Source organism: Phaenicophaeus curvirostris, chromosome 2 (genome assembly GCF_032191515.1).
Source record: "Phaenicophaeus curvirostris isolate KB17595 chromosome 2, BPBGC_Pcur_1.0, whole genome shotgun sequence".
NCBI lineage: Eukaryota > Metazoa > Chordata > Aves > Cuculiformes > Cuculidae > Phaenicophaeus > Phaenicophaeus curvirostris.
In genome coordinates, this window is record NC_091393.1 from 93,630,000 (window position 1) to 93,731,628 (window position 101,629).

The 101,629-nt window shown below is 42.0% G+C and overlaps 1 protein-coding gene across 7 annotated transcripts; it reads right to left on the minus strand.

The window, feature by feature from the left end:
• Window positions 1–1,301: 1,301 nt before the first annotated feature.
• Window positions 1,302–82,056, minus strand: MAP4K3 (mitogen-activated protein kinase kinase kinase kinase 3). Of its 7 annotated transcripts, none has more exons than XM_069852914.1 (34): window positions 81,822–82,053; window positions 78,563–78,620; window positions 75,416–75,506; window positions 69,048–69,112; window positions 66,790–66,845; window positions 63,395–63,442; window positions 61,340–61,382; window positions 60,600–60,672; window positions 58,124–58,255; window positions 57,769–57,831; window positions 57,604–57,685; window positions 57,394–57,504; window positions 53,380–53,455; window positions 52,305–52,363; window positions 50,018–50,080; window positions 38,798–38,856; window positions 37,574–37,612; window positions 37,211–37,270; window positions 33,513–33,555; window positions 32,167–32,329; window positions 31,268–31,371; window positions 28,315–28,356; window positions 25,768–25,852; window positions 24,252–24,331; window positions 21,788–21,848; window positions 21,584–21,695; window positions 18,994–19,052; window positions 15,038–15,141; window positions 14,097–14,268; window positions 11,434–11,502; window positions 11,223–11,315; window positions 7,465–7,535; window positions 4,826–4,881; window positions 1,302–2,793 (listed from the first exon to the last, which is right to left on the minus strand). In XM_069852914.1, the coding sequence occupies exons 1-34, from the start codon at window positions 81,945–81,947 to the stop codon at window positions 2,706–2,708; spliced, it is 2,706 nt and encodes a 901-aa protein (XP_069709015.1). In that variant the 5' UTR covers window positions 81,948–82,053; the 3' UTR covers window positions 1,302–2,705. The 7 variants fall into 7 exon arrangements, 6 of the variants coding, with proteins under 6 accessions (XP_069709015.1, XP_069709017.1, XP_069709014.1 ...); XM_069852916.1 differs by having other exon boundaries at window positions 21,584–21,701; window positions 32,176–32,329; window positions 81,822–82,051; XM_069852913.1 differs by having other exon boundaries at window positions 21,584–21,701; window positions 81,822–82,050.
• Between the last annotated feature and the right edge of the window lie 19,573 nt (window positions 82,057–101,629).

The following is a 101,629-nucleotide window of genomic DNA, read 5'->3' on the forward strand; positions in this document are numbered from 1 at the left end:
TTTACAGAAACTCAGTTTGGCCCAAGCTCAGCCCCTGCCCCTATCCAACTTTGCTCCCAGGTTGGGGAATGCCCCACCACATGGCCCCACCACACTTCCACCTGTCAGCATCTGACTTCCGGCTGGGAGCCAGCAATAGCAGCCAGAATGGAAAGAGCTGGGAGGAGAAAGGGAGGCCACACAGGTTGTTAGAGAAGCTGTGTCAAGGAGCTGCAGGAAGGAACCTTGCTCTCACTGTGCCTGTGATTTGCTTTCCTGGCTCTGACCACGCTCCTATTAGTCAGCCACACGCTGATCCCTATCTTGCATCATGATGGAGGTAGTGGAAGCTCCCACCGCATGTGGGTCAAGGAAACTATCAGTTGATGGCAACTGCAGGACTAGTATGGGAGACCTTTTGCTCTGCCGGACATGCAGGCCCATGGGCTCAGCTGAGGAGCCGAGCAGCTTGGGATAGGTAAGAGGCAGACCCCAAATCCTGCAACAGGACAATTCCTCAAAAAGCAGGAACCCTTTGCTTCTTCCTCGCCTTTCAGGCTAGCACAACACATGGAAAGCAAAGCTGTCCTAGCTACACCAACAGATTTGTGACACGCCTGCCCTAGAGCACAATGCTCTCCTCCTTCCCACATGCCATTACCTTGTCCTCTTTTATTTTTAGCTCTACCCACTGCACCTCAGCATGCATCCTTGTACCAAAAATGGTCAACCACAATTAAATCCAATATCCTTTAGCTCCTGTTGCCCGTCATTCAGCAATGGCCCAACAGCCCCTAAGAGTGAGACACTTGGCCACAGCTGCTGCAGAAACCCCACAGCAGGAAGCATACTTACAGCCCATCAGCTATGCTGTACTTGGTTAAAATTTAGCTACTTATTGCATGTCAAAGTGAGGAACATCTCCCTCGTTGCAGGAGGGAAATCCCCCTTAGGCAACAGCATGAGCATGCTATGAAACACACTGAAGTTCTTGCCTTTTCTGAGAATTAAGCCTCCCAGCAGCAGGCCGTGCATTTCCACCTCTCCGAAAGGGCGGATCTGAGGTTTGGCACAAGGAATGGACAAGACTGGGCCAGCAGAGACAGCAAGCTTTAGTCCCATAAGCAAGAAAAGGCTCTGTTGAAAAAAAATCAGTTTTTCAATCAGAGGTGGAAGAGCAGGTGATGGAGGGAAGAAATCAAACAAGCTGGAATTTGGAAAGACTTCCATCTCAAATACATCTATCCATTGCCTGAAGGCCAAAAGTGTAGTAACGCCTACCCTACTAAGTCTGACTACTCAGACATTCAGAAATACCCAGCTTCTGTGTTTGGCACAAACGTTTAATAGCAGAAATCAAAACTCAGGATGTTCCATTTTAGTCTTACGTGGAAAATTAGTGCAGGTGGTAATCTAATTGTACAACAACATGTTAAAAAAAGTTTATTTTACATTATATACATTAGGGAACGTATTTCAAAGCATTTACCAATCACAACAATAATGCAGGCCATAAATCACTTTAAATTTAGTTGGTTTTAGTGTATATTATCACAATAAAATATAAAGAACATATACAAAAAAGGAGTCAAATGTGTGCATTTTGCTAAAACTTGGCATTTACATACTCCATTGGAAAATAGCAATCAAAAATACTTCTGATCAAAACTAAGTTCCTGTGATGTGTAGTAACCACTGTATTGTTTGAATGAGGTAGTAACTGAATTATTTTGGCCATGTGTTAACGTTGTAAATTAAAAAAAAGTGTGAAAATGGTTATAAGGCCAAAAAAAAGTCAAAATGGCAACATCTTTGAGCCATTTCCACAACGTGGAATGTTGCTCTTTTAATTGTGATATGAAACTATTTGCTAAGACGAAGAGTAATACTAATTTTTATCACTGTACATACTAATAATTCAAACACTTATTGCAGTGTTACAGCCAGGTACCACTAGTCTGGGACTGACACCCATCCATTAAGTATTGTTTTCAAGCATAGAGAAGTAATCTTAAGGAGAGTTTTCAATTAAATATAAAAATACAGGTGTTTAACTGGTTTGTTTCACAAAGAAAACTACCCAAGTAAACAAAAAAAAAAGGAATTTTGAAGCCCAAGTCATATCCACAAAGTCACAGCTTACCTTAGTGACTAAATACATCACATCTCAATACGTTGTGCAAACATGAACACCAGTGTGTTGCATCAAAATTAAAACAAGATTGTAATCTGATTACAGCCTTGGTTACAATTTCTAAAAGTTAAGATTTATTTGTATTAGTAAATTACATATAATAAAATACAATAGTGTTGTTAAATGTACTATATTTGTTGCTAGTATCCCACTTTATAATAAACACGAGACGTCCTTAAAATAGTACCCCAGTTCATTTTTGCACCCTCAGTGACTTTTACATCAGTACAGGTAAGACACTTGTACTCAACAGGAGGAGCTCTATCTACAGAGAGTCAGTGTAGGTCTTCAGCAAGAAGTTTCACTGGAAAATACTGCATATGTACAAAGATTACATAACAGTAAGTTAAGCACTTCTGTGGTATCATAATGCTTATGTGTCCATACCACAAACAAGTCTCATCTTCCTCTCATGCCACAATAAATTATAAAGTAACTGAAGTCAGGTTGCTGCAGCTTTTGTGCAATTTCAGCCGGCCACGAACGCTGCTGCAGCGGGAGCGTTCTCATCATGGCCTGCTGCACGCTGCTCTCAGTAACTGTTCTCATGCCCTGCCAGGATATACAAATTGCTGTTGGCTGTTGGGTTATCCGTCGGCCTACTCTCCAGCACCACGACCCTACAAGAAAAATAAAATGGACACATCAAGTAAGCCTTCATTTAAAAATATCCCTGGATAGAACTGTAAATGTTCTTTCCCATGATCCGTCTGACCAGCAGTCATTTCTCTTTCCCTGGACACCTCTAGTCCAAACGTTGCTCAAAGCAAAGCCAAACTCAAAGCTAGCTCATGGTCTTGTCCAGGCAAGGTGTCCAAGAATCTCTGACAGTCTTTCTGTGCTCCTGCTGCAGTGTTTAACAATGATGTTCTCTCTTTTATCCAGCTGGAATTTCCCTTGCTGCAAGGTATTCCTGTTGCCTCTCATCCTTTCAGTGGGAGCTTCTGAAGAGGGTCCATTACTGCCCTACTGCCTGGGCTCGTGCTTCTCCAGAGCTTGGCAAAGCTAATCCATTAATCAGGCATCAGTTCTGGAAGTCATTAGTCTGCCGTTTGCCATCGGACATGATAGACAACCAAAGGCGACTCTTCTGTGAGTACTTCCAGTCTTTCCTGGAGCCCATCTAACCTAAATCCAAAGAAACCTCCTCCAGCTCTGAAAGTCCCAGAGACAAAGACTTGCAGGCTGAGAGTGACATTGCTTCGTGCAGAATATCTTCTCCCTTACTTATTTCTGGCCATCATTGAAGACAGGAGACTGGGCTAGCTGGACCCTACACTACAACTGCAAATGCCATGGGGTCTGAATCAGACCTTTCTCTTCAAAGAAGTCAATTCTGTTTCACAAACTATTTCAGATTGTTTATCAGGCAAGAACTGCTAAAACTGCTAAATGGACCAGGGATTTTTATGAGTGAACTCTCCTCCAGACACCCTGGAACAAAGGCAGATTGTGGCAAACTCAAATCCATCTATTGTGCCCAAGGAGTGGTGCTTGCTTCAGAACTATGGCTCAAAACCTACTCTCTGTTCGCTGTGTCTGCAAAGGGAATGGCACCTCATGCCATAAAGCATTCTGCTCATCAGAAAAAAGCAACACGCAGACTCTTATCAGACCAATGGCAGTTTTTTGGCTTCTCAGAACTCCAGTTCCTATGAACTGTCTAGGAAATGACAATGTGCTACTAGAAAAAGATTTCACAGCTCCAACAAAACGTAAGACAGTGCTGCAATGAAAAGGCTATCTGAATAAATTTGAGCTAATGTTTATTGCAGTGCAAAGTCTAAACATTGTCTCAGACTTGAGAGATTACTAATGCAAGCCAGAAATAGTTGGAACTGTGTTTGGGGAAGAGGACATTATTTTTCCAAGGCAATGATTTGCAATGTCATGCTCTGTTATGCAGTTGTACGCGTTTTTAATTCAGCTGCGCTGCCTCTCAACAGCTAGGAGACATGACATAATAAGGCTGACCTCCATGCACACCTCATTGGAGCACAGAGGGTAAAACCCTCAGATCAGAGATGATTTTTTTCTTACAAGTACTCACTACCAAAAAGCTATCGGGTATTGCATGTAAGGCAGAATCCTCAAACCCCAGCCAGTAAAAATTGCTGCTAGACAGCTGATAAAGTATAGCACCATTCCCTGCTGTTGATGTTATGGGTAATTACAGGGCTGTGCATCAAGCTTGGACAAGCAGAATGACCTGAGCTGTTGCGTCACGAGGACAACCATCGGAGTTCCTTTCTGGGGGTGAATGTGAGATACAGAAATTTTAAAGTATTTTTTACATTTGTCTCAAAATGTGGACCTACTGCAGCAGAGCATCTGAAAGTAAAGACTTCACCGAGTTAAAAAAAAGAATTACAGCACAAAAAGGAAGATATTTCTGGAGATTTTGACTGCAGCTGAACAGGAGCTCACTTGCGTGGCCAAGTACTTCTGGAAGCCCACAAACAATTTGAGAAGAAAATTTTTTTTTTAAGGAAGTTACTTAAACTTGAAAGGCTGAAAGGTAGACATGTACAGAAAGGAATATGTAAGATGGCTAAAAATGAGTTACAAGAAGCAAGCGAAAAGAACTTTTACAAGGTATGAGGGACACATTATTCTTCTATTTTAGCATGACATGTTCACTACTTTTCATACCTGTCAGATCCCAGAAGCCTGAATATCCTCGTGTTATCAGAAATTTCTTGTGTGATCTAGACAATAAAAATAAGACCAGTGTTTATATGTGTTTACATGTTAAGTGCACAAGGGTTTTAATTTTGTTTAAAAAAAAAAAAATCAATCTAGAGCAAAGTACTATGATTGATATTACCAATTTATTGCTAATTTAAATCAGCTAGAGAATTTAATGCAACTGTCACTTTTAAATCAGATCCAAGTCTTCTGTAATTCCTGCCACATTATATGAATTCCTCTAGTAGCAACTGCAAGCACAACTGCAGGGCTTAGCGCTGCACAGCATCCAAGCTACCAGTGCAATTCTTTTTACAGCCATGACTGAAATACGCAGCTGTAAGGTGCAATTTGTCTCACTCTGGAGTAGACAATCAAAATGCACCAGGCAAATCACATGTAAAATGCTTTCTGTTGAAATTCTGAATCATAGCAACGATGCAGTAAAAGTCCATAATCTGAAAATCTTAACAGAGAAACAATCTAATTTGTTGTACTTAATGCCTGTTGTGAAAAGAAAGCATGGCATTTTGGCATTTCAGACTAGTGCAACAGAGCTTTGTTTACTGTGGGTGAACTGTACTTCTGTGACATAACTTTATGTTCACATGAATACCAAAGAAAACATCATGTTAATAAAAAAAAATAATCAACTGAAGTCTACTGCATACTCCATGAACAGGCAGCATGGCTCACAAAGCTCCTTTTCTCCACAGCCACATTTCATATTCTTGAGGAATCCTTCCCAGATCCTAGTAGTGTTAGCTGACTTAGTGATTTAAATTATAGCATAGAGAACTTGCAAGAGAATTTTAATTCACAACACAGTTCCTCACTTCATTAAATAAATTACTTCCTCTTTGCAGTGGGGCTGAGTCTACACAATCCTGGTCCAAATTTTGAGTCTCTTGTCTCAGAATTCACACAGTTCCCTGTCTCATTCTTCCCACTCAAAACACTGTGGAAAGTCATAGCTGTGGAAAGAAATAACTTCACAAGGAGCTCAGATCATCCCTCATTAGACCAGCTGATATTAAATTAGGGAATGTGTTCAAAGACAAATGTGCTGCAGAGTTAAGTTGGTCAGATTTTTGTCATGTGTAACTGCTTCCTACATCCCACACTGTATAAAACTCCCCAAAAGTAATTAATAAGGTCAAGATCTAAGCCTGGTAATGCAGGCTTTTCATATTACAGATGAAAAGGAGTTTACTTTTTTCTTAACAGCTGAGGCTAGTAGGACAGGCAGAAGTGAGAAGGAATTTTACACAGCCCAGAGCTCACTCTTGATATGTTCTACAGAGAAAAGATTTTAGGTGACCTGCTTTCTGACAATAGTTCAGTTCTTCCTTCTCTCTTCATTTAGGTGCTGGCTTTGGCCAGCATTCCTCATGCTTTTCATAAACAATATAAAGTATCCACTTGTGCTGCAGCACTCTGGGGCATGTCCTTTAACAACCAGATCAGAGCTGCTGAGTGCCAATGGGTAAAGTAATCCACTGAGTCTTGCAGAACGCTGCTAGCAGGGGTCTGGAGTGGGAGAAGCATCTAGAAGCATCAACTCCTCTTCATGGCCTGTGCTACCAGCAGGGTGCTGCAGGTCCCCGCTATGAGGTTCCTGGGAGAAGGACAATCATGCCTGGGGATCAAAACGTGCACAAATGCCAAAAGAACCATTTGCAGATTTTGTTATGAGTCGTCTGACTCTAGTATTTGGTTCAACTTCCCACCAAGAGCAGGCTTACTGTCAGCACACATGAGGTCAGTGGTGACTTTGTGCAAATAAATGTAGTCGTGTAACAATGTGGAATATCTAAGTTTGGCACAGTGTGACTGTACGTGTGCTCTGAAATACAGTTAGTCATCATGAGTTCAATTTCCCAGCCAATGCAGCACTGATGAAACAACCGTGAAGTTTGTAAACGTTCTTTAATAACTGAATTAAAAGACTCATTAAAATCCCACAAAGCACAGTATTTCCACTAACACATAGATGCAGAAGGTTCACAGCAAGAAAAAGAGAAGTTGGGGAGGTACTTATAATGGTTTGACTATGCCTAATAAGCACATCAAACTGCCTGAGAAAAGGGACTACGCAGAAATTTCAGAAAAGAATCATTAGGTTAACCTGACATTTTTCTCCTGAGAATGGAAAACGCTTCTTGGGAAGGCTGGGCACTAAAATCTTCAAAGTGCTTGTACGCCAAACAAACACGGAAGGTACTAAAAAGCACCAGGCAACTTATTCGGCACTTTGACAAAAAGCTAAAGCTCAGCAGTGGAGTGTGCAGCTCCCAGCAAAGCCCAAATTTTGGTTCAAATTTAATTTTACCAAGAATTAGACTTCCATATTTTTCTATGGCATCATGCCCTGGCCTCTTGTGGCTTTCTACTCTCTGTGTTAGAATTGACAGAAGGTCTTGTATAGCTTCACTAATTAGTTTGTAGCTTATGAAACACACTCAGAATGAGACTCCAGCTTCCAGGTCCAACTTAGGAAGTTACTGAAATAGTTTACTCCTTTTCAGACCACAGCATTATGCATTTATCCTGTATTTAGCTTATATTAGAAGTCAGAGTTCAAAGCAAAACGCAATACTTACCTCATTTGATCTAAAACTCCTTCCTTGCATTCCGTGTTTCCAGAACGCTAACACACTGTCCTGTAGACAGACTGGTAACAAAGAACACTGGAATCAGTTTTGAAGCATATCAACTCATGCTTTTATGGCCAAAAGCATATGACTGCAATTGTGAAATCTGTTCATGTACGTTTTATTGTTTCATGTTCAATCACACAGCCTGCAGGATGTCTCACAGCAATGGCTGAACCTGCTTCTGAAGTAGCTGCATTTAAATATGTCTATTTTATGAACTGGGCTTAAAAAAAAAAAAATCAAAACAAAAACTAGAAAAAGTTCTAAAACTGTCCTTCTGTCTAGTCCGAAGCATGTTCTTCCCTTTTAACAGGAAACCTCTCCTCTTTCTAATACTAGCAGAAAATATATATTGAGTTTTAGCAGAAATGCTACAGGGATACTGCAGTGACTTTTTCACTTTCCCAGCAACTACGGGCTAATATGGTCCTTCTGCAACAGCGACACAAAGCTTTACAGAGCCCTCTACTTCCCAGCCCCTCCCCTTGTCACTCTTCTGGTTTGAACTACAGCAGTTTTCTAGCTTTTCAGTTAAGTTCATTAAGAACTTCACTTTCTGAAAGCTAACTGCATGTTTTTCAGACAGTGTTTCTGTCTTTTAAGTGTCTAGAATGCTTCTGGTATGCACAAAGGCCATTGCTTATATTTGCTCCTATAGAAACCAAGGCAATCCTTGAGCTGGTGGAATGCTGTAAATAAAAAGGGAAGAAAAGGGTGGCACTTGCAGGGAGGGGCAGGCAGGACAGGTGACCCAGAACTGACCAACAGAGTATTCCATCCCACATATGTCACACTCAGTATAAAACAGAGGGATCATGAGGGTCAAGCTCTGTTCTTTGATGGCCAATGTCTAGTGAAGACCTAGTCTGTCTTTGCCTTGATCCCAGATCTGTGTGTTCCTGAATCCAGCTCCCTCCTGCCACACAGTCCAGCCTGCGACCTTTCCCTGTGCCTGCTCTGCAGCATCTGTGGTGATAAAGTCAGCAAGAGAGAGGCAATTTCATATATCTGTATATATTTTATTATTTTCTTATTATTAATATTTTCCTTCTTATTACTATTGTTTCATTAAAGCTGTTTTAGTTTCCAACCCACAGGTCTTTCTCCTTCATCTCCCTTTCCTCTTTCCCTGGCTGGGGAGAGAGAAGGGAACTGGACAACAACTGCTTGCATGTAGCTGCCAGTCAGGTTGGGGCTAAACCATGACAGTCACAAAGGTGGAGACAAACACTTGCATCCAAAACCCATGAAAGGAAATGCATCTAGGGTCTTCCTCAAAGATCCTGAAGGAAGGATCTATCCCACCTGCATCCAGCATCCTGCCCCTGGGCAGGTTATGCAGGAAGGCGTAGAGCTATATTGAGACACTATGAGGCCAGAACAGGACATGAGTATCTCCTTTTTGATGAGCAAAGAGAGGACCACAGTGTGCGCAGAGGTCCCAGAGGTCTCTCAGTCAGCAGCTTCAAGCACAAGTGCTCTTTCCTTCCTTTCCCCCTCCTGAGACATAAAAGTAATGTTTTCCATGACAATGGTTTTTTGTTCCCTTCTCTGGGGGACATTATGTTTGAAGTACCTGACATCCTAAAGTTTCTCCTCAGAAGTAAAGTCACCTGAGGAGTCAGGTCGCTGTGGAGTACAACCTTGTGATTGACTGCCATCCTGCAAAACCTAACACCCAGAAGCAACTTTACCCTCTCCCTTATTAAATCTAAGCCCTGGTACTTCACATGCTCCCATGTCTTTCCTTGAGTGCTCGTCATTTGGGAAGTTCAGCACTCAGCACTGGTGAGACCACTCCTTGAATCCTGTGTTCAGTTCTGGGACCCTCACCACAAGAACGATGTTGAGGCTCTGGAGTGAGTCCAGAGAAGAGCAACGAAGCTGGTGAAGGGGCTGGAGAACAGGCCTTATGAGGAGCAGCTGAGAGAGCTGGGGTTGTTTAGCCTGGAGAAGAGGAGGCTGAGAGGAGACCTCATTGCTCTCTACAACTACCTGAAAGGAGGTTGTACAACTACCTGAAAGGAGGTTGTACAACTACCTGAAAGGAGGTTGTACAACTACCTGAAAGGAGGTTGTAGAGAGGAGGGAGCTGGCCTCTTCTCCCAAGTGACAGGGGACAGGACAAGAGGAAATGGCCTCAAGCTCTGCCAGGGGAGGTTTAGGCTGAACATTAGGAAAAAATGTTTCACAGAAAGGGTCACTGGGAGGTGGAACAGGCTTGCCCAGGGAGGTGGTTGAGTCACGTTTAAAGGACGGGTGGGCGAGGTGCTGAGGGGCATGGTTTAGTGATTGGTGGGAATGGTTGGACTCAGTGATCCTGGAGGTCTTTTCCAACCTGGTAATTCTATGATTCTATGAAATTCCCTCCAAGTCATTATTCTTTTTGCCACTGTTCCGCCTTTTCTGGTGCTACCCTCCTTCTGTGCACACATCCTTCCTCAACCCTCTTCCAAAAGCACGTGATGCAATCTAGGTATGTAACCACTAGAGAACTGTCAAAATAAATTTGTCCTGTCTTTCTGTTTCACAAATCTAATTAATTCTGATTCTTCAAAAGAAACCAAAATCTAAGTGTGACATATATAATTTCATCTTTGAGCTGATTTATAAAAATGGACTGCATGAACACATATGCAGAATGAGTTAGCCATGAGTGACTCACAGAGCTTGCGTAGGTTGTGTCAAGGTATTCCTTTAGAGGATGAAGGCCCAACATGGGAAGACTCCAGGGTTACAACTCTATTCCAATTGCTCCCAGGGAAGCACATTACAGAGCATGCTGAGCCCTTTCACTGAGCCTTCTCACAAACAGTCAAATACATAAGATAGTGTTTCAAACACCAAAGACTTGACAGGTAGCATCTCCAATTCTGTATTCTAAGAGTAAACAAGTTAATCATAGAATATCTCGAGTTGGAAGGAAGCCATAATGATCATCAAGTCTGACACCTTGTTCCTCACATGACTACCTAAAACTAAACTACATGACTGAGAGTGCCATCCAGACACTCCTTGAAGTCTGACAAGCTCAGTGCTGTGACTGCTTCCCTGGGGAGCCTGCCCCAGTGACCAAGCACCCCCTCAGTGAAGAATCTTTTCCTAATGTCCAACCTGAGCTTCTCCTGATAGCAGCTTTATGCCATTTCCACCTGTCTATCAGTGGAGACCACCACCTCTCGCCTCCACTGCCTCCCTGAGGAAGTTGTAGACTGATGAGGTCCTGCCTCAGCCTTCTCTTCTCCAAGCTGAACAAACCAAGTGACCTCAGCTGCTCTTCATAAGTCTGGCCCACCAGGTTTTTCACCATCCTGGTTGCCCTCCTCTGGACACACTCCAGTAATGTGACGTCTATTCAATGTTCTCTATATTAAGGCAACCAAAACTGCACCCAGTACTTGAGGTAGGGCTGCACCAGTGCAGTGTAGAGTGAGACATGTGCTTCCCTCGACAGGCCAGCTAGGTTGGGCTTGAGGCACCCCAGGGCACACTGTTGACTCCTATTCAACTTGCCACCAACACAGCCCCCAAGATCATTCCACAGGGCTGCTCTCCACCTTCTTGTCCCCTCATTTATAGGTGTAGACAGGATTACCGCATCCCGCGTGGAGAAACTGGTGCTTGCTCTTGTTAAATTTCACACAGTTGGTGACTGCCTAACTCTTCTAGTCTATCCATTCACTCAGTATTTAAATCCAACTTACCTATTGATTCAATCTGAAAGTCAAACGTGAGCTCCGATGACAGTTTGCGGCTGGATTTTAACCTGCCTTGCAGATTCACTATTTTTATGCAGCCTAGACAATAAATAGGATATGTCAGCCAAGAATCAATCTTCAATACAAAACCAAATTTGCAGACAGACAGTATGCATGTTCATGCATATGTATGTATTTAGCTGATACTAAAACTTACAATCCAAACACACCAAAATGGTATCTCTCTCCAGCTGTGTTACATGTACAACACTTGTCTCTGTAGTGTCTATAAAAAAATGACAGTGTTAGTTCATAACAAATTACCATGAAATTTTAAATGGAAGTTCTAAAGATTGAGACAATTTAATGTGTTAGTGGTTTTTTTTTATCTACTTAAAATAATCATCTTACCAGTGACATTTCTCTTCTCTTAGAGAGGCATGTCCACTTATCCAACATGTTGACTGTGACAGGAAAACTGAAGCTGTAATATTAAAGTATGGGCTTAATCCAGCCTTTTTGAGCTTTGTCACAAAAGCAAACTCATGTGTATACTGTTCTCCCTTTATTCTCAGCTGGTGTCATTTAATATTGCTGTTGCAAAAAAAGGCAGATATATGAGACTATCCACACTAAACCTGAATGCTGTTTCATACCATCTTTCTTCTGCCTTTATTTCTAAATCTTGCTAGGGACTTTTATATTAGTACTTAATTCTTGTTGTTATTTTCAGACCTCCCATCCCCAGAGCTTCCAAAAATAAGGGATTATTTCCTTCTCCCAATACTTAAAAAGAAGAATAACCTTCCTCTCTTCTGAGTTACAGCTGCAGCAGTCTCCATCACAGCAAACAGGGGGATCTGACCCACAAGTGATTAGTGGACATGTCAGCTCAAAAAAGAAGGGTAGTTTTGGTCTATTTGTTTAACATGAAAATTACACAAAAAGCAGGTCTTATTCATTCAATATTACTACCAGCAATTCTGCAGGTATTCTTTCATACAGAAAAGAGAAACTCAATTAATCTGTTTGAGATAAGAAACTCTAACATATTACCTAAAATACAAAAGCTGCTTTCACTTAAATAAATCCATAGTCCTGTTGAGAAGCAAAAAACTCCTCAAGGGTGATGGCAGAAATGTGTTCCTTGAGATGGTTCCTCCACCTCTTTTTTGCTGCTTGTCTTGAAGGGTATACGTTTATGATCTCAATCAATTTCTAATGCATGGTCTTAATCAAAGGTGGAGATAGCCATGATGAAAACACGCAACAGGAGGACTGGAGGGTGTACATCTGTGCCACCATGTTATGCAGTGTGGAAACATGCACTGCACTGGCTAGAGCCGACAGAAGGGTGGCACGGGGAGAAGCCCTCTGCAGGAAGTCTCTGGCAACTAATTTAAAAAAAAATGTCTTTAAAAATACATTTACAAAGAAATGTTTGGTATCAAACAACGAACACTACTTGATGGAAGCTATTTGTGACCATGTAGTACACGCTTTCTTTATTTAAAAAACACTGAAAAATCTGTTTCACTGTATTATTTCTCTCTTGCCAGCAGGGGACAGGAATAAACCAATATGACATGAGGGTTTAAATTAGAGTCAAACAAATAGGAGAAAACAACACAAATGCAGCATGAGAACACAAAATGATTCAAGGAAGCTATAGAAGTATTTTCGGAACACACGTTGCAATGTTAAATTTTCCACATTAAAAAAAGGAACCACGAAGGGATTACTATTCTTGTGTTTACACACTAATGCAGACAACACAGAGAGAAGAATGACATCAGGACATTATGAGCCAAATAATTTCTCTTTAGTGTGCTACTTTTATGGGCTCTTCTGAAGTCACACAGTTACATAACTACATCTATCAGTTTGGAAATAAAATGCACTAACTCTGAAGTGGTTAATTACATTGGTTGAACATCCACTGACCACTTTGGCTTTTCTAACTATTCTTTAAACTGTGTCAAAATCTGACACGCTCTTCAGCAGTAAGAAAGTCAGCATGCATCTTCCTAGCAGAAACTTGCTAGTGAATTCCACAGTACACAATCAGCTGGACTCACACACATGTAAATGCCAGCACACGGCTACATACAAATTCATCATGGATCAACATGGGTTCCATGCCTGGTGGTAATGAAGTTCTTTAGTGCTTCTACACCTGCAAGCTATGATGGGGGCCAGCTGCATACTGTATCTAGGTTTAGGGGGGAACCTTGCAACTCTAGAAAAGTAATTCTTGGCACGCTTCCTTCTTAAAAGAATTTCTACTGTTGCTCAGATGTTGGCCTCCTTATTCACAGTGCCCAGACCACTGACAGACAGGTACTTGGTCTGCTGCTATCAGTGGTCCTAATCCCTTCCATTTTCCATGAACACTGGAAGAATAGAACTACGCCATCTCTCAGCAGGAGGCTGATAACATCATTTCTAACCATGATGCCTTATTGCAAGAGAGCCAAACCACACCTACAGTGACGCTGAAAGAAACTGCTCAGACTGCAGTTCTATTAAAATCTATCAAGTAAAAGAAGTCATGGTGCCAGGGCAGAGCACAGAACAGCACCAGGAGTAATAGTCAAGTACAGCCTGATTTATGGACATGTTAGAAACTACAACTCCTTCCTCTGATATACTTAAAATCTCAAGAAATCTAATTGGTTCAACAAGTAGAAACATAAAAAAAAAAAAAGTGCATGTGCAAGCAGTTACAACCAGACACCCCTTTAAATGGAGAACTTACAATGATCACTTAGCCTTAATAATTTAACCATTTGTTTCTCAGAGGAAACCACCTTTCTAGTGCTTTAGCTATAACAGAAAAGGAGGGAACATTTCTGAATGGAATTACAACAGCACACAAACCTGTTTCTGTAAACCACGAAGAGGTAGAATTTGGGTTGACAGTCTCAAATTTCACCACTTGGTTGAAATCTCTTCCTCTACTGACACCGACGCAAACTAAGGGGAATTCCTGCTCAGGGACTACCAGCATTTCAAACAATCTCAGCGGACAAGGTACAGGAAAATCTATGTGCTAGATTAAGAAACAAAAATAGTTATTAGAAGGGAAACATGTTTAGTCTGAGCTGCTATTAGCTATTTAAACTGTATGGTAGATTTTATGCCATATTGCTTACTTCGTCAGATAACAGTAACTGACAGCTACAAAAAGACTAAGTTAAGAAGTTTAGGGTCTTCATGCTGATTTGGTTAAAATAAGACAGGACATCTTTCATCATATGTGCCCTGCGCAGCCACCCACAGATGACCAGAAAGCTTTAATGGTCTTTGCTTTCCCTGGCTATGTCGTCACCCAGCCTTGTTTCCCTTGCTGACCCAATTATAGCAGCTGCCTTTCAACAAACATGAGCCCATCCTGGCCCCATCGCCTCAGGTGGTGCCAGATGAAGAAACAACAACCATTTCTGGGCACCTCCAGTGTCACATAGCATAGCATGACTGGGCACATTCTCTGTAGACTCGGAACAAGCCTGTTGTTAACCCATGTTACAACCCCACTCTGCTATCCGTTTGTCAGCCGGTTTTTTACTGTGCAACTAAAAGGCAGTGTTCATAGAGAAAGGCTTTGTTGTATCACTGTGGTGCACCACAGAAACAAGAACATTCCTATAAATATTTTGAGTCAATACATATTGCACATTTAGATAGCTACTTTCAATGTAAATTAACAGAAAGTAAGAGAAAAGTCTAATAATTCAAGAAACGGCTAACACTTATTCTTAGCAAGTCATTACAAGATAAACAGAATTGAACACGAGTATTTCACCTTATCGTAATACTACCTTGATTAGCATAAATTTCTGCATTGGTTCAACCCATTCTAACAAAACAATGCTAGACTGTAGTGCTCCACAAAGGTACTTGTGGCCCGTGTAGGGATTCCTCACTGCCAAAAAAGGAGAGGTAGAGTACATTAGCATACTGAACAAAAAATTATAAATAATTTCCAACTAGATAACAGTCCATACACTTGTGGAAAATACCCACCACCACCACTCTAATCTTTTCCATAAGGAAGCTCCTGCCAATTCAACACCCACACCGTAAAAACGGTGACAGCGAGCATGCTGAAGCAAGGGTTGCCCTTCCACTGGGCATAAACAGCTACTCGCAGGCACCAAATAAGCCATAATAAACACAACTCTTGCAGGAGAAAGCTCCAGGGAGACCTTAAAGCAGCCTTCCTCAAAGGGGCCCCACAAAGCAACCTGGAGAGGGACTTTTTACAAGGGCGCGTAGTCATAGAGTGAGGGAGAATGGCTTTAAACTAGAAGAGGGTAGATTTAGATTAGATATAAGGAAGAAATTCTTCACAGTGAGGGTGGTGAGGCAGTGGCATAGGTTGCCCAGAAACGCTGTGGATGCCCCCTCCATGGAGGTGTTCCAGGCCAGCTTGGATAGGGCTTTGAACAACAATCCATGGTCTAGTGAAATGTGTCCCTGTCCATGGCAGAGCGGATGGCACTCAATGGGCTTTAAGGCCCCTTCCAGCCCAAACCATTTTATGCTTCTATGAAGAGTGCTACGGTATGTTTCAACTCTCCAACTCTAAAGTTTATTGTTGTTTTTTTTAGGCTGGTAGGTGGGATTTACTATTTCAGATAGTCTTAAAAGAAATAGCTGACTGCATATACATTTGAAGTATCTTCCTTCACCATGCTGGTTTGCCTAATCCATCTCCAAACCACTACGAGAAGCTATTAAAGAATGGCTTTTTCTGACACACAGACAGTTCATTCAGTAGGCAGTGAACAATCACCATCACTTAAGAACTGTTCAGCTGCCTTCCAAGTACTGTCACAAGTACTCCTGAAATCCAGAAGCTCTGTATTTCTGATGAGTGCTTCTAGATAGCAGGATATTAACTCTTTTTTTTTTTTTTAAGTGACATAATCTATTTCCACTCAAGTGCTCTTGTAGTGCTTGTCAGAACTCTATTAAAAACTGGAAGAGAAAAATAAAGTTGCAGAACTGTGCACTGTGAAACCTGAAGTTTCACAACTTTAATTCTACAGTATTGACAGAATTTCATTGCTTAAGCACTGCCAGCATATCACTTAAGATGAACAAGTAATTGCACAAAGTGCTAAGTAACACCTTGAAAGACCAGATTTTAAAGTGCAGTAAAATGCCAGTGGGCCATCAGCCTTCTACAATCAAGTACTGTCTACAAAAGTGAAATATGCTCCTGTTACCTTACCGCCAGGGAAATCCACTAGAAATCCCTTGGCACCTTAAATATCAAAGCAGAATTTCATTAATGCAAGTTCTCACTCAACATCAGTCAAACCAACTGCAAACTGCAGCAAACAACACTTGCCAATACCCTTAATAATGCTGAACTCAACAGCAGAAAGAACAAAATGTGCAATTACTGACACCTCTGGGGTGGAGAAACAAGACAAGAAGTTCTCATCTCTTTCTGCCTCCCGTGGCACTGGTGCTTCCCCAGGCCAAATGGATACTTATGCTGCCAGCAGGAATGGAGGCTCAGGCTGCACGTAATCAGGGCAGGAAAGTGCATCTGTCATTTCTCCCCTTGGACCTGCATTTTGCAGCTGCCCTTGTTGCCATCACAAGTCATCACTTATGCCTATCACGCAAGAAGGACTCCAGGCTTATTAGGCTAAGCTATCTTTAAATGCCAGGACAGCAGATTCCCCCTCATAACACCAAGTCCCACAGCACTCTTGTTAAATTCTGTGCCTGTTAGTACAGAAACCATAATGTTATGGAGGAGCACACTACCAGGTTCCTCATTTCATAAACAGACCTGAAAACATATGGACTTCGAAATTAATTTTCATGTCAGAAAGCTGGTTTTCATACCTACTCTGATCCCTGTCACTCCACCCTGTCAGGTGTTCCCTTGAGCACCCATTAACATTCACAACTGGGCTAGATGTCTTAATTAGGGCAAGGCTGGATCTACACAGCATGTCATTAACACTCTACCACACCCCAGAGGATTTCTCCCAGAAAAAGTCAAGCTTTAACAGGTAGACTGGACAAAGGAGTGATAACAAACATCAGATATTTTAACAATATCTGGGAGATTTTTGTCAGGGTGAAAGATGCCTACTAACCACTGAGTCTCTGAAAATCTCCTGTATATTAGTTTGGTGCAAAAATAATTGCTGTTTTTGACATTGTAAACTGTGATGCTTATTTTGGATTAAACTTTTACTTGACTGTGCTCACGCAGGACACCATTTCAAAGTGTAAAATTCACTCATTTACGCTAATATTTTTGTTTCCACTGTTTATTTTTTTATATTACACTGTCAAAATAAAGATGGAAAAAAGCAAATCTGAGTGATCTTACTGTGCGAGTTCAAAAGGGGACATAAAGCAGTCAAAACTGGTAACAACATCCACCAAGCACCTGGCCAGGGGACCGCCGACCAACACACAGCTCAACATTGCTTCCAAACATTTCATAATGGAAATGAGAGCCTTGAAGATGAGGAGAGTTGTGGACGTCCTTCTGTGATAGACATGATGGAAAATGTATTCCATATAATAACTGCGGCATTCTGCGCAGTGCCTGGACTGAGGTGAAGCACCAGAACACTTGCTCAAACCAAAGCTGCATCGAAAGAAGGTCATGGTCACTGTTCGGTGGTCAGCAAGTGGAATCTTCCACCATAACTTCTTGAATCCTGGCAAAACTCACCACAGCAGGGAAGTATTGCCAAGGAATCAACAAAACGCTCCAAGGACTGCAAAGTTCATGTCCAGCACTGGACAAATCAAAAAAGACCAATTCTTCTCCATGACAACGCCCGACTGCATGTCTCACAAATGACGCTGCAGAAGCTGCATGAACTGAGCTAACAAAAAATCACCCAGTTTCCTCACCAGACCTTTCTCCCACTGATCACCACATGTTCAAGCATCGCAACAACTTCCTGCAAGGAAAGGTTTTCCATGGCCAAGGAGCACCTCAAATCACCTTCAAAGAATTCATCAGTTCCAGAACTCCAGAATTCTATGCTACCAGAATAGACTTGTTTCTTGTTGACAAAATTGCGTAGATTACAGTCGTTCTCATTTTGATTATTCAACTTTATTCTAAGCTGAAACACACTGCTCTCAAATTGATGGCTAAAGCAGCAATTATTTTTGCACCGCCCTAATACAACTCCGAACAACTGTATGGAACACCAGGCAAAACACCTCCACGGACAGGAGCTTGACTCCAAGAGATCACTCAATTACCTTTCCTGTTTCTTTTTATTTTTATCTATCCACCCCCCTTCATATGTGCCTTAATACAATGCAGCTTTGACACTTCAGTAGCTGCCACTCTGCATGCACTGTAAAGGCTTCAGAGACAACAATGCCCTCAAAGACTTTTGAAAATACTCCTTGTTTTTTATAACATTGACCACAGGAACCTGAGCTAGGAAGTCAGGCTACTTAAGCCTGATGGTAACTTCTTTAGGTCACTCCATCCATGGAGATCAGGCTCCTTCTGAGGCCTGGTTTAAATTCAACATGCATTCTGCTTATCTGCATTTCTTGAGAATTGTCTTTGAATATAAAGACTGAAATGGGAAAGTTTTCACTGCTTACACACAAGGATTAACCTAAAGAGGCTCGCTGTCTGCAAATGCATGGTTTCATAATGCTGACAAAAGTTTCTTCTCCCTTTACCTCCTAAACCTGACTGCAAATTTAATACTGCCACCATTTGTACTGCCTCTTGGCATTTATTCTGCAGGCCTTTACTTACCAACACAGCACTTCTGACACCATTTAGTGTCAGGGATTTTTGTAGACACTGCAAACTTCCTACAAGATATAAATACAGAATTATTGGTCAACTAAAACAATTGAATGAATTTGCTTTTAAGAGAGGTTGGTGGGAAAATTATATTTGCCCACCAGAAAAACTAGAAGTATATTTATTTGTATAGTTCTTCTCAAAATCATAGGCCTAAAACATACACTGTTAGCACAGAGATGCTGCTCAGTTATGTAGCATTATGAATGCAGTTAAAAGTCAGGAATGGAAAAGAATAGGTACCTCAGTCCCTTCAAGCATCATTTACCTCTACCTATTGCTATTTAATTGTATGTATTTGTATACATGCTTGGCTGTACTATTGGTACTCCCATGATTGTTCTTCCTTGTAACGCTGTAACTTATCATACCTTGTGCTGGCTACTACACAGACAATATGAAGTCCGCTCCTGTTCCAAGGACATTATAGTTTGAAGACAAGACACATAGACCTGAAATGATGCTGCACTGGATAGCTTGCTGGGCCACAGCCCATGCAAACCCACAGCTTAAAATTTGCGAAACTTTTCATAGGCAGCACAGCATGCGTTTCAAGAGGAGATCTGAAGGAGAACTAGAAGGAAGTTTTTCAAGATCTTTTCTCATGGGACACACCCTGAGAACTGAAAACAATTAGTTAAAGATGTATATCAGATAAGCCAGGGAAGACGTTTTTATTTGCTGGTAGTGGGAATTGGTGTTTCTATGCATACTAGAAGACAATAGCCAGTATGGAGACTGGCCTTGACAGTAAAAATAATAAATGGGATGCTGTGGAAAAGATGGGAATTAGTGCAGTGAGAGATAGATGCTGCAGTCAAAAATTGGAAAAATACTTGCATAGCACTTCAAATGAAACTGTCCAGAAGTGACTGATAACGCAGAGTACTGGCCCCAAAATTTGGTTGAAAGAAGTCATGGAAGGTTTGAAAGGAACTGCTCAAGGACACTCAATGGAGTGAAGCTTGGAAGGAGACTTATCACAGACATTTTCTGCTACTGAATGTTTGTACCATAAACTGACGAATGTGAACCTCACAAGTTACTGTGGATTATGTTTTGCTTTCCATTTTCTCTACTGAATACTTTGGTTTTAAGATATCTGCATTTTTCATGTAGCACTCGTCATCATGGTATTCAGGAATTTGCTGAAAAACACACTTTGTGGTCTGGTTGGAAAAAAGTAATGCTCCTCTACATACTTCAAAAGTACTACTTCCATCTGGCTAAAGCTTACTACCCCAATGCCTTACAGCAAGGGATGAACCAGCAAAATGGATTATTTAAATTAGTCTCTCCTGCCACTGCATGATTGGCTTCGTACTCGCTCATGCAAGTCATGCTACATTTTTCTTGGGAAGTGACATGACCGGACAAGACGTTTTCTGAGCCCTCTGCAACTTATGTGAGGTGTCATTCCAGGCTGGAGGTAGTTGGAAGGCTTTCCTCACATGATCCTTACTATAATTATGGTAATTAGTTCACTGCTGATGCAGTCCTCAAGCCAAAAATCACACAGCCAAAGTTAGTTTGGAAGACAGAGAAGAACAGTGGTGCAGGCACACAGAAGACAACAATTCAAAGCACGAATTACCTCATAGGTAATTAGAAATTAGCCTCTAGGAAGAACACAATTTTCAGACAGGTGTTGCACCATTATGTTTGCAGACGACTGAACAAGAAGCCTTTTCTAAATCCAAGAATTAAATGCTAATAGGCTGTTAATAGAACCACAGGTAGCAGAGAATCAGGTCTTCTATAATACAATTTCCTAACAGAAAGCATATTATATGAGAAGAACCAGTGATTCACTATGCACTTTAAGAATCAAAGATTTCTCTGCCAACTAGATCCGTGTACACAACTACTTCCTCCTCTCAGATTTGAATGCGTTCCTAAGGCTTTGTTTGGCAGCCAGCACTGTACCCAGTCTCTGGGATTTTGTATATGCTTGTTAGTAAATAAAGCTGGAGGGGCTGCACGCACAGTACGCTGTGGGCATCTAGGGACAAAAACACCTTCTATGCTGGCCTGCAAAAAAATGACTAGCTAAATGTGAATCTCAAATCTGCACTCCAGTCTCCTCTTCCCTGCTTCCAAATTAATCCATGAGCCCATTCCCTCTGCAGTAAGAGATTACACATACTTTTTTTGTTTTTAAATAGAATGGAAAGATAGCGCCCAGAGTAACTAAAGTAAGATCACCATTTCTACTTCCCTGAAACCCTAGTTGGTTTTTTTTTTTTTTTGCATCAAGTACAGCCAGGATCTGCCATATCAGACTACACCTGGAAAGAGCTATGCTCAGAAACAACAGGCTTCATGACAAAAAGGTAAGATGCACCAAAAGCCATTTCTCTAATAAGAATATATTCACATCTTGATTCATGTAAATTTAGGGGTCTACTCTCTGATTAATGCCCACAGAAGTTATTCATGGCAGTTAGTGAACGGAAGTCCACAGAATTTGTTATTTCCAGAGTTTCACAAGCGTATTCTGAACTGTGAGAATAAGATATTCTAATGTATCTGTATTTACCTTGGAAGTATTCGGTCAGGGAGTTTATGTGCTGGAATAGCAACAGGTAACTTTTGCATTTGCCTTGCATAATCAAAGAGTCCTGGTAGATTATGAGAATAAAGCTGAGAAGCTTTACCTGGAAATTAGAACACAAAACCACACTTCAAACACGAAACCAGATGTTTACCATCACTACCATGGAAAGACAGCACGGTAACTTACCAGATATGGATAACAAGCAATTGTTCATGACATATAACCACGTACACCTTCGAGGAAACAGCTGATAAAGGGAAGGAAAAACAGAGGAAGAAAAGCATTCAATTTGATGTACACAAAATGTGAGCACATTAAGTTGGTCAATTAATATCTGCATAGATGACAGGGCAAAGCTAATACTGACTTGCTTTTCGTAGCAGTTTATCTGGATTCCAGAGTTAATTCAGAGTAAATCTTAGGCTCACACACTATATTCAACTTACTCATTAACATTTAGATAATTAGCACATTGTATATTCACGTCTTCAAGTATGCTATGATTAGCCCACAAGACGTCACTATAAAAATCAAGCTATCCTTGTTGAAAAGTTTAAAACCCACCAAACCTTTACCTCCAAAGAAGAAAAGTTTAACAACAAACTTAAGTAAACAAAGCATGGTCAACAAACCATGGCTGTCCTAAAGCCCGTGACAGTCCAGATCAAAGAATGCAACAAATGGTCAGATCCCACAGTTACTAGAAAGACGGGACTGAACAACAAAGCATCCTTTAAAAATAATTTTTCTTTTTTAAAAGGTGGTATTTTTGCCCCCTCTCAAATAACTTCTGGAGCTTTTTGCCAGAAGAGGTCACGGACGTCTAAAGAATCAACAGTGTAAATGAGGGATTAGACATACTCATATCCAATAGGTCCAGAAATGGACATGAAAAGCAAATAGGCAGGGTTCCTCCAACACCCCTGATTCAGCGAGTGTAGTGGAGTCTGAGGAGAATGGACAGCAGACAGTAGCCAAGTTGACGGGTATTTCCTACTGCCAGTTCAGAAAACAAGACTATTGGGCTAGACAGACTACTCAGGAGGGCATTTCTTTTGTTGTTAAAATAACAGAAAACCCACCCAAGCAAAAATAACTCACCAAACAACACCCCTCTATTTATTAGAAAGATTTGAAGAGATCTGTAAATTGGAAGATTTTTCTGCCAAAGAGCAAGAGGTTAATCTCGAAGCTGTGTTAACTCCTGGAAATATGTTATTTCTGCTTTGTCCTCTAGTTAAGTGGAACACAGTGAAAAATCACCAAAGATATTACTTTGGCTAATATAAAGAATTGTATCAGACCTAGAGAGTGAATAATGAAGTGAAACAGAACATGAAAATGTTGCTAAAGCTCCGTTGCCTGTTATAACAAGTAAGTCTTCTCATAGCCTCAACATACTGTAAGGAAAAAAACTACAGTAATAATCTACCAGCCTGGCCATATCCAAATTTAATGTGCAAGTTCGATTGATCTTCCATAGCTGCACAAGCATATTGTGACTTAGTAGGTTTGGATCCGAGGATTAGAGAATCAGTAATACTTCAAATTTGCAGGCTGTCTTGCCACTTATGCCTCCTGTTCCACATGACTGGTTGCTTTTAAAAGTATCTCTTCTTGTCTCTAAGTGCTTATTAAAACATTTTCCTAAAAGATAACTAGGCAATGCACTACAAAGCACAGTGCTTAGAGAAAACAGGGATGGGTATGGGAGTATAGGTTTCATTACATCTATTTTCCCTGCCAATTTAGAACAATGAAAACAAACAAAAACCCCCAAACAATTACAAACCAGAAGAAAAAAAACACAAACAAAACCTTCTTTGGTCAACTTGACCCACAAGAACTATTGTATTGGTTTTATTTCTCAGGGTAGGTTTTACAGCTTCAATGTGGCAGCAAAGAGATACCTGATCTAAGTTTAAACTAGCTAACTCAAGCACCAGTACGATTATGAGTTAAACAGAGCTCAGTGCAAGCTAGCTAGGCCTTCTCAACATCAAACATGTACAATGCCTGGACCCTAGAAGATGGACCAACACCAGTGCCTCCAGTTTACAGCGCGAGGGCTGTCCTTGCAAATTCCTCCATCTTGATGGCAAATGCCTAGCTCCCTAAGTTAGGCAGAAGGCAGGAAAGAAAACAAGGCTCAGAGATTAACAAGAGCTGGAGAAGATACCATACAGAAAAGCCTGCAACTGGTATTTCCCCCTCCTACTATCCCCTAAAGAAAATAACAATTTCTAAGATGCAGCAAAGATGGAGTTTTAAATGGGATTCAGTAAGCTAAGTCTCGCCAGAAAAGGTGCTTTTAAGACCAAAAGAATGGAATCTAGTGTGCAAAAGATGCCCTTGCTTCCCTGTAGCTGAAACAACTCCATACTACTTAAGAAATCATTTAACTGCACGGCAACACATTACAATGAAGTTCCACACACTGATGTATGCCGATCTCCTACTTCAAACATGGTCCAGCCTACAAAAAACTTGACCATCACTGAGGGGTATCCTCAATAGTAAACACTTGAGGTAAATCTCAGTGTAGCTAGTGCCTATGGAACTGTAGGAACAGTAATTTTTACAAAGATTATCCATCACTCATCTCAGTAGCTAAAAAAAGAGAGATTTTTTCAAAAATATCAGAACAGACCTGCTCCATTGATGTTTCATGAAGTTCATTGAGGTTCAGTGTGTAAATACCTTCTTCTGCACCAAATATCAAGTACTGATCTGCAAATACAAACAAAAGAAACGTAGAATTCCAGATTTAAGGACAGTGTGTTTTATAAGAGAATGCAGGTCCTTTCAAAAGAAAGCCTTAAAACAATTACACACATTGAAGCAAACCAACCTATAAAAGTTATGGTGTTTGAAAGCATGGAAAATTAAACTTGCTAAAGAAGCTTGAATTTGTGGATGGAACAGTTTAAAGACATTAGGAAATATCAGTCGTCTTTTTGTTACAAACATTTGGAATAAAAAACAGCAGCGACATAAGCACAAAAAAGAATTAACGTGAATAGTTTCTTCATACATAGATTAACTCCTGTAGACATTTCCACATATTTTGTGACATATTTCTAGCCTTCTTTTGGAGCACTTCAACAGCAGTACTGAATGGAATGTTTTTTCAGTACTTTAGGGGTGCCTCACTTCTTGAATATAATTGATACCCTGGACCGCATTTAGGCATGTGAACAAGACAAAAAATCTCATATTGAGATAATGTCAACTCTGAAAGACTGACTCCTGCAATTTCAGTTTAAGAAAAAAAATAAAGCATTTTCTTGCTTACTGGCTCAGTAGGGCATCTATAAAGCCTGTTATCCTATCAATGCTTACAGATATCTAAAGGGCGGGTGTCAAGAGGCTTGGCCCAGACTCTTCTCAGTGGTACCCAGTGACAGGACAAGGGACAATTAACACAGACTGGAGCACAGGAAGGTCCACCTGAACATGAGGAAAAACTTTACAGTGAGGGTGACGGAGCAGTGGAACAGGCTGCCCAAAAAGGTTGTGGAGTCTCCTCTGGAGATATTCAAAACCTTCCTGGACGTGATCCTGTGCAATCTCCTTGAGGTAAACCTGCTTTAGCAGGGGGGTTGGACTGGATGATCTCCAGACCTCCCTTCCAATCCCAACTATTCTGCAAATCTGTGAAATCAAAGGCAATCCAAGTACAATGTAGCCAATTATCCCTTTCACCAGGCTATTTAACAAAGCACTAAAATGTATGCAAAAATAGAGCTGCAGAATCCTGTAGAACCAGAAAGTTTTGGGGTGCAGGTATCAAGCGAACGATAAAGAAATCTCATCTAGGACATCTGGAATTCAGATTGTTTTAATAATAAATTAGGAGTGGCATCTTCTGGACTAAAATGTTGAGAAGATTCTTGAATCAAAATGAAAAAAGTATGGTTTTTTTACTTTTGATATGTAATTTATTCTTCTAAATCAAAGCTGAAAACTGAGCCCCATGTATCTTAACATGATTAAAAAAAACAATTAACTTCAACCAGCAGTGGCATAAGTGAAGAACAACTTTTGCATGTATAAGTAAATCTATTTTACAATATGTCTATTTTCAAAGGAATAGTCTTGCTCATCTAAGCGTTCTAGGAATCTGAGGAGAGGACAAAATGGGTAAAATATACATAATATACTACCTCTTGTATCTGGATTTATCCATGATGTTGCACAATGAATTTTTAAGGGACAGCCATTGAAAACCTTTGAAAAGCAAGCACCCATCTGTAGAGGTAAAAACAATTAAAAACACATACACATGAAAACTACAACATGGCATTTCCAACAAGATTATTTTTACTTAAGAAGTAACAGAAGTTAAGAGTAGTTTAATTTGCTGTGTGGGAAAAATATTCATCCAGACAAGTTGTCAGAGTTTTTCGGGTTTTGTTTACTTTACAGAAGCCTATTCCCAAGTGCGCAAGGCATGGAAAGGCACTCAACAGAAAATACACCAGATTGCACTTGAAGCACTGACCTCCTAGAACACTGGTGTTTCTGCTGCTCCTGTAACCAGCTATGCAACTCCGCTTGACCCTTTCCAAGCACTGAAGAGAGAAGCTGCACAGCAGAAGGGAGCAGTGCTCACTGCTAAGACCTGGTTGAGCTCTGCTTATCAGTTAGGTAGGGAGGGAGGAGATCAAAATCATGACACACTAACCATTTTCCTCTGGCTATTTTCAGCCCTGATCTCTAGAAAGCCTGCAAAGCCAAGACGCTGCTGCAAGTGTCTCAGAAGGGTAAATGGAGCTCAAGGGTATAATCCCTAAATACCAAAAAAATCTCTAGGATACAGGTGAGAATCAGACAAATTATTGAATTGAGTTGCTAGTGGGAAAAATACCACACTATGAAACAAAAGGTTCAGGCATGGCTGCTTGATCTGAATTCTGCCATGAAGGTATTTAAGCCTTCAGGGAATTTCAACAGGCAAGGCATTCCCTCACTGGTAGGATCTAACAGGCCTCCCTGTGCTGCAAACCACCTAAAATATCGGGGGTGGGGGGTTGAGGTGGGGGGGTGGGAATCATGCTACCAGACTGGGTTATTTAAAGTTGAACAAAATCTCTAGAGTTGCAGGCAACCATGCACAGATACCATTTTAAAAAGAGGCCCACAACAACTAACTACCTTAGAGGACAGCAAGAACGCAAAACACTGCTTACCACTCGACAACATACTTGAGAACCACAAATCAAAAAACCTCAAACAAACAGGAATCAGAAGATGCAAACCATGCTCAACAACAGAGGAAAGTAAAGAAGTCTAATAATCTAAATGACCTGGGAGAGAAACACCCCTTCCTTACCCAAATTTTCATTAAATGGCAAATGAAGATGACAGCAGGCAGAGAACATTTAAGTGCCAAATCAATCTCCAACATATAACAGGAAGGCTAGAAAATTTGTTACAAATAAAAGATGCAGTGTGATGAGGGAAGAGTAAGAGTGGGGAAAGAATTTCTAACCAGAGGACCAGCAGAACCAGAGAATTACTGCACTAAAAAGATATATGAACATGCAGATACCTGTCTAATACCCAATGACTCTTTTGATTAGCTTCAGAAGTTTTCCCATTTCAGTCTCTTTTTACAGCTTCATTCTACTAGCAACTCGGGCATTCTCTGATGGCATGATCATGAAGTTTGTGACAAAGTTCCAACATGCATTACTTCATTTTGAGCTACTCTATTTTCTACCCAGTTTCTCATTCCAGTGACTGAATTACTGTATTTCCTCCTCCTCATTATGACTCTGTTCTTTTCAGTGCTAGGAGTGATTCCAAATTTCTGTCATCCGCTAGTTTAAAGTACGCAGTCCTAGCCCATGCATCTAGTTTAATATTTAGTTTATTAAAACAACATTGACCTCAATAAACTACACTGAACATATCAAGAATTCAGAGTTCACGAACCATCCATTTATGCAACAGACGACTGTCCTGCTTCTTTAAACGGGTATAAAACAAAAAATAGTATCATAAGAAAATAAAATTGCTACAAGGATGTTTATCTAAAAATAAGAACCTGATCTGACTTAGGAGTAATGTATCAAAAAGGTTAGTTTAAAATCAGATAAATCCCCCATTTGGTGCATAGCACAACTACACAAACACATGCTCCAGCACACACGGAGAAGAGCAGTGAGTGTAAAAAAAGGAATGGTCAAGAAGGAGGGAAGACTGGCTCTTCTGATCACAGTGCTGGCTAATAGCATTGTGAGAAGTTTGCACAGACATTACAACGAAATTCTACTTTGCTTCATGTTACGAAGGTGCACATAGATGTCTGTAACAGTTATTTCCAGCCCTAAGGTGTCTATGAATCCTGTCTTCACAAGTGTTGAAATCCAGAGCTGCATATTATAAACTCTGAGCTATTTGCAAGTCCTGAGAGACATCAGCTCCTCAGACCAGTAAGTACCTTCAGTAGTACATTAGCCAGAGAAGTCTCATTCACTATCTAATGAAGCAAGCAAACAAAAAACCTCCCAAAATTTACCTAAAGAGCACAAAATCAAGCATAATTTCTGAAATAACATACCTGTGCCTAAAGATCTCCAAGATATACTTGCTTTTATAATTTAAAAAAAATACTACAAACATTCAAAAAATACACTCTCTTAAGCTTCAGCAAGAAAACACATTCTGCCTCCAACATGCGTTTGTATGCCTCAGTTAATACTCACGTGTACTTTAGGTGTGGGAGGAAGGCCATTACTAATAGGTTTCTAGAAAATAAAAGTTTAAAAGTATATTTACACTCATATGCACACACATACACAAACATGCATATTCTCTGCCCCCGCTACAGCATAACCAAAATACAAGTCTAACCCCCCCCACTTGATAAATAATCGAGCATAGTTATATTAGAAGAAAACAAAAAGCCAATCCTTACATCTACATAAGAAATAGATGCAAAACCCTCCCTGCAGATTTTTTTCCGACAGAAAATAGATTTGTGTTGTATATTTCGACACCACGCCAAGTGGAAGGCACAAGGCATGTACTGAGACACTCTGCTGCATCTAATGCCGTGTGTACTAGATCTGAAAGCCATGGCTGAGCTTTGGCTACCATCCCATTTTTAAGCATGGGGTTAGGCTAGAGATCTCCTTTCCAACTGACATTTCCATAATTCTGTATGAATTTGGTAACCACGTGTCTCTAGTGAGACATGGGAAAACCAACAGATCTGGACTTCTGTAAAGCCTTTGACGTGTTCCCCCACAACATCCTTCTCTCTAAACTGGAGAGATATGGATCTGATGGGAGGACTATTCAGTGGATAAGGAATTGGTTGGATGGTCACATTCAGAGAATAGTGGTCAACAGCTCAATGTCCAGATGGAGATCCATGACAAGTGGTGTCACTTAGGGATCTGTACTGGGACCAAGGCTGTTTAGTATCTTCATCAATGATCTAGACAGTGAGATCGAGTGCACCCTCAGCAAGTTTGCAGATGACACCAAGCTGAAGTGGTGCAGTTGTCACACTGGAAGGACGGGATGTCATCTAGAAGGATCTGGACAAGCTGGAGAAGTGGGCCTGTGAGAATCTTTTGACGTTCAACAGGGCCAAGTGCAAGGTCCTACACCTGGGTCAGGGATATCAGCTGTTTCAATATACAATGGGGGATGATGTGACTGAGAGAAATCTCTCCCCTTTAGAGAAATTGGGGGTGCTGATTGATGAGAAGCTCAATGTAAGCCAGCAATGTGTGCTCACAGCCCAGAAGGCCAGCCGTATTCTGGGCTGCCTCAAAAGAAGCGTGGCCAGCAGGGCAAGGGAGCAGATTCTGCCCCTCTGCTTCACTCTCATGAGACCCCACCTGGACTATTGTGTCCAGTTCTGGAACCTTCAACATAAGAAGGATATGGAACTGTTGGAACAGGTCCAGAGAAGGCCATAAAGATGATCAGAGAGCTGGAGCACCTCTGCTATGAGGACAGGCTGAGAGACCATAATAGCTAGCAGTAGCTAGAGAGGGCCTACATGAAAGCTGGAGTTGGGCTTTTAACAAGGGTATGTAGTGATAGGATGAGGAAGAATGGCTACAAATTGGAGGGGGGAAGATTTACATTAGACATTAGGAAGAAATCCTTCATGAGAGTGGTGAGGCACTGGAACAGGTTGCCCATGAAGGCTGTGGCTGCCTCATCCCTGGAAGTGTTCAAGGCCAGGCTGGATGGGGCCTTGAGCAGCCTGATCCAGTGGGATGTCCCTGCACATGGCAAGGGGATGGGAACTGGATGGGCTTTGAGGTCCCTGCCAACCTAAATCATCCTATGATTCTACAACCACACAGCACAAACTAGCAGCACCATTTTTGTTCATTAAAACCTTTACTATCATTCCAATATCTCCTCACTGAATGTCTACATAGTCTATTGCACAACATTTTCACATTACAATGATGCCTGAAAGAATATCATATTGAGCAATGCACTATTTAAGAAATAATGCAGTAATTTTCAATTGTTCACTATTACAAGTAGCATTAAACTATACCAAAAAGTAGCACACCCACTTTCTTGTATTGGTATCAATTTTCTTAGCAAAAACATGCCTCTGAAGAAATGTATTTTACATGTAACATAGGAAACTTTAAACACACAATTTCAAATGTCAAGTTCAAAGCACTTCAGAAAATCATGCTTTCCAAAGTACTGCCAGTATTACTGGCACTTTTGTAAAACAAAACAAAATGCACACAATGTTTCTGTTGACAGAAGTGAAGATGAAATAGAAAAGAGTGACATTTCCAATCTCATCTTTAGCAGAAGTTCCCAAAGAGTGCAGTTTCATGTTACATTTAATCTGATCTAATGACAGATGTCCCACTCATCTCACACTGCCTCTTTCATTTTTGCTTCATAGTAATAGTAACCACTCAGGAATCCATTTGCTTCTTTGATGGAAAAACTCACTCTGAAGAGGAGAAAGGGATCCAGGAATATTTCCTTTCCTCAACTCACAGGTGGATCAGAGTAGACATGGTACAAAACTGCACTCTGCCCACAAGTGCAGCTTCACATGAGTATACGTAGCTCAGCTTGGACACTAAACCCAAGATGCTAAACGCAGAAACCCAGAGCTCCAGAGGCCAGCAGACAAACAGCTCCTTCATGTGCATCCTCAATTTACATTTCTCCAGCTTTTTCCCCCCTGAACACCAAAAAGGCTGTATGCCTGCATCTGGGATAAGAGAAAGACCCATTTGGGAACAGCCCTGATTCAGTACCTTACCCAGGGCCAGCCAAATCCTCCAGCAAGCCATCAGGTGGCAGCATTTACTTTAATTTCCTCATTTGCTTAAGTAGCCACTGCTCTGTATGACACATTACATCTCTCTTGAAGTATCTTGCTCTGATGATGTGTCCCTCAAGTACATGAATACAAAAAATCTTCTATATCCACAATTACGTTACTTTCTAATGAAAATGAAATACTGAGTCAAGCTTCAGCTGAAGACTGTATCACAACTAGACCATGTAACAAAATTGTGTTTTGATTCAAAAGAAGCAAGATGGCCACCCAGTGTCATTTCTATTCTAAAGAGTGTGCCCGCTCCTTTTCATTGTGCATGTAAAACAACTAAGAACTTTAAAATAACATCTAGTAGTTTAAATACCTACCAGTATTTCTTTCTTTTCTTTCCTTGAAAAATTAGTGTCTCTGGCTTCATTCTGTGGCGATCCCTCTCTTTCACCATTTAATTGTACAGAAGTAACTCCATTACCTAGAAAGATTCATATTTAAGAATATGTTCTACCTTCAACTCAACACCAGTCTACCTAAAAACAATTCTGAAAATTTACACTTATGTCAGAACATGTCCCAATACCCTAATTTATTTCTAAAGCATATGTATTCCTATATGTGCACATATCTATAGAACCACATTCAATTTCAGTTCATGGCTTTTGGTAATTAATATATAATATATCTATAATATAAATCTAACATGGGCATAGAAAGGGATGTGGTCACAGCGATGAGGAAAAATGTATATATAAAGAAAATCTCCGCTACAGCTAATGCTTCCATTATCAATTCTTTCTAAGTAGTCTTGAGGCATTTCTTAGCACTGGATGCTAGAAAGTTATCAATTGAGAGTCAGACATGAAGCTTGCTTAAAACAAGCCACACCAGGACAACTCTCAAAGCATCAGATTTTAACAAAAGGAACAGCCTGATCAAACAGTAAGCGAACACAATTACCTGCTCTACTATCCATTCATCATGTATAAAATCAAACCTCTATCCTTGGCATGAAAAACTATAACAACAGTTGACATGCAGGGACAGAATCTGAAACCTACAGTGACTCTACTAGAAGGCATGTTTGACTGTCTTAAGAATGTAAGCATGCTTTCTTTGTGCATTTTTGTTTTCATGCTCTTTCTGTTACTTGCTCATCACAGAAAATCTACCACAGTATGTTTCAAAGTGTGCACAGGTGAGGATGTTGAAATAAAATCACATTAGATTCGTTGAGAAGTATTTGTATACTTCTTGACATCACTCTTACTACCTAAAGCACTCGATTTCTGTGGAGGTAACCGAGGAGGTGGCGGCCTGGGTGGAACCTGAGACGCAGATTTTGCTGGACTCTCTGATGCCGGGCATCTCTTGATTGTCCCTTGATTATCATTTTCAGAAGAATGAGTTTCATGAGGGATAAAGATGGATTTAGGCTGAAAAAGATACAGTAATAACAAAAAACAATGAAAAAAAAATTCAAAGCATCCATGCTACTTCCAAATGACAAAAAAAAAAAAAAGAAAATAAATGCTATAATTGGATTCTGGAATTTTCACAAATAAACTAATGAAGTAACGTGCTCTGCCATGCCAAGTTTCTTTCAAAAAAAAGAACTAGAAGGAAATGCATAGCAATAAGGAAAACCTTTTCATTGACATATGACGAATTCAAGATCATTATACTGTAACAGGCTACCCAGGGAGGTGGTTGATTCACCTTCCCTGGAGGTGTTTAAGGCACTAAGGAGGTGCTAAGGGGCATGGTTTAGTGTGTGACAGGAATGGTTGGACTCGATGACCCGGTGGGTCTCTTCCAACCTGGTTATTCTATGATTCTATACTTAAGCCCTGTATTAAAAACAAATCATGGGCTTGTGGAAATGTCACTGTTTATGACTACTGATAAAACAAACCAGATATTTAAGTAGAAAATAGGAAACATTCAATGATACAGTCAGAACTTTGTCCAGAGAATCTCAAATAGGGGCTGCAACCACAAAGGAGAATGTCATTTAGACACTGTCTGCACTAGTGTTGCTTGTAAACATCCTGCTCCGTTATGCAAAGACAGATAGTGCAAGAGGGTAAATAACCAAACCTGCAGTTTTTAACTGGGGAGCTGACATCCAAAGAAATATAACTATATTTATTTTTGCTCATATTAAGATAAGTTCATTATGAAAATGTTCAATCATTCTTCAAGTGGCAGCACGCAAAATTTAATCAGATCCAGGCATGTCCCTGAACAATGCCATTCAGACACCAAAAGTCAGCAATCAGATGCCTTACTTGGTAACTCTTCATTAGAGGTTACTTATAGCACTAAATTTTCTAACTGCCCAATTTATTCCTTCTGAATTGTCTGAAGTGCAATTGCTCAGAAATGGCACTTTCACACTGACAAATACCCAATAATGCAAGACTTCATGCAGATTTGCAATTAAAGGCTACAAACTTATAGGACAACTGCCTGGACATACCTTTGACTCAGAACTTGACTCAAGGCTTCAAGTCATCGTTCATGCGAGAGAATCTTTAGTACAGTCATTTAGACACTTCTGCATTTGTTTATTTAAAGTGCCCTTTTATTCTGGGCAACAAAATACCCCTCACTTACCTTTGGTGGTAAAGGAGGTGGCACTTTAGGTTTCATAGTAGCACTATAAAGAAAAGAAACCAAACAGATCACTATCCAGTATAGCCCTTTGAATCTCATATTGCAGTGTTCAAGAGAACATAGTTTTATAAATGCCATCAAATAAATACCATTAGCTTGTCAACAGCACTATTATATCCAAAGAACCGCATCATTAATATCTTCAAACATTTTGTTATTGCTGTGCATACCACAGATACTATCTGAAAATTCAGACATCACAGATTCTCCCTAGAGAGCACACAGCGACATGAACTGATTTGTTGAAGATGCACATACTTGTGCAGAAAGAAGTTGGCAGATGCAGAGGAGGCCTTATATTTACTTTATAGAGAGGAGAAAGATTTAGGGTATCAGTGAGCTTTTCTAAAGGGCCATCTGTAGATACGTGAGAGGAGTTACAAGAAAACTGATGAATACCATTCCTTGAAAAATTTACCACTGACTTCTGAAGACTTCTGAACGGCCTTACACATGACAGCAAAATCCATCTGCAGTGGACATCCAGTCTGCTGCTCAGGCTGGTTTGTTATTTTTTTTCTCTTCCGTGACTTTCTTTTTGTACAGAAATCTTGGCAAAGAAAACTTTTTAATGCAAGAGCGATTCAACAACTTGGTTCAACAGTACAAGACATCAGCAGGAAACAAGAAAGCTGAAACATCAGGAACATTATTCCTTTGCTGGTTCTGTGCTTTAAAAAAATACAGTGTTTTTAAAAAAAATGCTAACTTCCTACTTTTTTAAAATATTTTTTAAAACTCTTAAGCTGTCCTGTTTCCTTATCTTTTGGAAGAGAAAAATATTTCCATTAAATAAATTGGGAATACAGCTGTGGAATGTTTTCCTTATTTTAAAATTATAATCCAAATAATATATTTTGGGGAAAATATCCAAGTAGTAAGATATCTGTTCACTTGTTTACAGATCAACAACTTGTCTGCTCTGCTTCATTCTTTTCAGGAGTCTCTTTCCTAGCTTCTTATCAGTTGTTTTTATTTCAGAGAAGCTGGAAGAGGATTTCTGAGAATGGGTTACCCCGCGTCGTGCATTTTAGCTGCTATGGTGGTCAAAATGATCTCTTCATAACATGGGACCAAGCTTACATCTTCAGCCACTTGTGTCTAAGCTCTATTTGTATATGTTCTTTCATGTTCATCCTGGCATCTGCTTCAGCCATCGCTGTGTTACTGGGCAGTCAAGTGTAAAAAAACCAAAAACATAAAAGCCAATGATTTGGCATAAATGTGACAGATGTCTGCACAAAGGACTGTGTCCTGGTTTCAACAGCAAGGTTTATGTGCAGTTTGTCAGCACTGATCTCACAGGACGGTGCCCCAATAACTTCTGCTTTCCCAGCTTCTATAGTGAGGAATTTAAAGCACCATCAGCTTTGCTGCATGCAACAGAAAAAGAAATATTTAAAGTATCAAAATCATTAAATCAAGAGGGGCAATTTCATATTGTTCTCTGAAGCATGTGGATTCTCTGCTGCTATGAATCACCCAGCTTTGGAGTCATGCAGTGGCATCAGTTTGGACTGGAAGGTGTACAACACGCCTCACCATTTTTGCTCTGGATATGAAGGGAGAAGTGACCAGTGTTACATTTACTCTTCAATTGCTGCTCCATCTCACAGAATATAAATCAAACAAAAGTCACGTATCTTCAGCAGGCTTCAGAGAAAAATATCCAAGACTGAGCTGATGAACCAACACGTTGCTGCAGAGCTTTGGCCGCAAGCAGATACCCGAGGAAAGGCACAGATGCAGAATCTGTCTGATCCAGGGTTGAGGCACTCAAGGCCTGTGCGCAGAGCAAATTGTCAGGCCCTCTCTGAAGGGCAAGAGTACCTAGGATGAAATGCAGGAGGAAGCAAAAAAACACAAGGACTTTTTTGGAAGACCATTGGTGACTGTCCTTAGGGTCAGATAAACTGGAACCTCTCTGAAAGCTACTGCTCTCAGGTTCTCTACTGCTTAACCTGAAAAACAAAGTCCACAGAAACATAACAGCGACAGAAGCAGCTGAAGCCAATGCTATTTGAAAGTTCTGATGAAGCCCACACAAGACAGGGATCTCAAAGCAAAGAAATAGGTGCAAGCACTTCAAGACAGCAGGGATCAAGAGGTTCCAAGCCCTGGAACATTACAAAAGTTGGTGATGCTGGCTGTGAACAGGGCAAGTGGGGAAAAAGAAAAGAAACATTAAGCAAAAATGGACACAGCTGTACACAAAACACATCCAGAGATTAGTACAGCTGGAGGAAGCAAGCTGAGCTGGCTTGCAGCAGTGCAGGTGACCAGAGCATCTTCACTGAAGGCTAGCAGGGTGGAGCTGGCAGTATGGAGCGAAAGGGGACCAATACATCCTACAGTACAGGAAAAGCCTGACCTGTCATTACCAAGGTCTACCCAGATATCAGTAAGGCAGGTTCTCAGCTTGGTCCAAATGCAGGGGAGCAAATCAATGAACAGCATTATTAACCTCTTCCTCTCAAGGACAAGACATTGGAGCTTCATATTATTGATGAACTCTAATCAATCACGCCTTTAAACAACCGCTTAATAATGAAATATGAAGAATTTCTTAAGGAATTAGCAAGGGAATAAAGTCTGCTAAAAGCTGACTTAAAAAAAACCAAACCCATTTTTCTTCTACAAGTATCATGTGTGTCAAACAGCATGTGTGTTCTGAGATGAGAAGTTGATCATTAAACAATGATAGTTTAATGTACTTGTCACCTTGCTGACAGATGCTATCAGTAGCTTTACCTTTCTGAAAGAGGGCTGTCTCATGCTCAGTACAGTGATAAAAAACACGGCCTTTGTTATAAAAGAACAGCAGTAATCAAGAAAAAAAAAAGGAAGAGAGATATTTGAGATGTTTGGTTCTCCCTAAATGGTAGATGCAACTAACAGATAATACATTTTTTACAGGTTTCTGGAATGAAGCAACAGCTTTCAAAATTATCCATTAACAGAAAGTGAATAAGAATTCTGTCTCAATGGCATCTTTCTATTTGGTCTTTACATCAGATTTGTTTAGGAATGTAAATTTCCACACACTGGCTTTGTATTTTAAATTGTCTCAGCTCTCATCTGTCAATCCAAAATAGCCCAAGAATACTTATACCACTGGAATTTAATACAAGCACAATGAATCTAAGACATGACTATTGATACTGCCTTTGCAGCCACACGACCTTGCTCTCTGTGGTAAGGAAGCCAGCCCTATTCCAAAACCAAGCACCCATACAAGCATCCTCCTAGCTGACAATGTGGGCAGTACACACTCAATCATCTAGAGAAGACAGTTATGTATATACTTAGCATGTGTAAAATGAGCTTTATTTTAACGTACACAGCCATCCATTCTAAAGACGACAGCAGGACTGGGGTCCTGATCAACGTAATTATGCCAAGATTTTGTTCAATAATAGACGATAAAAGGACAACCGTATCAAGTGAGTAACAGGAATTTTTCCCCCTAATTTACCAGTAGAATAAGAAAACTTCTGTTGATGTAATCTAGGAACATCTTTAAAAATGCTAAAAATGAATCTTGGGCTAGAACATGATTCAGCTTGTTTTAAAAAATAATCATGTATTCAAGAATCAGCTTATATATGTATTTATTTTTACAAGAAGAAAAAACTTACTGTTTAGAATCATCATCTCCATCATCATCATCATCATCTTCTAGATGTGCCACGTGCCCCCTACGAAAATGAACAAGGTTCATTCAAAATGAACTACGGCTGAGTGAGTTGTATTAAAACTACCTTGGCTGCCATGAAAAATTCTAAGCTTAAGGGCTACCACCTCTTTAACAGAATTTTACCGTCTTTTACCTTATCATCATTATTATTCTTAAAACCACAGCTGCAATCCAGACAACTAAGCCTCTCCCACATCCTCTCAGCAGGTACAGAGACAAACAAGAACTAGTTGTGAACAGACATAAGAAATCAACGCACAAATGACTCAGAAACACACAAGAGGGGAAAAAAAAATAGAATTACCGCTGATGTAGTTCTTCTTCAACTGATTTTAAGAGACTCCTTCAGCATTAAATAAGAATAAGAACATAGTTTAATTGTGGCACACAAATTTAATTATCAAAAGCCAGGGCAAATTCTCCTATGATTCTATCAGTAAATAATCCAAAGCATGTTATTTCAGCCGGCTTTCAGAACATACATCAAATATCCACATACAAATTGACACCACTGCATTTTTTTTATTTTCTACAACACACTTCATTTGTGTTTATTAATGTATGAATATTAAGTGCAGTGGTCCTTGTTCCTTGTACTGTAAAAACAAGGACTGTCTTAGTTTGATCTAATTGAAAACAAATACACAATATCCAAGAAGATAATAATCAAAAAAATAAGACTGACGAGAACTAAACTACTATTGGAATAAATTCATTCTTCCCTACTTCATTTTTGCAACATCCTGCACTTCATTTCTGTGTCTTTGTCTGAAAACACAGACAGGGAGGAATAGAAGACAAAGCACAGGGATGAGAAACAACAGGATTTCAGAAGATATCAGTATTCATATTTTCCTAAACTAAAAGACTGCATAAAAATATCATGTTCTATGCTTAAATTTTCTGCATTTTTTAAACAATGATTTAATTTAGCAAAGCAAAGATAGGCATCCTAATTCTGACATGCATAAATGTAAATTAAGAAATTGGGTGGAAAGGATGAATTACACTGAAAATTATTTCATGCAATTAATACAACAAAATTAACTGTATGATCATGAAGTTAAAGGACTTTACTGAGACAGGTAAGTTTTATTTTTTACAGCATCTATAACTGAATGTTCCTAGTGCTCTACAACAAGAAGAAGAGCATAAAACAATGTCAAAGAGCAGCACTGGTAACTCCTAGATGGGGTAAAATTCTACACTGTGGGACCTAACATGCAAAACATTTCGTTAACAAGCAGACCAAGATAACAGCTCTTAAAAGGAAGCTTAAAGCATCATAGGAGGAATATGGTCAACATAGCCTCAAATACTGAGGAGTGCTGTAATTCTAGATCATTCAAATTACATTTAGAATTACACTTACATCATTTAGAAATAGTAATTTTGGAATTCTAACTGATATAAACAAGCTCAACATACTTTACTGTATCAATTTCAGCTAATGTATTTAACACACAGCAGTGATTTTTATACTAAAACTCTCTTGAATTAAAGACAGCAAATGGCATTGCTTACTCACTTATTTGCACCCAAGAAGTAGCCACACTGAGGACCATGACCATATTCTAGCTGTAGATCCTACAAATATGAGAGAACAAATCTTTATAATGAACAGGTAAGCATCAAACATACCCTGTGTCATACTGCTGTGACCCTCTCTACCACACCCGAGCTACCAAAAGAGGTCATTCTTATGGCCTTCCTGGCTGCTAACTCCACTCTCAGGCCTGTCCTACCCAAAAATCTCCTATGTCAGTTTGCTGCATCTCTTATGCCATCTACAACTCTGACCTTAGCCCCTTCCTTGGACACACAGATGCTTTGCTCAAATAAAGCTGGCTGCGGAAAAGGAAACAAAACAACAACAAAAATAACAGAATAAAATTTAAAAAAAAATGAAAAAAAAAAGGGACTTTGTGATCTACCACAGCCTGCAGGTAACCCAGCCGTCCATCACTGTCACATTATAGCAAGTTGTTTCAGACAATGAGCAGTTCAGGCAGGGAGCCTGAAATGCCTTTAGCAGACAGGGACATTAAAGAGAGGACAGTAAAAGGGATATTATAGCTCTGCTTATAGCAATACATAATTTAAAGATAACCATATATATTCTCTCATACTTTCAGATCACTTTTCGCAGTGAAAAGATACAATACTAACAGCAAAGTCAGGCACTCAAGGAACCACAGAGCATGGGCTACTTAAAAAAAGAACTGGCAATAGGCCTTTAACACTATTAACCGACAGACACCGTATGGCATACAAATTTAACGCATTAACAGGAACATAGGGACCACACCAAAGGACCACTAAATCTGCATCTGCCAGGAGGAAACAATAATTACACAGTATTTTTTCCTTCAGGTGGATCACAAAAGTAAAATTCTGAGTATATTCACCAGGAGAAACAAGTCACTGATCACCTAAGCTAGTGATAACGGAGCTACATTGCTCCTTTCCAGGAAACATTTTAAAGGCTTCCCACTATTTGTCGAACAGGCATTTTTCAGCTGTAGCCCATATCAAAGCCATGCCATCCTTCAGAAAGATGCCCACATAGCCAAGCTAGAAAAGCAATAATCTTGGATTAGACTAAGATGACTCGCTGGGCTGATCTCTCAAAAGCGCATTTTTAAAAATCAGAGAATTCTCACATTAGATTTGCCAATGCTCCAAGCTGACAAAGCAAAAGCCACCGCAGCTTTCAGTTGCAGACTGAAGGGCAATCACTTCAATACAAAGCTATATATATATTGTTTGCTGCCAGGAGTTCCAGGTTGTTTACCACACTCTCAATTCTGCTCTGTAATGCTAAGCAGTAATTTCCATGTGGGTGTTCCTACCACAGCTGTCAGTAGCACTTGATTGCTTCAGTGACTTTTGATATTTTGCCAAGACCAGTGAGAAAATTGGGGGGGGGGGGGGGAAGTAAGTAGTAGATTAAGTAGCTGATGCAAGAGAAGGCACTGATCAGATGGTTGAATAAAAATTGCAAAGGCAAGCCCAGTGCCAGCATTTCCTGAACCATGGAGAGACTGACTTTTCAATCCTCATACCAACTTACTACACGTCTTTTTTTCTAGAATTAAACAAAGAAACCCCCGAACACCATCAACTTCTATGGATCTGACTCACAAGGGTCACTTGACTCTCCCTCTAGATATCTGTCTGTGGATCGAGAAAGTTAGGTGACAGGAAAGAAGGGATAGCAAGCAGCCAAGGAAGTGGCTACAGCTGGTGGGAAGGAAGGCTTGCTCATCTCTAGGAACATGTTCTGGGCTCTGCAAGGCAGCAGGTGGAAGGGCTCAGGCCTCAGTCATGGTGCCTTTGATCCCTTCTGCAATCCTTATCTTCCTGCTTCACAGTTTTTCCTTCTCTGCCTCGATCTCATCTCTTTCTGCTCCTTGCTCCAAACAAGCTCAGCACATCTCCTTCCCTCAAGAAAGGCCATCCTAGTGCCTCTGTAATTTCAGTCTTTTCATAACCCCCAATATCTGCCATCTTATCCAGGCAATTCCTGGTCCTTACCACCAGCTGATGTGCTCCAATTCACCACAAAGAAACAGAGATTTAACTGTCTTTACTGGAAGTACTTCTAATACTTCTATGCAATCTCAAAAGCTTCCACCTGTAGGCACAGGTATTTCAAAGATTCAAGCCCTAGAGCAGAAAACAACACTAGAAACGTAAGATGTCACCAGCCTCACAAACGAGATGTAACAGGTTGTGTGAGTCTATATAAGAGGACACTAGATTGTCAGCTGGGAGGCCACTGAGAAAAATAACTTCAGATCAGTATAATGAAATCTGAGATTTTCACCTTGAAGTGACAAGCACTGTGTTTACGTGTTGCAAAATCACATTAAGCAAAAGAAGGAAAGGAAGATCTTATGCTTCGCAGAGCCAAAACATCCACCCATTTCCATTTACATGCTGTGCAGTGTAAGGCTATATATATTGTACAGCAGTGACAGGAAAACAAGTAAGAGAAAATAAGCAAACTCCCATAAAAGATAAGGAGCCTTCGTCTGTCACCAGACTTATAAAGCCTTACTGGAATTTTCTTTATGAAAAAATGACATCCGCCAGAATTACTTATGTTAAAATGCTTTAAAAAGACCAAAGCTTTGTTTTGATTCAGTTTGCTATTGTGCTACTCCTTGAATTTATTTAACTATGATTCTAATTAGATATGTATATTTTTTGGCTTAATAAGATTGTTGGCATTCTTCTAAGCCCTTTAAATACAGCTGGTCTTCACTCCAAATGTGGGGTGAAATAATCCATTGCTAAGGAAATTCCTTCTTTTGCACTCTTGACACATACTGAGAGCTAGAAGTGTTTAAAAATAGCAATACAACTTTTTCTTCTACCCTCTGCTTCAACTGTATCCAGAAGTTATAATTTTATAAAACTTCTAGCTACATATTTAATACAAAAACCTTGTAAATACTGCATGTCTCCTGAAAACCATTCATTGATCCGTTACACTACATCAGAATAATCAGTATAACTGGATTTTTTTAAAGCCAAACTTAAAAGATGTTTTTCCACAAAACAAAAACCTTATCAGTTATGGATTCCCACTGGGAAGAACAGATTAATGTTAATTACTAAATGATTCAATAATAATTAATAATTTAATAATAATTAATAAGAGCTGTTACTTCTCCTACATCACTGAGTAATCTGACAACTTTATGAATCTACATTAATACTGTCATTTAGTGCACATGCAATGCTCATTAATTATATTTCTATCAGACAATATTCATATATAATAAATCTGAGTGATTAGATAGATATTTTCCAAGCGAATCTCCAGATCTACAGCCAGCAGGAATAAGAAGAGCTCACCAACCTTGGTGTTAAAACAAAGACGCAACCCCAGATTACTCTACATGCAGCTTCAGGTTACAAATGACTCAGTCCTGAACCTACACAACTGTGTACAAGACAGAGCGCTATCTGTACAGACAGATCATTTGGCAATGATCGCCTTGGGTGCAAGGAATAATTACAGAATCAGAGACTGGGTTGGAAGGAAACCAAAGGTCCTATTATCTAGTCATCTACATCAGCCAGTTCCAATCCCTTGCCACGGGCAGGGACACCTTCCACAAGACTAGATTGCTCAACGCCTCATCCAACCTGGCCTTGAATCTCTCCAGGGACAGGGCATCCACAACGTCTCTGGGCAACCCATGCCAGTGTCTTACCACCCTCAGAAGAAAAAAGGTCATCCTAATATCCACCCTCTTTCAGCTTAAAGCCATTACCGCTCACCCTCTGACTGTCGGATTTTGTTTGTCTCAAACTTTGTGTTTGGTGGTACACAAAGATAAAATAAGCCCCTCAACTGCTAAGGCAGGACCTTCTACTTGGCCTTGTTGAACTTCATGAGGTTCACACAGGCCCACCTTTCAAGCCTGTCAAGGTCCCTCTGGATGGCATCTCTTCCTTCCAGTGTGTATCACACAGCTTGGTGTTGTCAGCAAACCTGCTGAGGGTACCCTCAATCCCACTGTCCATGACTGCAACCAAGATGTTAAACAACACTGGTTCCATTATCAATCCCTGGGGAATGCCACTCGTCATCAGTCTCCAGTTGGACAATGAGCCATTTACCATGCCTCTTTGAGTGCGACCATCCAACCAACTCCTTATCCACCAAGTTGTCCATCCATCAAATCCGTATCTCTCCAATATATTGACCAGAATGCCATCAAGGACAGTGTCAAATGCTTTGCACAGGTCCAGGTAGATGATGTTGGTTTCTCTTCTCTTATTCACCAGTGCAGCAGCCCCATTGTTGAAGGCCACCAAGTTCATCAAGCATAATTTTCCAGGAGGATCTGTTTCATGATATCACAAGGCACAGAGATAAGACTGAACAACCTGTAGTTCCCTGGGTCTTCCTCTTATCATTTTTTAAAAATGAGGGTTATGTTTCCCCTTTTCCAGTCAGTGGGAACTTCACCAGACTGCCATAACTTCTCAAATATGCTGGATAGTAGCTAAGTAACTTCATCCACCAGTTCCCTCAGAATCTGCAGATGCATTCATCAGGTCCCATGGACTTGTGCACATTCATGTTCTTTAGATGGTCTCACACCTCGTCCTCTCCTACAATGGGCGGTTCTTCAATCTCCCAGTCCCTGCCTTTGCCTCCTGTGACTTGGGTGGTGTGGCTTGAGCCCTTGCTGGTGAAGACTGAAGCAAAAGTCATTGAGTACCTCAGCCTTCTCCATATCTTGGGTAGCCAGGTCCCCTGTTTCCTTCCAGAGAGGAATCACATTCTCCCTAGTCTTTCTTTTATCACTAAAGTACCTACAGAAGCTCTTCGTGTTGCCCTTGACATCCTTGACCACATTTAATTCTCTCAGGGCTTTAGCTTTCCTAACCTGGTCCCTGGCTGATCAGACAATTTCTCTGTATTCCTCCCAGGCTGCCTGCCCTTCCTTCCACTCTCTCTAGGCTTCCTTTTTAAGTTGATCCAGGAGTCCCTTGTTCATCCACGTGGGTCTCCTGGTGTTCGTGCCTGACTTCCTTTTTGTTGGGATGCATGGCTCCTGAGCTTGGAGGAGGAGATCCTTGAGTATTAACCAGCTTTTGTTGCACCCCTCTCCCCTCCAGGGCTTTATCCCACGGTACCCTACCAAGCAGATCCCTGAGAGGCCAAAGTCTGCTCTCCTGAAGTCCAGGGTAGTGCGCTTGCTGTGTGACCTCCTTGCTGCCCTAAGGATCTTGAACTCCACTATTTCATGGTCACTGCAGCCAAGGCTTCCCTTGAGCTTCACATTTCCCACCAGCCCTTCCTTGTTGGTGAGAACAAGGTCCAATACAGCACTTCTCATCAGATCTTCTATCACTTGGAGAAGGAAGTTATCAATGCATTCCAGGAACCTCCTAGATTGCTTATGCCCTGCTGTGCTGTCCCTCCAACAGACACTGGGGTGGCTAAAGTACCCAGGTTGTAACTATCTGCCCACAGAGGGCCTCATCTGCTCCCTCTTCCTGGTCCCACAGCCTGTAGCAGACCCCCACTATAAAATCACCTGTCCCTGCCTTCCCTTTAACCCTGACCCATAAGCTCTCAGTTGGCCCCATATCCATCCACAGGTGGATCTCCTTGCACTCCAGCCAGTCATTGACATAGAGGACAACACTCCTTCCTCATCTCCCTTGCTTGTGCTTGCTAAAGGATTGTCATAATTACCAGTTCTTAGCAACAGCCTGGGTAATATTAAATGAAGAAGTCCTGTAGAAAGGCAAATCACACCTTCAGATAAATCACACCTTCAGATAAATCACACCTTCAGATAAATCACACCTTCAGATAAATCACACATGCCAAGTAACCAATGACTGAAAACATTAGCGATTTCCTCAAAGCAAAGAAACTTGGTGGTAAGGCCACGCTATAAAACACATTTCCAAGGAATGCCTGAATCTACAATAGCAATTTTTGAAATTTAAGCTGCAGGAGATGTTTATTTTTTACAGATTTTCACGATGAATTAGTTGCTCCTGTTCCTAATTTGTTCTGTAGGGCTGAACTGTACTGGAAGTCTACTTTTAAGTGTTCTGTCCTTCAAAAAACAAAACAATGTATAAAGTGAACATGCAATTCACAGCCACTTCCTACATTTGCTGTTCGTGACACCTAGTGAGAAACAAGATCATTAGACATGACAAAATTAAGACTTTAAATGCCTAAAGTGCTTGGGAAGTAACTCTGAATTTTAAAGAACACCAATCACCTCTGGACTACTAATATATCAAACAAGATGACACACACGCATCTCTATTTCTCAGTAAAATGATTTAGCTACCTACCTACCACACTGCTTCATAAAAAAGGATGTTAGTTTTAAAAAGAGACCAATAACAACACGTGCTATCTTTTCATGTCCTACTCCAGTCCCTGAGAGAGTAAAGGAACTGATCTTCCTGGAGGCTATCGCAAATCACATGAAGCACATAATTGGGAAAAGCCACTGATTCACCAAGGGCCAGTCATGCTTCACAAACCCAGCACCGGCTATGACAAGTAACCAGCTTGGTTGATGTGGGGTGAGCAGTGGACATTGCCTACCTGGGTTTCTCCACGGCTTTTGATACAGTTTCCCACAGTGTCCTCCTAGAGAAACTGATGCTTTACAGTCTAGAAAAGTGGTTGGTGCAGTGAGTGGGTAACTGGCTGATCTGCCACACCCACAGTGTGGTGGTAAATGGCTCCTTTTCCAACCGAGAACCTGTCATAAATAGGGTCCCCCTAGGGATCAATATTGTTCCAACACAGTTCTTAGTAACTTCCTACGTGATCTGGATGATGGGATCAAGCATACTCTGATGAAGATCGCTGATGGTAGCAAACTCTGTGCAGAAGTGGACACTTCAGAAGGGAGAGTCACCCTGCAGGAAGACCTGGATAGGCTCGAGGAGTGGACCAACAAGAACCTTATGAAGTTCATCAAAGAAATATGTAAGGCCTTGCACCCAGGAAAACATAACCGAGGACTGCAGCACTGGAAAGGAACCAGGGGGGATGCTGGTGAGCAACAAGCTCCACAGGGGTGAACAGCACGCTGCTGCTGTGGCAAAGAAAGCCAACAGGATGCTGGGCTGCATCAACCAGGCCACTGCCAGCAGAGACAAAGAAATCATTAGCCCACTCTGCTTGGTACTCATCAGGCCACACCTGGAATACTGTGTTCAGTTTTGGTCCCTCCTATACAAAAGACATGTGGACAAGCTGGAGAGCGTCCAGAAAATGGCCACAAAGCTGATCAAAGGACCAGAAAGCCTGCTGTCTGAGGAAAGGATGACAGAAGTGAGAAAAGAAGGCTGAGGAGAGACCCTACCACCATGTTCCAGTATTTAAAGGGTGGCTACAATGCAGATGGAGACTCCCTTTCTACAAGCAGTCACAGGGAAAAGACAAGAGGTAATGGGTACAAGGTAGTCCTGAGCAGATTCCACTTGGACACGAGGAAAATTTTTCACAGTGAGAACAATCAGCCACCAATAATCTCCCCAGGAAAGCGGTGTATTCCCCAATATGGGCTGGGGTGCTGGGCCATCTTGTCTCGAAGTGCTTTTGCCAAGAAAGCTTGGACCACATGATCCTTGAGGTTCCTTCCAACCTGGGGTTCTATGAATCATTAAGAAATGCATTATTGAATTTCTCTGGACAGCTTAACACATCAGAAATAGCAAGTTGTATGCATATTTTTTAAAACATGCTAAATATAATTCTTCCTTGGAGAGTGAGGTTTTACTGTGCATTGCTGCTACACAACCACTGTTTCCCTCTTCCCTTGTATTTCTGTTTTCTATGCATTTTATCTTCCAGTGTCCACTTGGCACAAACAGCACTATTTCATATCCATAGGAGGGAACATCACTACTCTAACTAGCTCCACTAAGGTCTCAATGCAACCGGCAATTCTACAAAGCATTTTTTAATTGCCTCCAAGCAATAAAGCTGAACATCTCCTTTTCTCAATTACTTAACCCAAATTACTTAACCCAAGAAAAAGGCTTCTGGGCAAAGCTCTTTACTATCTACGCCAATGTCTCCAATTCAACTGTATTCTACCAATAATTATTTGTGGCAGAAAAACTAAAATAACTAACAGAATCACTATGCTGAAACACTGCATTCCTAAAATTAAGTATTACCAAAAACTATTACAAGTTCTTAAACCCAGAATATAGTTATAATTCAAACCAAAACCCAACCATGACCAAATTACTTAAATGTATAAATGCACCTGGCAAATAGAACATGGGAGACTGCACAGTAACTGCAGACTTCATACTAAATTCTTTGCCTAAGAAGCCTAAAGTGAATGCAAAGTTCCTAACAACTGAAAATGACCATAGGCTGGAACTTGAGATATCAAATCCCGATATCTGCTCTGCTTCAAGTCCTCTGTAATCTTCTAAAATGGTAGCAATCAACCCTTTTCACTATGTGTTGAATACTTCAGGCTAAATAAAACCCAATGCAGAAACATTCATTTTTTTTTCCCCCAATACAAAGAAAGAAAAAAGCCACCATCTGCAATGTTACAGTGTGATGCAGGCTAGGACCAGGCGGAATGCATCCAAGACGCTGAGGTACCTGGCCAATATGACTAATATCACTCTCTAACATGTAACAAGAAAGAGTGGACTGCTAGTCAGAGGAATCTCAACAAGCTGGAGGAGTAGGCAACAAAACCCCATGGGGTTTAACATAGCCAGCTGAAAAGTCCCAAGCAAGGACAGATCAACCATATACACAGGAAGAAGCTGTGGACAAACTGGCTGCACATGGTAAGGGCAACTCTGCAGAAGAGGGTTTGGAGGGGCCAGCAGACAGGGAGGGGGCTACACATTAGCAGCACAAGCTTGTGGCATAGCTGGCCAACCACAGTGAAGCCAGAGGCGCTTGGAAGGCCACATGTGCATGTCGTGTCCAGTTCTGGTCTTCCTAGAGTCCAGCATACCTCTGCTGCTCCTGAGGCAAAGAAGACTGCCACAAAAGAGCTGCCAAAACACAGCGCAACAACCAGAATAGCAACATGAGGAACTCAAAATGACAGGAAGGAGCACATGCAAGAAAATCTCAAACAATTGAAGGTACTCGATTAAATTCCTAAGAAACTTGTTGTCTCGTTGCAGCAAAATTAAAAAAATATCTACCCTAAAAAAGAGAAGAGCCTGGTGCAAAATATTCTGCTATTCATTTAGATATGAATCAAAGGGGAACATTCATAAAAGATGAAAGAGAAGTACCACCTTGTCCTTGTCTGCTTGCCATTTGCATGAAGGGATTCTGGGATTTGGACACTGAATTTTCCCTGCAAACAAGACCTGTATGGAATTTCTCCATTCTTCTGACAGATCCAGGTAGCTGTTTCAGGAGCACAGAGGTGGAGGAAGGGGGAAAAGGAGATGATTTTTAAGAGTAACCACATCATAGGTGTCAAACTTGCGAAGCTAATGTGCATGGTGACTGCATAAGCTGGCATATGATCCATCCAGCTGTGCAAAATGCTAGGTGACAGGCAAAAATTCTTTCACTGACTCCCCGGATTTGCTCTCAACCTCGATTGTTTATGACTCATGCTGCCCAAATTATGCCGCAATTTTTCATAAACTTTTTATAGAATCTCCAAGACACAATAGCTCTGCGGAAGAGTTGTTGGTTATGAGGTATTTTATAAAAACAGTAGAACAGCATGGGGAAGAGTCCAACAGTAGCAAGTGATATATTATGCTTGTGGAAAAAGTATAATCTTTTCCTCTCGATGACACTTGAAAAATCTACATAGCACTGAACACATCTGAAGCCAATACTGTCAGAACAGGAGGGGGGAGGGGGGAAGTGGGGAGAGAGAGTCCTGGTCCACAACAGAAGAATGAACTAATTACTAAATATTTCTTATTGGAAAAATCTCACAAATGAGTGAAATAATATTGCTGTTGATTGACTTTAAAAGGCCTCTCACTTTATCATAGTAATCATATCTGAAGAGTACTGAACAGCATGAGACAAAAGAAGGATGGGAAAGGACAGTCCAGTTAGGAGGCACGTTCTCACTCATCTCTTAGACCCCCCAGATACCAGGCTAGCAAGATATGTGACAACACTGAAAATAACTTGAAAATACAGATTTTAAAAAGGGTTAAATTCAAAAGACAAAATCCAAGGAAAATCAAACCAAAAAACCTAAACCATTTTCCCAAAACAAAAGTAAATGCACAGTATGAAGCTGTTCCCACTGCATACAGAAATCTAAGCTACTGATCTCAAAACAATTTGTGAAACATTTTCATAATCAAGCAACAAAGGAAGTTCTTTCCAAGAACGGGGAAGACAGTCTAAGCTCTTAGTAACTATGGTATTGGCAGATTCAAGTCACACCAAGCCAACTAATGCCAAAACAAGAAAATCCAAAACAAAAACCAGCAAGTAAAAACCAAAACAAAACATTCCCAAACAACCATTTTCCATTTCTCCTTCATTGTATTTCGAAACATCTCACAAATCAAAGAAAGTTAGCAAAATAATGCTATTCATCTAGCACAGAATGTTTCCTTATTTTTTCAACAGTATACAAAGATGTCCAAGATTTTTAACTACACAGTGTTTAAAGAGCAGAGAAATAAGAAATCTCACTTATTTCTACACTGAAATGCTAGCAACCAAAGTTTTTTAGCAGTGCAGTAAGAGAAGATCTAGAAAAACATATCAGACTATAAACAGGGACATTGCAGACACTTTGTTATTTGTGTTAAGTGTACAGTCATTCTATAACTAGATTCTCAAGATGGGAATTATGACACATGTTCATATAATTTTCTAGTCTTTCATGGGACTACGTAAAGGAACTACCAGATAAAAACACAAGAGAATGTCTCTTCTACTTTTAATCACCCTCCAAAAAGTTAATGATATACATTGTAAGGCAATTAAATAAATAAAAAAAAAGAGTGCATAATACTGAGCCTCCTCCATAAAATTAATTCAACTATATATGCATACAGATTAAATACTTTCAATACTGCACATACTAAGAACTCCTTCCTACATTACAGAAATACAAACAGACCAATCCTTACATTGAACGGCTTTTACACAGATGAAAATACAACTACAACAACAGGACAAAACATGAGCTTTGAAAAAGGAAAACAAAGACAAAACTAACACTGACAAAGAAAGGCAAAAGATGAAAAATACCAGGTTAGATCTTGCAGTGTAGTATACTTCTTCTGAATTGTCCAAAAAATCGCTACTGTCAGGCTGTTCATTAGACAGAGATGAAGAAACTTAAGTTATTTACATTGTGATGGAAAGCCAGGTATAAATAAAGGGAAATTTTCTTGCTAAAACATAGTTGTTAGTTGAAACTTAAATCATGTTAAGACAGTTCTGGGCACGGGGGTAGTACACCACTAAGGGTATAGTGTTTACCATTACAAAACACTACTGAATCACACCAAATTAATGAATTGTTGTTCACCATCTGAGCCTCTGGTAATGAGTGACAAACTGGCTCAGTAAGAGGCAAGCAGAGTCCAGTTCAGCATCTCAGTGCACCACTACCAATAACATGCTGCAGTGGTCCAGTCCTTTGGCTTGTGCACTCATACCCATAACAAAGCAAGCATAAAGTTTAGGCCTGCTTTAGTTATTCAGAAGCAAAAGGGTCAGAATTGCCTTAATGAACAGGGATCTAAACTGTTATTGCTGGAGGAAGAGACAGGCACCTCTTGCTCCTTCTTCCATTTAAAAGACTTTCTCTCCCAGAGCATGAAGATTGTTTCAAACTTCTCCCCAGCCTGCTTCGTGCTGCAGCTCTTTGCAAGAGCATCCAGTCTTTGAATAGATCTCATTTGCATTTTACACACCAGTTTAAATTGCCCATTGGTCCTACATCCAATGACAAAATGTGGTTTTTCTTTGGTCTCTAGAACCAACACAATTTTTGAAATCATGATTTGTTTTATCTGGAAAGGACAGATCAGGTCTGCATGCTTCATTCCAATATGAGCAGTGGAGCAGTTCATTTTCCTATTCATAAAGATCCAAAAAAGCAGCTATGCATCTTCCTTATAGACAGGGAGATAGGCAAGTTCTTCAGACAGGTTTCTAATATGCAAACTCTGACAGGAACACGCAATACTAAGAGAATTATTGTCAGAATTAATCTGGATCTTTCAAGTCCCTTCTTGGAGCAGCAAGAGCTTTGGAGATTCCAAAGTGTGAATGTCCTGATGGCTAAGTGCAAGGTAGGAAAAGGCTGGATTCCTCCCTTCAGACAACTGCCAAAGAAGTGCTCTCAAAGGTTGTGCTTTAATCCCTGCAGAAAATCTCTCTCCCCAGTTTAGCAACTCAGGTTCCTAACATGCAATGAAAACATCTCTCTGCTGAATGAAGCCGTCCACTAACTGGTTTGTTTGGTGCTACTAACTGTATTTTCTTTATGATCTAGACAATGCTAGTGGCATGTCCACCTTGAACAGGCACCAGAAACTGCAGACTACCAGCTAGCTGCCGAAGAAGAGAAGACTATATAGAAGCTCACACATCCAGAGCCAGCCGACCACTACCAAAGGACAAGGCATCGGGAAGATTTTAGTACAACTGAAGAGCCATACAAGGAAATCTGCATCAGAAATTCCACCCACATGTGGTCTGTAGACTACATAAGGTACATTCCTAGGTACACACCCTTCCCTTCGCAACATTTTCACCTTAATGCCTGCCTTGGAAAAACAAAGAGAACACAGACGTCTGCAGTAAGGAAGCAAAGCAGTGTTTTTACCCAGAAATGTGAAGAAACTGATCAAGTGCACAAATGTGGAAAGCAATAGTCTCCACGGAAGAGAGGAAGCTACTACAATTTGGTGTGTGTGAGACAGCACAAGTGCCTTTTCTCTCACTGCCAGAGTTCTTTTACCTCACAGGAAGAAAACACTGTCAATACACCTTTACAGAATATGTCATCTGCCCCTCAGCATGGTTCAGGTGTGATGCAGGCCAACAGAAAGATTGTTTGCGTGGGAAAATAACAACCCCACAACCCCACAACTTTTAAAAACACATCTTATCTCTGTCCCAGACTCTCAATTTTATTATTTCCATTATCAACCACTGTCAATACACGTGCAAGGGAGAGAAACTTTTGAGTATGCACAGTAATTCCACAATTGAAAAATAACTATAAATAAAGGGAATTATATACTTGGCAATGAGGAATAAAGGATAAAGTGAAACCCACAAGGCAAAGGGCTGTCGCTTAGCACTTATATCATACCTGGCAGAGCCCACAGGTAAGGGGTCACACTGCATGTAGTGTAATAGCACCAAAAATTTAGGACCAGTATGTTATGACTTGTCAGAAAAATCACTACCGAGTTTAGCAGCACTAAGGAAGTATACTACACATCTTGGGTTTCTCCTCCTTCCCAGATATTTGCAGGGAATAATGTGCAGAGAACAGCCCAGGCTGCTCATTACTCACAAATTCATGATGTGGCTCTGTCTCTTTCCTCAAGGGTGGATCAAATTTTACTTGACCAACTAAAGAGGAGAAAAGGAAAACAAGAATTTAAGTTGGACTGTAATTAGACAAAACTTAATTTTGAAGTCTAACAAAAAAAGAAAAATCCAGTTTAATGAGTGTATCATATCCCTACTGATGGAAACTTCCAACACATGCACGTACTGAACTTGTGTCTGCTGGAAATTAATGGGCACAGAAAGTACTCTTATCACAAAGGCAGCACGATCACCATTTGCCCCGCCTACTCATTAGAAGGACAGGAAAACCATTAAGCAAATAAGGCAGGGAAGTGCCCCCCTTTACAGGAGCAATACAGCTGTAATTTATAGAAAAAACACATTATTTTTGTGAATTCACTCTTGGATCTGTTCTAGTAGATTCACTAGCTCTAAAGAGCCTTGTATGAAGTTTACAGAGAGCTAATCACATCGTTTAGAGCAGCCCTTTGGCAGACTTCCCCTCAATACTCCTCGTCTCAATTTTAACTTAAAAAAAGAAAACTAGAGCTTCCAGTATTGCTCTGATTTAATTCAAGGAAAAGAATAACTACAATTCTGGGGATGGAGCCTGCTTTTAACAGCCAGCAATCAACTCCCCACTTTCCTGATTTCTACAGGACTTCTTAAAAGCAAAAACTACAACAAGATACTGAAGACAGACAGAAAAACCTTCCTCTGCCATTCTGTTACCCAGGAAAAAAATCTTGCATCACTCTGAATATTCTTGCTGGAGTGGCACAGGAAGCTATACCAATCAGCTCACAGAAGAGCTCAGGTTGTGCCCTGTTCAATTAAGATGAAGCAATAATGAGATTTGCTGCAGTGCTGACAAAGGGTGTATTCAAATATTTTATACTAATATTTCTTTTGCCAGCTAGAACCTACATCCTTAAGAGAAACAGCATAAGTTTTTATTTTACTATACATTGCAAAGTGTTTCTATATATGTCAGATACTCAGAATACCACTTGAAATAAGTGAATAGCAATTATTATTTTAAGACTATTTCATGTTGTTGTATTACACATGCTTACAGTTTATTTCAGAGCGCGTCTTTTCTTCTCTCACATTTCTACTTGTAGAATGAATTCTATGAGGCACCACAAGAGGCTAGAAAGCAAAAATATAATACTTCAGTATCAAATATACTCACTTGAAAACCCAGTTTGTATGCCTAGTTTTCAGTAGGTTCCTTTAGCATAATAACAAAAAAAATAGAAATCAATCAAGTGGAAGCTAAAAACAAAGATTGCGTGTATGTTTTCATACATGAAAGTTAGAATTATCTGCAGACATATTATCTGTAGTATCTTCAACTTGAAGATAAGGGTTTTTAAAACACCGGATTTGAGCAAATAGACAATGCTGGCCTGCCTTTGTCTTTCCTTGCATAACATTTCCTTTTTGTGTCTTTCAGTTTAAGGGCATTGGAAGTTTCCAAAAGAAGCAGCAAGACTAAACCTGACTTACTGACAGCATTTCCTTTGTTTAGATACTCTAATTACTTGTGCAGCTTCTAACCTAAACAGATTCCTAAAAAGCCATCGGCTACTTTCTTTAAGTAGGTAAGTTAGCCTGAGGTTTTCAGAGCTGAACAGAAGGGAGTATTCCTGGTACTCTTGTGCTATGTGGCAAGAGTGACGTAGTCATTTCTACAAATTCACCTTCATGTTTATGTTCCATTTCTATTTTTCACCTGGATTTCCACTTACTTCTCTACAGGATGAAGTGTTGTGAATGTTACGACTCGGCTTTCTTTTCATTGCCCCGATGGATTTTTTTTTTTCTTTCTACATCCACAGCTGCAGGTCCTCTTAGAAACTACAACTTAAGGTTTCTTAACAAGAGTACAATACCAGCTGACTGCTGTATACAATCAGGCCTAAAAATTATGAATGTAAATCCTAAGGGTATGCTCTCAGCAACAGCAATGAAGTCTTACTTTTCCAGAAAAAAAGTTCATTCTCCACAAAGTTAGCCCATGTAATCTCTACAAAATGTATGTTCGCTATGCTTCTGTGTTGAATGCACGGCAGCAAGATGATTTTTAATTAAAGGAGTCTGACATAGAAGTGTTTGAAATGTGATGTGCTCGTATCATAGAATCACTAGGTTGGAAGAGACCTTTGAGATGATCAAGTCCAACCATACCTGCTCACTGCTAAAACATATCCCTAAGCACTTCATCTACCCATCTTTTAAATACCTCCAGGGATGGTGACTCAAACGCCTCCCTGGGCAGTCTGTGCCAGTGCTTGATAACCCATTCGGTGAAGAAATTTTTCCTAATGTCTAATCTGAACCTCCCCGGTGCAGCTTGAGGCCATTCCCTCTCGTCCTATCACCTGCCGCTTGGGAGAAGAAGCCAGTCACCTCTCTACAATCTCCTTTTAGGTAGTGGTAGACAGTGATAAGGTCGCCCTTCAGCCTCTTCTCTAGGCTAAACAACTTGTTAGCTTTGCTTTTATATATACACATTATCATCCTCAAGGAGGTGGCAATTCCACATCTTAATCTCTACCTTAGCCACACAACTCTGCAGGCTATCCAAGCAGTAACAGAGAGCATCCCCATAAAAGCAGCACAGACCTGGTGAAGAGCTATCATCGCAGCAGGCAGCAGACTTGCTTTCAAAGACAATCAGTCAGAAGAGCTCTCTAGCCTTCAAAACCAACAACCACCAAAAAATGCAAACGCAGGCACCACCTCCCTGACAACAACTAAAACTCCAAACAAACTGGTGAGCAGGTCTGAAGCTCAAGATTCTCACCAGTGTTGTTTGTATCATGTTAAGTTGCTTCTTTCAATTTTGGAGGGATGCTTTCAGGTGACTGCCCCAAGTATAGGAGTGGTCAACCCTCAACTTCAGATTCACATCTCCAGCTGCCTCTGTGAACAGGCAGGTATTGAAGCAAGTTCGGCCATGTACAAAAGAAGCATGTACATTTCTTATTCCCTTTGGCTTATTACAGGAAAGGCCACAAAATCAACAACTGCTTTGCCTGTAGCAACATTCTTCATCTGAAATACAGACCTTGCTCAAGATGTGTCAGATAACAAATTATCAACTCCTTTATTTATAAAGCAGGGTTCTAGACTTGCTTATCACAAAATTAAAATGTTTTCCCAAGTATCACTAACAAGCTCATTTTGCAGGTGGATTAAATGACTTAATGGAGAATTATCTAGCAACATGGTTAGGGGAGAACTCAGAATAGACATTTAAATTGCGTACCCAATGAAGACCATTCAGCACCACAGGAAATGGTGTTTGAAGCTCACTGATCAAGGCCAATGGAGAACTACTATTATGTCTGGCACAGAAGCCCACAAATGCAGCAGGAAACCTTCAGCTACATAAGATAATAAATAAATGAACACCTAAAAAACACCTATCAGAAGACAGGCAAGCAGCCTGCTTGTCCTCCATACTGTCAGCCAATCTAGCTTCTTTACAAATGCTGAAAATAGGCATTTTCTCTGATCATTGCTGTGAGGTTGATTTCTGATTCATTTTCTTCCCAGACAAGGCATAGCTTTTTCCCTTCATACCACACTTCATTACAGGATAACTGATACACTAGAGAACAGAAGGGCCTTCTAAACACTAGGTCAGAAGGGACAGAAAAGACTGAAGACTCTCTTGAAAGCTACAAGTACCCGTCAGTAAAATATGACTCCATATAGGGAGAGAATAGATATTCCACCCGAGAAGCCCAGAATGAAGGTCAAGATTTTTACCAAAAAGATATACCAGTGATACATCGGGGCTTCAGTACAGTTTCCAGGAAATCACGGAAGACTCCACAGGGAAATCTGCTCTGATCCGAGCAGATACTCACCCGAAGCACTGAGAAAACCGCTGCCTTTTTCCTGGCTTCTACAGAAATATTGCTTTAATGGGCCTAAAAGATCTAAAGGTTACCTGATTCTTAGAGACTATGGTGAGACGATCAGAGTTCCTCAGTGCTGTTTCCATCGGGAATCAGACACCTTTCTCTTAACATTGATATGAAAGTCAACCACATCTGGTGTGTTTAACTTCCCTAAATATTTTTTTTAAAGCAGAAACATTTTCCAGGTGTGCTCCACTATTTGCAATGGTGCTTAAAAGTACTCATTCAATTCTTGTGCCTTCCTCTTCTTCCCTCCCCATCAAAAAGCTGAACAGTGCACTCCATAATACAAAAAAAAGATCTATTTCACTTTGGCTTTTCACATTTATTTCAGCTTCTAAGGAAGACTTGGTACTTCTCAACTTGTCTTTACTGCTCTACAGTAAAAGCTCATTTAACTTGTAAAGTCAGAAAATAAGTATCTTAAAAAAAAGCACTGTATTCTTTTAAGCTCATTTTGAAGTCATTTTAGACTAGTTTATCCATTAAAAAAAAGTAAAACACAAATATGCTATTACTGAATCAATGGGATTTCTGTTTCATTCTGATTCATTCTTTCTCCCCCTCAAAAAAGACCATCAGTTAGCAAACTGTAAACATTTGGAAAGTCTTCACTACAGTCAAGTACAAAGACAGGCTGCAGTAACAGAATATCCATTTTACTTATGAAACACTATGTTCTTGTACAGTTATCTTCCTGCACAAGCATGCTATGTTTTTTCCTAGAAAATCAGAAACTTTACCTTTGACAAAACTGTTGTGAAATCAAGCTTCAGAGTACTCTAAGTTAGAAAATAAAATCTACAAGAAACACATTGCACGTCACTTGACAAAAAAACCCAGCAAGATCATTCCACAAAGAAACAGAAAGCAGAGTTCATGACAGAACTCGAGACTAGAGAAGCAGTCTACATTTACTGTTGCAAAAATTGTTGAAAGACAACAATAAGCAATTTTTTTTACATGTCTGTATCTCTCTTTGAGCTTCTCTAAGTGCCTGTATATGTGACAGAGCAGCACAACCAAAAGAAAAAGCAACCTTTGAGACAATTTGCATATCACAAGAAATTCTGTGGCTCAATAAATCGTAATAATTTAGCTTTGTCAGCAAACAAAAACTTAATCTGAACTACAACTGAAACACATTCCTACCTCAGGATCATCGTCATCAAAATCATGGTAAGTGGAATGATCAGGATTATTCATCTTATCCAAAAGTTCAATAGCGAGACTTCGATTCAATGGTTGGGTAACAAAAGGATGCTGCAAGAGAGAAGGGAAAACACATTAAAATGCCAACCACTCATATTAAGCATATTTTAATTTTATAACTGCAAAAAAATCCCATACATAAACTTATACCTGTAGCAACTTTTCAGCTGTAGGTCTTTTTTTAGGATTTTTTGTAAGTGCCATTTTCACAAAATGATGGAAACTACTGGACCTGTACAAGGAAGTGGTAAACATTACAATCAATTGCCCAGTGAAATACATGACCATTAGCTACTGAAGCAGAAAAGTACTTACCATTTCATTTTGTCCTTTAATTTAGGAGGCTGGAAGTTGCTTTTTGTCATTAGAAAAAGTGCTCTGAAAAACACCCAACAGCATTTATGTGGTTTACATGCAATACATACCTGAGATTAACTATTAAATAAATTTTTTTAGTTGGCAGGAAGAAGTCCATTAGTTTAAGAGATGTTACCAGGACAATATTACGCATTTATGCACCAAAAAGAGTTGCTACAATTTCTATACATTCAGAACGTTCACAAACCAATAGCTTCCAGTACCACAAACACCACATGCACACACAGCCAGGACTCCAAATGATTTATTTAGGAAGTTGTATTTACACACCAAGCTTTAACCCCTCACTAACCTCATTGGATGTAGGTCAAACATTGGAGGCTGAAGTTCAGCAAGCTCTATAGCAGTTATTCCAACTGCCCACAGATCACAGAGTTGGTTATAGCCACCCTTCCTTTCTACTGCAGCAACTTCTGGTGCCATCCTAAAGGGCAAAAGAGATTTTTAGATAAACTTCTTGCCACAAATAAAACACACTCCTGCACGCAGCAGCTTACTACTCACACTTACTTACTTCCCTAAAGTTCTCAAACTATAAATGCATGTGCCGAGGGTTTATATGTGGGGGGTGGGGGGAGTGGGTGGTGTGTGTGTGTCTACAGTTATGTAATGTATATGTGAAGTCTTCCTCAGTTGTCTTCTAGTAACTAATACTCAGTTCCCGACATAGCAGTAAGTAATTACCATGTCTGATATCAATTTTTGGCCGGCACATGATGAACTACCACTCAACAACCAAAGACCCTAAGGTACAGTAATTCAACTTCAGTAAAATTCAAGTAACACGCAAAATCACACATTGCCCCAGCAAGTGGTTAACTGACTTTGAAAAATTCCAACAAAAACATTAACAAAACAGCAGATTTTTTGTGTTCTGAAAGAATGAGACCTGAAGACTCATTGTTACCTCTGCACAGAGCGCTCCTTGTTTGTAATGTCTGCCTCACTATAAGGTCAGAAGACCTCATTTTAAGTTAACAAAATAGTTTCACATCCTCAGGCGATAAAAACAAATAAACATAACAAACACGTAAATAGGAACATCTAAAGAAAATGACATTGTCATTTTGACAAAAAGGCATTGTCATCTTCTGAACAGCCAAAGCGAATTATGCATTTGATTGTCCTACACAGTCATATCAGATGGCAAACATTAATATTTTTTAGCTTTGAACTTACATTAGTTCAGATCCCCTGAAAAGTAGCAGTGACGCTGGAGATGGAACTCCATATAGATAAGACAGATGAACACCTCTTAATGAGAGCCCCAGTAAAGCAGCAGGCAGCATTGCCATTATTTAAACACAGACATCCTTATATGTAGGTCTGAAAACATCATCAGGTTTGGGGGTACAACTTATTTCAATTTTGCATAGTCAAACCATATTTGCATAAATTTCTTTTGAGAGTTCATTAAAATAATCCAGTCACTCTAAATCAAAAAGGAGGGAGTTAGCAAGGCAGAGAGGGAACATGGGCTAAGTTTAGAAAGACATGGAGGAGGAGCACAAGAGTAACTAGCACAGTCAGTAGAACTAAAGACACCGCACAGCAGTTCTGCACCCTTCATTTCTCTCCCATCCAAGCACCTTAGCCTTACCTGCCCAGAAACCTCTAATGATCAGTAAAAGCTTCACACCACCTGTTTCCAGTGACATTTTCTTAACAATTTCAACAATTTTGCCTCCTAGCTCCTCTCAAATCTCTGAGAGGCTTTGCAAAGAAAAACTGATGCTTTCCTAACCTATGTAATGCTTTCAAAGTTATTGTTTAAGATGCCATGTCATTTGAGAAGCCTGGCACATTTGGAAGTTACACAGTGATACAGGCCAGGACTAAAGCCACCCAGACATCTTAGGAAAGAGACAAATCAATTACGCAATCATGACTGATGGGTGTTTATGTTACTCTGAAAGGGAAGTGAAGCCATGTCTTGGGATGACCTACACTGCAGAAGAATGCTAAAAACGCTGTGCTTGACTATTTCAAGACTGAACATTTTAATGTAGAGGGTTTTTTAATTATATATCTTTTTATCTTGTAACTACCAAGCTGTCAGACAAAAGAATTTTAAGTATCTTTCTGGACAACATACAACAAAAGTGTTATTTTACAGTGAAGAATGAGCGTCATTTGCTTCAAGGCAAAAGGGAAGAACCACTTCCAGTACAAAGAGGGGATAATAAAATGCTGAACGTTAGAAAAGATAAATAAGCAAACTAGCTTACTGAGGAAAGAATAAAGATGCCGTACAGACAGAACAGAAACGTGTGTTTGACTTCGATCAGTTTAGGCAAATAAGGAAAAAAGAAAATGGCTTACAGGAAACATTTCACTAGTGGCAAAAAAATCTCTGAAGACAAATAAAAGTCACTATCAACTGAAGTGTAGAAGAAAAGACATATCTAGGGTGGAGAGGAAGAAACATAGAACACCAAAGTGGAAAATCAGGGAAGAAAAACAAAATTAAGACCAGAGTTAAAAACAAGAAAAGTTGTTGGTTGCTTTAAAGTTTGACTAAATTAATACACATCAGTCAACAGTGAGAGCAGCACACAGCCTTTCAATTTTTCAGAGCATTAGAGCATTTTCTCTGAAAATCAGCTAATTCAGGATTTAGGACAAGTAACACAGATATGATCACTAGAAAGTCCAACACAGCTTTAGTGATCAGTCTTCCCCAGAAGTGGCACAGCATGCTTTTATCACAATTTTTCAACAGTATTAGTTATGTTACTATTATATCAATAGCCAAGTAAAATAGTTACCAATATGGAGTGCCAATGAAGGATTTCCTTTTGGCAATTGTAGCTGTTATCTGTGCAGATACTCCAAAATCAGCTGTTAAAATAAAAAAAAAAGGCGAAACCAAAATGACAGTTAAAAACTGATTTGACATAATTAATTGTTGATGGACAAAAGTTTGGTCTCCCCACCGTAAAAGTTTCCTAAATATACTGGAAATATTGAACAAAAAAATAAATAAGAAAAGCAAGTGATGGAAACTTGGTGTATCTCAGATGCCATCAGTCACTTCCTCTCAGTTGCCTGCCAGATACACAGGCTGCAAACACATGCCCCTCATCACTCCCAGAAAGGACAGGGTAGCCCAGAAGTCCTAACCATTACACGCAGCAATTTAATATGATAAAATACATAATTCACTATTATCCAAGAGATTCTTTCAGATAACAGTTCAGGGAACATTTCACACTTAAGTACTCTGGATGGTACATTTTAATTCATAACAAATTTATAAAAACACATGATTTGATATTTACCTCCCCCTTACAACATCAAAAAAAGTCTTTAACCTCAGTGTTCCAAAACTACTCCAATTACTCCTCTGACATTAATGGGACAGTGCAGTTATGTATTACTAGCTAGAGAAAAACAATTTCAATATTCACCCATTCCTTACATCAGCCATTACATCATTAAATAAATACAGAAGACTGCTTCTTAGATCACAAAAATCTGTTAATAACAACAAACGGTATTAACTCACCTAATTTTACATGTCCATTATCCGTTAAAAGAATGTTTGCTCCCTTAAAAATAAGAGTAAGCATACTTGAATTAGAACGTGCAGATTCCTCCAATAGCATATTAAAAACCAAAATTATGTGAGATCTTATGGCAAACTAGGTGCAAAAGAGAAACGAAGGACTGTGTGTTCAAGGACTCTGCAGCCTTACCAAGGAAATGTTAATGAAATCAGTGAGCTGCCACTCTGGTAAAAAAGAAATTTGGATATACAGGGTTTTTCATTAATTTTCAGTTTAGTACTTTTTAGCCTACAGTACTACAGTTTCCATTGTACACAAAACCCTCTCAAAAAGCAGAATATGATGATTTGCCTATGCTGATGAATTCTTACTTTTATCTATTTACACTGAGTGAAAGGAAATAGGAACTCTAAAGGTCAAGGCGGAAACAATTTTATTTTCTTTTCATATGTAGGAGCTGTTTTTGTCCTGTTTGAGAGCCATAATAATTACAATTATAGCCTTAAGGAACTGCTCTGATACTCAAGCATTTAGCAAAACCATTTCTGTCCCTATGCAACAGAGATTCTGTTAGAGCTAGATTTGAAGAGTTCGCTGTTGTAAATGGAAGCAGTAGTTGGCTGAACAAACCTAATCTGAAACAGGTACAGGTTGAGTTGAGCGAAAGCTGGAGCTGCCTAAACGCAGATTCAAATGTCAGCACTGCCCATACGCTAGATGGAAAGGCGGCACAGATGGACCTCCAAAAACATGTTCTTACAGGTATGGCTTTTCACAGAGAAGGAGAAGTCGAGCCTGTAGTAAAATGCAGCTTACTCAGGCAAACATTTCAGATCTATAGTTAATGAGCCTTATAAACTGAGCTTAGTAAATAGTGTGTCAGTTCAGTTAACATGCTCTTGACCTTGTTCACCTTTCAAGACTAACAGGACAGATACTTTAAATACATAACTTAGCTACTGAGGGGAGCAAATAATTCAACAGCCAGGAGAACTGCAGATGAAGACAGTATTTTTCCATGATCACAAGAACAGCTTTTTTAAAAAGCAAATGTCTCACTGAAAGCATTTTTTTATCAGCACAATTATGTTTAGAAACAAGTATCCATGCATTTCTCTAAAGCATAATGAAAAATGTTTAACTTATGTCCAAAGTAACCTTTCATTGATAAATTGTTATGATTGCTCAAACCCCAAATATCCTTCTACAGTCAATGAGAACCAGGCCGCATTAAGACATCTACAGTTGAAGCTTCTATGTGCACTGCATCCCTAGTCTGAAAACAAATCCAAACCAACCAAACCAAACCAATGCCTCACACAACACAAAGGGATATGATAATTCACTGCCGTATTTCCAGCAGGAAGCCTGCCAGGTTTAAGCTACAGTCTGAGCAAGGAAGAGTTTAGAAAGGCACAGAGTAGATAGCAAAACTCCAGGGACAAAAAGTCAACAGGAAGCACCAAAAGGAAACTATAACAGAGAGTGCAAGAGTCTGAATAACCACCTTTGGTAGAGCTTTGTTGAGACGAAGGTTTAAATAAGACAGTGTTAAGAGCCTCATTTGCAGTACCCTCTCCAATTTTAGCAAGTGAGGGAGGAGACAGAAGTAGTCTTCAAGAACCACACAAAACAGCAGCCACTGCCCTACAATCTGCTCACCAAGAAAAGTAGCAAAAAGCCAAAGCAACAGTTCTGCTCACTAGCTGGTTCAAAAAGAAGGGCGCTTTGCCTCGTCTAAAAGACGTGAGAAAGACCCAACCTTTCCTTTGGCATAGAGGAAAAACCATCTGAACACATGTTGCTTTGGACAAGAGTCAAGGTCTAAATTTTACAGCACCAGACTAAACAATATGTTTGATTTCAATTTAAAGGAAGAACTACTTCCATGCAAGCATCTTAAAGATTTTTTTCTTCCCTTGGGCAGAAAAGGTTATTGTAATAGAGAGAAAAACCCCATATACTTAAAAATATCCCCAAAAGTGATACATAAAGATCCAGAGGTTACACAGTCTGTTTTAAAGACATCAAAATTTCCTTCAGTTTTTACTTACCTTTATATCTCTGTGCATCTTTCCTTTACTGTGAAGATAATATAGTCCCTGTATAAAATATGTAGATAATAATTAAGTCCAATATTTTTCATTTCATATACATTTCTTATTTAATTACCAGACCTAATTAGGATCCAATTCAATCATCTAAATGACTTGCTGACTGAAGAGCATTCCTATATTGCAGCATATCCAAACTGTATTTGCAAATTTAATAGATGTAGTAGCGTAATATCTAAAACACAGGATAGATGGGAAGAGTACCAGTCATCACATCTGTTGTAAGAAAAACATTACTCAACCAAGTTTTCTTCTAGAGATGGTAACTGTCACCTTTTTAGAGCAAGTTAACTCCTTTTAAATCACCCAACAGTCTTCTACTCAGCAGTCAGCTCATTGGATACCTAGTGCAATTATTTCCTACACCAATACTCGCTTCTTTTAAGTTCTGCAGCTGCTAGCGCAAGCAGCCTTTCAATCTGACACTGAAGCTTAACTCCAATTCATGGATTTCTGCAGAAGCACCAAGCTGTCCTTTCTGGGTCTCGATGACAGTGCCAAACCATTTTAGGCCTCAACACAAGTTAGAAACTTTAAATTCCGGAAGAAACCCTGCATGACAAATCACAGAACACACAGCACGTCGCTTTTGACATTCCAGGCTTATCTCTAAAATTCTCTTCCAGGGTAGAAAAACACATAAACATCTTCCTCGCTCTGCGGTCATGAACCTCCATAAAGAATATGCTTTCATGAGAGATACACATGTCAAGACAGAATTTTTTTTTTTGGCCAGCTCATGCAAGACATCAGAGTTGGCTGCAAAAATAAATTGGGATTGTTTTCAATTATCAGCATTTTCAAGGAAGGTCCTAAATAGACCAACAGGAAAAATGAGGAAGCAATTACATGACACGGTACTCAAGATTTTCAAGTGAACAACATTGTACACATAGACATCAGTACCATTGAAGAGACAGGTTTGCGGTTATTTTTTTTGTCAGTTCATGAAAACCTGAATGCAATGTAGCTAAAATGCTAATCAGTTATGAAATTCAACTCCTTAAATAAACTAAAAAAAAAAAAACCAAACCAACAACAACAACAAAACACTCACAGATGTTTTCACCTATTTCTCTGGGGGAACTAACAACGCCCAGTTGGTCCGCTGGTTTTTCAGAGTCCTCACTGCCAAAAACTGGATTCAATTTCATTTTGGTAAAGAGTGTAATTCACCAAACATCTACCTGACCACTACAACAACCGGCATTAGGGAGAACAATCCCATGTACACTCTTGGACATTTAAATCTCCGGCTGCTTCTGGCACAGAAAGACTAACGACTCACTGATTTTTACCACTGTCCTGGAAGAACCCAAGGTCACTATTTTCGAAACCTGGAGGCAGGAACTTGAAAGGCCATTAATTCTAAGGACCTATGTTTTCAGAATGTGATTTCAACCAGAATTCATATCAAGTGTTTTGGGTGGTTTTTTGAAAACAGACCATTTAATGGGCTTTTAAACACAGAGATCAAATGCTAACTTTAGGCATTCACATGAAACTCTGGATTCCATGGAAACTGATGGCAAAACTAATACAAGAGAAATCACTTTTATAGATGGACAGATGGCCTATATTCTCAGGCCTTTCAGTAGGAAAAGTGACTGCAGCACTATAAGTTACAACAGGATGTCAGAAACGATATACATTATATTTGGTCAGAGTGTTATAAGCATGTATTTATAGGCAACTTTAAAATGCGTCCATGGATAACACTTAGAAAATATACACAAAGTAGCAAGTTTCCTTCTCACAAACAATGTACACATACTAATGAAGAAACCTTTCCACACATTAAGTAATGATTTCATAAATTCCATTCCAGACTATTTACACTCTCCTCCATTCTCTGAGAAGATTATGGATTTGGTGGATAAGGAATTGAGTGGATGGTTGCATCCAGAGTAGTGGTCAACAGCTCAATATCCAAATGGAGACCAGTGACAACTGCTGTCCCTCAGGAGTCTGTACTGGGACCAGTGCTATTCTGTACCTTCATCAGCAACACTGGGATCAAGCGTACTCTCATCAAATCTGCAGATGCCATCAAGCTGAGTGGTGCAGCTGACATGCCTAAGGGACAGGATCCCATCCAGAGGGACTTGGACAAGCTCAAGAAGAGGGCACTTGTGAAACTCACAAGGTTCAACAAGGACAAGCGCAAGGTCCTGCCCCTTGGTCAGGGTAAACCTTGGTATCAATACAGGCTGGGGGACCAAGGGATTGAGAGCAGCCCTGCCAAGGGGACTTAGGGACACTGCTGGATGAAAGGCCAGACACAGGCCAGCAGTGTGCAGCTGCAGCCCGAGGGCCAACCGTGTCCTGGGCTGCATAAACAGCAATGGGACCAGCAGGATGAGGGAAGTGATTCTTCCCCTCTACTCCACTCTGGTGATATCCTACCTGGAGTAACTATGGCCAGCTCTTAGGTACTCAGCAGAGGGAACACGGACCTGTTAAGAGTGGGTCCAGAGAAGGGCCACAAAAACGATCAGAGGGATGGAACACCTCCTACAAGGAAAGGCTAAGAGTTGGGGTTGTTCACCATGGAGAAGGCTCCAAAGAGACCTTACTGCAGCCTTTCATTACTTAAATGGGGTGTCTAAGAAAGACAGGGACAAACTTTTAGTAGGGCCTGTTCTGACAGGACTACAGATAATGGTTTTCTACTAATGGTTTTAAACAGATAGAGGATAGAGTCAAACTAGTCATAAGGAAGAGATGCTTTACAATGAGAGTGATGAAATACTGGCATTCAACAGATTTGCATTCACTAGAAGCCAAGAACTACTCTTTCTCATGGAAGCAAGGCATCCACCAAAAAAAGACATTTCTGATCAATTTTTACTGGTGAACTGAATCTTTAATTTAGGAAACTTAAATTGAAGATAGCATATCCATGAGGAGAGGCTGTTGACCTTAACATGAACATCTCAAATACACAGACCTTTTTTTTTTTTTTTTTAAATTGGCACAGATCAGCCATCAGATGTGCAAAACTGAGACTTCAAATTTTCCTTCAAATTTGCAATAAATATTTTGTACCACAAATATGGATTAAAAATATACTACTTCCCCCTTTATTAACAAATAAAGAGTTAACAGCAGAAAGATTACAACAGTGTTCTTCAAATGACCCAGGATAATTTCAGGTTATGCAATTATACAAGTAGTTCTAGGCTATAATAAAGGACCTCCTCAAAAGTCTCAGAAAAATGCTAAGATATAAAAACATCATACTTCCATGACACCACACTTATTTGTAGCTTTTATTTTTAGCTTTTAATACTTGTACATTAAAAGTCAACCACAAGAACCTAAGAACACACTACCTGTAGTGTTTCTCTGCTAACATAGGCAATCTGCTGTTCTGAAAGTGGTCCAGTCACTGAAATGGAAGTGAAAAAAAAAATTCACAAAATCAGGTAAGATACTGCACATTCTAAGCCCAGATCTCAATTACTTCTATTCACACTGATACGATCTTACACTCGAAGTCCCAGAATAAATGTGCTTAGACTTTCCCCTAGATCGAGCATCCCAAAGACCACCTAACATCATTTAAACACAAAAATGTCTAGTCCCATTGGAACAGAAACTAACTCCTCTCCATACATAAATCTCAAAGTAATTAAGATGAAAAAGAAACAGAAGCAGTGATGTAAGCACAACTCTTTCCCCTGCAAAGACCCACTGTGTCCTTCTGTGCAGAGCTGGGCTTCCAACCCAGTGATTCAGAGCTGCAGCAAACTCCACTCAGTCCCCTTTGAGCCCTATAAGTTCCATCCACCCTTCACAACCTGCTCTCTCCTTCCGTCCTTCCAGCTGCCATGCAACCTGTTCTCTCTTCCCTGCAGCCATGCAACTGGCACTGTTGCTCCTGGGCCTGCCACACCTTCTCAAACTCCCCCTCTGAGCAGGCTCGGCAGGTTCTGGAGGGAAGGAGGTGTCATCTTCTCCCTCCAGGGTCCTACTTCACTCAAGTCTTTTATAGTAAAACAATTATATTCTGAACAAACACACAAATTAAACATCGAACAGCAAGCAAGAAATGGCCTGTGATTTGTCCTCAGTCACTGGACTTTGATCCTGAAATTAAAGGAATGCAGTCCTCACTGCAAACATCTCAGGTTTTACAGAGAATACAAACAGCAAAATTAGATGGAGTTTCTCAAAGGAAACGGAGTAGAGAGTTAAAAATGAAACAACTTAAGCACCTAACTGCTTACCTTCTACAAAATCCACAATCGTAATATAAATTAGTATCATGCAATATATGTATATATATCTACCTTCAAAATATATCTAGATCCATCTTCCACTCTCTGCAAGAAAAGCTCCAAACCCACATAAAATATATTAGCACGTATGTTTATTTTGAGAAATTTAATTCTGATTAACTTAAATGACTTAAGATTACTGAGGCCTATAGCTCAACTGGAATAAGACCTTTTGGAATGCAATTAAGATCAGAAAAGAACCTTCCACTCTTAACTACCAGCAGAGAGGCCAGAAATCAGCTGCCGCAGGAAATCACTCCTGTATGATGTCTGTTCAGGCATTTATGCAGCATGAGCTCATCTCCTACTCTACAGGTGTTCCCCATAAAAAAGCGTATCAGACACAATGCTTTTATCACTAGCAAAGATGTAAAAGATCAACAAGGCCATGCTCAAATGACTATGCCATAAGCATGAGGTGAACTTGTGAATCGGTGCCTTGCTTTAATTGCACCCAAGTTAAATGTAAAAAGGTATACAAGCTGTTTACACACAAGAGATGTGAAGATCTTAACATGTAAAATCTTCACAATTTAGAATATGGACAGATTTCCTGTCTGGAAAAAAAAAAAAAAAATCACCCGAGAACCACAGAGGCATTACTCACTTACAGCATACTTCTTTCCTAAGCAAGCCTTAATTCCAGAGCAATAAAATCCCTCAAAACTGATTTAGTCTCCTGAAAACCAGCAATCAATTTGCTGATCCTCTCTTTATCTGAAAGATCCATGCACACATCCCTTGCTTGTTTAACCACTCACTGCACCTAAACCTAAAGCAAATACATAGGCCACCTTTGCTTTTCACATGCCATGTAGCCAGCATAAAGACACCATTGAGGCACTACTGCTATACAAACATACAAAAGATCATTGCTTACAAAGGACAAGAGCATCCACGCTTAGCAATCCACTCATCTAGGCAGGCAGTGGTATAGATTATGCTAAAGCAAAGTTCAACAGCTCAGCAAGAAAATGGCTATGAAGTAAGACAGCACATAGGATGTATATTTTATTTTTAAGACATAATATTTTCTAATTTTACAGGCTTTGAAAAGTAGTAATGGGTACATGAGCTACTGAAGGAAGGAAATAATTTCTGCTGCTCAAAAAAACCCAATATAGCTAATCTTGCTTAAAAAACCCAAATTTAACCAGTTATGTAAATACATAACCTAAAATTGACCTTCAATGGATTATTATGGATACTAAATTTAGGATTTCTCCTCTCTGATTCCAAAACATGGTAATCATCTCCATTTTTGAAAATAAGGTTTACTTAGATTTTATGCAATTACAGTCTTGACCTACCATGATAAATATCCTGTAGAGAGCCACCTCCACAAAACTCCATGCAAATCCATAGCTTGTCTCGTCTAAAAAGTGAACAAAACATTTCATTAGATGTCAGATTTGAAAGCTCTACCTCTAAAAGATAAAGTCAGAAGACTGAAACATTACAAAACACAACATAATAAGCAAAAAGTCAAATAATGACTATAAATTAATCTTTAAGTGATACTTCACTGTCAAAATAGTAACTAAAGAAATATCCAAAATATTCCAGGGTTTACTGGGGTAGTAGAAACAGTATCAGTGAAATGCACACACTGATTTTTGTTCAAGATCTGCTATGAAAATAAATATCTTTTTACTGAAAGTAGAGAGAAAACAGATGTGGCTCATTTTCACTTCTCTACTTTTTTTCAGAGCAGAGGAATTAATGCAAACAAACAAAAGAAACAAATCCAAACCAAAAATCCCTTCTCTCAACTCAGTTTCTTTCACAACAAAATGGAGTGAAACTCCAGTGCTTTAGTCAAAGCTAAGCAGAGGAGAGCTCATGCTGTGGGTAAGCGCGTTCTCAGATGAAGTCTTTCCCCTCAAAGATACATATGGATCTTTTTGGTGGCAGAGGTGAGAAGGGTAGTTCTTTAGATTCCTCTTAGTAAGGGAATAAATTCAGGTTGACTCATTATACCTCTGTAAAGATGCTTTCCAAGAACAGACAATGGGCTGACAGATTCAAAAGTATTCTCTATTAGGGACACTAAATTCTATTTTCACTATCAAGACAGATGTACCACATGTGGCCACAGAAAGACACTCTGAAGAGTAGAAAAGGGACTTGACTAGTTATTCCTGGCCATCAAAGCACACAGGAAAGAAAAATCACATACAACCACCTTAGGGCAGATTGGGACACAAGACAAGCAAAGGAAAGGCTGATTATCATACTGCAGCTTGCCCACAACCCCGAGTCTAGGGTTTCTTGCATTCATAAGGCTCTGTGAGAATAGCCGAGATTCTCCCATGGGCAACACCAACATTTGTGGAAGTGTTTTGCAAGGCAGTGGCGTAAGTGCTGAGCTTATCCCCTGAGCTGCAAATTTCTCACCAGCAGGTAACAGCTAGAATAGCTGCTGTTCCAATGAAGAACAGCCTTTCTTGGATCTCCTCCCCTTTTAAGTCCATAGCCCATGTGGCCCTCAAAATTATGCCCTGGCTGCTTCCTCCAGTGGTGGGAAAGGTATTTTTCAGGCATTACGGAGGTTTTAAGCAACAGAAGTCCCTGGCATCTAGGGGTCAATTAAAGCATAGTTTGAAATAACACGAAGTCTTTCCACTAAAATAACTGATCAAAGTCAAACACAGAAGCAACACAACGACGTGTGAAAGAAAACCAGGTTTGCAATGGCAGCAGGGGAACAGAAGTAAGAAAGAAGCACTGAAAAGAAAGACATATGTTTACTCCCCACAATGATGCAGAACACAGACAGCGACACTTTTTGAGGCACTGGGCTCATAAAAGCCACTCTTTTCCACACGGCTGCATCCTGTTTGACGCCGACAGCAGAACTGATGTGGAAGTAGGAAAAAGCCAGGGCAACCCCAGCAGCTTTGCAACAGCAGCAAAGCACCGGGCCTGAAGTAGATGAGTGCTGTAAAGTCATACTTTTGCTTACAAGAGAGGGACAAAACAAAGAGGATCAAAAGAGGAGTTTGCATTTCTATTCACTACCTAGCCTTTTATTACTGTGCCCAAGTACTTTGAGACAGGCACAGATCCATAAACTCAACAGTAACAGCGTACAGTTTTCTGTGTTGCATACGGCAGGCACAGCAAACAAACCAGACAGGATCAACAATGCCACTTCGTGTCTGCAACATGACACCTAGGCTAACAGCAAGGCAGAAATTTCACTGTCAGAAAAATCCATACTAAAAAGAAGACCATGGGGAACAATATGCTAATAAATGCTGAGTATAAGATGATGGTATTTTTCTTCTTGTTCTTAGCACTGAAAGATACTTGGAAAACAAAAGGTCAGACAGTAAGAGGCCTCAAAAACAGCCATTCAATTGCCCTGGCCAAAGAAAGGGGAGGGGACCAAGAGGGAGCCAGAATTTAATTCTGGGTCTCTAAAGGTATATAGATACCCTGAGACAAGAGGAAAGCTGTTTTCAAAGTAAAAGCATCCCCAGCCTGAAAAGAGCATCATAAGAAGAGGTACCACTTCAATCTAAAAACCTGAATGCAACAATTTTATTTGTTCAGAGTCTGTTTTCACAGGAAACCTTAAAAAGTCATCAGTAGCAGTTTTTAATTAGTTATATTATGCAATCTGTTCCCACTGTGACTAGTTAAAAGAAGCAGCTGGTAAGACAACCAGATACATTTGTTAGTATCTGCAATGCAAATAATCTCACCTCCAGAAACAAACACAAATGGAACAGTCACATTCTGGTCAGAAGTTCATATGCTAGAAACAACTGCTCAGGGTAACTTCAACAGCACTGCAGAGACCCAGCCCTCTCCTCTGCCACTCCTCACTCACTTCTTTCTTCTAAATTTGTCTTCTGAAAAGGTTTATAACAATGATTTTCAGGTCTGTGGACCACGTCAGACAATGTTACACAAGGAAAAACATGAATATAACTTCCTTCCCAGTACTGCAGACAGGTACAAATAAAGTAACCACATGCAGTGGAGTACAAAAAGTGCTCTCTTCCCCCAAAAGAGGCAGGCTTTGAGCCTCAGAGGAAGATTAAGGAAGTGCGATAGGAAGGTGGGACATTACGTGATCCCAGCCACACAACTTTCAGCACGTGCAACATCCATTTAAGAAGCTTAACCACTATAAGATGGAGCTTCCAAATACAGACTTTAGGAGATCACAAGATTCCTTGCCAACATAACCACATGACAATCTGCAAGCTACTATCCTGTAACTCCATAAATTCGCAAAAAAAAATTAACAGGACTTTGAGGTGCGTGGCAGTATTAAGAACTGACTTTTCACAAGAAAAAGCCTGCCAGTAGCACACAGAATGGAAGTAGCAAGCAATTTAGGTTAACCTTCAAATTAACTTTAAAAGCAAAGTGCAAACACTCCTAGTTTGGAATACCAAGTCCCTACATACACACACATACATAGGGTACACACTCTTTCCGTATACATACCCGCACAAACTTTCACATAAAGTCGCTCACAGACCAGCTCAGCAACGTTAAAAAAGCATTTGGGCTGCCAACACAAGCACCCTTCAAGATACGGGATGCCAGAATACACGGCTTGTTGATTTTATCTTCAGACTTTGATCCCCTCCTGCACACATATACACGATAATGCAAGCAGTACACAACTGCACACTCCCGGCCTGTGTAGCATGCAGATAGTGTTCAACTAATGGGCTAGTCAACAGCTTGCTTTCCTCTTCATTCTCATACTTTGAGTGCATTTCTACTTAATCTTACTCTGAAAATATTAATACATTTGCTCTTGGAAGCTTCCTTCATGCTCCATATTAAACTATGTCTGTGAAGTGCTAACACGACTAGCTTTTCCACCACAGACTTTTGAAATGACTACAAAGCAAACAATTCAAAACACCAATTCTATTGACTTGAATCACGTCGGTCAGCTTGCAATACTTTTACTCATCAGACAAAAGCTAACAAAGCACTCCTACTGAGTGAGTTGCAATGAACTCCACTAGTAATAAAACATGGTTTCAGTTGAGTGTCCAGGGCTAGTCAGGATACCAAGTACAAGCGGAAGGGAGAAGAAACTCCCCAGCTCACCTCAGCACAAAACAAGGAACATTAAACAACAGTCAGAATAAGCCAGGGAGCATGTTAGCTTTTCTGTAGCACTGCAAACATGCACCAAATCTGTTGCTGCTGGCTAGAAAAGAAACAGTAACTGAGATCTCCCAAGCTCCAGCTGACCTATCATGAAAGCAAAAGAAAGGCAGCATTTCAGAAGATAACTTGGTCTAATTTGAGAGGATCCTTAAAAGGAAAAGATGCCCTCCAAACACAAGAGCCAAATTCCGTCACATATTCCTCCTTCAAAGATGACAATTTTTTTTTGTTGTTGTTGAAAGGCTTTCGTGTATCAAGATGTTTTGTGTGAAAATACCACCTGTATTTTTCCACTCCCAATCCAAAAGCACTTGGCCAATATTGCTCAAAAGTTTTTTGGTTGCAGTAGGCAGCCATCATGAAGAATTTCAGCTACAGTTGCTGAAGTCTGGTACATGATTGAGTGACTCAACTTGGCACCTTCTATTATGAATAGGGTCTAGAGAGCTTCACAACATGCAGAGCTGTCACACCTGACCTCTGTTGTTTCCTGCCCCCCCCAAAGATATGCGAATACCCAAAGGGAGGAGAAGCTTTTGCCATAAACAGCACCATGTCTTCTCAGAGCCTTTTAAAAGCTTACTACATAGTTTAATATGCCTAAATAGTTTAATATGCCTAAAATTTTGACAGTGTTACATTCACAAAATTAAGCACTGAGAGGTCTAGTCCTTAAATATCAACGAATTGCTATATCTAGGATACAAGATTTGTCAGGTTGCATTAAGAAGAATTATAATAGCAAACATTCTTAGAAACCAGTCATTAATTTTCTCAATACTAAGACTTTGTATGGAGTACAAGCTTACTTCACTTTTAACAAGAAAGTATCATACCTTACAAAAGGAATTACACAAAAGAATGAGCCAGAACAACTTATATACACTACATTAAGTGTCCTAAACAACTCTGCAGTTCAAGAAAAAAAAAAAGCACAGATAAAAGAGCTAAAATCATTACTAGACTTCAAAACAAATCCAAACTACAAATCATCAGTGGGCTTTTTAAAGGCTGCACCATATTACTGAATCATAGAATCACCAGGTTGGAAAAGGCCTCTTAGATCATCAAGTCCAACCATTCCTATCTGCCACTAAAACATATCCTTGAGTACCTCCAGAGCTGGTGACTCAGCCACCTCCCTAGGCAGTCTGTTCCAGTGCCCAGTGACCCCTTCTGTGAAAAATTTCTTTCTGATATCTAGTCTGAACCTCCCCTGGTGGAGCTTGAGGCCATTCCCTCTTGTCCTGTCCCCTGTCACTTGGGAGAAGAGGCCAGCACCCTCCTCTCCACAACTTCCTTTCAGGTAGTTACAGAGAGCAGTAAGGTCTCCCCTCAGCCTCCTCTTCTCCAGGCTAAACAACCCCAGCTCTCTCAGCCGCTCCTCATAAGACTTATTCTCCAGCCCCCTCACCAGCTTTGTCGCTCTTCTCTGTATACACTCCAGAGCCTCAACATTCTTCTTGTGGTGAGGGGCCCAGGACTCAACACAGGATTCAAGGAGCGGTCTCACCAGTGCCGAGTACAGAGGGAGAATAACCTCCCTGGACCTGCTGGTCACACTGTTTCTGATCCAAGCCAAGATGCCATTGGCCTTCTTGGCCACCTGGGCACACTGCTGGCTCATGTTCAGTCGGCTGTCAACCAACACCCCCAGGTCTTTCTCCTTCAGGCAGCTTTCTAGCCAGACTTCTCCTAGTCTGTAGCACTGCATAGGGTTGTTGTGCCCCAAGTGAAGGACCGAGCATTTGCCTCTGTTGAACCTCATGCCATTGGTCTCAGCCCAGCGGTCCAGCCTGTTCAGATACGTTTGCAGAGCCTCCCTACCCTCCAGCAGATCCACACTTCCTCCTAGTTTAGTGTCATCTGCAAACTTACTAAGGGTGCTCTATGCCTTCATCCAGGTCATTGATAAAGATGTTGAACAGGACTATTGACCTGATAGACTTCGCTTGTGAACACTGAGCATTTCACATGAGACATGTCACAAGATTAGGTGCTTCAGTACAAAATTGTCCTTACAGCTTAACACAGCCTTACTACTCTTAAGCAAGGAAAAAAACCCAACAGTTGTTTTCATCTGTATTTCCCCATAACATTCAATTTTGAGTTCTCAGGCAATTTTACATGTTGATGCCATTTTTGAGAACTCTATCTGTATTATGAAATATTTATACTTCCCAAAGTTTTAGGTATTTAGGAGACAGTTTACTGAAACAGATTTAACAAATACTATACACACACACTCTTCATACTCATTGTACTTTTGCTTAATTTTCCATTTATGTATTGAATTCAAACCTCTAAATACAACCTATTTCAAAAGAAACACAACTATGCAGTCAGTGAAAGATTCTGCTAAGAACAGAGAAACACTACAGGAAACAACAGATTTTAAAGCAAATGCGAAAGATAATATACAAGTGGATAATATTTGGTAAATTACGTTTTGCTGAAAGCACCTTGCGGACCTACCCTTTACAAGGAGATAGAGAGGCATTTTTAAGTAAGCAAAATAAACAAACTGTACCTGAGATAGCTGCCAAAATAAGCAACAATGTTCGGATGTTTACAGTCTTTCATCATAATGATTTCCTGCTGCACAACAGCAAAATCTTCTCCTGAAACGCAGAATGAATATTTTCATTGGCCTGGTTGACACTCATACTTCCACTGCACTTCTGGTTTATTTTTACAAAATAAACATTGAGTAATTAAAACTAATTATTTTCCAATTTCATTGACACACAGAACAGCTGTAAATCAATATTTATTAGCAAGGGCTTAGCAATAAGTAACTATATTCTTAAGAAGTTTTATTCTGAGCTTGAGGGACCTCACATCTGCTATATAATAGCTCTTATGAAACCGGCCTTTCCTTTCCCCAGGACCCTGCCGTGTCTATCTGCACATGCTCTGCCACTAGTCCAGGTCCTTAAAAACCTGACAAAACTCTGCTTTTCTGGCCACAAGTCCAACACTCATTAGATCATTCTCTTGAGCAAAACCACATTCAATAGCACGTCGCTGCTGCAGCTTCTCAGTAAACTCAGCAAACACATAAATTTGCTGACAGTGCATAATTCATGTCCAGAGAAAACACTGGAACAGACATGGTACTTACAAGAGTCTTACTATAATGTTTGGTACCTTGGTTGTCCCTGTCTTTCTATAAATGGTTCGCTGAGGAATACATGTAAGAAGCTGAAAACCCAGAGATTTCTTAGTTTTCGGGGTGTTGTGCAGGGATTTTGTAGGTAAGTTAAATAGGGAAGATGAGAAAGACATCAAGATGTAAAATTATTAATAACATGTTTGACAGCCTTTGTAGTTAATTTCTTTCTAAGAAATACATGCCAAATACTCTTTTACTGTTCAGTACCTTACACTGACACTCCTCTGAAATCTCTTGTTATAAGGTCAAATTATAGCTAGTCTGTCATGTTCTTTCCAAAGAAGTTCTTATGAAGTTTCTTTAGTTACACACAATTCACAAACACACAACTCATTCTTAATATTTTCAAGGACTTCATAGGTAAAGTCTGAAGGCCTAAAATAATCATTTAGGTTCTTGAATAACTTAAAGAGACTCTATAAGCAAATTGAAAAAAAAAACGGAAAATCCAAAGTATGTCAAAAACCTCCTGTTAGCGTATTGCTGTACCACACCTCAGCATAACTCAAAAGAGCTTTTAAACCAGAAACCAAAGCTATTGTCTAAAAATTGAACATAGACACAAAGCACATATTTATCAATTATTGCAACATCAAATCACTTCTCAAATACGCCTGTATATAAATTTCAAACGTAACACAACAAATTCCAACACAACTGGCCAAGCTACTACCTAAGAAAATAAGTTTTAAGTATCTCCCAATGCATCAACATACAGTTGACCCATATATTTGGTTCTTTTTAACCAGAAACCAAATATCTTCTTTATTTAACTGAAAGAAAACTCAAACCACAAGCTACAAAAGTTCAAATCACAGCTGATAGTCTGCAGTCTGTGGTGTATTGCTGTGGTTTGCTGTATCCTGGCTAGATCTTTATAAACATGCAAACACTGAAGAGCAAACAAGAAATTATTTCCACATAGGGACCGGTGTCTCTGTGAAAGGACACCACTCCTCCAATATTGGACCACTGTTTTCACTGTAACCAAAACATTAAAATGGCACAAGCTTTAGAGTAAGTGCCTAAACACTATTAACTCTTAGCCTTCACGCTCTCTCTTAATCTGCAAAATTTGCAAAGAAAGCCAGTGCCACACCTCTGGAAAGTGAACACAGCCCATCAGAAGCTGTGAGTCAAGCCTCTAACACAACTGGAAGTGACAACTACAGAGAGAAACTGAGTTTGCCAAGCAGAGGGTACCTAGAGTGCATTCTCTGTGCACCACCCAAGTATCCAAAGGCTGCCAAAAATTATTCAGCTGCAAGATGCCAGTCGTTATCCCCATCAGCAGAGCATGAGGACAAGTTACCTCAGTGGCAGCACATCCTCAGGCTCTGTCACGATTCTCCAAGTTCTACTAAATCGCTACCTATTTTAAAGGTTGACATCATCTGAGTCTGCTGAATCCTATGGTTCTTTCCCCACTAAGCAAGTCTCCTTCCCTGTTTATCTTCACAGCTCCACAAGGAGACACGAAACGGCTGCTCATCGTAGCCGGACTGGTAACCCATGTCACACACAGCCAAGTACACGAGCAACACGAACTGACATAAAAAGCCAAAGCAATAGAACTAGACAAGATAATCTGAGACCCACTGTATGAATACGAATAAAAGTAGTGTGATGAACATACACTTTTGAACTACATAGTAACATACTGCCCTGTCTTTTTTAAAATGTACAGGCATTATATAAACACAAGCATAATCACTTGCAGAACTGTAAGAGAAAAAAAAAAAAAAGGAAGTAGCAACTTCTTTCTCTTTTTGCCTACACAGACCTTAAGGATCAAATCAGGTAACAGGTAAAACATTTTCCCTCCTCAACATTCAATCTTGAAAGGGAACACCAACAGAGACGAGTTAAACAAAATGTGTGGACATTTTACTGCCCAGATTACTGTACTCTAGTTCACAAGTCTAGCCATATTAATAGGCTAGACTATAATAGCCTGCACTTGCAGGCTGATAACTGAACTGTAGGCCACACGTACTTCATGAAATCACAACATGAACACCAGCCAAGCACAAACCTAGCACACAACACAGCCTTAACCAGAACCTCCAACAGAATTTCAGGAAATGTACTCAGTTCCCAGATACTAATGCTCACCTACTATTTCACCCTTCTTTCTTTTTATACGTCCCTCTACACTTTCACACGGTGAGTTCTCTGCCTTGTCATCTTCCTCATATCTTTTGTTCTATACAGGGTTTTGTGTTGCATAGGTTGAAAACATAGTACTTAAAAAAAAAACAAACCAAAACAAACAAACCCAACTCTCGTTCACAGTTTAAACAGCTTTCCTTTAACTGATGTCCAGTTACAGCTTTTCCTCTCACATCCTGCTTGCCATGCTTGGTTTTCAGAACAGTGCATTTTGTCCTATCCTGAACTGCAATAATTATCCCATTTTTCAATATGTAGACTCTATCAAGTATGTACAATTGTATTGTAAGAATGAACCTATATGGCCCATTTCAGTTAAGAAACACTTACCTGGTTCTAGTTTTATTACTTTAATCGCTGCTAGCTCACCCGTGTTGACATTTCGAGCCTACAAAAAAAAAAAAAAAAAAGGAAAAAAGATTATTTGGAGAGCAGAACACAGCAATCTCAGCTTGACATTCTGGGTCAAAGAGCAAATGAGATACACAAGGGTCTAAAACACTAAAACAACTCATTGGTGTTTTTTCCTAAAGAAAAATCAAACTCATGAAACTCATTAGGGGCCAATCAATTAAAACATCTCAAACATCTCTGTTTCATGCAAAGTTAGAATTTCTTTTCCTAAATATGCCACGCATTTTTTACTTAGCTTAGAGCATGTATTTTCATTAGATAAGCATTCTGTTCTGTTAGATCCAACAGAGTCATTTAAAATAATCCATGTCTGTGCTTAATGACAGTGAACCACATGGCAAGAATTCTGCAGCTAGATCACTCTTCTCCAGTATGCCTGTAAGAAGCACTGTTGCAACAAAACTTCTCATGCTGGATTTATTTTCTAGCAACAAAGCAAGCCATCTCAAAAAAAGCCCACTAGGCAGCTAATTTGTACCGAGATCTGGAGCTCTACGGATGCTCAAAAACTGCGCAAGTCCTTGACAGTGCTGCACTTAGGTGTTATATCCATAAACAAGCTGACCACTGAGATACGGACTACAAAGCAGCTGTAACACTCAGAGCTCACGGCAGACAAGCAGGGCACAGAGAGCATCAAGGGCTGTACCCTGCAGCGTATGTGACTGCTTCCAAGACTCTCACAAGAGCCACGCAACGCTTCCTGTTCCTTTCCCTACATGCACCTTGGTCTTCACTCTCCAACAGCAACTGCATTCTCTCCTTGCTGCGAGGGTGCAAAGAAAGCAAGTCGGCAACAATGGAGTTTGACAGCATTCTCCTCAGACACGCAGCAGCTCTCTGATCAGCTTCAGCATACATTACTCAGGAGCTTACCTACGTTTTGTATGGGGATCTATCATGCTGAAGCAGATGTTCCACTGAGCAACATTAAGAAGCAACGTAAATTATGATAATGATTCAGAAACGTTGCATTTGATTACTAACTGAAAAGCAAGAAGTCACTTGCCCCACACTTTCAGAATCTTCCACGTCCCTGCACCCACCTATGGGGAGAGGGCACCAAAGCTCCCCAGCATGGAAATAGCAGCTCCTGAAGGATGCAGCCTTTCCTCTCCCCAGCAGTCTTAGCAGCCAGAGCTGCATGGTGCTGGGCCACCCCTGCACTGACTGCCATGTCCATTCTATCCCCTAAACAGAAGGTGAGGCCAGTCCTGCTTTTCCTTTCCCTGCCATCCACTTCCCCACTTCCAAACCTAAAAATTACAGAATTTATTGATGCAGATAGCTGTCCAACTTTTGAACTGCTAATGGTCTCCATTAAATCACTGTAGGAGCTCAACAGCTCACACCTTTTATTGACTGGCCATGAGACTCACCAAACTCTTTAAGGTACTGGTTCTTAATGTCACAGCTTGAGAGCTGGCTGTGGAACCACAAAGGAAGAGAAAAAAAGTCCCCAAGACTATAAAAAAATAGCCAGAAATAAAGTCTGGAAATAAATGTAGTGTGCAGCATTGGACAGGATGATCTTAAAGGTCTTTTCCAACCCAAACGATCCTGTGTATCAATCTGACTCATATCCTCATTCCCTTCGAGTCTCTGTAGTTCAGTCTGCACCATAGGCTCTTGCTTCAAATTTCAAGATCTTAAGATTAGAGACTGTGCCTTTTTCTTTTTTAATATATAAAATCACACATTGAACCTATGCCCAGTGATAGCTCAGTTCACCTAAAATGAAACAAGGAAGTAGATGTCAGTTTGCTCTGCTTTCAGCTCCTCAACAATTTGCGAGGAAAGCAGGTTACAGAAAGGTCAGCATTTAGCAAGAATGTCAACATAACAAGATTGTCATCTTATTAGAGCAATAATCCCTACCCACTACCATCAGAAAGACGACTCTCCCTGCTGCGGGGTGGGGGGACCACAATTTACAACAATTAATTTGAAGCTGCAAGAGTACATCCAGCTCTTGAATCCATGGTGCTGAAATCCCACCACTGATAAGCACCACTGTCACACGGCTAATCTAAACTCCAGGCAATTATTTCATCAACCACAAGTTTACCTATCATTGACAAGATGAAGAAAATTAAAGAGACTTTATGAAACCCTTCAACAATTTAAAATAAAGCCCTAGTAGGCTCATGTGTGGATGACACATCAGGACTCTTACTTCCTCTTTGTCACATTAAACATAACCAATTTTCATTATTATTTTTGGGCTACTTTCATGCCACTTTGAAGGCACCTTAGACAAGACCTTGCCTCAGAATGAAACAGGTGATAATGCATGTAGGAGAAAAGTACATCTCATTTTCCCTAAACTGTCCTCATCAGAAAGCGCCTACCGCTCTCTCAATCTAGAAGAAATAAATAATTATAACACCAACCTAGTGTATCCTGGTCCTGATATATCACCTTCTATCTAAACTGCCACAGACAAATTGTAAACATAAACAAAACCACTCTGAGAGAAGAAAAAACTTCTGTGCCTCAAACAATAAAAAGTCACAAGCAGTGCCAAAAAGCGGTCACTCACAGAGCATGGAACTGAAGGCTGCTGCAAAGTACGTTATGAAAATGTTGACAAATCCAGTGAAAAAATCCACAATCCAGTGACAAATCTACCGGTTTCAGATGCAGGGTGGTACTACAAATGTAAACATTCACGCTATGGCTGGAGGTAGCATCCTTAAATAGAAACCAAGAATGTGGGCGACTCGACTAATTCACATCCATCAAAATCACATACAGAACACTGAAAAATATCTGATCGATAAGGTATCAGTCAATATGCCACTTGAGAACCACAACAGAAATAGAGCTGAACACATCAAGTCTGCAGGAAACAAAAAAAAAAACCTCGAGCATAAGGCAAGTGGTCTTGGATAATCAAAACACTGGGATAGTTCACAAACACTCAAAGAAAGCTGGCAAGGCGGAGAAAGCAACACAAAACTCCCTTTCAATTAAACAAAGTAGGGAATTAGCGCAGTAACAAGAGGATTTAGGTTCCAAAACTCCTGCCACACAGGCGGAGCGAAGCAGAAGGGCAAAGCACCTCAGGAAGCCCAAATGTCCCGCGGGGTCAGGAACACGAGGGGACCCCGCACGGGGCGGGGGGGGCGACGGAGCCCCCTCGTGAAGGCCCATGGGGAGTCGCCGCTCCCACCTTGTAGACGTCGCCGTAGGTGCCGCTGCCGATGCGCTGGATGAGCTCGAAGTCCTCCTGGGGGTTGCGCCGGGACAGGTCGCACACCCGCCCTCCACCTCCTCCTCCTCCTCCTCCGCCGCTCATGGTGTCCGGGGAGAGGGAAGCCGGCCAGGACCACGGCCCCCGGGGTTGGGGGGAGGAGGGAGGGAAGGCGAAGGAGGGCAGCAGCAGAGCGGGGACCCGGCAGCGCCCCCTCAGCGCCGCTCCCCGCCCCGCGCCGGCGGCAACATGGCGCGCGACGCCCCCGCGCACGCGCCGCGACCCGGCCCCGCCCTTGCGCCTGCGCAAGGGACAGACAGAGGGAAGGGAGAGGAGGGAGGTGGGAGGGAGCGTTCTGCGCGTGCGCAAGGCGCGCGTGGCCCCGCCCACCGCCCGCTGACTCCGCCCCCTCCGCTTCGCCCCCGCCCACCGCCCGAGGGCCACGCCTCTTTGCCCATAGCCCCGCCCCATCGGATGGCCCCGCCCATCGCACACAGACCCCGCCCCCTAACGAACCGTCCGTCCCGTCTGGCCCCGCCCACCCCCCGCTTCGCCCCGCCCTCCGCCTGTTGACCCCGCCCCTTCGCCCCGCCAACCGCACGCTGACCCGCCCCGGCGGTTGGCCCCGCCCCCTCGGCCTCGCTCCCCCCCCCACCCCCACCCCGCCCCTCTCGGCCGGGCCCACGGGTGAAATAAAGCGAGTGGGACGAGGTGGGTGCGAAGAGGTTCCTTCAACGTGAGGTTATCAGCGCAGAGAAGGAGCCGAGGGGGCTGAGCTGTGCGGGAGTTGCGGTGATGGCTGCCCCTGGCCGTGCGTCCCTGTCCTTGGCTTTGGTTTTATGGCCTTTGCTCTCACAAACCAAATGGTCTCAGTGCGCCGGAATCATTCAGGCTGCTGTGATTTTTTCCTGGTGCGTGACTGAGGTTTTTGGGGCGTACTGCACGGCTTTCTGCTATGCAAGAGCCAGGAGAAGCGGCCGGCGTAGGTCAGCTGGACGGGGCTGCCACAGATGCGCCAAGAGCCAACACGAGGGGACTGGGCTCTGTGACAAGTTTGAGAGTAGCAGCAGCTCTGAATGAGTTACGGAAGGAAATGCCAGGGAGCTTGAGCTCTGTCCGGAAAGACTAACTGACGTCCTGCTGGGGAGCACCAATAACCTTGTCACCCCACTGTTCTTGCCTCTCAGTCTTCATTTTTATTTCAGAATGTGAACGGGCCATAGTAGTTTCCACATTATGCCCTTGCCAAGTTCTGCTTGAGTAGAAATGGTTATGAATGAAGCAAGCAGGGTTATTTTTCCCCTTAAATTCTGCTTTCTATCCAAGTCAGCTGCCTGCCCTTCCTCTGTTCTTGTGAAAACACCCACAGGTTTCTCCAGAAGTCTGTGTCCCTTCTTGGGAAGAGAGACAGATGGAGCTGAAAGAGAAGCCCTCCGCTGCCTTCAGAAATAGGTTGGATCAAATGGGTACTGGGCATCATTTGCTTCCCCAAACTTTGGGGAGACTTCTGCTTTCCTTTTTTTCCTCCTACTCCTTAGATGTGGTTATGGCAGGACAGCTGTGTGCTGCAGGGAGCAGGCTGTGCTCCTCCTCAACACTGCTCAGGAAGGTCAGGTGGATGCTATGAAGGTGCATTTGAGTGTTAAAACTTTTTGTGATGTTTAAAGAGCCCTTTTGGTGGCAGTGGCGGTGAGGTTCACTGGGGCGCAGGGCAGCTGTGCCCCCAGGACCACCAGCCCAGCAGCAGCCGGCCCATCCTGGATCACCAGTCGGAGCCAAGCACCAGGCAGTGCTGGCACAGCTTCTGTCAGCCAGCCTGTCCCTTTTGCTTACTGTACTGGAGCCACTGTGAGAGGGAGGGTGTCCTTACAGGGGCCACAGAGCACCTGTTTGAGCCCAGTGGGATCAGATGAGGAGATGGGCAAGTGTGTTGTGTAATGCTGAAAGCTGCCTTGGTCAGGGGAAACACTGCAGGTTGTGTCAGTCACAAGGGCAGGCTGGTTGTGGCTGTAAGCTGTGCCCCAAAGAAAGCATATGAAAAAAAGTTTAAATTTAGAGGGCCTCGTTGGCTCCAGATGTGCAAAGCCTGCATACGCAAGTCCCATACTGACATACTCTTGTTGCAGTCATTCCTGCTGTCCAGGGAGAAGCAAACTTTTAGGGATGCCTCTAAGTGCAAAAAAGCAGCAGTACAGCCTGAGCGTCTCCCCCCCTCTCCTTAGACATGAGGCTTTTATGTTGCGCTTCACAGAAAAAAAAGGAAAACAATCTTTCTAGAATGGTATTGGCAGTCTGAAGACTTGGCTTCTTCCACACTCTCTTCGTATTTACCACCTCCCCAGAGCAGCTGTCCATCCCTCAGCCCCTTCCGACCACAACCAGCATCTCTAGGGTACCACTTCCTTGTGGTATCCCACACTAACTCCTGCCTGTTCCGGGATGCCTTCAGCCGCCTGTTCCTCATTCAGCTGAGCAAGCCGAGCTCCACACTCCCGAGCAGCTGGCACCCTGGCTCAAGAAGGGGCACCCACACAGGATGACACCCTTTGCAGTGCCTGCTTCGTTTGTCTGCAAGTGGCTGCACACGATGTCACGTTAAGAAGCAAGGTGCCAGAGACAGCTCATGCTGGCATTTGCTCAGCAAAGAATGCAGAAAGCAAAAATGCCTTTTTTTTTAGGGAAGTGGTGCCCCAGGGCAGCAATGAGGGGTAGAACATGTCCTTGGCATTTGCCAGATGGTCCGACTGTGGGATGCTGATGGGTGGTGCAGTGTGTGGCAACTGGAATCCAGCCTGACCCCTACGCTTTTTCCCTTCCCCACCCTCCCATCTTGCAGTAAACAAAGACTGCTCGAGGTCCATCTCATCTCCCTGCTCCTTCTGCCTCCCCTGCAAGGTCCATGTCTCAGACAGCGCTCCCACTGGCCAGCACAGGCTGCTTGGGTGGGTTCTTGCCTGTGAATTCGCATTAGTCACAGCATTGTTTCTCCTGCTGCAGTGCAGACCTTTTCTGAGAAGGTTTTGTTTCTGCCAGGAGAGACATGAATATGGCGTGAGAGGAAAATCACCGATTGCCTTTGCTCTGCAGCCATAGGTAGGCATTTGCCCATCTTTCTGCATTTCTGTGTGGAAATACTCACCTGTGTCTTTCAGAGAGAAGCAATATACTTTTAGAAGGGACAAGGGAGAGGGAAGAAATCAGGCTCCCACGAAATAGGTAATGTTTTGGAAGTGCTGCTGGACATCGGTGATCTCTGGAGATCCAGGACACGGGTGCTGGTACTGGGAGAAGCTGAGCAGAGCTGATTACTTAGAGGAGAAAGGGTGGGCAGGAGCTGAGCAGATGGTAAAAGGATGGGGAGGAAGAGGGCAGGTAACAAAGACTAGCTGTAGGAAAGGGAGTTAATTCCCAGCACTGGGAGGGGAGACCAGTGCTGGTTTTGGTTACCTAGTATGGGAACACTTCATCTTCGTCTCCAGCAGAGATGAAGCTCAGAGATGAGCTGCTATCAAGGACCACTTTTCCCAGCTTGCACAACATCCCTTTCCACCTGATAAAGACAACCCGCCAGGACACATGACATCTGCTCCATAAGAGCTCAGCACAACCCACTCCTCCCTGGCGAGGCCCACAACTCATGCTTTCCCTTTCACGTGAAAAACACAGCAATGGGACTCCAGTTTGCAGAGGAGGGGGCAGAGGAGGTAGGATTGTACTGGGGCCTGGCCATCAACAATCTTCACCCTCATTTTTACTTGCAGGCTGCTATGGAAAGTTCAGGAAAGTGTGAACAACACACAAGTGTTTTTAAGCTTGTTGAATGTAACCTGCTCCTAGTCACCTTTCACAGGCAGATCACCTCTCCCCTATCCTCTCTAGGAGTATACAGACACTAGCTGGAAGCCTGTGTTCTGGTGTCACTGGAATAGGTCCAGCAGGAGACATGTCAGAAGCTGATGACAGAAGCCACACGCTAAATAATTATGGCACAATCTGCCTGCAGGGAAACTCCCTGGCATTTAGAAACTGGAGCATTTCTGTCCTTCCAAGTTACTTAATTTAAACTCTAAAAGACAATAGAGAACAAAGAGCATATCACGGTATGTCTGCATAAAACCATGCTGCACTCACATCCTGAAGGTGACCTGGCTGAACCCGTATGATTATATGGTACATACAACAGCGGTGAGTTTATAGCACAACTATAAAACTGCTAATTTGTAGCAGCCTTGCTACAGGAGTACTTTTGGCTTACAGGTAGTAGGCCTACTCACTGGTAGGTCTGGAATTACTCCTACTGTAGATCTGGCATGGGTCATCTGCACTCGTGGCTGTTTCTAGGTGCCCTGCCACTTCCTTCTGCCATGGAAGGCTTGTCTGTGGGAGCACCTGCTCTCAGTTTCTTGGGTTTGGTGGAAACAGAAGGATCACTGCTGGGTTCCAAGCCATGGCTGCAGCTGTGCTCTATGGGCACACTGTGGCAGCAGCCAGCTGCTTTTGGTAGGAAAGCCTCACCCAGCACATCACCTGTCATCAGAACAGCAGATCCACGATGTGTCATTCTAGTGTGCTAGGCATGGATGAAGACTTCACCAGGTTTCCTTTGCATAGGCAGCATGCACTGCCAGTAAGTGGAGCGTGCCTTTCATTCTGATCTCCAGTTACTGTGCTCTGCACGAAGCAAGTTGCTTAGTCACATGAAAGAATTAACCAATAATTAGAAACAAACAAACAAACAAACTGTGAAAAATTCTCTAGGCCTTACGCTGCAGCAAGAAAGGGCTATGGGGCTAAACCAACCACTCCTCTTTATGTACAAAGTGATCTCTCTCTTCTCCAGGACAGAACAGTCCTTTGGTTCTGTTTGCAGTCCTTGATGGTGGACTAAATATTGCTTTTAATATTGAAGTAGAAAAGGGAAATACTTAAAAAACCCCCGCACAAACAGACTAAGTCATAGAATCATAGAATCATAGAATAACCAGGTTGGAAGAGACCCACCAGATCATCGAGTCCAACCATTCCTATCAAACACTAAACCATGCCCCTCAGCACCTCGTCCACCCGTGCCTTAAACACCTCCAGGGAAGGTGACTCAACCACCTCCCTGGGCAGTCTGTTCCAGTGCCCAATGACCCTTTCTGTGAAAAATTTTTTCCTAATGTCCAGCCTGAACCTCCCCTGGCAGAGCTTGAGGCCATTCCTTCTTGGGAATTCCCTCCTGTCCCCCATCACTTGGGAGAAGAGGCCAGCACCCTCCTCTCTACAACCTCCTTTCAGGTAGTTATAGAGAGCAATGAGGTCTCCCCTCAGCCTCCTCTTCTCCAGGCTAAACATCCCCAGCTCTCTCAGCCATTCCTCATAACATTAGAGGTTTATTAGAGGGGGAGGAAAAGTAAAATCCACAAAAAAAAAGCCGGCATAAGTCTGAATCACCCAAACTCATGAGGCTAAGCACACCACCTCATCTAGTTCCTGAAGAAATATTTTTATCTGAGCAGCTGTACCACACAGCACAGCTATATTAATAGATTTGGAAATCACAGGCCTGAAGAAAGGCTCACAGTGCATGGCTAATGTAGGTGCTTAATGAAACACACAGCCTAATGAAAACCGCTTAAGGAAAAGTGATCCAAAGGAGACCCTAGGGTGGAAGAAGGGTTTTAGCAGAGAACTGGGGAGTGATTTAGGCTGAATGGTTCCATGCAGAGGTATATGCATGGCCACCTGTTACGCCCTGCTCCCGACACCAGTAGTATTAAGGCCCACCTTGACCCGCACAGTCGAGAAGGGAGGGTGAAAAGGGTTCTCTTAATATCCGAGTGGCAAATTGGAGACCAACAAATCTCCCAGGCTAAATTCAAGTGCAGCATTTATTTTGGACACAGCCAAAATCAGAAAGCAGATACTTGGGTGCACTCTGAGTCGCAGCTTCTCAAAGTTGCAAAACCAGATCCTAATCTGATACCTTGAACACAGCCAAGGTCACTAAATGAACTACAACACCATTTGGATTCAATCCGATAAATCATAGCGTCAAGGAAAAAGAAGGTACATTAAGATAAGTAAGAAAGAGAGAGAAAGAAGTGACAGGGGAAAAAGAAAAAATATCACCACTCCAGTGGGGCACAGCAGTTTATGAGGAACATGTAGTCCATCTGGCAGCAACAACTCCAGCAGCAATTCCTCAGGAGCATGTGGTCTTGTAGATCTTCAGAGTCCTTCGTCAGGCTGGTTCCATGGGATGGGGGATGCGCTCAAGCCACAGCTTGGGGCGGTGGGCAGAGTGGTGCTTGCTTCTACGCTTTCCCCTCTCATTGCTAGCCAGGTGCCACTGACGCACACAGCCCTGCACAATGTTTCAGACCCAGCACATACAAGTAAATAAGTTGGTCTTTACACCATCTGTGGAGGTAGACTGCCTAGTCAATGACCTCCAGATCAGATTACTAGCAGCACATGCAAAACGAGTTCCCCTGGCTGCTCTGAGGCATGCAGCAGTTCTGTTCCCGCAGAGTGGATCTGGCATCACAGTGCAAGCTTGCGTGACATGACTGTGTCCCATGGTTCAGATCTGATCACAGATGGAGGCTTTCACTACCTTACTCAGTTTGAAGGGCAGGCATGACTGAAGTCACAGATAAGACTCTTATTCTTAAAGGTAGCAACCAAGGTTTGCCGGATGCAATTCACCACCAAATAGCTGGGGCTTTGCCTTGCATAACTGGGTAATACACAAAAACTTTATAAATGCTGACAGTACCTGTGTGCTGCCCAAGATAACTTGTGCCAACAAAGCTGAATGCAAGTTATCTGATTAGCGAGGCCTAACATTTATTTTGTAATTCAGCTATGCTACATCTCAAAATAACAATGCAATCATTTCATTTATGGGAATATTTTGCACTATACCTCCGTGCACTTATGCAGCCAGCATATTATATGACTTAAATCACCTCCCCACATTCGTCTATAGTCTTCCCAATGATGTAGAATATGGATACAGCTGGTCTATATTTTGTGCTTGGTGCAGTCTTGGATTTACAGTAGAAGCTGGTTATCTTTGCACAACTTACCTGTTTGTTAGCAGGGGCAACATTATGAAGCTGAAGTCTCCTCCATATTGCTGCCCACCCACCCAACAACACCCTTCAGTGATGGCTGAACGGTATTTTTCAGGATTTACTGGAAGAAGCAGAAATTAAGGGAAACCAAACTCTTTATTCCAAGCACAAAAGTCTGGCTTTTCAAAATCTGACCGTTGCATTTTACCAGTTTGGCAAGCTGATCTCCCACCCTACCCAGCAGAGATTTGCAAAGGAGACAGCTCTCAGAGAATGCAGATGGCTAAGGATCAGATGCTTCAGTGCAACATGCCAAGTCCATGCAGAGGAAGATACTTGTACTGGAAGGTAAAAGCAGGAGGAATGTTGCCATAAGAATCTCAGATGATTTCTGGTTTTTGAGAATCTGTACATAAAGAAATTAAGGAAAAGTCACTGTTGCCAAGTGAATCCTAGCCAGAATTATACCTCCTTCCCCAGGGTACAATCTGTAATGTTTTAATTCAGCAACTTTTGCATTTGACCCTAAAAGGAAGGCTTTGGTATCCCACCCTCCTCTCAAAGTGCCCGAACATACCCTTTTTCTTTTAAACCAGCGTATACCTGTGAATCTCTCTGTCCTTTGTACATGAAGTTCCCAAGTAATTTGTAAATAAACTAAATTTCCATTCTAAGCACTCAAGCTACACTGTGAGAAGGATTAAATAACTCCTGTTCACTCCTGGATGGTGTCTCGGTTATGAAGCATTTGTCAAGATGCAGTATCTGTAGTAAAATAATTTTTTACCCCTGTCAAAAGCATTTGTGTCAACTGCGATTTCATAGCTTGGAAATGGTGTCTCCTGCAAGGCAGAGAAGTTCATACACCGGGAGGTTCACAGGATGGACAGTGGGTGCACCAAGCATCCCTAAAGTGCAGTGCAGCATGACGGAGCTAGAGCCCCAGATAACCTCTCTTACTTGAGCCAAGAAGCCACCCATGACAACATAGGGGTGGTGAGATGCTAGAAAGTTTTTGATACAAAAGGCTTTGCACTTTCTAGTGCTTGGTAACAGATGAGAGTGCCACAGTGACCTGCCAGACAGCACTCAAACTGACACAGCCAGTCCCCACAATTAAGCTCATTGCTCTCTACAACTACCTAAAAGGAAGTTGTGGAGAGGAGGGTGCTGGCCTCTTCTCCCAAGTGACAGGGTTCAGGACAAGAGAAAATGGCCTCAAGCTCCGCCAGGGGAGGTTCAGGCTGAACATTAGGAAAAAAAATTTCACAGAAAGGGTCATTGAGCACTGGAACAGGCTGCCCAGGGAGGTGGTTGAGTCACCTTCCCTGGAGGGGTTTAATGCACGGGTGGACGAGGTGCTAAGGGGCATGGTTTAGTGTTTGATAGGAATGGCTGGACTCGATGATCCAGTGGGTCTCTTCCAACCTGGTGATTCTATGATTCTATGATTCTAAGCAACTTCAGTGCTATGTTGATACATCTGTCACAACTCGCCCAAAGCTACAATCCTCTGCTGTCACCTAAAAGCCAGTGTTGCCCTTGATGCATGGCATCCATACATTCATTGCCAGAGCACTGTTTCACAGCTGCTAGCGACAGGGAAGGAGTTGGCCAGGCCCCTGGCAGGTCCCCTGGGCTGCCTTGCGCGGGGTGCAGGTTCTGTCAGGAACGGAGTTTACGCTGCTGATGGAGCAGAGTGATCAGAGAAGTCGATTCCACAGTACAGGTGGATGGTGTGAGTTGAACACAAAAGCAAATGGTTGGGGGAAAGGGTCAGTGTGAAGTCAGACTATGTTCATCTCTTTGCCTTAAACATTTTCTCTGAGGACTACCCACTTGTGGCACCAGCTTGTCTGTGGTGCCGAGGTTCAGGGGGGCAGTGCAGGAGCAGGCACAGCTCTCCCTCGCTGGGGTGAAGTTGGGCCCCAGAGCTGGCAGCAGTGGGGGTAGGGGATGCAGCCGTGGATGCTGCCCCTGCTACCCCCCACCTGCTCGCTTCAGGGGCTGCCAAAAAGACACGTGCAGATGGGGGGGGTTCGGGCTGGCCTTATAAAGAACCCTCAAGGAACCAGGGGGGCAGTCTCACTCTCACCTCCATGCTCGCTCTCACTCATACACTTCGATGGGACCAGCCTGGATCACACGGCCTGGACCACACGTTCCCAAGATCATCTGCTGCCTTTGATGTGGTGATGTCTTTCCTTCTCTCTCTCTCTTTCTCTCTGACTCCCACCCATTACCTTATGGTGTGCGTATTGAATCAGATCCGAGGGACCTGGGTTGTTTTCGGGGATTCATTTCTGTAACTTTGGGTGGTTGCACCCCCCCCACCATGCCTCGGTTGTGTGCCCCAGTATATTGGTGTGTTTATGCTTGCCAGAGCCATAAATAAATACTGCTTTTGATATTCACCCTGGGAGTGACCTTATTGGCCTCTGGATCGCCACACAGACAAACGGATCCACTTTCCTCCCCATCAGGGCCAGACATGACCGTGTGGCTCATGGGTCCGGGTTGTGACAGTCAGACATGGGGTATCATGAGCATAGGGCTGAGAAGAGAAGAAAGGAGATGTGAGAGAAAGGTTGTTTGAAAGACAATGGGGTGGAAGAGGAAGGGAGAGGAAGTGAGAGGAAACGGTGTTGGAACAGAGAGGTAGTGCCTTAACACTATGAGAATCAATTAAATGACAGCAGAAAAAGTCAGTCAAATTAGGCAAACAAAACACATTCATGCAAAGTAAAACCCAATGGATCAATTAACTGATCTAGGAGCAATCATGATGCCAGAAAGCAGTGGCAGGAGAAACCAGTATCAGCACTAAGCAAAGTTTTGGGGCCAACCTTCCCTGCATTTCTGTGCTTGGCTTCACCACTGAGCACGGAGCAGCGTTTCTCAGCAAACAGTTAGGTCCTGTTGGAGTCAGCTCATACCCATTTACATTATCTTGTCATATACGGATCAAGGCAGAAATACTCGCTCCAGAAGATTTATACATCTATCATAATACCAAGGTTTAACTTGTTTCCACCTCAGGTGAAGAGCTTGAATAGCCTTGGGTGACACTAAATGAGGGGTGTGGCTAAATGAGGAGTTCTGCCCAGAGGAGCCCCAGCCAACTTGCAAAGTAGCACCTTGTGGTGTTCAGAGAGGAGATGAGTAGAGCTCTGTGCGTGCCATAATAGAGCCTTGTATATTCAGCCAGGCTGGGTGGCAGCCCTCCTGAGAAGGGCTTGGAGCTACAGCTGGCAATGGGCTGAGCGTTAGCCAGGAGCATGTTCCCACTACAGGTAAGACAAACGGGCTGCACCAGGAGCCACACGGCTGGCAGAGCCGAAGAGCGGTTTTTACACCCTCTGTTCAGGTCTGGTGAGGCCTCTCGAGAATTCGTACCCAGTGTTAGGTCCTCCAGTTTATGAGGATTGGCCTTAAGATTAAAGTCTCTTACCTTATCCAGTAAAAGCAACTTGTCAGAATCAAGAAAAAAAAAAAAAAGAAAGCAAAAAAACCCCCAACCTCCATCAAACCCCAAACAACCCAGACACACTACTAATTGTTATCTCCATACTAATCACTGCAGAGGGACACAATGCATGAGAACACCCCAGCTTGCCAAGCTGCAAATGCTTGTCCAAAATAGCATCTGAAAGCAATCTGCAGTCCTTCCCTATTGAAATACTTAACTGTCAGCTCAGCAGCCATGGGAAAGCCTTGGATTGGACTATTCCCCCCAGCAAACACCTTTTGCATAGACTAAAAGAACTGCTATGATTCTGAGAATGCTAAGACCAGAGACCTAAAACATGTCTGGCTGCTGCTGAGAAAGGCTTCTTCAACTCCATTCACTGAGGACGAAGCATTCCTGCCAACATTCGGGGCTCTTGCAGCCACCGTTTCACTTGTGCCATCAGAAATGGCAGAAAGTCACTTTCAGCACACTTGGTAACACCATCCATGAGCTTAAGGAGATCTTTGCTCAGCAGCGAAACAACAGTGCCTCCAACACGAACTACTCTGGCAACTGCAGGAAAAAATAACAGTGAGGTGTTCATCCTGCCAGGCATTCATTCGCCTGTGCAGAACTCAACACTGCTGACATGTCAGACACCATTTGCATTCAACAAAACACCAGAGCAAGTTAAGGTTCATGGCTCAACTCGGTAAGCTACATCTCCAAATGGAATTTAAATTCCCTATCGCCATAACTCTTCCTAAACAGGACAACTGGGGCTTGTCCTGGCTCCCAAACATTTCTGGACTCAGGAGATCTTTCCATTGGGTCAGCAGAGAAGGTGGACTCCATTTTTCCCCCTCTTGATCTATTTGTCTAAGGATTGAGGGCAGTATCATCTTCAAATCCCTTTTTGGGGTTGCAAGAGCCTCCACCACTCTGCAAAGAAACAGCCTCCCAGGGCAGCAAAAGGTTGCTAAGGCAGTTCTGAAGCTGGCCTTTGCCTCTGGAAACTTTAGAAGGTCTTTCCTTTCTGTGTTTCACAGATCCTTAACGACTTGAAAACTCAGGAAGCAGGGGAAAATTAAGTACTGTCTGCAATCCATTTTTCTCAGTGCACGAGCAAACATTTTGCTTTGCTTTGAAAGAGAAAGACAAAACCCTCTTGGCTCTGTTCACAGCAAGTGGATTGAACAATCTTACTCATGGGGCTCTCACGGTGACGGATCCTTCATTGCCTTCAGCTTCCCAAGAAAATATTTTGCGGAGGCAACACAGCAAATAAGACCAGAACTAAAGCATAGCCAAAGGGAGCGATGGTCACTGTAAGCTGACATAAGATTGCCCTGCCATCCTGTGGAGCTACCTCATCTTCTTCACCATCTTCCCACCACATTCCTGCATTGGGTGAGTGGGATCAACAGCGCTGAAGAACAGTCCTATAGAAGGGGCTTGTTTTCAGCCAAGAAAAGAAATAAAGGAGGAGATGGTTTGAACTGCCCATTAGAAGGAGCCAGCTATTAGCTTGGCTGAACTCCAGATGACAGGGTGAGAGATGAAAGGAGGCATCTAAAAGCAGACCAGGTGACTAGATGGGTATTCCAGCTAACAGAAAGGAAAATACGTACCACTGTTTTCTGGTCTGAGATCCTTCTTGCCAAGGCAGGCTGATAAAAGCTTGGTTGTGAACCCAAAACACTTAGCAAGTTTGCGGATGACACTAAGCTGGGTGGAAGTGTCGATCTGCGGGAGGGTAGGGAGGCTCTGCAAAGGGATCTGAACAGGCTGGACCGCTGGGCTGAGACCAATGGCATGAGGTTTAACAAGGCCAAATGCCGGGTCCTGCACTTGGGGCACAACAACCCTATGCAGTGCTACAGACTAGGAGAAGTCTGTCTAGAAAGCTGCCTGGAGGAGAAAGGCCTGGGGGTGTTTGTTGACAACCGACTGAATATGAGCCACCAGTGTGCCCAGGTGGCCAAGAAGGCCAATGGCATCTTGGCTTGGATCAGAAACTGCACGACCAGCAGGTCCAGGGGGGTTATTCTCCCTCTGTACTCTGCACTGGTGAGACAGCTCCTAGAATCCTGTGTTCCGTTCTGGGCCCCTCACCACAAGAAGGATGTTGAGGCTCTGGAGAGAGTCCAGAGAAGAGCAACGAAGCTGGTGAGGGGGCTGGAGAACAGGCCTTATGAGGAACGGCTGAGAGACCTGGGGTTGTTTAGCCTGGAGAAGAGGAGGCTGAGGGGAGACCTCATTGCTCTCTATAGCTACCTGAAAGGAGGTTGTGGAGAGGAGGGTGCTGGCCTCTTCTCCCAAGTGACAGGGGACAGGAGGAGAGGAAATGGCCTCAAGCTCCACCAGGGGAGGTTTAGGCTGAACATTAGGAAGAAGTTTTTCACAGAAAGGGTCATTGGGCACTGGAACAGGCTGCCCAGGGAGGTGGTTGATTCATCTTCCCTGGAGGTGTTTAAGGCACAGGTGGACGAGGTGCTGAGGGGCATGGTTTAGTGTTTGATAGGAATGGTTGGACTCGATGATCCAGTGGGTCTCTTCCAACCTGGTTATTCTATGATTCTAAGATTCTATGAAAAGCAAAGCATATGATTTTGTACAAGCAGAACTCAGCCGAGAAAGGATTATTGCTTTATTAGCCCTGCCATGTTTTAGGTTTCTCTAGGTCATCCTCTCCTCTTTTTCCTTTCTGCCTTGTAAAGAACATTTGTGAGTATGGCTCACACAACAAGCTCATTCCTTGACAGCTTGCACTGCCATCAGCACTTCTGCAGCTTGCAAGACAATCCACAACAGCCTCCAAGGGAGAAGCCAAGTACTCGGAATTTCACAGCCTGCACAGGATTCGACTACAGAGTTGGAGAGTGTTTGGAATAAAACGAACATGAAGCTGGTTGAGCACTTAAGATCACAAACCATCATGACACACCAAACACCAAGCATGTCAAAGGCCACATGTACCTCTCCATTTCCCAAAGAATATGCAGGAGGTGCTGTGTGTCTTGTGATCTTGAACTTCCCAAATGGAATAGCTGAAATAATAGTGTCAAAGCTCTCTGAAGGAAAGGGCAATGCTGCAGAATAAAGGTAGGTCTTTACATCTGACTTTGTGAAAAATGAACAGCAGCAATGCCCCCATCCACCTTACAAAACTGCCTGCCAGCTCTTCCATGAGTTACACAGCCAGATTCATAGCTCCTTCCATGCCTTTTCTCACAAACGGCACTACAATGCCACCAACCCAAAGCAGACTGGGAAGAGACAAAAGCATGAGAGCAGGTTTAGCCCGCAGATTCCCTGTCAGTGGTGATACATTTGCCCCTGTGGCAGGAGTCTCCGAACAGGGGACTGCATGAGTCCGAACTAACTGCTGCTTCTCAACACACGGTACATCTTCACAAGCAAAACACAAAAGAAGAGCTAAGCTTGCAAGCAACTTAGTGCAGATGTTCATATGCACATGTATGAACAGCAAGGAACCATGTGTTCAATTCCTCTCCATCCTCCTTTTCTTCTCCAAGAATCTGGATTTTGTTGGAGCTAGAGTCTTTGAAGTACCCCCCCAGAGTTTCTGTAGCCTGGGAAGAGTCGGTTGTCTTGACCATGAGGCAGCACTGCGCCCTTTTGGTGCTGCAGTGCTGGCCAGGCTGCATTTTGCCAGAGGTGAAAGAACAAGACCATGTGTTCTCCATCCCTCAGGATGCTCAGAACTTGGCTGGTCAAGGCCCTGAGCAACCTGACCCAGCTTTGGGCTTAGCTCCACTACCAGCAGATGACAGGACTAAAGACCTCCAGCAGCTCCTTCCTATCTAACCCCTGTCATGATTCTATGCCAGCCTTTCCAGAACTGGCAGGAGATTTTTCTTGGACCATGTGTTTCATGGCTGGCATTATTAACAGAATTGGGCTGTGCCACCTTAACTGTAGCTTCTCTAGAACACTAGAGGAGAAAAGAAGACTATCAACACCCTGGCTGACAAATAAGCACGCACGTGGATGCTGTGTGACAAGAGAGGAGCAGTGTAGGAATGCTGCATCTCTACAGCCCCTTACCTTAAACATAAGAGATATCCAGCTGCCCTGCTCTCCTCTCCTGGGACCTTGGCCATGTTCGGGGGTGGGGGTCGTGGACACTAAGCAGCTGGAGACAGACTTTGCTTTTTAGGGTGATGTAAGTTGTTTATTCAACGGTAAAAAAGGTGAACCCCTCACGGCAATCTTTGGAGACCTCACCTGCGAGTGGATGCACTGCGTGGGACTTCCCATGTGTCCCAGGACAGACTCTCCAAATCTATGCCACAAAAACAATAAAAAAAGAGCTCCCCAGCGACTGCAGAGCTGGATGATGATAATGGGACAATTAGTGATGTATCTTTCTTAATTACTATACTTATTCTTTTGTAGTAATGATTAGATGCATTGCCTTCAAAGCTGCTAATTGTTAACTTGTTGTTAATCACTACTAATCATTCGTCACCTTTCTTGTTGCAATAAGTTAAGCAAAACTTGATTTCACTGAGTATTCAAGAGTGTGGGCTTTAAAGCACTTTGTGCTTAGCATCCTGTGGTGAAACACACTTGCAGCACAATAATTTTATAACATTTTGATCTATAACTGGAAGGAGAAGTTACCCACAGTTCTTCTGAAGACATGCAGAAATAACAGCTTCCGACTAGCGTCAAAGACCCCAGTTACTTGTTCAGTATTAGAAAAGCCTGACATCAAAGTATCTTCCACTATCCCAGAAGCCAAGCTCGATCAAAGCTTTTAAAGAAGTAATAAAGCTATGTATGTTCATATAAAAAAGAAATAGTATTTCTTATCATTCTGGTAATGGTAAGAATTCTAGTAAGAATGTATTATGATTCTGATAAGAAATAGATTGCAAGGCAAAAAAATATGCATGCTAATCACTCATGCACAGGGAAAAATGTCCAGCTTTTGTCTGCCGTGAATTTCATAAAGGACTAATTTAGACTCAAGCTTTGAGGTCCAGAATAAGTCCATGTTCTCCCTTGGGAGAACAGCCCCAAACGAGGTTTGAAGCCTGGACAGCGAAAAAATCTTGCTATTAGACATCTATTTGTACAAGGAATAACAGCTCTCCTGAGAAGGACCTGGCATTCCAGCAGATACCTGTTCGAACAGCAGGTGGCAGCACGCTCTGACCACAGGTAAGGTAAACCCTGTCCACGTGCTTTCGAGCATTACAATCACCACGTTTAGAATCATAGAATAGTTTAGGTTGGAAGGGATCTTAAAGATCATCCAGTTCCAACCCCCCTGCCACGGGCAGGGACACCTCCCGCTAGCTCAGGCTGCCCAAGGCCCCATCCAGCCTGGCCCTGAACACCCCCAGGGATGGGGCAGCCACAGCTTCCCTGGGCAGCCTGTGCCAGCGCCTCACCGCCCTCATCGTGAAGAAATTCCTCCTTATGTCCAGTCTAAATCTGTCCCTCTCCAGGTTGTAGTCATTGTCCCCTGTCCTGTCACTACAAACCTTGGTACAAAGTCCCTCCCCAGCTTTCTTGTAGCCCCTTTTAGGTGCTGGAAGGTCGCTATAAGGTCTCCTCAGAGCTTTCTCTTCTCCAGGCTGGAAAAACCCAACTCTCTCAGTTTGTCCTCGCATGAGAGGTGCCTCAGCTATGTGGTGTTTATCCCATCTGTGCCCACAATGCCAGCAGGAAATGTGTTCAAGAAGATGTCCTCGTATGGAAGGTGCTCCAGGCCTCTGATCATCTTTGTAGCCCTCCTGTGGACCCATTCCAGCAGCTCCACCTCCTTCTTACATTGAGGATTCCAGAACTGGGCACAATACTCCAGATGAGGTCTCACAAGAGACGAATAGAGGGGCAGAATCCCCTCCCTGGAACTGCTGGCCACGCTTCTTTTGATGCAGCCCAGGATACAGTTGGCCTTCTGGGCTGTGAGCACACATTGCTGGCTCATGTCAAGCTTCTCATCGACCAGCACCCCAAGTCCTTCTCTGTAGGGCAGCTCTCAATCACATCATCCTCCATCCTGTATTGAAATTGGGGATTGCCCCGACCCAGGTGCAGGACCTTGCACTTGGCCTTGCTGAACCTCATGAGGTTCACACTTCTTCGAAGCTTCCTGTTCCAGCCCTGATGAGCAGCAGCTCCCTCTTCATTCAGGACTCTATGTCTTTGCCACGAACATTCGCGTATCCTGATTTCAGACAGAGATGCCGTGGTTGATGGCCGTCCTGCTGCTTTGATACACTCTGTTTGCCAACGGGAAGCTGCAGACAGGAAAAAAAGTTAATGTTAGACAACAGTACAACCACTCAGAAAAGCCTTTGTTATACAAAAGAACAAATGACTTGGGCAGATCTGCAGACAGACAGACAGACAGACAGAGTCTGCTTTTATCCATAACTCACTGCAAAGTCTGGCCTATGCGCTCAGGTAAGCTCCAGAAAAGGCTCGTGTGACAGTCCAGCCAATATCAAATCAGAAGATAAACACTCACTGGACAGCAAGCCTGCTTGATACTGCCAAGATAAATCTGGTGAGGCTTCCAGCCAAAAAGTGGGATTCCCACCACAGAGTGGATGTCGATAAGGTGTACAAAGATCTGAAAGAGGGAAAACATTACATTAGAAACTCTCGACCTGACATGTCAATAGCTTTATCTCATTTGAACCAGACACAGAAGATGCATGTTCTAATTCTAGTTTTTAAGAGCAAAAGTATATGCTTTAGATAATTAGGATTAACTAGGAGAAATCACATTAGATAATCTGAAAGCTAATTTAAAGAGAAATTAATGTTTAAGCAAAAGCAGGTAATCCTTCCAGGAATATAGGCAGCGCAAAAACCTCGTCCTCCTGTCCTACAGAGAGCATCTCAGAAGCAGACTGAGCTTCCCAACGGATCCTGCTTGACTACAATCCCTCCCTGGGAGCCCAAATAGAAACATGATGCTTTTGCAGTGTCCCAGTCCTCAGCACTCGAACGGTTTCAGAACAAACATCTGAACAAGAGCCCCATTTGACTCTTAACAAAGCTGTATTTGATGCACAGCCTAGAAAGAAGAGAGCCAGTAGATGAAAAAGCTTAACGGAAGGTCTCAGAGCTCCCAGCATCAGCACTGAGAGCAGTTTCCATATGCCAAGCACAGGGACGGCCAAACAGCTTGTCCAGAGCCCCCCTGGGCAGTGCTGGGAGGCAGCAGGCGAGGCAGAGGGGCAGCGGCACCTTCTCCCCTTCCAGGGAACAGGGAAGGCTTTGAAGCGCAGCGAGGCGGGCAGCGGGAATGCGTTTCCAATAGCACAAACGAAAGGGCACGGCTGCTTTGAGAGCAGGGAGAGAAGCCCCCGGGAACTGGTAACACAGAGAAAGGGACTTGATTTTTCTCCCTCTTCTCATGGTCTTCGGCTGTTCTATGGATGTTGCACAGGTGAACGTTTCCCTTTGCTCGTTCAATCCACCAGCACAGCCACAGGCTCTCAGGTAGGACACGCCATAAAGCAGGTGCACGCAGGGCCAGCAAGCAGAGATTTGCCTCCACCAGCTGAAATACAGCACCTCGTCTGGCATCATCAGACATTCCCCATGCACAGCAGCGAGGAATGGAGCAAGGGCTGCTGCTCTGCTGGGGCTGAGCACAAACCACAGCCGGGGCACACACATGCCCACGCTGCAGCTGCCATGGTTTGCCTGGACACCCCGTGGTGGCTTGAAACCAGGAACAGCCACTGAAATTGCAAACGCAGGGGATCCGTGTGCAGGGCAAGTGGCAGCACATCAAGGACAGACACATCCCATGAACATAACAAGGATATGGAACTGTTTGAACAGGTCCAAAGGAGGGCTACAATGATGAGGACAGGCTGAGAGAGTTCAGGGTGGTTCAACCTGAAGAGAAGGCTCCAGGGAGACCACACAGCAACCTTCAAGGTAGCTGGAGGGGCCTACAGGAAGGGGGGGAGGAGTTTTTCACAAGGGCATGGAGTGAGAGGATGAGGGGGAACGGCTTTAAATTATAAAGGGGGAAGAGTTAGACTAGACATAAGGAGGAATTTCTGCATGATGAGGGCGGTGAGGCATTGGCACAGGTTGCCCAGGGAAGCTGTGGCTGCCCCATCCCTGGGGGTGTTCAGGGCCAGGTTGGGTGGGGCCTTGGGCAGCCTCCCGCACAGCAGGATGGAGATAAGCCATGGTGCCCAGGGACAGAGCTGCACAGTCCCCTTTACCAAGAGAGCAGGTGGGCATGCAGGGGTGTGCCGGTTTGCTCCCCCTCCCATGTTTCTAATACACAAATTTAACTCCCTTCCTCATACCTGGCTCTGCCTGAACTTGCACAGAGGTTTATCACAGCAGTCAAATATCTTGTTATCCAAGCCCTTCCATGCAGGAACTTTTATTCTCCAGATTACTCTTGTATGCGACAACAGTCTCATCCTCTTTCCCATTTATTTACACCACATGAAGCCAGACTGGGAAGTAACGCACAGCTCACACAAGTAACATACAGTCCACTTTCTGGACCTAAAGCAAATGCTTCAACAATAGAAGTGAAATTCTGTCTTGCCTACTGCAGCTCACGCGTCTCTGGATTAAAGATCTGTCCCTTGGCTGGAGCAAAGCTGCTGTGCTCCAGACCGAGCTGGCCTCCAACAAGCACTCACAAGCTGGGGTGGCAGGATCCAGACCAGCCAGAGACAGGTAACAGATTTCAGTAGAAAAAGCAGGCTTAAAAATACTCCAGCTCTTGATTCCCTTGCCTCAGTCAGCCAGGGATGGTTTCCTGCTTTTTCTTTCTTTGTAAGTGGACTGTTGGGCACCCCTGGAACACCAGACACCAGGCTGAGCCCACTGCAGCAGGACCCCAGCAATGGGCTGTGCGACTGATGAGGAACAGGAATCCACCTCCAATGTAAATAGTCAAGGCCAACACCTTCTGGAAGCAGCTGCCTGTTGAGGTTATTTAAATTGCAGCCTCCTGGCATGTCTTCATCTGGAGACAGTTGCCCAAACCCAACAAATGCATAGAGCTCCTGACTTTGCTTGTCACCACAGCATCTTCTTACAACAGGAGCCTTTTGACAAGATCCTAACTGGATGCAACTCCCACCGCTGGTTGCCACTGCCCTCCTCTTTGGTCCCCTCTATCCCTATTGCGCTGGCCTGTTATCTGGGGCAGAACATCTGTCATGAGTGGCCAAAGCTGTGAGCTCAGCTTTGAGAAAGGACAGAGCAGAAGAGATTACTACTGCCTGCTCAGGTTT

Bases quoted from the DNA above. Each gene is read 5' to 3' on its own strand.
- MAP4K3 (XM_069852913.1), bottom strand. From the start codon at position 81,947: ATGAGCGGCGGAGGAGGAGGAGGAGGAGGTGGAGGGCGGGTGTGCGAC. The intron at 24,332-25,767 runs GTAGTATATTAT...TTGTATTTGCAG, and splicing joins GATAAATCCAGATACAAGAG to ATCAGTACTTGATATTTGGT. The intron at 21,702-21,787 runs GTAAGTTACCGT...TCTAATTTCCAG, and splicing joins TTGCTTGTTATCCATATCTG to GTAAAGCTTCTCAGCTTTAT.